This window comes from Polypterus senegalus, chromosome 8, assembly GCF_016835505.1.
Source record: "Polypterus senegalus isolate Bchr_013 chromosome 8, ASM1683550v1, whole genome shotgun sequence".
NCBI classification, from domain to species: Eukaryota; Metazoa; Chordata; class Cladistia; order Polypteriformes; family Polypteridae; genus Polypterus; species Polypterus senegalus.
The window spans coordinates 11,605,469-11,749,647 of record NC_053161.1 but is presented as its reverse complement, the minus strand read 5'-3'; the positions used below and the strand labels follow the sequence as shown (position 1 = coordinate 11,749,647).

The window sequence follows — 144,179 nt, the reverse complement described above, 5'->3', positions numbered from 1 at the left end:
TACTGAAAGAGGCCACTGCCATCAAGGAATACTATTGCCATGAAAGGGTGTACATGGTCTGCAACAATCTTTATGTAGGTGGTATTTGTCAAAACAACATCCACGTGAATGCCAGGACCCAAGGTTTCCCAGTAGAACATTGCCCAGAGCATCACATGGTCTCCAGGCTTGCCTTCTCCCCACAGTTCATCCTGCTGTCATCTCTTATCCAGGTAAAACACACACATGTACCAAGACATCCACATGATCTAAAAGAAAATATGATTCATCAGACCAGGCCACCTTCTTCTATTACTCAATGGTCCAGTTCTGATGCTTACATGTCAATTATATTCGAATTTGACCATGGACAGGGGTCTACATGGTCAGCTACCCAGTCCATTATGCAGCAAGCTGCGATGCACTGTGTGCTGTGATACCTTTCTCTCATGGCCAACATTAAGTATTTTAGCAAATTGTGCTGCAATAGTTCTTCTATGGGACAGGATCAACCTTTACTCCCCAACACCCATCAATAAGTCTTGGGCACCGGATGGGTAACCGGTTGTCTTTCCTTGCACCACTTTTGATAGGTACTAACTACTGCAACCATGGCATACTGAGAACACCCCACAGGACCTGCCATGTAGGAGATGCTCTGACCCAGTCATCTAGCCATCACAATTTAGCCCATGTCAAAGTAACTCAGATCCTTAACGCTTGCTCATTTTTCCTTTTTCCAACACATCACTGTCAAGAACTGACTCTTCACTTACTGCTGAATATACCCAGACAGGTGCCATTGTAATAAGAGAAGGTCTATGATACAATTTGCATATTTGTCCACAAAGGGAGAAAATGAATCATGTATCTTAAGATCGTTTTTTATTCCTAAGCTTTTGACAACCTACCAGGTGTCATTATCAGAGGAAAATGATTAGACATAAAGGAATCAAAGGCAATATACTGTATAGCAAATGAGAAAGGGCTGGGGGTGCAAGGGGGATGGTGGATCAATAAGGTGGGGTTCGGAAGGTGTTGGTCATAAAGTCTTTATTATTTTGGTGTCCTTCTTTTTAAGCCTGCATAAGCTGTGTTCACGTCCAAATGTCTGTTGATGGCACTTTCATTTGAGAGCCAAGATTCAGGCAGCTCTCTGGCACTTCTAGTATTAGCTCTGAATTTTACTTGCACCGTGTCCCAGTTAAATGTATGTAATTTGCATGTGCGTATCAGAGATTGTGGGTCCTCCCTTCTGACCGTTTTGCAATGTTTCTGTATGAATGTTGCAAGAGTTTTAGATGTTTGTCCTATGTATACCACTGGTCATGTGCTGCATGGAATACTGCATATTGCATTCTGTGTCTCTGATGCAGATTTCTTGCTTTTGGCATTTTTGTATACACATATACATGTATACATACACACACACACACATTCACCTTTCAAACCAACTTAATCCAATGCAGGATTCATGGGTATATATGTAAGGCACATCAATATTGGAATACCATTATTTGGAAAAGTGCAATAAAGAAATTTAAGTGAATAGGATTGACAGGTTGTTGGGATGAATGGTTGGGAATCTCTTGTCAAAACTGTTGTAATGTTATAAAATATGGAAATATGCTCTAAAACAATCTAGAATAATCTAACTTTGTTCACTTGCAGTTTTTACTAAGCTGGAAAGCTCTATGCGAAGTAGTTGGTATCATCAGTATCCAAATAAACTCTGGATTTAAAAAAACACAAAAAGCAGTCCATATGTAAACCTGAAATGAATTTTAACAAGAATAGAAATAAATGCAGTCCTGTAGATACTGTGCAGATGCTCTCAAATATTTAACACATTAACAGAAAGGGTGTGCAAGAGACAGAAATAAAAATGTTATAATTGGGACAATAATTTGGTTTTCCTTATGGCACATTAGTATTGCACACTGATATAATTGTAATCTGTGCAATGTGTGAAAATACTGGCAACGGCATAGGTACAAGTGCTATGTTCATAGTATTGTAACATGTCTACCAAGCACAGGGAAGCTGCTTTCTCAGTCAGTTAGTCATTTTCCAACCTGCTATATCCTAACTACAGGGTCACAGTGGTCTGCTGCAGCCAATCCCAGCCAACACAGGGTGCAAGGCAGGAACAAATCCAGGGCAGCGCACCAGCCCACCGCAGGACAGCTGCTTTGTTAAGATATAAAAAAATGGGGATGCTGGGCACATAGTGCACAATCTTGAACAGAAAGATGGAAACAAAAGGAACAGAAACATATTAAAGTTTTATTTTTGTTATCTGTGTTTAATTGTAACTAAATAATCCTGATTTTCTTTGTGTTGCTTACAATTTAGGTCCTGCAGAGAAAGAAGGAGAGTGTAAGGTTTCATTACAAATGTAAAGCTGAAGGACCGTAACCCGTTTTCTCTTACAGTCTCATATTATTTTGCGTGCAGGTTGGGCATGCATTGTGAACATTCATAAGGTTAATTTGTAGCATCTTGGAAACCCACACTACTGGTCGCTTATTGGTGCTTTTTCATGGGGTTGCACTGTAATCTGAGAACCACTGATATAGGGCAGTGCTAGTACTTAGAAATGGTTATCATCTTGAATTTGCAGTCAAGATATACACGATATAAACTGCTTTTTGTTTTGAACTGCAATATACTGATTGACCAATTCAACTTAAACTGAGAAAGAGTGAACATGGATAACCAATTGACATTCCAGTACCCATATGGGTAAAGGTACTGCATATTATTAAAAAACAGTGTGAAGAAGCAAATTGAGTCTACTGTGAATCCAAAGTACTTTATACAAGAGTGGTGGTCACTCTATTAGGACTGTCTGCTCTTCCCCTATAATGGACTGCTCACTACCATTTGTGTAGAAAACACTATTTAAAAAGAGGTAAAATGGGTAAGGCTAAAAATGAGCTTTTAACACAACATGAGTGGGGGCCAGAGCAAATTATAAGTACAGTAGAGTTTTGCTTATCCCACCGCATAAAAAAAACAAAAAAACGCATCGACCGGCAACAAGAACTGCAAGTTGCAAGCATGAGTGTAGTCTATTTTTTGTTGCTTCCGACTCTACCACAGCAAATTACAGTGGAACCTCGGTTTGCAGGCATAATTCATTCTGGAAGTGTGCTCGCAGTCCAAAGCACTTGTACAGTATATCAATGCGAATTTCCCCATAAGAAATAATGGACACTCAGATGATTCATTCCACAACCCAAAACTATTCATATAAAAATGATTAATACAAAATATAAAGTAAAAATAAATAAAGCAAATTAACCTGCACTTGACCTTTGAAAAGAATCATGGCTGGTGTGAGTGAGTTTCTAAACTCTTGTGGGATTCCACCCAATGAGATGACATGCGGAAGAGTTACCCAAAGCAATCGCAGTCTCTCAGCGCTGTAGCAGTTCGCCATAAAGGCCAATCCGAAAAGATTGCAGACATGCTATAAGCGCCTGCCATCGATGGGTGATACAAGAAACAAGGAACATTATAAATGCGCAGGGCACAGTGTTACTTTCCCTCGACCCTGCCTGACTGCTGTGTCTGTGTATAGTAAAGTGGCAGATCCTGCTACAATAAATAACCGCACTGTTGCTGTTTCAAGCTGAATAAAGCAGGTGTTGCTAAAGGAATGAGACTCAGCTTCGTGTTTTGGGTGCATGGCGGGGACTCGCACGTCACAGCACGCACGTCACAGCACAAACACACACACACGCAGTCACAATGCTGTAATAAACAGTATACAGATATTGACTATATGAGTGACAAAGTTAAGGCTCTAGAAACTGCAATTAATTACATTGAGCAACAAGAAGAAGCTACAGGAATCAACATAATGATGCTGCAAAGATGGCAAGACTTGGCAGCGAAGAGACGGCACTCGTCAGGAAAGCAGACTACGATCAAAAATGTCTTTAAATCATCACAGGACTGAACTTTTTAAGTACAGTACATACTGTATTTAACTTCAGACAATTCTGTAACTGTAAGTTCATTTTTTTAGTTAATTTATTCTGTTTTGTTCTAAAACATGATTATTAGGTTCGTAATGTGTAAAATTATAACATAGTTTGATGTTTAATAGGCTTTTTCTTAACACCTCCCATTATCCAACATTTTCGCTTATCCGGCATTCTGCCAGCCAGTTTATGTCGGATAAGCGAGACTCTACTGTATGTAGTAGGAACGCCAAATCTATTGGGATTTACAGTCACCATGTTTTTACAGATGGTCCATCGTCCAAAAACATAAAGCTAAAGGATGCCCTGTTATCATAAATAGACTCTAGATATAAGTTATCAACACTATCTAACATGTGCAGAGTAATAATGAGTCAACTGACAGTAGAGTGGAACAGATGCTTCCAAAGAGGCGTATCAGAATGTGCAACTCATCATAACTTAAAATTAGATGCGTTATGGCATCCGATTAACTCAGCTCGTATAAGCCTCTGTGACAAAGAAAACAAAACAGTTTTGAGGCAGCAGGCTAAAAAACACAAAAACTAAACATTATGGATTTCCGATAAAACATTGCTAGATGCGAGTCACATTTGTGAAAGAATAAAGATATAGTCAAAACTTAAAATGACTCGTCACCCAAGAAATAATATTCCCAACCTAAACTCTCTGCAAATGTGTTGTCTCTATCTAGCTGTATTAATTAGCATATTTGTCTTTACTCTTCAGCAGGATTTCAGACCAGTGTTAACCTCCAGTGAACAAACTGGTTAGAATAAAAAATCTGCAGCCCCTGGCACACCTACGTGTCAGGTTAGGAAACCAATGCTTTCTGGGCCTGCACCAAATTAACATTATTCTGGACCAAAATTTTTAATTACCTTTCAGATAGCCTTGGACTCACAATCCCTCCTAACCCATTAACAGCTGTGTTTGGGGTTCTTCCAGAGGGGTTTAAAGCGGAGAAGGACAAACAAATTGTGATTGCATTCACTACACTGTTGGCACGCAGACTTATTCTGATAAACTGGAAGAACCCAAACTCTCCTCTTTTAAGTCAGTGGGAAACCAATGTGTTATATTATTTGAAATTGGAAAAAATCAAATACTCAGTTAGAGGATCTGTACAGACTTTTTTCAAAACATGGCAGGATCTAATCAGTAATATTTTAAAATAAGTTCATGAAGCATAGAGAATTTATTAATTTAGGTATGTTTAAAAGCTGTAAAATTTTTATGCCGTTTGGCTTGCTCTCTCTCTCAAGGGTGGGGATCGATCTGTTCTTGACTCTATTTTTCTTTTTGTAGAAACTTGATTGCTTTGTATGGAGTGCAATAAAATTAATAAAAAAAAAAGGAAACCAATGCTTTACGATGCTAACCCTAATGGGACTACATCTTTCAACCGTTTCAGGCTTTATTAATGTTATTGAATGCCTCTAAGCTATTATCTCTGTAGATTTAGTGCCTGCTCTTCCAATAGCTTCTTTTTTAATAGTTGATCCATCTTCCCCTTAGAATAAAACAATTCAAGATGCTTAAGAATCAACAATTTTTTCCATTTGTTACACATATCAGTGTCATCAATCTTTGTATTTCATAGTATAGTATGACACAGTTGATGATTAGATGGCATACTTTGTAAACACTTTCAAATGCATTGATAATAAACAAAACAAATGTGATTTCCTGGTTCCTCAAGTTTTCAGTCCTGCATCATCTCTTGGAGCAATGCTTATTGGGACTACTGTAGAACATACTGGTGGGCTAACGATACTGTGGTGTACAGATAAACTGTGAATGGCACACTTTAGATTAGGAAACCCCTCAAAGTGTCTACCGCCTGTTGATAGATGGTATATCATTCTAGCTATGTTACCCGTTGAAGACAAGTCATAGAATCAATTTAAAAATATTTAGATTTCTTGCCTCATGTGTAACCTCAGCATTAAACATCAACAACATTTTTACTTCTATAGCACATTTTCATACAAGGAATGTAGCTCAAAGTGCTTTACACAATATAAAGGAGGAGTTACAAGAGAAAAACAGCAAGTTAGAAACAGATAGTTATATACCTGTATAATTAAACAAATACTATATAAAATATTATTTATAAAGAATCAATATGCAATGAGACCCTACTTGGCATTCTATCTAACATAAAGGTGATAAAGTCAGTCTTATCATTTTTTAATCTACATATTAGTCAATTCAATGTAGTTGGTCTGATAAAGTTCTCATTCCATCACACAAGTGGCTGCATTATACTGGGATCAGGTGGTGGTAACATAAAATGCCACCACAGAGAAACCAGAAAAGAAAACAAAGAAATGTAGGGATTAATAATTATAGCACATCCATGAAGTATTTTATATTGCATTGCACATATAATCTATTAGAATAAGAATATAAATGAATTAAGGACAGGCCAAATTGAAAAAGTGGGGTTTTAACAGTTTTTTTTAAATTGATCAGTGGTATTATCCTGGTGCATTGCTATCGGTAAAGTATTCCAAATTTTTGGTGAATAACAGCAAAAGGCTGTGTCACACTACTTCTTTTATGCTTAGCTCTCAGTATGATAAGCAAACCAATGTTAGATGATCTGAGGTTATGACTTTGAATGTAAGGGGACAGACACTCCAAAATTACAGAGCAAGATTATTCAGAGCTTTATTACCATTAGCAGTACTTTAAAATCTATTCTAAAGGACACAGGTAACTAGTGTAATGATACTAAAACTGGTGAGATGTGTGCAGATTTTCTTTTGCTGGTTAAGATTCTAGCTGCTGCATTTTGAACTACCTACAATAGGCTGATATCTTTCTTAGGTAGTCCTGGTAGGAGTGCATTACAGTAACATAGTCAACTAGAAAGAAAAGCATAAATTCATTTTTCAGAGTCTTGCATCGTTATAAGAGGTCTAACTTTTGCAGTATTTTTTAAGTGAAAAAATGCAGCCCTAGTAATACAGTTAATGTGTGATTTAAAATTTAGATGAGAGTCCATGATCGTACCAAATTTCTTAATTTCCACCTTGACTTTGAGTGCAAGGGGTCAAGTTTATTTCTATGATCTTCACTATTTCCACACAAATTCTGTTTTTTTTCCTGCCTTGCGCCCTGTGTTGGCTGGGATTGGCTCCAGCAGACCCCCATGACCCTGTAGTTAGGATATAGCGGGTTAGATAATGGATGGATGGATTCTGTTTTTTCCTTATTTAGCTTGAGAAAATTGCAATTCATCCATTCAGTAATAAATGACAGACTTTGGATCATGGGGCACAGAGAGTCAGGGTCATTGGGTACTATTGATAAATAAATATGTGTGTCGTCTGCATAACTGTGACACCTTACCTTGTGTATTCAGATGATCTGGCCTAACAGGATCATGTAAATTGAAAATAATAGCAGGCCCAGAATAGATCCTCGTGGTACCCCAATATAAAATATCATGCATTCCTTGAGCTACAATGAGCATAAATAACAAAAAAATACTTGTGTGTTAAATAAGACTGAAACCAGTTTAGGACATTACTGAAGACACCAACCCATTGGCTAAGAAGATTTATAAGAATGCTGTGGTCTATGGTTTTGAAGTCTTATAGAAGGAGAACAGATACAATATACTGTATTGTCTGTGTCAGCACTAACCCACAGGTCATTAATTACTTTAACCAATACAGTTTCTCTGCTATGATTTGGTCTAAAACCAGACTGGAACTTATCAAGAATGGTGTGTTTATTCGCGTAATTAAGACAGATTAGGAAGAGGTCTAAAATTGTTAAAGATAGATGCATAAAGGTTATTTTTCTTGAGCAGAGATTTAACTAATGCTGTCTTTAGAGAATCTGGGAAGACCCCAGTATCTAATGATCAATAAAAATAAAACTCTCAGATTTCCTGCATTTTCATTTATAATTTTAGAAAAATAGGACTGCTTCTCTAGTCTGACTGCTTTGTTCTGTTCAGTAATATGCACCTTGGTCTCGTCCGATGCGAGAGATGGACGTCTGAAGTGGAGCTCCGCTAGCAGTGGTGTTATTTTTCATATTATTTGCTTATTATCCTGAGATATCCTGTATTTATTCAACCTGAGAGGGACTGCTACAGTATATGTAAGCACATATAAACATGGCCAACAAGGGGGGTTCGAAAGAATCAAAAACTAAAGCTACATCCAAGCTGTGATCAGCAAGCCCCAGTTCAAGATACGGCCTTTCAGAGACAGACCTGGATCAGATGGGCGAAAGCACAGACTCCTCGGGACCATGGGGGTACATCGTCGCCGGGGGAGTGAAGGTGCGATCGTGAGTGCAGATCTGGATAGCTCGCCGATTGGAGAAGATCACCTGAAACTGGAAAGGGCCTTGAAGTCCGCGGCTTTAATTACGCAATTACGCAAGCCTGGAGCAGCGGAGACACCGGCTACAGCAAAGTCTGCTGCTTCATCTACGGTACAAGAAAGCACAACTTAACTATCTAAACTGAAGGTGTTGCCCGCTGAGCTCACGCAAGATATAAAGAAAAGCAAGAAGGCTAATGAGAAAGCAACGGCAAAGGCACATGAGAGACTGAAACAGGAATTGAAACAGGAGAGGAAACAGGCCAATGAAAGGCTGTGACAGGAATTCCAACAGGCAAATGAAAGGCTGCGACAGGAATTCCAACAGGCAAATGAAAGGCTGCGTCAAGAGGTGCAACTTGAGCTTCGACAGGTGCTGGGTAAAATTGAAGAGTGCATTCAGGAAAACTCGGTTAAACTGAGCACACTTACTGATCAATTGGAGGATTTCAAGGAGACATTCACGAATCGGATTGAAATGGCCGAACATTTAGCTGCCAGTGCCGAGGAAAGAGCAGTAAATGTCAGTTCCGAATGTAAAAACTCTGAGAAAAACTTGGAGACAGACTGGCTGCTTTAGAAGATGGGAGTAGAAGGTATAATGTCAGAATTGAAGGTCTGCCGGAGAATCGAGAAAGTTCAAACCCTGTGAAATTCGCAGCTGAACTTTTTTCTAAAATAATCGGGGACGACTTTAAAGCAGCAGCTTACCGCATACGCGGATCAAATACCGTCAGACCCCGACCAAGATCTTTTATAGTTCGTTTTGAACGATTATCATTTAAGCTAGAGGTGATGGCACTCCTCAGAAACAAGGAAGATATTATATATGAAAATAACCACATTCGTATCTTCCCTGACTTCTCTCCAGCAACAGCTACTAAATGCGCAGCCTTCTATAATATTAAACAGCGGCTACGGCAAGCCAGTGTCAAATACAGCCTCCTGTATCCGGCAAAACTGAAAGTGGAATGGCAGGGTCAATTCTATGTCTTCGCTAGCAAGGAAGAAGCAGAAAAGGAATTAAGAATGCTGATCCCGGGACTATTCTGATACATAATAGTGAGTCATGGCAGTTAATGATAAAGCTAGGATTAATAATCTTTTGTCTGATCTATTCGTTTTAAAATACGGGTGTTTATCAGCATATATTCTAATATATTCTCATTATTACTTAGTATTACTAGGGCGCTATCTGTTTATGTTTTATTGTGCTTAATTATTCTTTTTCCTCCTTTTTTTTCTCTTTTTCTTTTCTAATTATTTCATCTCTACCCTAAACGAGACTGTTCAATATCATACCCTTGGTTTACTGTTATTGCTATTACTGCATTAAGACTTGTTATGCTTCTTCTGGACACATTTTTAACACCATCCCCTGGGTTTATTATCTGGGTGTATCATCTTAATGCACTAAAATTGCTGAAGACTATATATATATTTTAAGTGCAAAACTCCTTTTTTTTTTTTAGAGATATCTCTATCTTTTAACCCTAAAGCACCACTGCATTGGAGCTTGTTTTGCTTTGGACGTACTCTGTCTCTGGGTATGTCAGAGGACATCACTCACTTGAGGAGGCAAAAAGGGAGGGTGGGGGGTTAAGGAGAGGAGAGAAAGAGAGCAGGCCTGATCTATACCTAATCTATCCTCTCAATCTTTATAATTATAATAAGACTATAAAATGACATCAAAAACTCAGAATCAGTGTCTCCATGATGGGACAGTTAACTTCGTAAGCTGGAATGTTAAAGGCCTGAATCACGAATTAAAGAGAAAAAAGTACTCTCTCACCTAACAGGTCTAAATGCTAAAATAGTATTTTTACAGGAAACCCACTTAATAAGCAAGGATCAGTTCCGGCTGCAAAAAGACTGGACTGGCCAAATGTTCCATTCTAGTTTTACAAGAAAACTAGAGGTGTGGGAATTCTCATACATAGAACAGTACCATTTGTAGCATCAGATGTAGTATTGGATCCTGAAGGGAGATATGTAATGGTCATGGGAGACTTATCTAACTGTAAAATGATTTTGATAAATGTTTATGCACCTAATGTTGATGATAAGGAATTTATACAAAATTTATTTGCATCCATTCCCAATCTGAACACTCATAAAGTTATAATGGCTGGGGACTTTAATTGTGTTCTAAATCCACTTTTAGATAGGACTTCCTCCACAGGGGAACGGCATCTAACACTGCAAAATAATTACAAAGTTTATAACTGATCACAACTTATCAGACCCCTGGAGGTTTTTAAACCCAAATTCAAGAACATATTCTTTCTACTCACCAGTACATCATTGCTACTCAAGGATTGATTACTTCTTTATAGACAATAACTTCTTGCCTAAGATTAAATCTTGCAAATACGATGCTATTGTTATTTCTGACCATGCACCTATGATCTTGGAGCTAAAATTACTAAGCCCCATACACTCACCCGCAGATGGCGCCTCAACCCGCTTCTATTAGCTGACGAGAATTGTACTGAATTTATATCCAAACAAATCAAATTCTTTCTAGAGACAAATACATCCCCGAGATCTCTGCAGGAATACTCTGGGAAACTCTTAAGGCCTTCTTAAGAGGACAGCTTATCTCATATCTTTCCCACAGAAATAAATCCGAGGCCAAGAAAGTAGCAGAGATAAAAAGCGAAATTACTAAAATAGATGAAGAACACGCCAGACTACCAAGCGAGACTCTACATAGGAGGAGGCAGGCTCTACATTCAGAATTAAACCTCTTGACAACTAAAGAAACTGAACAACTAATTTACAAATCCAGACATCATTACTATGAACATGGGAGAAAGCTAATAAGCTTTTAGCTCAACAAATTCACAAGCAAGAAGTGCATAGCGCAATCTCGGTAATCACTACTACGAACGGAGATAAAATCATCGAACACAAAAATATAATGCACACTTTCAGAGACTACTATAAATCCCTATATACTACTGAGTTTAAAGAAGACAATACACAATCTAATGCATTTCTGGATACATTACAGATACCACAAATAGACGCTTTAGTGTGGAGGAACTTGATAAACCTCTGGCGTTATCAGAATTACTAGATGCTATAAAGTCACTCCAAGGCGGGAAAGCAGCAGGCCCTGATGGCTACCCTGCAGAATTTTACAAGAAATTCTCCGCTCAGCTAGCTCCCCTCCTATTATCTAACCAATCTCTTCCACAAACCTTTGCCAAGCACTAATCACTGTCTTTCCAAAACAAAATAAGGACTTATTACAATGTGCATCATACAGACCAATTTCACTTCTGAATAACGACGTTAAAATACTCTCTAAAATCTTAGCCAGAAGGATGGAGAAAGTGCTCCCCTCGGTAATATCACAAGACCAAACTGGATTTATTAGGGGCCGGCACTTATCTTCAAATCTTGACGCCTGTTTAATGTAATATACTCACCAACTAAATCAAACACCCCAGAAATATTATTATCATTGGATGCAGAAAAAGCATTCGTTATGATTGAATGGAAATACCTTTTACTACATTGGAGAAGTTTGGGTTTGGCCCAAACATTTGTGCATGGATTAAATTACTGTATACTAACCCAGAAGCTTCAGTTTGCATCAACAACATTTGCTCAGACTACTTTAAACTAGAACGTGGCACTAGACAAGGATGCCCCTTGTCACCGCTGCTGTTTGCAATTGCCATTGAACCACTGGCAATACATTGTCGAAATACTGATCAGATAAAGGGGATTAGCAGAGAAGGACTGGAACAGAAAATCTCATTATATGCAGATGACCTAGTACTGTATACACTCACCTAAACGATTATTAGGAACACCATACTAATACGGTGTTTGACCCCCTTTCGCCTTCAGAACTGCCTTAATTCTGCGTGGCATTGATTCAACAAGGTGCTGAAAGCATTCTTTAGAAATGTTGGTCCATATTGATAGGATAGCATCTTGCAGTTGACGGAGATTTGTGGGATGCACATCCAGGGCACGAAGCTCCCGTTCCATCACATCCCAAAGATGCTCTATTGGGTTGAGATCTGGTGACTGTGGGGGCCATTTTAGTACAGTGAACTCATTGTCATGTTCAAGAAACCAATTTGAAATGATTCGAGCTTTGTGACATGGTGCATTATCCTGCTGGAAGTAGCCATCAGAGGATGGGTACATGGTGGTCATGAAGGGATGGACATGGTCAGAAACAATGCTCAGGTAGCCTGTGGCATTTAAACGATGCCCAATTGGCACTAAGGGGCCTAAAGTGTGCCAAGAAAACATCCCCCAAACCCTTACACCACCACCACCACCAGCCTGCACAGTGGTAACAAGGCATGATGGATCCATGTTCTCATTTTCTTTACGCCAAATTCTGACTCTACCATTTGAATGTCTCAACAGAAATCGAGACTCATCAGACCAGGCAACATTTTTCCAGTCTTCAACTGTCCAATTTTGGTGAGCTCGTGCAAATTGTAGCCTCTTTTTCCTATTTGTAGTGGAGATGAGTGGTACCCGGTGGGGTCTTCTGCTGTTGTAGTCCATCCGCCTCAAGGTTGTGCTTGTTGTGGCTTCACAAATGCTTTGCTGCATACCTCGGTTGTAACGAGTGGTTATTTCAGTCAAAGTTGCTCTTCTATCAGCTTGAATCAGTCGGCCCATTCTCCTCTGACCTTTAGAATCAACAAGGCATTTTCTCCCACAGGACTGCCGCAAACCGGATGTTTTTCCCTTTTCACACCATTCTTTGTAAACCCTAGAAATGGTTGTGCGTGGAAATCCCAGTAACTGAGCAGATTGTGAAATACTCAGACCGGCCCGTCTGGCACCAACAACCATGCCTCACTCAAAATTGCTTAAATCACCTTTCTTTCCCATTCTGACATTCACTTTGGAGTTCAGGAGATTGTCTTGACCAGGACCACACCCCTAAATGCATTGAAGCAACTGCCATGTGATTGGTTGATTAGATAATTGCATTAATGAGAAATTGAACAGCTGTTCCTAATAATCCTTTAGGTGAGTGTATATCAGACACAGAAAATTCTGTGCCTGCAGTCTTAGCAGCACTCACAGAATTTCAAAAGATCTCTGGTCTCAGAATTAATCTGAATAAAAGTGTACTCTTTCCAGTGAACTCTCAAGCATATAATATTAGATTAGATACCATAACGTTTATCATTGCAGAACAGTTTAAATACCTAGGGGAAAACATTACAAGCAAACATAAAACTCTATATCAACAAAAGTTCGCCGTCTGCATGGAAAAAATTAAACAAGACTTGCATAGATGGTCAACCCTTCATCTCACACTAGCTGGAAGAATTAACACTGTTAAGATGAATATTCTTCCTAAACTCCTTTTTTATTTCAAAACATCCCAATATACATTAATAAATCCTTTTTAGGCAATTAGATTCGACAATAACCTCATTTATTTGGAATTCAAAACATCCACGCATCAAAAGAGCGACCTTACAAAGACAAAAGGCAGAAGGCGGCATGGCTCTACCTAACTTCCAGTTTTATTACTGGGCAGCAAATATACAGGCGATAAGAACCTGGACACAAATAGAAGAACATACACAGGCTTGGACCACAATAGAAGTAAAATCCTGCAGTATTTCTTTGTATTCCTTGCTCTGTGCTCCAATAAACACATGTTATCAGCAATATACTAATAACCCAATTGTGCTCCACTCACTTAGAATCTGGAACCAATGTAGAAAGCATTTTAAGACAGAGAAGCTTCTATCTGTGGCACCGTTGCAAGAGAACCACCTCTTTCAACCTTCACAAACATATGCAGTTTTTAACATCTGGAACAAATTTGGAATTAACTTGCTTAGAGATCTTTATATAGACAATGTCTTTGCATCCTATGAACAATTACAGAAACTTTGTTAAACAAAACCTTCCAGATTTTCCTCATCTTGCACCCTCATCCATGCTGGAAAAAATATTGCTCAATCTCAAGGACTCAGACACCATCTCTACAATATATAAAATCATTTTACAATCCCTCCCTTTCAAAGATCCAAGAGGACACTGGGAAAAAGATCTCTCAATTAATATATCAGAAAAGGAGTGGAAAGTAGCAATGCAGAGAATTCACTCGAGCTCAATTATACAACTCAAAATTATATATCAAGCACATCTGTCTCGACTAAAACTCTCCAAAATGTTTCCAGGGCATGATCCAACCTGCGAACGTTGCAACCAAGTCCCAGCCTCACTAGGTCACATTTTCTGGTCCTGCACCAAATTAACATTATTCTGGACAAACATTTTTAATTACCTTTCAGATAGCCTTGGACAATCCCTTCTAACCCATTAACAGCGGTGTTTGGTGTTCTTCCAGATGGGTTTAAAGCGGAGAAAGACGAACAAATTGTGACTGCATTCACTACACTTTTGGCACGCAGACTTATTCTGATAAACTGGAAGAACCCAAACTCTCCTCTTTTAAGTCAGTGGGAAACCGATGTGTTATATTATTTGAAGGTGGAAAAAATCAAATACGCAGTTAGAGGATCCGTACAGAAGTTTTTCAGAACATGGCATGATCTAATCAGTAATATTTTAAAATAAGTTCATAAAGCACAGAGAATTTATTAATTTAGGTATGTTTACAAGCCTTAAATTTAACGCTGTTTGGCTTGCTCTCTCTCTCAGGGGTGGGGATCGATCTGTTCTTAACTTAATTTTTCTCTTTGTAAAAACTTGATTGCTTTGTATGGATTGTAATAAAATGAATAAAAAATAATAATAAAAAAGTAATATGCACCTTCAATATTTCATAGTAAACTGTTAATTTAGTTTTCCTCCATTTATGCTCAGCCTTGTGGCATGTCCTCCTAAGTGTAGACAGAGTATGAATTTTCCAAGGTATTCTGATGCTGGGGGATTTTTTAACAATTTTTATGGGGTTGCAATGTCAATTACGTCTCTCACCTTAGCATTAAAATTGTCCACCTTATTGGTTACATTGCTGGCTCTATTAGGACAAGCAATACTCTCAGACTGACCACGCCTAATACTAGCAAACCTAGAGGCTGCTGTTGCATCAAAATAAAGTTTTCTAATAATATGCTGCTTTTTATTTTTTATTTATTTTTTATTAATTTTATTTCTAATCACCAGTATTTCTACATCAAAAAATGCTGAAATGGTCAGATATACCAATTTCTATATCCTGATTTTCTTTGACATCCTTTTGTGTTTCAACCTGTCTTGCCTGGCGTTTTCTCTCTCGATCATATTTCCATAATGCCAGCTTCTTAGACTTGGTCATTTTGATGCACCTTGCTCGTTCCTGTCTGCTTTTTGACTACCACCAATGGTAGATGGGCCCCCATTACCCACTGTGAAAACATCTTTTGTACTCTAGTGAATACTTCCTATCTTTGAAGGTGACGCTCAGTGTCCCCCTATGCCTTCCTTGGTATCCTCGTGTGTCTCAACCTGTCTTGCCTGCTGCTTTCTCTCTCAGCCGCATTTGACTGAGCAACCAAAGCAAAACTGGACAATCAGATTATGTGAAGAGACCAGACATGGACACAAGCACACACACACACACACACACACACACACACGCACACACACACGCACACAGACTGTAGCATTTATTCATATAGTAGATAAAAGTAGGTAGATATAAACTTGTGCATTATGTCGCTGCCTAAAACTAAGTAGAGCAGGATTTGGACTTTAATATTTAGAGATGTATTTCTTCTGCATGGTTTGCATTTCATCCTAAACAAAAGTAATTTATTTTTAATGCAGATTTTCTGTATTGAATAGACTCCTAATACACTATACAATTACAGAGATGTAGTAGTTTGCTCAGGGTCACACATTAAATCAGGATTGAAGATTAAACCGTTAACCCTGGGGTTTAATGCACGGTGCACATCTGATCAAAGTTCTATTGAAAAGATTGGTGAACATAATAATGTCACCTTTATAATAGAATTTAGTATGCTGTCATGGTTCTTTTCAAATTATTGTAGTAAGAATGCTGTAAAGCCAGCTAAATAACAACAGAACTATGACAGAGAAATTGTGAAGAAAAAAATGTTTTTTTTAAGAAACTGTAGGTGCTATCACTCAAATGCTTGATAAAATGAAAGCAAAGCACTGTGGGGAAGCATGTGATAAAGGGTAACATAACATGAAATGAATCATTTTTTTCCAAAGACATCACAAACCAACTGTTTATTACGTACTGCCCATAGGATGATAATCATTTAAGGTAATTTAGCAGGTTTCATGGTAACCATTTAAGGATGTAAAACTGAGTGTTCGTCATTAACTGACTCAAATATAACTTTTCACTCATCCCAAAACTAGGTGGCTTTAGTTCTGTCCCCAAGAGATTTCCTGGTTTTATTGCCAATCATATTTTCCACATTAGTTTTTAACTGAACATCTAGCATTATTCAGCTTCAGCATATCCAAATCCAAAGGGTTCCATTAAACAAGGGCAAAGAAAAGAGTGCTTCTGTGTGGTACTGTAATGGGCAAGTTGGAAACCCACCCTGCCTGGTAGACCGGAGTTCAGATTGTTTCAGGTAGGCCCAAAAAAGCAGCAGCTGTTGTTAAAGGTTGAGGTCAAGGGATGGCTCAGCACTTACAGTCATTCACCGAGCACAGGACTGGTATAAAAAAGAAACTATTGAGAAGGAGTTTATTTTACTCCAGGCATCTTGAGGGGAAGCAACTGCACCAAGGACAAGAGTGAGGCATGTTGTTTATACTGAAGAGGACCCAAATCTGGAAACTAGGACACAGACTGCTTTAAAGTCATAAAAACATGAGACAAAACTGTATTTTACATTGGCACTGAGCCCACCTCTGACAACTAGGAAAAAAGAGACTTCAACTGAGAAGCTATTGTTTATTGCTTCAAACTGACTTTCATACAAGCATCACTAAAACCAGGGATGGAAAATTTCATAAAAGATCTTTTGTTATGGTTGATTCAGTGCCACACTTCAGCAGTCTTAATATAAATTTGACTCTTAACTGGAATAATTGGGTTTAGAAATGAATTAATATATGTATTGGCATCACATCATCACTAAGACACCACAATGCAGTGTTGCTTTTATGATCACATTCAGAAAAGCGTATTATGATTAAGATGATACATTCTCAAGACTGTGACCATCTATTGCAGACTGTAGACATTTTCACTACTAAGGATAAATACATTTTAAAAGACAACTACTTTGTTTAAACACCCATTGTCTTCCTACCCTGCTTATTCAGTTCAGGGAAGCCAGTGTTTATTTCAAGCATACTGGGTGAAAGATGAAAACCAACCATGGACAAAGCACCAATCTATCACAGGGCACACAGACAATGTCATAAGAACATTTCATTTATTTCAATTGGTTCTTATTAAGGAAAATAATTTTAACTACAGAATAAAAAGGCAAATGCAGCATAACAAATAAGGTATAACACAGAAATATGAAACAAAGCTCTCCTTTACACTTACTTCTTAATAAAAAACCAATGGCTACACTAAAAATACAACCAGACTTATACTTCACAGGAGGAGTCACAGTATAGTAGGTTTTATTTTCCTCAATTAAATTTTACTAAACAATAGTACACATTACAAATGTTGTCCTCTTTCTTTGCCTGAATTGATTTATAGCACTGTTATTTCCTATGTAAGTGCTGCTCAAAGTTGTAAAAAAGTTAATATCTAAATAATGGATTTACAAAGATTTGTCTGTACTTTATATAGTTTAAACTGTTCGTTTGGGAATAGGGATTGGCAACTATACTAGGCTATGCTAAAATGCACACAATAAGCAAAACTGTAACTTGGCAAATGTTTTAAAAAGTGACATATTGAAAGCTGTTATCAATTGAAGTTCACATTCAAACTTGGCTCACTTAAAAGCATGATTTAACATATCAGTTAGGGAATGTGTAATAGCTGGAGGTATTTACTGTAAGTTCCTTTTGGACAATCCCTTGGGATTTCACAAAATTCCATCAAGATTCACAGTGTGTTACCTATTTCTGTGATTCCCCATTAGATTCTTAGAAACAGTAATTATGGGATTCTGTGTATATGGTAAAATAGAGACTATATTCAGAAGACACCAAGACTACCCCCGTAATTGTGTCTAGTGTAATGTTAAGTACTCTACGTTAATTGACTGGCACGTTTGTTTTTTGTGACTTTCAAGTGCAAAAATACAAGAATCATCAACATCATCTCCATTATGATTTTAAAGACAGCAAATAAAATAATGTTAAAAGTTTAAATTGTAAATTTACAATAGTCATAGATATTTGACAGTATAAAGACCTTAAAGCAAAACTGCTGCTTGTCTGGATGAAGAGGAGACAGTGAAAGTGGATTGGGCATGTAGTGAGGATAACTCCGGGCACTTCCCATGGGAGGTGAATAAGGCACAGCCCACTAGGTTTACACCAAGGGGCACACCCAAGACATGGTGGAAGGAATATATGTTTCAACAGTACTAGAAGTGTCTGGATATTCTCCAGGAAGATCTGGAGAAAGTTTTGGAAAGCAGAGAAGCCTGGTCAACTCAACTCAACATGTTGCTACTGCAGCTCTTACCAGGAAATGTTGGAATAAAATAATGATAATAATGATGAAAGAAAATAGTACATGAAAGAAGTTTTTTTTTTAATTTATTCATCTATTTTTTCAACCTGCTTATTCAGTTATGGTTGCAAGTCAAGGAACCTATCTCTAGACATAGAGCACAAATCCATCACCTGACACATTTACACTCAGCCAAACTCTTTTACTTGGGGTCAGTTAAGAGGCACGAAATAACTTAACAATCACATCTTTGGGATATCATGAGAAAACCTGAGTATAAAGAAGCCAAACAACAAATACACAAGGTGAACCTGCAAACTTACAAAGTCAACAGGTGGATTGACAATTCAAACCTATAAACTGGAGTTGTTCTGCTAAACCATTAGCTACTGTGCCACCATGCCACCTCTTAATTAATTTGTATTAAGTAAATGCTGAATTAAGACTTTACCTTAAACAAACATGCTGCTTCATAAGATTGTTTCACTGACGTGCCCAGTGACTTTCTCTAGAACTGAACCTATGTCAAAGAAATAAACTCTAGCATATAAAATAATATTTTTTATATTAAAGTATCATTTATAAAAACGAAAATATCAAAACAATCTGGCACACCAGTTGTTGCCTCTGTCTCACATAACCAGTGTTCTGAATTTGATTCCCCTGCTTAGTCATTTTTTATGTGGAGTTTGCAAATTCTCCCCATATTTGTAAAGGTTTTCTTGTGGGCTTCATCCCTGATCTCCAGAGACATGCATGTTAGAATATCAGCAAGTCAAATTTGGTTCTGGGCAAAAGTATGTGTGTGTGAGAGAGAGGGAGCCTTTAATGGTCTGGCACCCTGTCCAGTGCAGAGCTTGAACTGGATTAAGCATGATGGAGTATGTTGTGCTAAAATATCAAGAGAATAAACCTTAGGTTTTTAACATTCCATAAACATGTAATAAAAAAATGGACAGCTAAGGACATTTCAAATGTTTGTGCATTTTGAAAACAAATTATACAGTCAGAAATAGAACGTCCCCTTGTTTTTATTGGAAATGATACTATTTATTTAATAGATCTTACTAAATGCATTACATGTATTAAGTTATTCTTTATACAATTCACATTTATTTTAAATAACTTTGGCAAACATGTTTTGTCATTTGTTTACATTTTGTTATTTTTTATAGAATGTATTAAAAACATATAACATTCCATACAATCAAGTCAAAACTTAATAAAACTAAATTCAAATCAACCCCCACCTATGAGAAAGAGAGGAAGGCCAACAGCCAAAGTAAAACTATTGAGAGTAGTAAAAAGAGAAAGGAGTCTTTTCCCCAAATATACATGCTTAATCTAAAATATTATTGATTAGGTCCTGTCAGATTTTTAAAAATTTTTGAATAGATCCTCTAAGTGAGAATTTGATTTTTTTCCCAATTTCAAATCTACTCTTTATATATAAAATCCTAAGCCTAAAAGTGCAATGATTTTGTGTAATGTTTTTATGTGATGTTTTTATGTGATTTTTTTGTCACGCTTTTAATTATTTTAAAACCTACATATATATGTTTGGTATCATTTTCAGAATTTATCGAACTTTAATATGATTTTGTTAGATTTTTAGATTCTTATTTTGTTTTTTAAATTATTATAAACCAAAATATCAAGAATTCACGTACAGCGAGAGGAGACTTTGTGCCAAGAAATTTAACCACACCCGAGGCCGGAAATAAATGACAAAGAGTAGATGACAAAGACAGCTGCTGTACAGGCTTTTAAATGTTTGAAGCGCCGCGCGAGATGTAGATCACGTGGCACGGCAGCAGCAGCAAGCCAGCAGCTGATTGAGCAAAGAAAAAAAACTGTATTTGTTTTCCACTGTGTCACTGTTTACAGGGGGTTTCAGAGGAGCGACCGTGTCTCCTTGGGGTGTGTTCAGCCCCTCTCTTCACAACGTGAGCGGCAGAGACACAAAGTTGCTGGCGTGTAGCGCATGCCAGGGGGGTTGGCGAGTGAAGCGAGCGGGGGTAAGCCCACTAGTAGTACATACCGTAACATCACTTACCCACTGACCCAACGTTAGGTTTTTACATTCCATAAACATGTAATGAAAAAATGGACAGCTAAGGACATTTCAAATGTTTGTGCATTTTAAAGAAACAAATTATACAGTTAGAAAAAGAATTTCCTCTTGTTTTTATTGGAAATTATACTATTTATTTAATAGATCTTATTAAATGCATTACATGTATTAGGTTACTCTTTATACAATTCACATTTATTTTTAAATAGCTTTGGCAAACATGTTGTCATATGTTTACATTTTTCACTAAGAACTCAGTACATCTGGCGTCTACAAAAATATAACACTAATCTAAAAACAATTGACTATATCTTAGATGTTTTGGAAAAGAATAAAAGAAGATTCTTGGCAATTCAAAAGGTGGAGTTTTGGACAAAGAATTAAGTATTTAGAATAGGGAAGTGAAACTCTCTGAAGATCCCTTTCACTAGCTATCATCTTTTTCTCTAATTCTCACCTTTAATGAACATCGTTGCATAAGCATGTTTGTTTTCTTATTTCTGTATTCCAACAAGCTTGCAGTGTGCATAATTTGAGAAAGCTATCCATTAAATCTGTGTATCATTTTCATCCATTTTACTTTTGACATATAAAATTATTACACATACTACTTAGAAGTTAATATACTGTAATTACACCTACATCTGCTCTTCAGCAATTTACTTCCATTGCAGAACTGTATTTAAGAAGAATTAAAGCAAGCAAACCAAATTATGCAGGTTATGTTGCCTTATGAGATATAAGATGCTGTAATCGTTACAGACTTCCTATTAAATATTGCACCCAATTTGTCTAGCATCTTCACTCCTAGTGTAGGACACAGAGAAGCCTCTCAAGTGGACTACCTGCTGTGGAACTCAATTTAGAACAGATCCTCCTCTACCTGAATAACCTCCTTTAATCCTTTTTAAGAGATTAGAACCCCTGACTGAAAGTGCATGGTTCTCTCCTGTATATTTTACATTACAATAGTATTTTATGTGGTTATGGTATTTTACAGTGATTTCCCTAAATTCCTGTTTGAATAACAGAACAATAGGTGGAATTGGAAGATGCATGGATGGATGGATGGATAAGACAGTAAAGAAACTTTCTAGAATTATTACAGTAAATGTGCAATGTAACATTTGATTCTGTGCATGTCTGACAATAACAACATATTTTTCAAAGAAGGGGGAATTTTTAGGAATCATTGGAGAAATGATGTAGTAGCATCATGCATGATAAGATGAATCAGTTTCTTAAAATGACTGAAAATGATTTCACTGTCATACTTTATTATAGCAATAAATTATTTTTAGATAGCTTTGTTAATGTTATAACTGAAGTAAAATGGGTATACAGGGAAGGCTGAAATTAGTCTTCTCAACTAGGCTAATGACAAGAAAAATCTATAAAACATGTAACAATTTCTAAACATGATGGATCTAAGTTCAATTCAATTCCTTTTTATATATTGTAATTTTGATATATATTTGTATATATTGTGTTGTACCTCCCATTCACAAACTCACAGTGCTGTCTACATTTACAAACATTTCAACATTCTCTGCTTAAACCAATTCACAGTACACAGAAAAATCTCCAGTTTTAAGTTACTACCTTTGTTTATATAGGTACACTAATTCTAAATATTTTACATACTATTACAGGCTTAAAAGGGCAGAAATACTTTGACACTTGTGAAACCAGGGGCACGTACAGCCCGCTTAACCACAACACAGATAGGCAGGACACAGGTTTCAGTCCACACAGCACATGGTTTATTTACAAGTGCACTTTTCAGCACTAAGGTAATATAATGACACAGTCCCTTTGCCACCATCTCCAGTCTGCCAGACAGACTTTGCCCTCTTTCTCCCGACTCCCAGCCATTGACTCTTGTCGATTGGCCTTTTTTCATAGGTGCCCAACGAGCTTCTTCCGGCAGTACTTCTGAAAGTCCTGCCAAATAGGTCCCCACAAATGTCCATGCGTCCTCTGGTGGTGGCCATGGGCCTCAACAGGGTTGAGCTTCTATGCTCATGACCTGTGGCCCCGCTGGAAACCTAGAGGGCTGCCCTCTGTTGGTCCGGGGGAGAAGTGGTCTTGAAAATACTCTCTCCCCAAGTCCCTCCATTATCAGGGTGTCCCGGCCAGGTAAGGGCCCTGGCCTTAATCTAACACTGGAAAATTTTTTAACATAGAAATTTCTGGGGCTTTTTCCAGGACATCAGAAACCAGAACTGAGAAGAATGTCAGTGGGGAGGAAAAACAGAGTATATGAGGAAAAAAACATGCAGAAACTGGTAGAATATACAAACTCCACTCAAGCAAAGACCTAGCATGAAAACTAAGCCTAGGTCTGAGAGGCAACAGCACTAACCACTAAGCCATAATGCTGTTCAAATCTCAAAAGGCCATGCTGTACAGTTTTAAAATTTATGAAAAGTTTAAACTGTATGTACTGTACATGCAAGTATACTGCACATATATTTCTGAGAAGGTTGGCATCCTTCAACATCTGCAGTAAGATGCTGCAGATGTTCTACCAGACGGTTGTGGCGAGTGCCCTCTTCTACGCGGTGGTGTGCTGGGGTGGCAGCATAAAGATGAAAGACGCCTCACGCCTGGACAAACTTGTTAAGAAGGCAGGCTCTATTGTAGTATTAAAGTTGGACAGTTTAACATCTGTGGCAGAGCGACGGGCACTAAGCAAACTCCTGTCAATCATGAATAATCCACTGCATCCACTTAACAGTGTCATCTCCAGACAGAGGAGTAGCTTCAGTGACAGACTTTTGTCACTGTCCTGCTCCACTGACAGACTGAGGAGATCGTTCCTCCCCAACACTATGCGACTCTTCAATTCCACCCGGGGGAGTAAATGCTAACATTAATTTTATTTTAATTTTTTTCATTTTTATTACTATTTAATTTAATATTGTTTCTTTGTATCAGTATACTGCTGCTGGATTATGTGAATTTCCCCTTGGGATTAATAAAGTATCTATCTATCTATCTATCTATTAAATAACATTTTCTTAATTATTAAGTTCATAAACATCCTAATAGTAACAAAATAAGGAAATGAGAATAGTAAAGCATATTAAGCTAAGACATATCTCAACAAGGAATAGAAAAATGAAATTTGGGTCTACACAGATTTCAGTCCTTAAAGAAAGCAAAACTCTATGTGACCTAGGTCATGTGGCTCTCAAGCCCCTTTGGATATTCTGCAATGTACTCATTTTTCCACACATGTTACTCTTCTCTTGATTTCTTTACTCACCACTCGATAAACTTATTGATTAGTTTCAGTTTGCTTAATTAACCTTAATTCACCTTATTGATTCCTATTAAAATGCATTACTTCCAGAATTCCACTTTCACTATACACCATTCAAATAGTTATGGGATGTCAATGTGCACTCATCAGATTGAAAATAAATTGATCAGTATTCATTTGATTCTCTCTCTCTCTTCTCTTACAGCTGAATTTTTTTTAACTATTGAATTGCATGGGTAGAAATTTGGGCCATCCAATCAGTATGTAAATATGTTTTCTGTCCAGTCAGCACTTGACAAGACTTTTTAGACTCGGACAAGATGTGACTTTTTCAGAGAGATACTTACACGTCCCGCGACATGAGACTTTGTGCCAAGAGATTTAACCATGCCCGGGGCCGAAAATAAAAGGTAAAGAGTAGATGACAAAGTAGAACGTCATAAAGAATTCAAAAATGTTGGCACTATACACATGCAGAACAGGTTAGAGATAATAAAAGTACTAAAATTTGAAAGTCTCAAAAAAATTATAGTAAAGATTGCATTAGCGCAAACAAACGGAAATTATTATTCGGTGAAATAATGGAACAGCTAAAAGAGATTGAATATATTGTTCGGATTTAAAATTTAAGTTGGAGACTTGTAGATTGTCTACTTCGTGTTGCCATCAGGGAAAAGTAGTGTTTCTTCCCAATGAAGAGGTGTAGCCACGAGAATTAAAAGATATGTTGTTTGATGAAAGTGAAATCCATATACAGTATGTGAGAGGCAGAGATGTGAAGTGGCTGGTGCGTAGCACAGGCTGGGGGGGTTGGCGAGCAAAGTGAGCAGGGGGCAAAGGCCCCTTGTAAAGATATTAAGAAAAATGAACATTTCTGGGAATTATTAAAGTCTGGACAGATTGAGTTGAACTCAGTCAACAAATCAAACAGTGGTAAGTGGTGACACACTGAAAAGAAAATTCTATCTGGAAAAACTGGAGTTTTATTCAGCTGTACTGGTTCACCCTATTTTGATTCCAAATATTTTTGTAAAATTGTCCATTTTACATGATCATACTGGGGTGGATATGGCAGGAAATCATTCTCCCTCTTCAGATAAATAAATGAATGATAAATAAATGAAAATGAAATCTGTGGTGGGTTGGCACCCTGCCCAGGATTGGTTCCTGCCTTGTGCCTTGTGTTGGCTGGGATTGGCTCCAGCAGACCCCCGTGACCCTGTATTCGGATTCAGCGGGTTAGAAAATGGATGGATGAAAATGAAATGATATAAAATGACAAATAAATGAATGATAAATAACTAAACAAATTAATTGCAATTTTATCTGCAAAACAATTAAGTGGTAAAGACTTGGCATTTAACAGAATTTATATATAGCTAAAAAGTCAAAGTATATATACTTTAGTATGTTTATGTTCCAAACTCCATGATGCAATACATTTCTTATAAAAGGTATGTTACACAATAAAGTGTATTTGTGACCCTGCAAAATGACAGCAAATTAAACACATAAATTGTTTAAAGGGAGTAAATTTCAATCTAATTAAAACCATATCTGTCTTAAAACCCAACAGCTGTAGGGGCAAACAATCAATATTTACTTCATATAGTACCCTAAGCTGAGTACTCCATTACATCATATTAAAAAGAAAATCATTACAAGCAAAAATTTGTAATACAAATAAAATAAAACAAAATACTTAAGAGTATGCAAACCAAACTGCATTAAATAAAATTACAAATTATTTAAACCAGATGAGGGCATTAATTACAGAAGAATGAAATCAGAACAAATTTAGGTAACAGAGATCAGAATACAAGTGAAAAATGGTGTGTTTTAAGTACAAGTTGAACGAGTCGCCTGATAGTGCTTCACAAAAAGACCTAAGGATAAAGCCTTCCAGGGTGCAGGAGTCACAAAGTGTTCGTCAGGATCAGCACAATGAAGCTTTTAAAATGTGAGAGAGACCACTGTCTTAGGAACTTAGTTTTCTGGTTGGCTGGTATAATTTAGGCAATTGTGATCTTTCAAGAAATATATTTACCTAAGAAAAACTTTTTTAAGGTTTATTTTAGCACATATGGTGACACTACTGCCTTGCAATGCTTGGACTCCGATTCATTTCTTGAGTGGGACTCTTTTTGTGGGCTTGGAATAATCTCATGGTGCTTGTGTGTATTTTCTCTATGGACTCCAAATTATAGCCAGAACCTAAACACATGCTCTATGGTAGACTGCATTTGTATAGATTTGCCAAGTGTGGAGCTGACCCCTAATTAGCAAGACTTGTGCTGCATATAGGGTTAAACAACACTGTAGTAGATAGAAAAAAGTGAATGACACTGGCTTAAGTTGATCTCAAAGAGTATATTTCTGGTTACCGGCCATGGGAAAAATAGTTAAATATCACCTAAAACATTACAACTTACAATACTCCATCTTTGTCACATCCAACATTAATGGAAATCTGCAACCAGCCTCTAGGATGAAAGATAGACAGATAGATAGCACTTCATTTGTCCTCAGGGGAAAACTGGATTTTTAAAGAAGCTCAATAACTAAATAATATACTATGACAAAAAACAAACCACCCCTCAAATACACACTAGAGTGACTAAAAAGAAAGCAAGCTTACAACTTGGCTGAAGATAAAAAGAACAATCACAGTGATGCATTATGCATGTGTATTGTTGTTGGTATAAAGGAGTCCCACTGGTGTTTCTTGACACATATCTGCAGAATTATATTGGCTGAAAGTACTTAATGCTAATGTGTCAGAGAGAGGATGTGCAGCATTGTTCAGAATGACACTCAGTTTGTCCTTTATTTTCTCTTCGATACTCCCTCAAAGTGGTCCCCTTAACTGAGCCTGCCTTTTTAATTGCCTTGTTGATTTGGTGGGTATCTCTTAAAATGCCCACAGAAAATTACATGGGCCATCACAGAGTTTTAGAACATGTAAAGTATGTCACCATTCACATTAATGGAATGCAGTTTTCTTAAAAAATTGAGCCTGTTCTGCCCTTTCTTATACAGTTCCTCTGTGCTACAAGACCAGTCCAGCCAGTCACTGATGTGGACTCGCAAGTACCCACACCAGTGTGGCACCTCAGCATTCACTCCCTGAATAATGTCAGGACACAGGCTTTTTGGTGCAGCAAAAGTTAATAATCAGTTCCTTGGTTTTGCTGATGATGATCTTCTGTTCTCTTTGCACCAAGAAACAAAGTTCTGCACCAAACTCCTATGCTCTGTCTCATTCCACTTGTGATGTGATGGTGATGGAAATAATAGTACTACTATCACCTAAAAAAAGTTACATTCTCGAGAAACTGCAATAAACTCCCTAAACCGTGTGATAAAGGATGTAACCTGCATCCAGCAAGAGGCCGAGGGCAGAACTAAGCTTCCATACCGACTCCGCAACCTTCAAGTGGATCAGTTACGACAAGGACTGGAATACTCGTGCGCAAGTCATCGTACCAATGGAATATTACATAAACTTATAACACCAGCGTAAAAAATGTTATACAGTATATATATTTATATATGTATTTATATATATATGTGTGTGTGTACAGAGAGAGAAAGAGAAAGCGACGACGCTTAAATATTTTCCAAGGACTAAGTCTGCCACATACAGAAAAGCAGAAAACATAAATTACATAACAGAAAGGTATATCGAGGTCACTACGGGTATAGTAATCTTAACGGCGTATTTTGCCAAAGTAGCTTTCGCTTGTGTTTTCCAGAAGCAGTCAACGCGTTTCCCGTATCATCTATCATCCGAAGAGCCGGTGTAATCTTAGACCTGCTCGTATCTATGTCGTTAATAACCAAAGTTGCTCTTTCCGCGAAATCACTGCACTTTTGTAAAGCCCTGGCCAACATGGCGCATCGTTCCTGACGTGGCCGACCCACGTCCCCCGCCCGCCACCGTTACAAGTCTTCACAAGACACTGTGCCCGAGAACTGCACGTTTGCCTTCAGCAGTTGGGCTTCTGCCCGAGAGCAAAATATAAAGTATTACTCTGTCAGTAGAACAGCAATAACCAGAACAGCTGCAAAGTGAAATCAAGTTAGAGTAGCACCATTGTGTGTTATATTTGTAAAGCATATGCTGGCCACTTTAGAGTTCACTTTATGCATAAAATAGACAGTAATACATGATACTCCATCAACGTGTAGGCTGAGGATCACTATTGCGCTTACCTCACGGACCACGCGGCTTTAGGTCGGCCCAGCCGCTTAATTCCAGAGATGCAAAATTGACTCGTATTTTGCCCAATCACAGTAAGATGTCTACACGCGTCACGCCTATACATACGTGTGATTTGTGCATTCTATTGTCCTTCTAGTTTTCCCTCCTCCGTTTGCCTTTTTAATACCGTCTGAGTGGGTTGGGCTTGAAAGATAACCGGGACGGGAGGGGGAGTGGAAAGGGTGTTGTATCTTTGTGAACTTTACCAGTCACGCGTGAGGGGGCTGCAGCTCAGCTTCAAAACGAGAAAGATAGAGCCTGACGAATTTAGGTGCGTTCATTGTCAGCATACTTTTGGAAGCTGCTACAGTTTAGTATCTAATTCCAGTGAAGTCACTGGCAGACCTGTTTTAGTTGTTAGTGGATAAAGAACCATTACAGTCATGTTCAGCTGGGTTAGTAAAGATGCCAAGCGGAAAAAAGAGCCCGAGCTTTTCCAAACGGTTTCAGACGGGCTGCGCAAGCTTTACCGCACTAAACTGTTACCCCTTGAGGAGACATATCGATTCCATGAGTTCCATTCGCCGGCTTTGGAGGACGCTGACTTTGATAACAAACCCATGGTATTACTGGTGGGACAGTATTCAACTGGTAAGACTACTTTTATTCGCCATTTAATGGAGCAGGATTTCCCCGGCATGAGAATTGGACCTGAGCCGACCACCGACTCATTCATCGCAGTCATGCATGGCGACCAGGAAGGGATCATCCCAGGAAATGCTTTAGTAGTTGACCCAAAGAAGCCCTTCAGAAAGCTGAACGCGTTTGGCAATGCGTTTCTCAACAGGTAAACCTGCAGTTGGATCGCACACGCATGCAAGTTTGAGGAAGGCTGAGAATCTTCTTTTGCTTTGTCGTGGATATTTATCTCCAGGTTGTTTTTTTGATTCAGTGTGTACAGTCGCTCTCCCAGTTAAAGAATCATCTCCTTGTATTTTACTGTATATGACACGCATAAGAAAGTTATCAAATGTGACTTTTCGTTAATGGTTATTAGTAGAAGCTTGGGCTGACACTTTTTAGAGTGATCGACCGGTGCGTACTACTTCAAGCCTTTAAATTATTATTTGTCGCTTAATTTTCCCTGCGTATCATTCTGTAGCCACGCCACTCGTTTTCATGTAAAAAAAACTGACTTTCCTTCAGTTTGATTAGCGTGCGTAAGTTCAGACATTCCCTGCCACACCCACCCGGCTCAGTTGTTTTACGACGTGAACCAAGTCTGCGCGACTGCAGGTCTACAGAGTGTGGTAATTCCCTTTCTCTGCAGTGTTCTCGAACCACTGCCAGAAGGTCTAAATTCCAGGGACTGTGTGAGAGTGGATTTGCTGACAGCGCCAGATGTCACCAGACGTTCTCTCTTGTCCATCATATAAGTTACTGAAGTGTGACACAGGGCAGAAAGCAACTGGAGGACTGCTCGGGCACTGAAGTGGCAGTTATTTAAAACTTTCTAATGAACGCTCCGTGGTAATGGGTGATGGGTTGTATTTGAATTCCGTGTTCCTCGCAGCAGTGTTTTTATGAAAAAAGTTATAGTTCAGTTTTCATTCTGTAACTGCATAAAGGAGAGGGCTCCATTAAAAGCAGATTTGAGTTAGAGGACGGGAGCAGAAGTGGGTGAACTCTGAAGGTCTGCCAAATAAGTTCCTATTATGTAGTGAACTATTCGGAGCAGAAACAATCCGCCTGAGTGACAAATGGTCACTTCATCTTAAAAAAGAGAACAACTCATGTCTCTTACTAATAAATGTCTTGCCACGTTGTCATATGTGCATTCCACCTCCTTTTGAATTAACTGTCATCAAGAAAATGATCAATTTCCTATATTTTCCATATAAACATCTTTTCAGTGAGCTAAATTTTAGGTAGTTTTAAATGGCTTTTGATTTAAGCAAAACGTTTGGGAAGCATTTCTTATGTACATCAGTCACACTCTGGTGTGAATGTGGAGTCGTATGTATAGCATTTATATGCTCTTTCTAAATTTTGTGGGAGTTTCCTCTTGTCTCTGGTTTCTTTCACAAGTGCATACCGACTTGTGAACAACTGGTGGATGAATTCATTGCTGCTGGGGTATCGTATAATTTTCTGTAGTTCTGTACAGGAATAAATTCTTTCCAGGTGATGTATGAGTGATATAGTAGCTCTTCTGCCTTAAAACGGCAAACATTAATTAAGTTCTTGGCTGGGATGCCCTCTTTGTCTGTTCTTCCCTGTGTATAAGAGGTATTCACCTAGGGGATTGAACTTTGTCTCAGACCTATTATGTTCTGCAAAGTTGCATAGTGACTCAAAATTAGTGTGGTGGATCATTCTAAATAGGTCCAGTGTGACATTATACGTGTTCATGAGGCAGCACAGCAGTGATCTGATGTCCCATTTGGTGTGTTTCCTAGCAGGATATATATATTTTTTTAAACCCTGGGACTGGCTTCACTTTTCCTCCACCCTCACCAGGAAAATTAACATTTTCAAATTGGATGGATAGAAATATGTCCATGATGTTTAAATGGGTTTAATGAATCCCTGGTTTATTTGTTTGTGCATTCTGTCTCTGAGGGATTCACTCTGATGTGTAATTTGTGTCCTCGGTGATGTCATTGTGCCTGCATGTGCTGTCTCTTTTAAGACAGATTTCACGAGTGCTTAGCTCAGCTGTCGACGCAGGAAGGCTGGAAACAGCTGATCATTAACTCCTGTCATCCTGTCCCTCCCGTATATCCATTCACTCACGCACACATAAAGTTGAGTTATATTTTCACAATTTTAGCTCATACTTGTATAAACTTTTTTAGAGTTTCACATTACTTAATGATTTTGTCAACAATGAAATACTAAAGAGCATAAAACAATAGGAAAAGTTTTTTTTTTTTTTTCCAGCATGCAAGTGTTTTTTTTTTTTAAAGGAAGATAATTATTTCTGGTTTTAACCAGTTATTCTTATGCTTTATCCTGACCTGTCCATCGTCTGAGAAAGAAAATGTTATCTGTCCTCATTTTTACAGCTGTTCAGACGCCAAATAACATTCGGGGCCCATTTACTTCTAATTAAATTTAACAACAAGTGCCCTTTGGACACTACTCATTAGAATAACTTTATTACAAAGTGATGAACGCATTGTTATTTAGAGGGATTATAAACTGCACCACTAATTGTATTGAAGATTTAAGGAGCTGCTTCCTGATACATTTTGGAATGGATTATGTAAACTATTTTAGATAGATAGATACTTTATTAATCCCAAGGGGAAATTCACATAATCCAGCAGCAGTATACTGATACAAAGAAACAATATTAAATAGTAATAAAAATGAAAAAAATAAAATTAATTTTAACATTTACTCCCCCGGGTGGAATTGAAGAGTCGCATAGTGTGGGGGAGGAACGATCTCCTCAGTCTGTCAGTGGAGCAGGACAGTGACAAAAGTCTGTCACTGAAGCTACTCCTCTGCCTGGAAATGACACTGTTAAGTGGATGCAGTGGATTATTCATGATTGACAGGAGTTTGCTTAGTGCCCGTCGCTCTGCCACAGATGTTAAACTGTCCAACTTTAATCCTACAATAGAGCCTGCCTTCTTAACAAGTTTGTCCAGGCGTGAGGTGTCTTTCATCTTTATGCTGCCACTCCAGCACACCACCGCGTAGAAGAGGGCACTCGCCACAACCGTCTGGTAGAACATCTGCAGCATCTTACTGCAGATGTTGAAGGATGCCAACCTTCTCAGAAAGTATAGTCTGCTCTGACCTTTCTTACATAGAGCATCAGTATTGGCAGTCCAGTCCAATTTGTCATCCAGCTGCACTCCCAGATATTTAAAGGTCTGCACCCTCTGCACACAGTCACCTCTGATGATCACAGGGTCCATGAGGGGCCTGTGCTTATGCCTATATGGTGCTCAATACTTATTTGTGCAATACTGCATTTTTTTTTTTAAACTGTACTTAAGAGTGTTTCTTATGATATTATAGATTAGTATTATAGGTTAGGCACATGATTTTTACTAGTATGTTTTGTTTCTACATTTCTATCCACAGTCTTGTGGGTAAAGTTATTTTGTAATGAATTCTTATAAATAGTAAGTAGACTAAAAGTTTAAAGATTCCAAATGAATGAGCTGTTTGTCTTTCTTGCCAGCTATTGCTGATACTGATGTTGCAGTGGGCATTCTTAAGTCCTTTTTTTTTTTTTTTCCCTCCCCCAGTAGGGCAGAGAAGTGACTCAGAGGCTAGGGATCTGCGCTAAATGCCAGAAGTGATTCCACTGTGCTGGGCCCTTGAGCAAGGCCCTTAATCTGCAATTGCTCCATCCTAGTTATGATGTTAACCTGCATCCAGCCATGATAGCAGATATTCCAACTTGCCAGCCACTGTTTTTATATTAAAAAAAAAAAAAAAATCTTACACTATTCCTCACAAAATAGTGTGGTGCTGAGGTTGCATGGCTGCACTCGGACCCTAATTTGTGATCCTGAGGTAGTTCATTGTGTGACAAGTGTGGCAATGCGCTGCATCAGTGCATGCTCCCAACCTTCCTCCCTCTCTCTCATTTCCTTTTGGAGAATTCCCAGATGCTTTCACATCATTCAAGAGAGAGAATCATTCCAAATTGTGCTTGTAACATCTCCCATGGTAGGCTCTTAGGGCCATCTTAACTATTTGTCCAAAACATCTCAAAAGGATTGAATCCTCTTGATCTAGAACGAAGCTGTGGTTCTACCCTAAAGTCCTCTGATATTGCTGAGCTCTTCATCCTGTCAAAGGGAATGAGACTGGCAACCATACACAGGAACACCATTTACTTGCAGCCTCATTCTTTCAGTCACTATTCAAAGCTTTCTGTATGACAGTGATTGACCAGTAAACTGAAAGCTTCTGTTTCATCCCAACACTCCAGTGGAGTGCCTGCCAAGAATATTGTGGCCATTGCACCAGTTTATTGGTCAGTCTCACAATTGCCCGGACTCACTCAGCTTAGAAACTCTACATCGGGCAGTCATGTGGAAATGCTAATCAGTTAACAACTAAAGGTAGAATGGATATAAAATGTGTTACAATAAAATTTATAATACATGATATATACCAGGCAAACATTAGCTTCAAGTTTTAATATTTGGCATTGAATAATTGTATAAATTTTAAGTTTCTTTACAAATGATTGGCAGTTGTGTTTTTTAAAGTATGTGATAGTTAAGAAGAGTGCCTAAATACTATTACCAGTAATTCCTCTTAAGCCAAAATGTTTCCAGATCACTGCCACTTTCTCTGAGCCAGACATTCACAAGTATCCTAAGTAAATACATATGGTAAATTTAAGTGCATCAATTATAAATCATATAAAATTAAATACATTACATTAAGTATACAGTATGTACACTACATTGGTGTTGCACAGCAATAATGCCTCAAATTCAAAAGACATCATTGATGCACAGCCCTTGTAGTCAAGAAAATAAAAAGTATAAAGATGGGGGTTACTATATAGCAACCACATTGAATTAAGTAAAATTATTATATTTACCTATCCTGTACTTGGTTAAATACAATAAAACCTTCACCAATGGTTATTTGGAAATGTTTTGGATTCTGTTCCTGGGATGCTTATGTTGTAAGCATTTCTGGATTTGCATATTGCCTTAAATGGATTTACCATGCTATGAGCAGACCAAATACACTAACAGTATGCTAAGTGTAAGGGGATGGGGGAATACTGTAGCTGTGCTTGTAAATAACAAATGGTGTAATCCTGGACATATTATGGATAAAGAGAGAATATGGTATGCAATCAAGACATTGAGCTGCTTACTGTCAGTATGTGCCACACGGTCTGCCACATGAGTCTTCCCACATCATTCTGCTTGTGGTTTACATTCTGCCCTCTGCAGTTCCAAGTATAGCATAATATGCATGGCTTTTGCTAAATTTTGAACTCTGCACCATAGTTCATTCATTGTACTCACTTGGGATTTCAATCGGGAGTTTCTCTTAGCAACTTTATCCACTTTTGATCAGTTTGTCAAGTGTAGCACACAAAATAACCGAAAACTCAACCTCTTGTTTTCAGATGTCCAGGATGCTTATAGCTGTAAAGCTCATGCCCCTCTTAGAAGTTTTGACCACAGAATACTTCACCTTGTGTACCAGTTTAATCTTCTTGTTCTGCAGCAGCTGATTATCACCAGGTCAGTGATGAAGTGGTCACCTGATCCAGTGGACTCTTTGAAAAGGCTACAGACAAGGAAAAGTTCTGTGAACAATTGGTGGTTAGATTGATGGAGTTACTGACTGCATTGCTGGGTATATTCATGTTCTTCATTTTGTTCCATTAAGGACTGCTCAACGGTGACCCAAGATTTGTTGGGGAATCAACCAAACTGAAGGTTGTTCTTAACCCAAAAAAAGAGAGAGCCTTCAGAGTTGGAGATGTTGGGGTGGAGGATGGAATTTAGAGGGTAAAGGAAGCTACAGTAAGGAAAGTCTAAGTAGGTGCAAAATAACACAGATGATTGTAGAAAGAAATGAAAAAGATCACAGTCTTAATAACATTCAATTGCATATCGGATGTAAGAAGTACAGAGAGTTGAAACAACTTAATATTTACCCACCCAGGTGTCTGGGTAATCTGTGTGTTTAAATCCCACTTGTGTCCTCTCTCCACTGCACATTACTCTGCAGGACTGTATACCAATGTCTACATAACCTCCCTCCCCCTCATTTTCCATTTATACTGCTGCATACCACCTGCCACTGTCCTCATGCACCAGCTAGAATGAATTATACTCACCATTCCACCAACCTTTCAGATATAGTACACAGCACTGACCTTCACAGTTGGACCAGGGGCCTCATGTATAGTGCCTTGCATAGAATTCTCAGTAAAATATGGTGTACAGACAAAATAATTCAGATACCTAAAACTTTGTGTACGCCAAGTTTCAGGCACTTCTCCTTTATAAATCCAAATCAACGTTAATTTTAATGCACATGCATGTGTCTTCAGCCCCACCCCAACTCCTCCCAGAATTTTGCTTATTTGAATATGCAAATCAATATAAAAAGCCCCTTTTGTTCAGTGTTTTGTTAAATGACCATGGGAAAAGCATGTGTTATATTAAAAAAAAAGTGAATGCGTAATGGAAGTCCTACTCGGTGAAGTGGAGGCAAGAAAAACGTACTATTTGGTGGCTTAAGCAGTGGTATAAACAACAAACGGAAATTGATGGAGTGGTACAGTGTGGCAGAGGGACTCAAAAGTTCAAGTTCAGAAAGTTACAGTGTCTGAAATAAAGAAGTGGTCAGAAATCAAAGTTGCCACTAAAAGGCGAGTAACAGTCCACCTTCGAGATTAAATTCAACATTTTAACTTTCAGAAAGTTCCATTTTAATCTCTTAGTTTATTTTGTCATTAAAGTAGAATGTCGTAAACTTTGTCTTAAAATCAATATTTAATTTACTAGAGTTTCTCAAATCCCATCATAACTAAAGTAGCATATTAAATGCTTCATATTTTCATGTGTTCCCTGACCCAGTCGTTAATCACTATGTACTTAAACAGGCTTTATCTTGCACCAACAGGAACGGGCAGGCAGTTATCGCCACACAGAATACATTACATTCATGATGTTACAGCTCTCTGAACATTTTAGAATACTAAGATGTATACGTGATATCATTTTCATGATGTAAATTCATTAAAGCATGTATTTAAACATGTAGGGACATGGTGGTGCAGCGGTAGTGATGAGGGATTGTTTGTGCCATGCACATGATGCTTGTTGGGATGCGAGCAACCCTGAATTGAATAATTTATTGGAGCAGTACTGTGTCTGTCAAATGTACCAACCCCCAATTCCTGTCCTTACCTTTTCTTTCTCCATGTAACCAGTCACCACACAAAGTGTCTGAAATAAATGTAAAACCATCTTTAGGCTTAGAAAGCCTGTTCTTCAAAACATTTAAAGAACACTGAAAAAGGTTAATTAATTATTCATTCCATCCATCCGTCTAGGGTCACACCAATCCCAGCAAGCATGAGCTCAAGGCAGGAACAGTCCCTGGATGGTGTGCCAGCTCATCGCTACCGCTGTGCCACCATGCCCCCACATGTTTAATAATTAACAGTATACATTATTTAAATGAAAATAATTTATCTGTAAAATGTAATATACTGTAAATATTTTAATGCATTTCTTCATAGAAGTGTATTTCTTAGTATTCTATCAGCATACTGCTATAAGAGGATAGCTCTTGGTAATCTAAATTGACTTAGAAGCCTGTCCTGATTGGACTGCAAGTTCACATTGCAATGCTTATTGAATTTATTAAAATCTAACAACATTCCATACAAGTAAGTAAAACTGAGCAGAATCATGTGTACGCATGATTTGCGGCTGCCATGAAAATGTGTGTAGCTTTATGCCAAGTTTAGTTTTTATACATATTCGAAGTGAACGTGGAAATGGGTGTATGCAACATTTTTTGGCATACATGAGTTCTCAGATGAATTAAGAACTTAAGGAAATTCTAGCAAGGCAAAGCTGCTAGACCTGATGGTGTTAACCGTAAGGTGCTGAAAGAGTGCACTGGGTAACTGTGTTTAGTTTTTCAGCATATCTTCTGTCTGAGTCTGATCCTACAAAGGGTTCCAGCTGCATGGAAAATATCTTGTGTGGTATAAGTCCCCAAGGTAGTGCAGCCAAAAGTCTTAAGTGGATACCGATTTGTGGCTCTGAATTCAACTATTTGCATCCCCTCAGCATAATTATGAATTTTTGGAATTACAGTGAAAATTGTTAAGGTGAATAATCGGTAATCGTAAAGGGGTTTGTGAATGGAGGAAAAACGCCGAAGTGTTTTGTCAGGTTAGGTGAATAGCTTATAGTGACCAAATAATGATACGGCAGAGGGGATGAGCATGTGTTACTGAGGTGGACAGTTAAATTAGTCACTTAATGGGCACAACACAAACAATGTACAGAGAAACTGAAAATGACAGTAAAGCTGTAATAAAGCAGAACAGAAGGGTGTCAGATTATAAAATGCAGTACTTGACATTTATTCTTAAAGATTGTGTTAATTCCTAGAATTGCTCATCTTTGCTTTGAAGGAGGAAGAAATGCAGTAGGTCTGCAGCGTAAGTAGGCGTTGAATGTGATTTGGGTAAATTCCTGGCCAAAAACAAAGGAAAAACCGAGACCAAGAATTACCAGTCCAAGTGGAGAGGGAAAACAAAATGCAATAGTACTTTTTAATGGAAAAGAAAAGTGAAATGATTTCAAAAGACCCATTATGTTACCATGAGCCACAATGATCTTTGCAATTCTTATTCACAGCAATTCAGCTGGAAATATTCTTTATGGGTACATATGGTAGGAGAGGTACTAGAGTGAATCGTGTCTTCGTAACAGTTTTCAGTTATAGTGCTAAATTGACAAATATTCATTAGGTGTACTTGCACATCCTTTTCCTTCACTTTAAAATAATTGCTTTTTTTTAACTCTCTTCACTATTGTACTGTATAGCTTCTGAATTTTTAAAAAGCAATATAAATATTTTTATATGAAAAACATAAATGTAGACAGTAAATACTCTATAAAGTAATGAGGGATCAAGTAGATGTAGTGGTATGCTTCATATCTTTTGAGATTACCAATGGTAAAAGTCTGTAATTTCTGCAGAATGTGCGATTCAGGAGTCAATTGTTTCATAGGATATTTACTAATTTGCTTACTTTTGTTTCTTGTGATAGTTACTAATAACTTCATATTGCCTATATTGTATGTTGTAAATTAGTTTTTTTTTTTTTGGTTTTTATAGGATGTTCCCAAATCAAATTTTTAGCTGTCCATATGTCTCCATCCTTTATGTTAGAGTGAAACTGGGTTTTAGATCTAGGTTAAGGACTAAATCGGACAAAAATTGTGCATTTGTTCTGGTTTAGACAGGCAATTTCTGCTTAAGCATAAATTTTATCTTTGTTTGTCTGTATGCTAAAACTGGTTGAATTCTGTATGATTTCCGATATTTGCTATTGTTAATATGAAATTTGGACGGAGAATGACTCAGGAAGAGAATGGATTCCAGATGAGGCTTCCTGCTCCTGCATCTTGTCTCCAGATGAGAGTAATGCATGGTGGAAGTTGGCACAATGTGTAGAGCTTGTATAAACACAAAGCCAATAGACTTCATTTTTCAAATAATTTCATCATTTAGATCTGAGAATACCACTTCATGCCAGTAACAACAGGTAGATTGATCATTTTCTTTATATATAAAATTCAGAATGAATTTAATTTGTATATGTGACAAATTCCCAATGTTCATCTAAAAAAGGAAAATACTAAACTATTACGTTCATTTTTAAAGTTTGCTCTTCTGGTGCTCCAGTTAAATGGTGTCCTTAGTTTAAAAAAACAAGATGAATCTTGAATCAAGATGAACCAGTAAGAAAATGTACACGTCATAACACTCGGGTGCATTCAGAGACTTAAATGTTTTGAAAGTTGGAGCATTTAAAAATGTTCTAGTGACTTCATCAAAGAGATAGTTATATGTAATAAATAGAATAGGATTTTTGCAAAAACAAATGTTCAAAAATAAAAGTAATAATACTATGTAATTTCATGTTGTTAGTGAGGTACATAAAATACATGTATTTAAATAGCACAATTTCATATACAGGTAGTTGAAAACTGACACCAAACAGGTGTGTGAGGGCTGAAACTGCTATCATAAATTGCAGGTTCCAACTCAAGTGATGAAAAAATGGCATCAGTTGATGTTGTATTTTTAGTTGTTGGTTGTGAATAGTCTGTTGCTAATTATAGTTCAAATATTCCTAAATGTAATACAATTTTTACAAGAAGTACCCAACAGATTTAACATTTTAGTTGAATTCTAAAGATTACATATGTTGGCTACATCCGAAAACATTTTTTCTTTTACTTTTTTTATTATATTGCTTGCCTAGTGTTTTAACTGTTCTATAAATAAAATTAGGCTATAAGTAAGATAGCTAACGTGGAGTGGCTAACATATAGTACTCCCATCTGCACCTGTGTGTACTGTAATAGATGGCAGACTGGCGTCCATGCCAGAATGGACTCCCTTCTCAGAACTGTCCGGGAGGCCCAGGTGACAAATGGGCAAGAAAATTGACAAGTGGTTCCCTGACTAAACAAGGATCTGGGCATTGGATACTATCGGAACTGTTGGTAAACTGGCATCCCAGCAGGATTAGATGGCAGAACATTGCCCACCTGGGAGGCCAGCTTGAAGAACAGATAGGGGGAGCTGAATTGTTCAAGCTACATGCTCTCCCAAACAGCTAGGTGGCAGCAACCCTGGAGTCAATGTACACCAACAGATGCCTGCAGGGCATGCTGAGAGTTGTAGTGCAATAGAGCAGTCCTGTTGGGGTCCCTGGGTACCACCAGGGGGTGTTACTAGGAGCTGTGCTCTGTGGTTTTTGGGGCTTCCGATTGACCCGTAAATATCCCACATATCCCAGGGCTATCGCCTGGCAGTGGAAGTGCTCCCGGGTCTAAGATAAAAGGAACCACATCTAGGCAAGTCGAAGTATGGAGGAAGGAGGACAAAGCTCGCTTAGACATGTGGAGGAGAGGAAAAAGAGAAAAAAAGGAATTATGTGTATTGGAAGAGGCATTTTGAAGATATTGTTGTTAATAAATAACTTATTTGAACCCAGGACTTGTGTTTGTATCTGAGGTTTGGGGTGCTGCAGTGCCCCCTACTGGTCACAACACTCAAAGTAAATCAATATGTTGTGTTTAAAAAAAAAAAAAACTGTTTTTTTTACTGTTCCAATGAAAAAGTGTATTTGATGATGGCCTTGAGGAATTTGTTTTTAGCAAAGAAGAAAATCAAGTCCTTATGCACTTGCTTTCAGTCAGTCAGTCAGCTCCTTTTCATTGTTGAGCAGGTTGTAAAAAGAAACCACGATGACTTCACTAAGCAGGAAGGCGCAGTCAACCACAGTTCAGAGATCTTCCTCTGGGTCAATGATCTTGGAGTTATGAGGGAAACAGACCAATATGGGCGTTCTCTGGTCTCTTTCTCCAACCTTTCTCGTGATCCCACATGCTTGGCTCCAGTGGCCTTGAATAAACTTAGTCCTTAACAAATCTCTAGAATGAGAGGGGAATGTTGATGGGTACTTACTGCTAAGCAGAAATTTGTTATGCAGAATAAAAATCACTATAAACCACCAATGTGCCAATTGATTAACCATTGAATTAGAGTGAGATTTTTCATTCTTAATTAGAGAGCAGCTGATTTATTCAGAATTGGCCAATATATTTTTAATGCAAGTCAGCAGCAATTGCTGAATGTAGTTTCCCCACCCCCAACCCCCTTGAATACTTGCTCTTACTCTTATTGGTTGTATTTCTTTCTCATGTGCATCTTTTAAACCCTTTATTTCCTTGGGCACCACCCATAACTTGGAACAGTTTGTTAATGTCCTGTAGTACCCTTATCTTGGCAATGTCAATGCCATTATTAACAAAATAATTAGGCTCATTGTTATAAACAAACATACTTGATGAACAGATAACCATGAGTGCCCATTTAGAAAAATGTTGCTCTGGACAAGAGTGTGTTTCTGGAATCTGCTAGGACCTTACTTTGGGTAGTCCAGAATTGTTGGGAGCCACATGATACATGTTGGCAGTATGCTGTCTATAATAAATGTCTACAAGTTAGCAAGAATCTGGTAGGGAAGGAAGTTGGATTTACTTTATTCAGCCACCTCAAGAAAGTGAGGGTAGTGTTGAGTCTTCTTAACGAAATAGATGATGATGAGTGACCACAAGTGATCATCAGTGATGTGGAACCTTTAGATCTTAAAATCGCTCCCCCTTTTGACTACCTCATTAATGTTATAGTTTCATTACCACCTCCAAGTCTCTTGAAATTAAAAAATGGCACCTTTGTTGGAGGATAGCTTGCTATTACACAATTCAGTAAGAAATTAAACTTCCATCCTACAGGCTGTCATTGACTTGTTGGCAATTTGACCCACTTGATGATAGTTATTATTCTTGATGGCCTAATCCTGAGTAAACGGGGATTAGGGCAGTGAGCAGAGCTATTTTTATTCCTGCTATGTTCAGTTATTGCAGGAACCTTTAGTCAGATGTTGTAATCAATGAAGCAGTCTATGCGTCATGTGAAAGAACATCCTTTTCCTTATGAGGTTTGCTGCTGCCTTGTCTGTCATGTGAAGGACCAAGAATCTGCAATGAGGACTATGACTTTCAAATGTCACTCACTGAGCTAATGAAAATAAATGAAAAAATCCATAATATTATATGCTGGGTATTTTAACATGATACTATTATAGTATCCGCATTTAGTAACACTGCATCAACAAATGTATATTGTATTACTCGCACAACTGAATTAGTAAGATATCTGACATGAAAAAATGTACAGCACCCCAGCAGAACACATGATTCACACACGGCATTTTTTTAAATGTTCTGTGGAGGAAAGATTTATTTTGAAAAAGAGTTTCTTTTCTTACATAATGAATTACACAAAAAATAAAAAATGGATGCACAGCCTCATAGGATTTCTTCGATAGTGGGGCAGCATGGAAATAAGAATTCAAAATCACACTGTTTTCAACACTTCATCTGTGTAGCACCAACATCATTTTATGAATGTATAAAAGTTTAAAAAACGTTATTGCATCATTTGCATGTTAATGGAACTTTTCCTAAGTATGTCATCAGAAAATCTACATGTAGCATTCAGAAAGTATATATATTTTAAATGTTAAATATTCTGCTCTGTTATTGCTTTAGATGACAGTGCCAGTGCACAGAAAATGCATAAGCATCTAAAATAGTTAAGTGATGTTTTGTTTGCCATTTTAGCTAGAAAATATTCCATTGAAAGTTTCAAGACTCTAAATCTTCCATCCATCCATCCATTTTCCAACCTGTTGAATCCAAACACAGGCTCACGGCTGTCTGCTGGAGCCAGTCCCAGCCAACACAGGGCACAAGGCAGGAACCAATCCTGGGCAGGGTTGCAACCCACCGCAGGACTCTAAATCTTAGGGTATCTAACAGATCTTAGTAAGGCATTAAAATTTTCTTCTCAATGTAAAGTAACACTGACACTCATGTGAGGCTTATAATAAAAGTTATATTCCAGAATATTTTGTTATCTTTGTAGAAAAATTGGACAGAGCAATAGAATGTTGTTTGAAATCATTAATCTTTCATACTGTTAAAATACAATATCAGACTTGTATGGTGAAGAAAATAATAAAGAATGAAAACACAGACTACTCTTTGATACAATGTATACAAGCATATGCATGTCTCTTCCTCTGTATGTAGGCAGCCTTATCTGTACCAGCATCAGTGATAAAACTTTATTTTGCACAGTAATATAAAAAAGGATTTTAAAATAGAAATATGCAGACTAAGGGGGTAGCTCACCATTTCGTTTTTTACTCAAGCCTTTTTAATTTTAGAACTGTTACTTGCATTTTGCCTGAGGAATGTTTTATGGTTTATTTGTCCTTTGTGCTCTTTTCAGTTAATCGGTCACTTTTATAGTTCCAGTAACGGTATCTATCATCACAAGATTCTTTACAATACAATAACAGCTACATTTTAAGCATTAGCAGTACAAATCTACAAATAAATGTGCATAGCAAAAGTCACAGTGATAACCAAGTAGGATAACTTGGGGGGGAAAAAAATGTTGGAGCAATTAAAGGCTATAGAGATCAGGAGAAGCAAATAATTGAACATTAAGGTAAACCAAGCCTTAGAAATTGACTCTGAAATTGTTTTGAATAACTGTATAATAGCCACTCAGAGGCTGAGAGATTTTTGAGAATTTAATGACAGGATTTTGACACAGTAAGAAGACCATTGTGCAGAAAAATAGTTTGCCATTTAAAAATGTTTATAAGGCGTAAACAGTGTTTGTGGGGTGGTGTTCATAATCAGAAACACACACTGAGAGTTATATTACAGGCAATGTAAATTGTAAAATTAGTGATGGAGAGCAAGAGATTTTTTCACAAAGCCTAAATCATTCACTTCTTTAATCTGTTGGTGGTCTGAAGACCCTGCTGTTACAGCTATAAATCTTTTCTTTGGATAATTCAATGTCCATAAAACTCATATGATTTTTTTTTCAATTAACAGTAACTTTTGTGGTAGAGAAAACAAATTTGTGAACACAAATCTGCAAATGAGGACACTGGTTTTACAGATGTATAATAGTATTTTAAGTTTTTATTTTTCAAAGGTTAGCTGTGGTTGAATTTCTGCCAAAAGACTGAAACATGCAGAAGTACAGTAGTTAGCAGTTAAAAAGAAACACTCCATTATATATATTTTATTGGGTGATGTGTTGTGCCAGGCCACTAGTTAGAAAGCAAGACCTTAATGGTAAGCAAACACATACACCTATGATACACAATTCTAGATGTTTTGAGGATACACTACAAATAAGGAACACAGGCTGCAGGAAAGAAGCACAAAGACAGAGAAGGGTTGGGCTTCCACCCTATATATTGTGGCACTGCTGATATGTCTTAAAAGACTGTCCAAAACTGGACTGTCTGGGAAAGACAAGTGGCTTGTTTTATAGGCAGTGGGGAAGAAGAGGAGAGGTCAGTAGCAGGGTGTGGAGACAAGAGTGGAACTTGGTTGGGGTTGAGGTGATCTTTACCTCTGGTGATCTGCAGAGGAAGGAGAAAAGACATTTGTGCATTTCGTCAACTAATGACCCAGCATTTTACCCTCAGTTAAACCCATTGACTGCCTTCCATGCACACGTGTGTGACAAGGCATATGTATGTTTACACACGGCAGTAAATCCAGGGATTAAAGAAAGGGGAGAGGAATGCTTTAGAAAAAATGTTTAATTGGAAATTTAAAGAGATTATATTTTAAAAACCAATTTAGTCGATCCATTATAGTGTTGTAGGAAGCAAGAGCCTATTCCAGGGGTGTCAAACTCAAATACACAGTGGGCCTAAATTAAAAACTTGGACAAAGTCGCGGGCCAACCTTGATATTTATTGAAAAAAATGTCTATAATTGAGGAAGGTTTTCCTTCTCATCAGATATAATGATTAACCATTTCATATGGAAACAAACTTAAGTTTTGCTTAAACATTGAATCTGGAACAAGCAAAGCTTAATACTATAAGCACATGTGAAATCAAATGTCAAATAAAAGACACATTGGTGGCATTCATTTCTTAAGTAAAATTAAAAAAAAAAAATCTTATGCCTCTTTCTCTATTTGTAGCCTTCACAGATAAATTTCAGTGGTAACCTTTTGATCACAGGATAACAATAATAATAATAATCATTTCCTTCAGTGAAAATCCAACCATTCAAGTCCATGTCTTGGAGTAGCAAGGAAAAGTGCAAAAGAAAACACACTACACTGTGATCTACTCTGATGCACACTGGTCCAAGCCAGACACCTAGCATCTCTTCTTGGCTGCTAGTTCATCAATGTTTGGGGTCAGGCTATGAGCTGAGGAAATCCTCAGGATTGAGTGAAGGTGTTCATCAGTGAGACGACTCCTGTGTGATGTTTTGTTCATCTTCATCAAGGAGAATAGTTGCTTACACACATACGGTATCTGCTGCCGAACATAGAGAGCTTTTGAGCAGCTTGGGTACGGAGCTGTGGCATTGTGTCAGGGATGTAACGAGGAAACTGTGCAGCGCCCACAGCGTCATACTTAGACTTCAGTGTGTCACCACACTGGAGTTCAATCAGCTCCATTTGGAGGTTAGTTGGTGAGCGTTCCACGTCAACTGCAAATGGATTACTAAGCAGTTCAAACTTACATTTCTGGGCATCAAAGTCGGCAAATCACTGGGTAAACTCGGCGCTGTGTAAGCCGAGTTTTTCAGCAAACTGTGCACTTGGGAATACGGCGGTAGAGATCTGTGTTTTTATGGTTTGGCAGCAAGGAAAATGGCCCATACACAATTTTGTTTTAAATGCCCTCACTGCAGCATACATGTCTGTGATGACATGGCCCTGTCCCTGAAGCTGCAGGTTCAGCACATCGAGATCGCTTGTGATGTCACAGAGAAATGCTAGCTCAAACAGAGACTCTTTATCTCAGAGCTCTGCTGTGTCTTTCCCTTTTCTTTCTAGAAACTGACAAATTTCTTTACACAGCTCGAAATATCTGTTCAGTACTTTGCCTCTGCTTTACCATCTCACCTGTGTAATATGGCACGACTGCGTATTCCAAACAACACTCCTCCAGAAAAGACTTGAACTGGCGTTGATTCAAACCTTTAGCTCTTATAAAGTTAACTGCTCGTGTTATAGTGCTCATAACATGTTCCATCTTCAGGGGTTTGCCACACAACAATTCTTGATGTATGATGCAGTGATAAACCGATAACTTACCTGCACAGTTCTTCCCCATCCCCACCGCATCTTCTCTCAAATCCTGGCCTCCAATCCACTCTTTTGACCGCACATTGCGAGCACACCATCTGTCGTTAGTCACACAAGTTTATCCCAAGGTAGCCTCATTTGAGTTACACATTTGGAAACCTCTTCAAAGATTTCTTTTGCTGCATTGATTTTAATCCCAAAAGTTCCTCCATAACAAACAGATTTGAGTCCACTCCACCGATGAAGACTGACAGCTGGACAGTATCAGATGTGTTACCGCTGTCATCCACAGCAAAGGAGAATGCAATGAAATCTTTTCCCTTTTCCATCAGTTCTTCAAGTAGATTTGTGGCACGATCAGGTACTGCGTTTCTGCTAAGGCTCACATTTAAAAATGCTTGCCTTTTATCTGGGTACACAACATCGCAAACTTTGATCACATACTTTTTGACAAACTCTCTCATTAAAGGGCCGGACTGATTTTGCAATCTCTGCTCTTACAATAAAACTAGCCTTTATAGCAGCCTCACTTTGTGATATGGCTTTTGTGAACATAGTCTGTCATGAAACCAAACTTCTTTTCATCTCCTGTACTTTCGGGCGCTTTTGCGCTATGTCCAGGTCTTTGTACTTGTCGTGGGGTTTTTCATTTCATAGTGTCTTCTTATGTTATATTCTTTTGTTACAGCTACATTGGCTCCCCACACAAGACAAACAGGTCTGTCATTTACATTTTTGAATAGATATTCTGCTTCCCACTTTTCTAGAAAGCTTCTGTTTTCCACTTCTCATTTGGCTATTTTTGGGAGGGGTGGCCTGATGTGACTGGTAGCATGAGGTCGCTCTGAATGTCAACAGAGGAGGGGTTGCTTATGGGTCCTGATTGACATGCCAATGCACCAGCAGAGCATTCTGGGATTTGTAGTATTAATGGTGCATACGCTGTCTTCCGTTGGGCCAGCTCTAGTAGATATTTGGTATTTTCTCGTGGGCCAAATTACAGTTTGACATCTATGGCATATTCAAATACTATTGAACACACCACAGGAACAAACCATATATAGAATGCCTACCTGTCATGTGACACACACTCTCCGTTTTACAGGGCCAGTTTATAGCAGGCATTCAATCTAACATCCATGTCTTTTGAATATACAGGTAGTCCCCAGGTTACAGACATCCGACCTGTGACTAAGAACGGGGCCGCAGCTGCGACGCATGCGCCTCAGTAACTGCTGCTCTGTCATCTTCGGCCTGGGGTTGCTGCAAATGGTGGCTGGACGGAGGCTTGGGGAGGGGGGGAGACTTGGGGGGGCGATTTCGCTGCTCACGCAGTGTAGTATCCCTCGGCTGGCAGAATGGAGGTTTGATGGGCGGTTCGCTGCCTGCCTGCTACGCCGCCGCAGCTACTGCTCCTGAATGGATGCAGGCTGGATGGAGCAGAAGGGGGCATTTCATTGCCCGCCCACCACACACGGCTGCCCGTTCATTCTTGGTGGGTGGCTGGTAATCCTGCAAGCGGTGACCCGGTTATGGCTGAACGTAAGCCATTGAGGGTGAATGGGGCAGTTGGGGGTAGCATTGTAGTGTGCCTCAGGTGGCTGCCTGTTGAATGGGGGCAATGGTGGGCGATTCAATAGCCGCCGTTGGCTGCACCGTGTTCGTTCTCAATAGGCGGGCGCTGCAGGCAGCATACGGTAGTGGAGCTGTTTGGTGAATCGCCCGTCGCCAACCCCATTCATTGTCAATAGCAAGCCTCCTTGCACTGTTACGTACATAGCAGTAAGTTGCTTCTTGCCAGTACATCAGACGTGTTGATGACGGGTGCCATCATGCTGTGATAGCGTGTAGAGTGCTGTGCAGAAGAGCTCATTTTAACATTTTGTCTTCACCCTTCAAGAATGTCTCTGAAACACAAATATGATGCAAGTGCTGGTGACACAGTAAAGAAGAGAAAAACCATCACCATTGAAAATAAAGTAGAAATAATAAAAAGGTCAGAGAGAGGTGAAACTCCATCATTCATTCACAGAGCGTTTTGGTTACAGTCGGTCAAAAATAGCATTTATTAAAATAATGTACCTGTTCTGACTTACATACAAATTCAACTTAAGTACAAACCTACAGTCCCTATCTCGTGCATAACCCGGGGACTGCCTGTATACCTAAGAGAGAATTTGTAAATGTATACCGTGATTAAATCATTATTCCAGCTTTTTTTCAGTTGTTTTTTTGATAGCACACTTAACATTTACATTACTGGTATATGCTTTTTACATATATACCTAAAACAGAACAGCATTCTTTAGGGCTCAATTCAGTATGTACAGTACATACATTTTTACAAATGCCCAAGGTATCTTTTTTCCTTTACCAAGGCTCTACAAATTTCTGATAATAGTGACAATAATCTTATTGTTAGAAAATGATAAAATTCTGCTGTTGTAGTGTTGTAAAATATATAGCTCCTTCTTTCTGAATTCCAGGTCAAGCGCAGAGTAGTGCATATAAAAGGGAGGAAAACCTTTCAATACAAGACTGTCTTACATCAAGGAAAGACTGGGCTCTTTTAATTTGACTGCGAGCAGGAGTGCTCTCTCTCACTCTCTTTGTCAAGCAACTTTGTGAAAACAACTAGACAAATGGAAGGGAGAAAAGAAACTCTGTTCATGAGCACTGAGCAAGATGAACCATGCTGGGCCCTCCCTTGTTCAGTTGCTATTTACATGAACACTTCAAACTTTAAAGTGGTTTTCTGACGATTTGCACCTGTTCACTGCACATTTTGTGTAGGAGGATATCCATCACGGTACAGTCTTTGCTGTTCCACGCTGCTATGATACTTTATATTTTAAACAATGTAACTATGAAATTATCTTAATATGACTCACAACTCTCCTTGGTGGATATAACACTGAAATCTTTATTTGTGATTTGTAATCATATTCTAATAGTTTACTAAAGAGTTTTAAGAAATTTGGTACACATATACTGCACGATGTCTACTATCTGCTTTCAGGTTGATGATTGACCTCCAAGGTTATTCCTCTTTTTATTTTTATTTTGTTGTAGAATCAGCTCTCAGCCGCTTGGCGATTGTATGGCGCATGCGTACAGGTGCCGTTCTCTACTCCACCATCATCACAGTCACTTCCTCTACCTCTTCATATATTAAGCCTTCAATCTGCCTCAAGAATGATTTAAGTGCCAGCTTAAGTGAAAAATTAAGGAAAACATACTAAGCAATTGCAACAAAAACACTGACTTAATCAGTTTTAACACGAAAAGATGCCGAAGAAAGAAGAGAAGAAGCAGGCCTCTAGAAAAAAAGAGCTGCTCAGGAAGCAGCCAGCACATCAACCTCTGGGCAAATGAATGCTAAACGTACAGAGAAAGAGGATGTAAAACTAGGAATCCTCAAGTCAAGTGTATTCACTGCATGTTATTATGCAGTGCGCCGTTACAGGTAGATAGATATTTTCCTCAGCATATTTAATTACTGTCCATCTGATGAGTATCAAAACTGGTGCTAGATAAACACTGACATATTGATGCAATTGCCAACTCATTAATTTAAAAAAATAAATAAATAATAATTGTGCTCCTAAAAACATTTTGTGAAGATGTAGCCACTATTATGTTTTCCTAGCTGGTAGTATGTATGAAAGAGGAGCACCACTTTTACAGTATTTGATGGATGAAGTGCAAGGATATGAAAGAGTAAATGCTTTTACTTGCATAGTTTCAGATTTGATGAGTAGCTGAAAATTTATGTAGATATTATACATCTGTACAGTACATGTGTAATAAATAGGATAACCGGATGTGACCAAAAGTATCGGGCCACTTCCACTGTTTAAAAAAGAATCACAATTTTCAATTAAGTAAGTTGAAACTGTCAAATATAATTGACACTCCCAATTCTTTCAGTATTAGGTTAGGGGCCCCAATAATTTTGTCCATATCATTTTCATTTGTTTCATTTTTTAAAATTAGCTCTGTGGAATATAGGATAAAGAATGGTGGATGCCAATTACTTTTGTCACTTCCTACATATTTAATGGAAAAATTGTAAATCTTTTTTTTTTTTTTTAAATAGTGGAAGGTTATCAATAGTTTTGGCTATGTATGTTGGTTGCAGTTAATGTATATTTTACCAGCAGTGCATTCTATGTTACTTTTTATCAACATTAATAAATCGCAATGTACAACATAAATATGGAAATATTACTGAGAGTGCCTATATGTAATTTAAGCAAACATTAGTTTATCATTGGAAATATGGTACGCTGGACTTGAATTGCAGCACAGGTTTGGTTTAAAGTTATACCTAGGATGTTTTTTAAAGGAATACTCCCCAGAAATATTTTTTAATATGTTATTTACCCAAAGTAGTTGGTAGTGATGGTCGGGGATAAAACGTCTCTCCTGTTTTCATACAGAATGGAAAGAATAAACTTAATGATATAAAAGCAGCTGTTAGTGACCAATGCTGTTCAATGGCAAATAACACACACACACACACATTCTAACAACTTTTGGAGCACGAGCAGATTGATCCCCCTTTTTCAGTCAGGACTTGTAAGCCTCTAGACAGGATTTAATGCAACTCTGCAATTTGTAGTCTCTCACCTGCATTGTAACACTGCAAACCGATCAATTAAAACATCCCTTTTCTAAAACACTTACCACCCAAAACAGAGATGTTGTGGAGAGCTGGCAATATTGTAACTCTAGCAAATGTAATATTTGATGGTTTATTTGTATTGTTGAGAGTGATGTTACTTAGCAGTGTAAGTGTTCAAACTGTTTGTGATGTCTGTGCTTTTAGACTTTATACAGTGTTTACAGAAATGTAGTTTTGTGATTATAAAATTACCATTATAGGTGTGTGCTAATCCTGTAATAACCGTTAACAATAATAGTATAAGCCTAGTTGGAGAGAATGATATAGAAGCAGGAGATAGATTAGAAATGAATGCGATAATATACTTATCTTAATTTATTAACCAACAAGGAATGTCTAGCAGAATCTTAAGTTTGTTTGTGTTGTGATTGTGGTAATCTTGATCACAGTTACTGTGTGCTGCATACATTTATGTTCTTCGGTCAGAAATGTGTGAAAGTGCTGCCATGGTAACTAAAAACATATAATGGATACAAAACCGCATTTCAGTTACTTAAGAGTTTCCAAGGTGTTGATTTTTGCATTTTTCTTCTGGGTGAGATGTCATGTGTTCTCAGTGATTCATTGTATGTTTGATTGTCTTCTGTTTTTCTCTTTGATTTAAGCAATATTCATCATACCCAGTAGGACCAGTATTGCCATGTAGGTGTTTTTAATCCCTGTCAGTTAGGTATATAACTCCAATATCTCACACTTGTGCCTCTTACTAACCTATTCTTATAACATTCTAAAAGTCCCTCCTTATTGCCATAGTCTCAATGCATTTTTAAGTAATTTGAACTATTTATTCCTGTACAATCTGGGCAAATGTAAATGGTGTGCAGTTATCTATTTTTTATGAGTAATTTAATCAGAAATGAAGTACCTCTGCTACACACACTTGACACACTAAGTTTTTCTGTTCTTTGTAAGCAGTTAACAACCTAGAACCATCTCTAGTTTTGTACAACAGTCTTTTTAAATATGGTCCAAAATTTGAGTATCTAAAAGAGGCCCATGTAAACAAAAAGAGAAATCTGGGTCTAAATTATGAGACTGCAACATTGCTTCATTGCCTGTATCAAATGCAAACCAAACAGACATGTATGTTGGAAATCTGGAGATTTTCATGTTCTAATCTCAAACTAACATTCCTGCCTTGCGCATGATAATGCCCGGACATGCTTAGATTGAGTGTAGTCATGATAAAGAAAATTTATGAATGGAACATTAGCTTAATTTTAAGCAAACTTTCACTTCTGAGTGTTTTACTCAGGTGTCAGATTTTTAACCTCTTGTACTAGTTTACTTTCACACTATGTAAATCCTATGAAAGCTACTGAGAAACTTTCAAAGAAATAGTGTAAAAGCTACCCTTTTTCAGATATGGAAACGTTTTGCCACATAGTGCTTCTGTATCTTTGACTTTTTTCCCCAACGTTTATTCTCAACAATGCCACATTAAATTAATAAAACAAGAATAAATGTTTTCTGTTTTCATATATTTGATGATTTTTAGTTTTAAATAAAATGTAGTTGACATATGGGAAGTCACATTATATGTATTACCATTTGCCAGGTAAATCACTATGCTTTTCCTGTGTGAGTAGCTAAAAAAAATTTGCAGAGTACTACAAATGGTGTGCTGTGTTGAGATCAAACGTACATAACCAAGTTCTGTTTTTCCTTTTCCTTCTCTTACTTAAACTTTTGCTGCTGGAGTTAGCATTTTTTTTAAATAATTTCCAAAGATTTTTTTTTTCCTAGGGTAAAATGAGTCAGTCAGTTGGAATGAGGCTGGATTAAATGAAGAAACTGCAGAAACCTAGCATGGCCTCCTTTTGGAACCCACACATAATCAAGGACACGGCAGAAGCACAGTTTCCACTTATGTATATAGTAAAATAATTGTTAATACGCAATTTTGAAAGCATTTTAAACTAAAAAATTCACAGCCAGAATCTTGTAAAAAGGTATTTTATGTTACAACAGGCTCCATGCCCCTGTTTGTAGAGTAGAAACTGATTTTTAGATATAATTTGCATGTACAAAAAAAATCCCCACAATGAAGACTTTTTTATCATATTTTTTTCATTTATATTTTGTAATGTTTATAATTTCTTTTCCCCTTAGACTTTTATGTTAATAGCGTTGTGACATCTGAAGTATTTGGTAATAGCTGGTACATATTTCTGATATAAATTTCTTCACTTAGTCTTTTATTACTTTGCAGTGTTGTCCTAAATTATGATAGTATATTAAAATACTTCCAGATTAACCAGTAAGATGCAATTGTTTACATATTTTAAATTATTTTAATTGCATAACACATTAGTGATCTTCATATTTCTCGTCCCCATCCAATAAAAGATGCTAGACAAAAAAGAGGAGTATATACACGCCATCAGGTATTACTAAAGCAACTAGAAAGCCAAAATATAAAACTTAAAAACTAGGTAAGGATGGTCATCAGCATTTGTCAATTAAGAAGTGTCACATATTAATGCATTTTCCCTTTTTTTTTTCTCCTTCGGAGTTTCTTCTTTTTATCTTCTCATGTTTCATCTTGCACAGCAAATCTGTCTCCCATTGTGATACAGACAAGCTAGCAGTGAATTAAAATGATTGTGCAAGGCAGTTCCACTCTGGTATAACTCCAAATAGCAGATTGCCCATAGCTACATCACTGCTTTGAAAAAATAAGCAAGAAAATTAGTCCAATAAAGTGAACTTGGAATATTGTATTATGTGGTCCATACAAAGAACTCCATGTTTAGGTCATTCCTTAAAATTCTCTGAAACTGTGATTGTTTGCTAAAGTAGATAGCAATAGTAAATAAAATCAGTGACGATGGACTTGTTCTAAAATGAAAAAAATGTTTAAACAAGCTAAAGCCTTTGAGCTTAACTATGATTATTTAATATCCTTTCACATATTAGTTTATTTTGCGTTCAAACTCAGATTTGTATATGAAATAAGTGTACCATATGACTATTATTTGTAAGAAATATTTACGTAGTATCACAAATATTTGGACTGATAAGTACTTACTTTAGCTTGGTTGAATATAAGATGCAAAGCATTTCTAATGTAATTTGTATAATATAATGTGAATAACATTTTGATTTTGAAGCAACAAGAAAAGTGTTAGAATTTCCTGACAGAAGGCAATGTTTTCTACCTGTACATATTCAAGATAAATTGCCCCTTTGATGTCCTTGGGGAAATAACGACGGTAATAATCAGTGAAGCAAATGGCAGATTATTATTAATTTAATAGCTCCCATGTGCTTATTGTCAGTTGTAAATTTTAAAATCTATTTTAGATGGGTGTACCTCCTTGAGTCACAAGGAATCAGCCTCGATACTTTGTGAAACACGATGCAGTGTGGGTGCTACAGGCATAAGATGGAGAGGTGTAACATAAAACCCACTCAAGTAGGCTGAAGTAATATAGGAAAGAAATAAATGTGATGCATCCTTCTAACCTTAGGTTCAAGAAGGGACTAGTGCAAGGGTAGAATAATGGTTTTGATGCCAGAAAGAGGGGAGAACAAAAAGTTTAGTGAATGTGCAATAATTAAGTTAGTTCTGTCTGAGAGTGAAACATTTAGAAAGTGGACCAAAAATTGGTACCAGTAGTCCTCTATTTAGTATCACATAATCTGCTGACACTGAAAGCATTTAAATGGGACTGCAAAAAGAAGAAAACCAGTTTTTAAAGCTATTAGGTTTTTTTTTTTAATATATATGTTCCTGTGAAATTTGGTATCTGGCATTTTCATTTTCTTTTTTTTTTTTTTCTAACTGACTGTTTTTTATATATATATATATATATATATATATATATATATATATATATATATATATTGTTAGTTGAATTTTGCACATACCCTTCAGTCTGTGACATGCTGTGTGCTCTGTTTCTCTGCTTACTGGAGCAGTACTAGACATTGAAACTGGATTCAAGAAGAAAAAATGGTAGTGGTGATAAATGGAGGAAAAGTAAGTTTTGGGTTTTTTTTTTTTTTTTTAATTGAAAGTGGACTGAAGTACACAAAATGACTTGTGTATGGCATGGAAGATTCCACTATGCCTTGTGTAAAGGAAATGAAAAAAAAAAAACATTTTTGTGGCACTGCAGTAGGAAACAATTCTGCCACAACACTTGACCAAATGTACTGTACTATGTTTGGAGTATGGGAGTTTTGAAAACTGAAAAAGCTTTGTGTATGATTAGAAAGTAAAGACTTGGATGATGAGTGCCTATTAATGGTATCAAGGCTTGTAAACATTAAGAAGTCTTGAAAGAATCTTAATGAACAATGCCACTTCACTTCTGCAACTCAAATTATACAATCGTGCAAGTATATCTTTCAAGTTAACTTAGTTTTTTTATGTCCTTTAATGAAGCAAATGTGAATTCCTTAGCATTTTTGAGTGTTTCTTGAAAATTTTGCAAAAAATAATTAATACTGCAACTGCCGATTAATACTCAAACTGCAGAGTCAAAACTGGACTGTGATGAAACTATGCGTACCGTAAATGTAATATGCACTTGATTTTCATCTCGTGTCACACCTAGAGTTTTTTTTTTTTCCCCCTTTGTGCCCAGTGCCGCTGGTTCAGAAAATAAATGAAATATTATGGTATTAAGTTTACGTTTCAGCAGACCTCCTTGATATTGATACAAGATAATTTTGTCATGACAATATCTCTCTGTTATAAAAAAAAAAAAAATCCTGGAAAGGAAAGCAGGGCGACGAGACATGAACTTCTCAGAAGTTCTCGGAAGACACTTAAAAGACCCCCGAGATGCAAACAATTATCAAATAAGAGCATGGCCAGCAAAACACTCAGTCGTGTAAAGGCATGTAGCACACACAGATCCTGTGCTGTCAGCACATATAAAGCGTATAAGGACAATACGTTCTAGATGAAACGTCAACGACTAAGCAAAGAAGAAAGATCAGCATGGAGAAAAGAGACCCAAATGTGTTGGAGAGAAAAAAAGCAGATAGATTATGAAAGCAGTGGAATTCGAAAGGCTCAAACAAACGATAGCGATACACATGCAGAGAAAGGTAAAGAATGTGAAAGCAGTAAAATTCGAAAGTATTGAAGCGTCCCAGCCAGGTTGAAGCCTTTTTTGTTTTAAGTGACTGTTAGGTCCGATTGAGGGAAGGCGGAGTACAGCACAGAAGACTGATAGCGGTGATTGATGGGGTAAGGGGGCGGGGTGAGGGAGGGGATGAGGGGTTGTAGAGGGTGCTAGAAAGTTGTGTTCGGGGTTACAAAGTCTGCGATTTTTCAAGTAAAATTTTTTTGACACTTTATTACGTCAGTCACTACAGTATCAAACAAAAGATTTTAAAGATTGCATTAGTGCAAATAAAAGGAAATTAATCATCAGGACCAGGTGTAATTGAAAAAACAGCAGTACAAAGCGAGGTCAGAAATAAAAGGCAAAGGGCAGAAAACAAAGTCTTTTCACCTTCGCATCATTCAATGCACAAAATGTAGATTTATACAATAATGGACCATACACTATGAGAATCTGTGGCCCCGCAACAGTTAAAGCAACAAGTTTTATTTCAAAGAAAGCACAATTCGGTCAGGTGTATATTTATGATCACGGAGAAGCGATGCAAATTTTAACAGGCGACAAGAAAGGTAATGTATATATTCTGCGAATAATATTAGACACCAAAGGAGATCTTGATATGCCATTTGTATTAAAATGTTTACAGTTTCCCGTGAGAATAGCTTTTGCTATGACAATTAACAAATCACAGGGACAAACGTTAGAAAAAGTCGGATTATTTGTTAGAGAAACAGAAACAATATTCACTCACGGGCAGTTATATGTTGCGTTGTCACAATGTGTCTCCAAAAACGGAATCAAAATTCAATGCGATTTTGAAGAAAAGGTAATTCCATACATTGTTTTTAATGAAGCTTTAAAGTAAAAGTGCAAATAATGAAATTGAAACAATTCCAAAGAAAAAAAAAAGCTTTTAAAATTGTATATCCGATTACTTGTAAGATACACTTTAACTTGCTCCCAGCTCTTAAAACAGTGACAAGCGACAAGCAAAACACGCAACTCACAGCAGATGATCCGACCACTTCTCCTTGCGTGCGTTCAGCCACCCTAACACTCCGTCTTCACAACACGAGCAGCAGTGACACGAAGTGGCAAAATGGACAGCAACTGTACAGTATATGTATATGTCCTGCGAGAAAGAGATTTAACCACGCCTGGGGCCAGAAATAAAGGACAAGTACTGTTTTTACAATGTCACGTGAGACAAGGCAGTGAGCCATCATTTAAAACAAGTCCACGGACATCTAACCTAGCAGTTGTTGGATTACTTTTGGCAGACAAGCATCATGTGCTCCCAGCTCTTAAAACAATAACATGCGACAAGCAAAACAGGCAGCTCGCCAGCAGCAGAAAGACAGCAGATGATCCGACGACATCTCCTTAGCGTGCGTTCAGCCACGCCCCCTTCACAACGCGAGCAGTGTTATACGTCCTGTGAGAAAGAGATGTAACCATGCCCGTAGCCGGAAATAAAGGACAAGTATTGTTTTTACAAATGTTTTTAAAGTAAAAGTGAAAATAATGCATATGTAACCATTCCCATGAAAATAACAATCTCTTTAAATTGTATATTCGGTAAACCAAACACGGAGGTGGGTGAGTGAAGCGAGCAGGGGGCAGAGCCCTCTACTTTATAAAACAATAAAGAACTAAATTCGCAAGTGTTCTATATTTGGAAGCAATCATTTTCTACAAGGAATCTAACATTTTCGTATCTTTTTATCTTTTATTAATTTCTCAAAAAGATATTTTTATATGACTACTAGAGTAACACAAAAGTCTGATCAAATCCGCCATGGTGTGGAAATTGAGCTTATCCTAGAAGCTCTGGGCTCAAGACAGGAAAGAGCCACAGACAGAGGGACTTAAAGTATGGTAATGGGAGCTTAATTTTACCTCATTCACTCTGCTCAGCAGTAAGTCAATTTTGCTTTAAACAACTTTGGAATTTTCTGCTGTTAAGTAATATAGGAATAAGTAAGCACAAATCATAAATAATTCAAAAACATTGGAAACTTTGAACTAGAGTATTTGATTTCTTGAAATGAATCTATGTGTTGAAGATGTATTTTAAAAAAGAAAGAAAATTATTTCTAAGAAGTTCTGACTTAAGTGTATATCTATTTTGTTTCCATATTTTCTTTTTAACTATTTAAGGCATATATTTATTTTAACAGCAATGTGTGTAAAAGCAGAAGGATGTCCTGTCTCTGTCCACCCGTTAGTTCTTCCTTTCTGCTGACATTTCCTATTTCACTGACCCTTGTGCAAAGTAGATTACATGCACATTTTAAAAATGAATATCACTGGGTTACTTTAGTATTCTGGTTAAAAATAAAACCTTAATCCATTACTGCTGACAGTAGTAAAAGTTTTAAAGAACCGACTAAATGGTTCATATTCTTTTTCTTAGAAGTCTTTTGCATTACTTTGAGTTTCCTAATCATCTGGCATGCGTTGTGACAAGATTTCTTTTTTTTTCCTTCTGACAATCATCATGTTTCAGCCTAAAACTATCTGTAAAGTTACAATTCCATTTTTTCCTGCCTGTCTAGTACTACAACATGCATTTGTTCTGTTTAAAACAGATATGTCCATTATACATAAAATAGTAATATTATTTGCAGGATGGGGTTTGTTTGATGTAGGTGAAAGAGATTTCCATGTTAAGCAGTGAAACCAAAATGGTTTTATAAATCGGAGCATTTGGTTATTTGTACTGAGTCACCCAGTTTTATTTGAAATAGTGCCTTTTAATAATAAGCAGGATTCGCAACTACTAGTAAAGGTATAACATGTAAACAGTACACAGAAATCATCACTGTAAGATAATGTTGACTGAGTGATGCTTACATTACAAAATACTAAGAAGCTACAGTAACTTGGTTATGAAGAGAACATCATTAATCACATTATTTTAATCTGGTGTCGATATGCTCTAGAGAGGAGAGGAGTGAAGGTCATTAGGAACAAGACAGAATACATATGTGTAAATGAGAGGGAGGTCAGTGGACTGGTGAGGATGCAGGGAGTAGAGTTGGCGAAGGTGGATGAGTTTAAAAACTTGGGATCAACAGTACAGAGTAATGGGGATTGTGGAAGAGAGGTGAAGAAGAGAGTGCAGGCAGGGTGGAATGGGTGGAGAAGAGTGTCAGGAGTAATTTGGGACAGATGGGTATCAGCAAGAGTGAAAGAGAAGGCCTACAGGATGGTAGTGAGACCAGCTATGTTATATGGGTTGGAGATGATGGCACTGACCAGAAAGCAGGAGACAGAGCTGGAGGTAGCAGAGTTAAAGATGCTAAGATTTGCATTTTGTGTGATGAGGAAGGACAGGATTAGAAATGAGTACATTAGAGGGTCAGCTCAAGTTGGACAGTTAGGAGACAAAGTCAGAGAGGCGAGATTGCGTTGGTTTGGGCATATGCAGAGGAGAGATGCTGGGTATATTGGGAGAAGGATGCTAAGGATAGTGCTGCCATGCAAGGGAAAAAGAGGAAGGCCTAAGGGCTGTGGCAACCCCTAATGGGAGCAGCCAAAAGAAGAAGAAGACAAAGATATGTTTAAAAGAGGTCTAGTGTGATGATGATTTAATGCTGAGTGGATCTTTTGAAAGAGATTAAATGAATGTTTACATAAACAGGTTCTCAAAATTCTCTTGAAAGACTAATCTATGCCAGCACCTCTGGGCAGAAGACAAGAAAGATCCCTGGAAAGAGCACCAGTGCATCGCAGGACCAGCACAAGTCAAGTGAAGTTTACTGTCAAGCGTACATATAATACAATGAAATTCTTACTTGCATGTATCCACACAGCTGACAAAAAAAAAGTTACCATGCAGCATATTCTGTGTATACAATCATATACAATATGTATTTGCAACTACAAGTATTATGTATTTATACACACTGTTTTTTGTTTTACAGTATTTTAATTGTTATGATTGACTGTTCAGCAACTTTACAACTTTGGATAGAAACTGTTTCTGAATCTATTAGTGTGAATGCCTATTGCCATATACCATTTGTCACAATGTGAGAAAAGCATCTGAGAAGGATGGCTGAGGACTTTAATTGTACTGTTTGCCTTTCACGGGAAGAAAGTGTTGTAAATTCCTAATAGAAGGCAGCTGGGTACTAGTAATATTCTGTGGTGCCAGTGCCTACTCCACCCTCTGCAGTGCTCTACTTTTTTAAATTGAGCAGATGTCATACCAGGATGTGGTGCAGTACAGGAGGATAGTTTCCAAGGTGCACCTGTGGAAGTTAGTAAGAACAGCGATGCAAACTACCCTGTGAACGCTGGCCCCGGCACAGACAGACAGACATCATATTTTGCACCCACACACTGTTTATTTACACTATGTACAATATTTACAATGTCAAAAGTCACGTGCACTCACACCCCAGTGCCTCTTGCACCGATTTCCCCAAAGTCCAGGGCCCACGGTCTTTGTGCCTTCCTGGCCGCCTCCAGTCCTCTCTCTCTCCAGCTCAGTCCTACTGCCTCCCGACTTCCACCAATGACTGGAGGGAGGCAGCCCCTTTTATGGGAACCCGGATGGGCTCCAGCTGCTTCCCAGCACTTAAAGTTGGCCACACCCCTGTGTGGCGGAAGTGCCGGCTGCGCACCCGGAAGCCGTCCGTGTCTCCCCGGTCATCTTCCCCCCGGCACTTCCTGGTGTGGCGGAAGTGCCGGGCTCCCGGGATAAATAGGCACTGGGGCGCCGCCTGCTGGTGGCCACGGGTCCCTACAGGGCTGGGCTTCCAAGCCCCCTACCCGAGGCCTCCTGCATAACCAGGACGGACGCCCCCTCTCGGTCTGGAGGAGGCACACGCCCTCCTCTGGTCTTCCAAGGCGTCCCGGCCGGGCTCCATCCCCGGCCAAAGACCACACGGGGTAAACCGGCATCGGGGCGCCGCCTGGCGGTGACCACGGGTCCCCACAGGGCTGGGCTTCCAAGCCCTGTACCCGTGGCCCCCAACATAACCAGGACGGACGCCCCCTCGCGGTCTGGAGGAGGCACAAGCCCTCCTGTCCTCCTCCTGGGCATCGGGGACCACAACCCATATGTTCGTACCCAACTCACACATGGCCAATGTAACCTTATCACTGCAAGCAAACTTTGCACTGTTTAGGAATGTGAGGACTGCACTGCCTGAATACATGCACATATCACCAGTTTGTACCAATAATGAAGATTAGTTTACTCATTTCTCTCTTTCTTCCCAGCACCCCTGGAAACTGTTTACGTATTTCTTTTTCAGTGATTGCCAGATCAACTGTAACACATTTAAGTGTCACATCAATATTTTAGCATCAGTGGAGTTAGGAGTGTGTGATATGTACCATCTACTATAATATCTTAATCGTTGTTTTAATGATGTGCAAGCTGATATTCTTGAGAATGTCACACACTTTGCAAAAAATGCCTCTTTGCCTGTGTTATGTCATCAGTGTGAGCTTCTCCCAGTATCCATTATGTTAACCGTGAGAGGAGTAACATTAACAGATTAAGGAGTTCAATGTGGTTTCATTACCCCTTCATGGCGGTTTGCATTAAGTAGCACATTATGAGTCACAATGCAGAAGCTTTGGAGGTTAAGCGGATTCAAAGCCAGAGCGCACTAGTACAGTGCGTGCGTTGAACACTAGTTACAATGGGATAACTTAAGTCACATGCAACTGCATTTGCTTTCTTTCCTCCCTCATACTGCTTGATCACCTTCATTTTTGTTGGGCGTGTTTTATTTTGCAAGCCGTCTTGGTTTGGGTTCCTCAATTCCAAAGCACATTTTTTTTTCTTTCATTATTTAAAACTCTCAGACAGATGACTGCTCCATCCCACCCCAATGGCTGCTGAAGTTGGAGCAGGTGATGATACAAGGAGGGGAGCAAAAAAGAAAAAGTCCTTTGGTGGCTATTTAAAATAAATAAATAAGATGAGTCTCTGTACTGCCACTGAAAAAGAGATCAAGAACTACTAGATGATACCTGAGGTGGACAGTGAAGTAAATCCACGTAAGCAGTGGGAAACAAAAGAAGTACATTCCCCCAAATTGGGAAAACTAGCAAAAAAGTGCCTGTGCATCCCTGCTACAAGCAGCCGTTCTGTGAGGGTTTTCAGCACTGGAGAAAATGTTGTAACAAGTAACCGTGATGCTCTGAAGCTAGACACTAATGACAGACTGGTGATTCTGTCATGCAACATGGAGTTTCCTCAGTAGAATTTTACAACTGTTTAATTTTTTTTCTGATATCTTTGTGCAACATTGGACGAAACTTGAAGTTAGTAATTTGTTTAAAAATGTTTTTGTATCTTTGTGCAATATATGATAGAACCTGTTTACAGATGCTAGTTTTTTTTCCTGTGTAGTACTTGACAGATCTTTGGCTTTTTACACTATAATAAAACAGTATGGTAGATTTTTTTATTCTTGCTTGTAGGCTGCACAATTCACCTTATAGCAGAGCAGTTTATGTTGATCCAGACTGTAATGTTCATGCCTTGTAGTTAAATTATGATTAGTATTTTATTTCCTTTGGATTAATATCTTGTTTAAATTAACGGTAAGTGTCTTTAAAATTTTGTCATCATAATAGTTTTGTTGGTCTTTTTTGTAACTCCTATCAGCCACTTAAAAATGGTTTATTTTAATACTTGTACTGTTTGATCTCAGTAATACTTTGACTGGTGATTATTTTATTTATTGGTGTTATTTTACTTTGGTTTTAAGTAAATAAATAAATAAGACCTGTTTTCACTGTTGTTTCCATTAGTCTCATTAATAAACTACAATTAGTATACTATTAATAAGACCAAGCTAGATCAGTAAGACTTTTACAAACACGTTTTTAAAGTTTGCAAAATATCATCCAATTATTGTTATCTACAAAGTCCTAGAAAATATTGAGATACAGGTATATTTTTTGCCAATATCGCACACCCCAAAGTAGAGTAAGTGTATAGACACACTTTTTAATTTATGCACTTTTTTCTTTTTTTTTTTTTTTTTTTTTGTCTGATTCTGTTTTTTTAGGTTCATGTGTGCACAGATTCCCAATCCTGTCCTGGAAAGTATCAGCATTATTGACACTCCAGGAATTCTGTCGGGAGAAAAGCAACGAATCAGTCGAGGTAAAATAACTTGCCATTTCCTTGGTTATTTGGTATTTGTATGGTAAATGTTAGACTTATTAAAAAAATGACTTTTGTTCTGTATGTTGTATGACAATGAAATATGTAATAGATTAATTTCCTTTATATGCATAAGCATGAAAACTAATTGTAAATCCTAACTATTTAGTATTCAGTTTGGCTCCAAGGTTTTTAGGTACATTTTCCCTTTTTTTCACCCCATTTGAGGCAATTAAACTATATTCAACTTATAGTTGTAAAATAGTTTAATAAATATCTGCATTTTGGGGTCATGGACAGTTTTTTAATTATTATTATAAAATACTTAAATACTTTAAATTCTCTGGACTGTTTCTCTGAACAACTGGGATAAAACTAATGGTTCAGGGGCAGTGGTAGAATTAGATGCTTCCAGATGTTTTGGAGAGAAATTACAGGATTCACTCAGTTAAAAATGAGATGTTTCTTCTGATCTTGAAAAGGTCCCATGTGGCTTCCCTTCATACTGCTGTAATAACAAATGACCCCAGATGCATTGTTTCCTATGCACAGCAGATTTTCTTTTTCTATTTTTAATAAACAAGAGTGAACTTTGTGAGATGTGATTTGCCAAGGTGTCACTACTGAATGATTCCCTTTGAAGTGTAATTTTCAAGATTCATGTGAAATATCAAAGTTTAATCTGTCGAGTGCCATGTACTTAAACTATAAAGAGGGAAGGGTAAGGTCCCAGACCAGCTGTGATCAAAGATAAATGTTACCATTGTCTCTGAATACAAAACTAGGAGTGTTAAAAAATTTTATGTTCATTTCCAGGAGAACAGTAACCATGACATAAAGAAATTCTGTTAACTCTCTAGCTCATGAGTGAGGTCAAAATGGTACAAGGCAGAAAGTAAAGTCATGAACTATAGTCAAAACAAATGGATGCACTAGCAAAAAGAGTTTTACATTTTTAGTCTTGAACAGTTCATTCAAACCTTCTATCCATTTCCTGGTTCATGTAAAGGTTTCTCAGAAAAAGAAGAGCGTGGGCGTCTCTCACTTTGGTTATCTTTAAGTGTGCTGTTTCAGAAACCAGCTGGATTTCTCTTTTAGATAAATAAATTGGTTTCACTCAGTGGTGGTGATAGTGGGGGTTTACCAATGGGGAGGCAGTGTGCTACACAATGAATTTGCTGAAGCGAGCAGTATTTTAGTTTTACTTTCTTTATACTTCAGTACGTTTGAGCAGATAAAGCTTGTTTTTACTGAACAGTCCTAAATTCTGCAGCCAGATGGTGCAAGATTTGCTAACCAAATGTACAGTGGTGTGAAAACCTATTTGCCCCCTTCCTGATTTCTTATTCTTTTGCATGTTGTCACACAAAATGTTTCTGATCATCAAACACATTTAACCATTAGTCAAATATAACGCAAGTAAACACAAAATGCAGTTTTTAAATGATGGTTTTTATTATTTAGGGAGAAAAAAATATCCAAACCTACATGGCCCTGTGTGAAAAAGTAATTGCCTCCTGAACCTAATAACTGGTTGGGCCACCATTAGCAGCAATAACTGCAATCAAGCGTTTGCGATAACTTGCAATGAGTCTTTTACAGCGTTCTGGAGGAATTTTGGCCCACTCATCTTTGCAGAATTGTTGTAATTCAGCTTTATTTGAGGGTTTTCTAGCATGAACCACCTTTTTAAGGTCATGCCATAGCATCTCAATTGGATTCAGGTCAGGACTTTGACTAGGCCACTCCAAAGTCTTCATTTTGTTTTTCTTCAGCCATTCAGAGGTGGATTTGCTGGTGTGTTTTGGGTCATTGTCCTGTTGCAGCACCCAAGATCGCTTCAGCTTGAGTTGACGAACAGATGGCCGGACATTCTCCTTCCGGATTTTTTGGTAGACAGTAGAATTCATGGTTCCATCTATCACAGCAAGCCTTCCAGGTCCTGAAGCAGCAAAACAACCCCAGACCATCACACTACCACCACCATATTTTACTGTTGGTATAATGTTCTTTTTCTAAAATGCTGTGTTCCTTTTACGCCAGATGTAATGGGACATTTGCCTTCCAAAAAGTTCAACTTTTGTCTCATCAGTCCACAAGGTATTTTCCCAAAAGTCTTGGCAATCATTGAGATGTTTCTTGAGGCAAGTGAGGCCTGCAGTTCTTTAGACGTTGTCCTGGGGTCTTTTGTGACCTCTCGGATGAGTCGTCTCTGCGCTCTTGGGGTAATTTTGGTCGGCCGGCCACTCCTGGGAAGGTTCACCACTGTTCCATGTTTTTGCCATTTGTGGATAATGGCTCTCACTGTGGTTCGCTGGAGTCCCTAAGCTTTAGAAATGGCATTATAACCTTTACCAGACTGCTAGATCTCAATTACTTCTCTTCTCATTTGTTCCTGAATTTCTTTGGATCTTGGCATGATGTCTAGCTTTTGAGGTGCTTTTGGTCTACTTCTCTGTGTCAGGCAGCTCCTATTTAAGTGATTTCTTGATTGAAAGAGGTGTGGCAGTAATCAGGCCTGGGGGTGGCTACAGAAATTGAACTCAGGTGTGATACACCACAGTTAGGTTATTTTTTAACAAGGGGGCAATTACTTTTCACACAGGGCCATGTAGGTTTGGATTTTGTTCTCCCTAAATAATAAAAACCATCATTTAAAAACTGCATTTTGCGTTTACTTGTGTTATATTTGACTAATGGTTAAATGTGTTTGATGATCAGAAACATTTTGTGTGACAAACATGCAAAAGAATAAGAAATCAGGAAGGGGGCAAATAGTTTTTCACACCACTGTAGGTTTCCTGTGGGTGTCTTTTTCTTTAAATATCTGTTAGAATACAGTGACCACCTGCTTCTTTCCCTTGTGAAAGTGGATCTAAATTAACAGTCTACAACATACATGAACATCAAGTGTGAACAGATGGGTTATAATAGTTGTATGCTCGCAGCTTGTCTGATTTAGATACAACTAACAGGTGATTGAGGTGAACCTGCCCTACCTTTTAAACTTCAACCTTAATTCTACCTAGTCATTTACCATTTTGGGACTGAGCATATTGTGAGAGAGCACATACTGTGTTAACAATATCAGTCTGTGCTCCCAGTCTCTTGTACTTGGGGGTTCTATTGTATAAATTGTGCTGCATGATGCTGTGTCATTTTTGTTGTTGTGGTGTGCATTTTATAATGATATGCTGAACTGATTGTTGTACTCTGTTCCATAATAAATGCTCATATCCAGTTCTTAAACCAGTACATCAGACTGCTGAGTAAACAGGGCTGCTCATCTGGGTTCCAATCTTAGTCTGGCCACTTTCTGAGGATTTTGCAAATTTGCCTATTTTTAATATCTCTGCATGTGTTTTCTCCAGGAGCTCAAGTTTCTTCTGAAATGCTAAAGCTTTGTTTAAGTAGGGAGACTAAACTGTAAGTGAATACATAAGTCTGCTCCTATTTAAAGTCAGTCTTATGCCTGATAGTACTGAGAAATGCTTCTGTTTTGTAAGACTTGGTGATTTGAAAAAAATGATTAAAAAACAATGATGGGATTCTTACCTTTGTTTCCTCTGCTATAACATAATCACATTTTCTTGCCAATACATAATTATTTATCTTTCCTTTTTTTTATGACCATATATGAGAAATCTCTTTTCCTGAACCATCTTTCCCCTAAATCACAGTTGTTTGTGAATATTATCAGAAACATCTTTTTCTGTTATTTACATGACTCCACCACACGATCCTCTCTTTGTATGTGTTTTTTTTTCTGTACTTGTAATATTTTCTCTCTCATTGTAATAATATGAAGTTGTTCCTTTGCAGAAAGTACATTATTACCTCTTTTTTTCCCTATAGTGTCCTCATTTCAGTTTTTCAAAGGAAAGTATACAGTATTAATTAATGACCAAACTACATGTTCTGCTATTAGTTGTTTTTTCTATGTTACCATTGCATAGATGTTACTAAATCTCACTTGCTTGGAATCTGGTGAGAAACTGAATCTGTGATCATTTAAACATATTGGTCACTGTGGACATTAGAGTCGCTGTTGCACCGTTGAACCGACCAGAGAGACGTCCAGGAGACATGTTTAAAAGAACCAAGAATAATTCTTTAATAATTTCTTCAATAAAGTGCACAAAGCATCGCACACTCCACAATTCTCCAATCAATAATAATAAACAATAATCAATAATCACAATAGTCCTCTCCACCCAGCAGCTCTGTCACTCTACCACCCAACTCCGGCTCAATCTGCTAGGTTTCCCACAGTCCTTTTAAGTCCATGACCCGGAAGTATTCCTTCTCCAGGTCAAGTGCCACCTTCACCTATCCCGGAAGTACTGCGGGTTTCCGTCTTCGTGACTCCGAAGTACTTCCGGGGTCCCCAAGTTTTTGATCAGCTCCATCTGGTGGCACCCACGGCATCCAGCTGGGCTGAAGAAACGGACTCCATGTCCCATGCTGCCCTGGGGGAATCCAGGGAACTATTTCCGTTCAAGGGAGCTGCCATCTAGCGTCCTGGGGGGATGTAGTGCCCTGAAAAGGCTGCTCCTCTCTGTTGAGGGACGTCCTGGCTGGACTGAAACGCCGGCCGTCTATCACAGGGACCTACAATGACCCAATTCTTTTTACCTGAAATGTTTAAGTTCTAATTGCTTTGTGTAATGTACCATTTATGTGGCATTTATGTAGCATGAATCCAGAAATATGAGCAAATGTGGATCATTTGACTTTATCATATGTGCTATTCAGGCATGTTTTACACTTGCCCGTTCACCTTGAATGGACATAAAATCTAATTTCTATACATCTCAATTTTCACAATTGACCTACTTGGTAAAATTTGGTAATTGTAAAGTATTACTGGAGTAAATATTCTACTTTTGAAGTGATTCTCGCATGCCAATTTAATCTTTTTGTTTGATATCATTCAAAGTTAATGATAAAAAGACACCCGAATATTGTAAAATACTACTGCCTGTTACTAGCCCTATATTAAACCTGGCATTTCTAAAGTAAAGATTGTGTGTTTAATCAACTCTTCATTCATTTTCTAACTCTGTTATACAATTTCAAGGTGAAAGGTAGTGAGCAAAAGGCAGAAGGTAACCGTAGATTAGTCATCAATCCATTCCAGGGCACACGCACACAGACACACATACACAGTTTCCTCTAGAAATTTTAGATTAACCAATAAAGCTAACATCATATTTTGGTCATCATCTGTGGGAGGTTATTAATCGAAAGAGTATGTAACCACCACAGTGAAGGTACACTGCCCCGAAACAAATCGGTAGCATAGGCAATATGGGTGATACATTGACAAGTTCGTGTTGACATTTCCATTTAACTTTTAACTGCAGGTGAAAGCTATGAATGACCCCACAAAGACCACATATCAGTCCTGTATTTAAAAAGCATCATATGTAAATATTTAGTAGGCCAGCATATTATGCAAAATTAAATCATGCAATTCTAAGGATATGTAGATGTGTGTGCTGTTATTCTTATTCCCCTGTGATTGAATTTGGAAGCATCAGTTCCTAGTGTAGGCCTTGAGCAGTCTCTAACAATCATGAAGCAAACCTGCTACAACACAAACACAATGCGCAAAGGAAACACTATTGTAAACTGACTTGCTAGGGTAATGGAACATAAAAGACATAAAAGGTTCACTGTGCCTCAGTTAGAAGGACACAATGAACTTCTTCCCTAAGAAAGCACTTAATTTTGATGTTTCAGTTAATGACAGGAAATTGTCTTGCTCTGTCACATCCTATGGGTGAGAGCATTCAGTCCAGGAAGGTTAGTAATGCTTCACTATATGATAAATGTGATAATTTAGGAGTGTTTTGTATGCATTGGAATTTATAGCTTTAAAGGAAATTTGTGTATTTAAACCATGCCAGAAAACAATAACCCAATGACATAATGAGAGCACCAGACTCTTTCATAATTGGAAATATACTTTGTGGTTGCAGACTTTTGGCATCTGTCAAACATGTAAAATTCCTTTGTTGAGAAAAAGCTAAAAGATGACTTATCTAATAGCACACGGCCATATCTTGTTGTCTTTGCAGAAAAAGTACAATTTTGGGACTATTGACTTTCTCCCTGTAAAATGGTTAGCAGCCCTTTTTTGTTGAAAATTCCTAAATTCCTGATTCTGCCAATAAAAATGGTCATAATACAGAATGGCACCCCACCCCACCATATTCTGAACAGAAATATCCTGAGTTGGTAATTTTAAAAACAAAAAAAGAAAGGAATGAGAGGAACATGATTCTTATTGCCCTATTTTCATTGATTAGAAGCACAAGGCACATAAACCCAGAAACAAAATTGTTTATCCATAGAAAGAAGATCCTTAAAAACCCTGAATATATTCCTGTCTGGAGCTCATTTTGTTTTCTTTATTGAAGTTTTCTGAGTCAGATATTTAAACATATAACACAGACTAGCACACCTCCTGCTTGCTGCGATTGGGTATAACCGAGGGCTTCTTTTTAATTGAACCAGTTTACAAAATACTTTCCAACCAGCTTAATACAATTTAGGATCATGGGATCAGCAGCACTTCATTATTAAAAGGTGTTATTAAGCTTTATTAACAGTTTACAAGTATAATTGCAGGTCTATTTTTGCCACTGTCCTAGAAATGATACACTTTGTAAAGTGCATAATGAATCAAATGATATATAAACAAATAATATATACATCATAAAATTTTAAAATGTGCTAATAACTGAAATGGAAAGAAACATTTAACAAAATAAAAAAATATTCTGCCTTTGACCACAGCTGATGAAAAAGTGAAGAACATTTAAGGAATGCAACTTTAAAATTTCAAACTTGCAGTGATTTGTCCTGTGATATTAATGTAAAAATTTTCACATTTCTGAAAATTCATATCTGATATGATTTTCTACCATTCCAACTAGCCCAACTGTCTCTCTCTGTGTCTGAATGCAAGTTTTAACGTGCATTCAGTACTAAGAGTTACTTTATTTTATTATTTATTATCTTGTAATTCTGCAAATTTTTGCTTTTTAGCTCTCAACTGACAGATGGAAATATCATATATTTAATTTGAGGTCATGCCACTTTAAACAGTGGTCCATACCTAAACTGGGGATGAATCTTGTGGTGGTGTAGATATTGCAATCTGGACATAATGGTGACTGATTGTGGGCAGGATGTATTCATTTTTGTTTTCTCCAAGCAAATTGCTCCAAGAATCCCAAAACGTCAACAGATTGGAAGTAAAAGTGAATTAGTGAAGAATCCAGACTGTATTACCTGGCCAGCAAAGTTTACTCTGAAAAATTGTATTTGAATCTGCAAGATTTTTACACTTGGACTCTATCTGGATACCATTTGAATTTCTGAAGTGCATTTTAATACCAGGTACAAATTTCATCCAGCCAAATTATATCCAGGTATAATCCATATACAAATGGCATATTAATGCTAGAGAGGACCTCTGAGTGTCTCAAAACAGATGTTTTCTATTGATAAGTGTATTTTGCCTGCAACCTGTCCTCTGTATCAATGGAATGATTGCTCAGTATATCTATATCTATATATCTATATATATATATATATATATATCTATATATATATATATAGATCTATATCTATATATATCTATATCTATATATATCTATCTATATATATATATCTATATATATATATCGATATCGAGATAGATATAGAGATATATAGATATCTATATATATATCTATCTATCTATCTATATTGTAACGGCCGACCCCTTATTCCCAGCCGGCAGCTACACCTCCAAGACCTGTGGCCTGGATAATTAACTGAGAACCTTTCCTGCCAAGCCGTACTCTTACACAGATAAACTTTCCCCCCCAATCGACGGTTTGAAATGCAAAGACAATAAGCAGAATGTAAAATTAAACAAGAATAAATGTATTAAATGACACAAGACACGCCACAAGACAAATGTACACCCAAATATTCCTCCACCCCAACAATCCCAAAGCAACACTGACAATATATATATATATACAAATCCCCTCCCTTGTCCACGTAACATATAACACACACCACACAAACGACAAATGGCTAGCAAACAGAATGAGTGTGAACTGGAGTCCGATACGTGAATAAATGTCCTGAATACGGGTACTGATTAGTGGCGATGGTAATGTTTGTATTTCCCGGCGTTTGGAACAACCTCACGGAATCACGGATTCCTCGGCGTGTGGTGAATGATGATTCGACCCCGGGGTCTTCAGCGGCAAGCAGGTTGAAAGGCAGTCCGGATGAATGAAAAACAAACTAGATGAAGGCGCAATGGAATGATTCGGCAGGCAAGTTGTGATCGTGAATGCGATATTGTTCTCCTCTTTTTCTCTCTCTCTCGTGCTAGTTCCTCCTTTCGTCTCCTCCTCTTCTCCTTAAATAGTCCGTGACAGTAGTAATTGATTAATTGATATACACAGGTGCTTTCCAGATTAGTGGTTGTGAACTCCTCCCATCATCCATCCTCCTTTACGGGGACAACATTAACTGATACACATACACGCAGTCAATGGGACAATGAAACGAGACACACACACAGCACTGACATTTAAACACTATGTGGCACCGCTACAATATCTATATCTATATATATATATATATCTATATATATATCTCTATCTCTATCTCTATCTCTATCTGTTATATATATTTATATTATATATATTTAATATATTATATATATATAATATATATATATATATATATATATATATATATATATATAAATAAATGTCTACGCATAGAAGTGTCTGTCTCTGTGTCTATTGGCCCGGAAGTGTGAGGCTACAGCATGAAGCTCAAATAGCCGGCAAGGTGGCCCCAAGTTAATGAGTTGGAAGAAGAAAGAAGCACGAGGCTACAGCATGAAGCTGAAAGAAAGCGACTCCATCACCAAAGTGAAACCGCCGAGAAAAGACAAATGAGAGAGAAACTCACGTAGCCACTGATGGGCAAGGGGGGCGAGCACGTCCATAAAACGAAACCGCCGACTCTGCGTTTCAATTTTTTTCTGATTTCAATAGTTTCTAGGAACCTGGGCTTTTTTCAGCATGGGCTTACACAGCTAGTATATATTTATTGTGGATAAATGGATAAATTCTCCATTTTTTTCCCATAAATCTACACTCAATAACCCTTAAAAAGTGAAAACATGTTTACAGAAAGGTATAGAAATTTATTAAAAATCAAAAACTAAAATTTTTGAACTCATAAAAATATTCAGACTTTTAATTTAATACTTTGTAGAAGCATCTTTGCCAGCTATTACAGCTTTAGGTCTTCATGGGTGTGCATTGCGCAGCTGGATTTGGGCAGCTTGTCCCATTTTACTTGGCAGATACTCTCACGCTCTGTTAGAGTGGATGGAAGCTGTCTGTAAATTGATATGTTCAGGTCTCTTCACACATGTTTTTTGGGGATTAAGTCTGGATTTTGGCTAAACACTCAAGGACAGTCAGAGACCTGTACCATTGACTCAAATATATGCTTCAGGTCACTGTCTTTGTAAAAAGTGAACCATCATCCTAGTCTGAGGTTGTGTGCCCTGTGAAGCAGGTTTTCTTCCAGGATCTCTCTGCATTTGTCTTCATTAATCCTTGTCAATTCTGAACAGTCTCCCTGTCCCTGCCACTTAGAAGCACTCCGTAGTATGATGCTGCCACCTCCATGGTTTACTGAAGGGATGTTAGGAAGGTGATGAGCAGCACCTGGGGCCTCATGTATAAACGGTGCGTACGCACAGAAATGTTGCGTACAAACGTTTCCACGTTCAAATTGCGATGTATAAAACCTAAACTTGGCGTAAAGCCACACACATTTCTACAGTAGCTCATACCCTATCGTACGCAAGTTCCGCTCGGTTTTGCAGACTGGTGGCACCCAGCGTCAAAGCAGTGCTACTGTTCCTGTGTGTTTTATCTTTCTATTTTAGATCCACATCCCTGGCGCGGCTTTATAAATATACTGAAATTAACCGCATATTGTTTTTTAGTTTAATGCATCTGATTGTAATTAACCTGTAACAATATAATGGTCCACAGAATGGTCAAACTATTCCAAATACCATAACTGCTTTAGCGTTGTTACTCTCACTACACCTTCTTCTTTTTCTTTGAGCTACTCCCGTTAGGGGTTGCCACAGCAGATCATCTTTTTCCATATTACTCTCACTGCACCACTCGGAGCAGCTGATTGGAAAGAGAGTTATCAGTATACAGCATCAAGCACACACTGCCTCAGCCATGCTTCCTGTTTGAACTGCTTCTCACACAGCAAATGCTTCAAAACCTTTCCTGTACGGACCTTGCGGTTCAGAAACAGTTTCATTCCAAGAGCTCTAAACGCACTCTATCAGTCCATCAACTGCTCCTTGTAGAACTGTTTGTACTTATAAGTACAATTACTTCACTGTAAACTTGCGATACAGTTATAATATTACACAATCCAGCAAGGATCTGGCGCTCCGTTCACGAATTGTTCCTGCCTCGCACTTTACCCTTCACTGGGACTGGCGTGAAGGATAGAATAATTAAACATGTACTACAAAAATATTTCAATGTTCCTTAAAAGTTTTGAAGAATCTGCGTTATAAGCTTACAGATGGCTTAACGTCTATTACAGAGCTGATTGTGTGGCGATTGGTATTTGGAGAAAGAAAAGGAAGGACAGGAATTGGAGGTTAGTACGTTTGAAAGAGACAGTACTACTGTAATAAATTATTTCATCAAAGCTCGCGCACAATCACTGCGCTACCGTGTTCCCATGTTTAATAACGTGCTTTAACTCCTATCATCATGAAAATGATATCACGTATACATCTCAGTATTTTAGTTATTCAGATAGCTGTAATATCACAAATGTAATGGATTTTGTGTCCTGTTGGAGAAAGAGAAAGCCGGTTTAAGAAGCACGTAGTGATTCACACATATGGAGCACATAGAAGATCAAATACAAAACAAAGCATTTAACATGCTACTTTAGTTACGATGGGATTTGAGAAGCTAGTAAATTAAACGATTTTAAGATTAAGTTTATGATGTTCTACTTTAATGACAAAATAAACTACATGATTAAAGTGGAAATTTCGAGATTAATGTTGACATTTTGTGCTTTTTCCCAAACTGTGTGCCTATTTTTTTTTTCTCTGTACCCTAATAAGCTTTCATATGACACTCAGATGGTGGGCTACAACTTTACATTTACAATGTACTGAATTAAAAGTCTGAATACTTTAATGAGGGAGAGATTTCAGTTTTTGAAATTTTTTTTTTTTTTTAAATAAATTTGCAAAACTTTCTGAATACATACAGTACATGTTTTCACTTTGTCATTGTGGGTTATTGAGTGTAAATTGATGGGAAAAATGGTGAATCTATCCATTAAAAATTAAATCTACAACACAATAAAGTGAGTAGTAAGTTAAGGGTTCTTAATAGTATGAGTCCACTTTATATATTATTAATGTGTAATTGTGTACGCTTGTGCGTGTGTGTTAAACCAGCAGCCAGCAAAAACACTGACTGCTTGTTAACTTGCATGTTAGTTAAAACAGATTAAAGTGAGCATTTAAGTCTCTTTAAAACTGTGATAATAACAAAAGGAAAATTAGAAATATGATACTGTATGAAAACATCAAAATGCAGAAATTTACCAATGTTTGATAAAGAAGTGCAACTTAACGTGTCTATCATTTGACCTAACATTAAGGAAGATGGTAAAGCTCACAATTGAAATGTGAGTCATGGAATCTGATAAATGTTTCCTTTTTTTTTTTCTTTTTTTTTTTAATAAAATTGGCTTTTTTCTCTTCTCCCTTTCTGAAATCTACCTTTGTATGTAAATACACTGGCCTATTAAGCTAGTGGGTTACCATGGAGGCAAAACATTTAAAAAGTTCTGTTTTTACCATGCATATGCTATATTTTCACATGTATGAGCTACTGTGTGTGTGTGTGTGTGTGTGTACGTGTATATTTTTTATCATTAGGTATGCAATTTGAATTACCGGTAGTACTTTTATGCACTATCTTAGCATTTTCTCTCAAACTCTGTTCTGTGGGCATCTGTGACAGCAATGCATTGTATTACCCAGTTCCATCTTTAATCTAACTCCTCTTTAAATTATGATTTGTTAAAGTATTGACTTGTCTTAAGGTGCTCATTAGTATTGAATATATAAGTAGAAATATCATTGAAGTAGCTGCTCCTCATTAGCTTTCATTGTCAATTGCACTATTGTGTACTTGGTGATTATCTTTTTTAAAGTTTGGGTCCAAGAGCAGATTCTGCCTTAAAAATAAATTCAAAAATAAAAAAGCTTTGACAAAAATCTACCTTTCTAAATTGTTTACTAAAATAAATCGCCCACTCTTGTGTCTGCTAGACTACAGAATAAGAGCATCATAAAAGGGCAAATTGCACAAGGAGCTGAGATAAAATTTGCAATGGACCGCCAGTTATGAAATTGGTAAAAGGACTTGCAACCACAGATGCCCCATTTTTCGGACAGAGTTTGAGACCCTTTGTTCATCTGTAACTTGTGTGGCTGTTTTCAGATGTGTTGTTCTTTGTATTAATGTTTCTTTTAGAGTGAAGGTTGCTTCAATAGCTTTTAGTTCTAGTTGAAACTAGAAAAACATTTAAAAATAATAATAAAGTTTCAAGATACTTTTTGCAAGATAGCACTTCTGTCTTAGAGTTACTTCAACTTGGTTGAATATCAGGTTACCATGCTTATCAGTGGTGGGGGGGGACCTGGTACATTTTGTTGGAAACAAGCCAATACTGGATGTGCTCAGAAGTGCGGAATTTTATCTGTTTGTAAATTCATTTTGAAGAATGAATTTTAACAAAAAAAAATCATCCAGGGTTATAGAGAGGTGAGGATGCAGACAGATTTTCTACCTGGAACAGACTGTGTTTTTCTGCTGTAATCTACTCAGTGTTCATAGACAAAGCTAATTCTAAAGCTTCTTAACATTGTATTTAACTTTGTGTCTTAATCACTTAAAGCGACTAGTAAACTATTTGATTAACTCCATTAACACACTCGCCCTCCCCGTAAATGCTGCTCCAATTGTGACAGTGTGCTTGAAACCCAGAGCACCATTTTTTCAGAATTATAGTTTTCATGCATATTTTGCTTGGGGAAGTCCTGAATTTTTGCGATAAGGCTTTGAGGAGGAAAGAAACCAGGAAGTTATGATGTTATAGCTGCAAAAAACAATTGGCAACAGAGCTGGTGGAACATTTGACTGGCTAATTAATTGGAAATGAGGAAACATTTAGGGAATTATTTCCATTACTAAATTTTCATGATTAGTGTGAAGGTTTCCAAAAGCCCCTGGTAGACTCCAAAAATTATAAATGCAAAAATTCAAGGTAAATACTTTCAATACAGTGCTTGCCTAGAATTTTTGTTGTTAACAATGCTTAAATTTTATGATAATAGTTAGTTATTTTGAAGTGAATGGCTGAGTGCCATATTTCTCATTTTCTTTATAGAAATGTAAGCTTTTGTTCACTTTATGATCCACTACAGGGATAAGTTCCAATATTTGTGTTTTATTCTCAGTTACAATGACATCTACCCACACAACCTAGCATTAGTAACCAATCTGTACAGAGATTTCCTGTATAATATTAGAAAAATATGTCTGTAGCTAACCACATACCCTTTAATGTGTGATTTTGGGCTATACACAAATAAATTGTATTGTATTTAGTCAGTGATCATCTTCTATTTAACCTGCTATATCTCACTCCATTCAGTAGCCCCCCTTTTTACTGCAAGGCACTTCTAGCGCATTCAGAATACAACAGCTAGTTTTGAGTTGCAACCTTCCTTCATAATCTCAGGTTGCACCACTCTTTATATACTACTGTCCTCACACACTTTATATTCAACACCCAGTTTTTGGTTTACTGCACAATAAGGAATTGGCCCTTCTTGAACCTCTGTGATGTGTGTACCAGTCATGTCTCTATGGTCAACTCGCCATCTGATGTATTAAAGGTGGAAATATATCTTAATTTGGGTCCATTAACATTTTCACTTAAAACTACAAGCATGTTTTTACTTATTTTTTACAAACCAAATTGTTATAATAATATTTCTTACATATGTTGTATTGCATGATGCTAGGAACATCTGCAGATTTAATTTAAAAAAAGAAAAAAGGCAGATTTTATCACTGTTTAATGGGAAGACCTTTGTGTTGCAATCCAAGAGACCTACCCCATTTTAAGACTTGTTACCAGAACACTGAATGACCAATTAATGGATGTATAAATATAGGATTTTTAAATCAAAGAGAGAAGACGCAGGACTCATCACATAACACATCCACAGACAGCTTCTTTTGTGTTTGAAGTTACCTGATTTATATACAATTTATTTACTCAAATCTTGAACTAATGAAGTTAGACTGGAGGGAGTGATGGCTCAGTGGTCAAGGATCTATCTGCATTACTGCCGGAAGGGATCACTGCTCTGTTCGGACCTTGAGCAAGGTCCTTAACCTGAAAATTGCTCCAGGGGTGCTGTACAATGGCTGGCCCTGTGTTCTGCCCCCCAAAAGTTGTTCAAAACAACAATTACCCCTCTGAGATTAATAAAGTATATTAAATCAAAAAAGAAGAGGATAATCTCTTTCATTATACTCTTGAGTCCTTTAAATAACATTTGGAGAACTCAAGCAGGCTGCCATATACTTTTTACTTGATGAAGAGTTGCCGAGATGGTCATCCTTCCAAAAGGTTCTCCCTTCTCGACAAAGGACTTTTGAATTTCGTTGTGTTACACAATGACAATAAAGTGTTTGAACTTGAAATTGAAGCTGTGCTGTGTGAGTTCTAGTTCACCTCACTGACCAAGAGCAGGGCACAATAAATCACTATGACCCAGCGTCCAAACAACAGTTGAAGTGCAGTATTTTTCTAACCCCAAAGAAATGTAAGTTTTAAGTTAGTTCCAGCAAGCCCATATATAAGATTTTAGTGTTGAGGGTGTAGTCTACATTATATGCCTCAAAACACCCACAGTCAATATTGCACTGATCTGCATTGACATTTAGGTGTGGTATGGGGGAGGAAGTGGTAAGGAAACCAGTTCACCAATGCCCTTTTGAATCATGACAGTGCCTATACTTGGACTGTAAAGGATGCTCTTTGAAACTATTGTTTAAAAAGATGCTCCACTGGTCCTCTTCTCCAAAACTAATCCCATTTGACTATCATTAGTTTCCCAACCTCAAGGACTACTTTTGTTGAATATGCTATGCCAGTGATTTTGTAACTCAGTCCTGGAGACCTTATGTGGTGGCAAGTTTTTATTCTACTCAGTTTCATAATCAGTGAGTCATTTTACCTCAATTTGATCTCAGTTACTTTGTTTATAATATATTATCTGCATTCATAAAAACACAGCAGAGTGAATTTGTACATGTATAAGACATTTCGAATTACATGTATCTTTGCTAAAGGCTTTAACTACTTAACTCTCTTGTTCGTTTCCTGTTTATATGCTTTTTTCTGTGTAGTTTGCTCCCTTAATTATATCCTATCAATGAGAAGAGTAGACACCCAGTAGACACTGAATGCTAAAAGGTTGCAACCTGCCCACTAGAAAATAATGGATTTGATTTAATTGGTCAGTTTCTCTGTGATAAATCAGTCAAATGCCATGGAGTCAGGAAAAACCTGGCAAGGCAGGCTGACACACACAGTGATAGTGAGGAAAGGCAATGGAGGAATGCTGAGAGACCCCTTCAAACACGGGACATTTTGGCAAGAATATGAATGACATTTCACACTGTGTAATGGATGCCCATCTACCATTGCTGGTAGTCAAAAAGTGGACAGCAGCCAAGCAATGTCCTCGAAATAATAGAGTCTGAGTAACAGACTTTATGGGAACACAATCGAGACAGGAAGGACCAGCCAGGACAGGTTGACACCGACAAGGATAATAAAGAAAGTTTTAGGACAAACACTAATGGTACACGTAAGGCAATAGATATACAAATATTTAATAATTATTCTGGTACCTGTCTTCAATAGATAATTAGAAGTTGTTACAATAAGTGCATTAGGTTTAGGTTTAAGTTTAAGTAGGCTTTATTATCCCAGAGTGAAATTGGCTTGCAGCAGGAAAGTACAAAAACAGAAGACATTGTTATAGCGATTCAATAAATAAACAGACGCAACTTTTGACAACCAATGTTATTGTGTAAACACTGAAAATCAATACAAAGAAGAAGAATTTCTTCCAACAGTATACAGAATAATAATGCAGAATTTAACTGTTCAGTAGAATAATGTTGTTAAGTAAAATTTGTTTTTTTATATTTAATAGGTGAGGCTAAAACCATTTGTATTACTGCTTGTGTATATATAATGCATATTCCATCATTTTGTAAAATCTTTAGAGTAAAAACATTTGGTAAATAAGTGAAAATTTATATCATAATCTCCTATGTATCAGCTAACAATTTTTAAGCAAAAGCAGAGGAAAAAGTCAATTGTGTATTCCAAGTATTAAAATGGTTCATTTTAGACTTTGCAGTGCCAGTGCTTTAACAGATGTGCTTTTACTGTCAGAGTTGTTTGTGCCCTTTTAAACTAAACAAACACATGAATACCTTAACAGTTGCATGTATCCTATAATATTGACTTTATTAGTGGAAATCTTTTCATCCACCTAGTTGAAGTGGGCCTCTTTGACCCTTTAATAAGATTAATTTCCCAACAATTAAGTAATTAGTCTTAATCTTGGATAAGTACCTAGGATTACCAACGGTACTGAATGGCAGGCTGCCTTCTAAGAGCTAGTCTGTGTTCTAGAGAGTTTACATGTAAATTCTTTACAGACCTTTAACTGAGAATTTGCATGCAGAAATGTAGCACTGTTTCTATGTTTATATCATTCTGACTTAACCTCATGCTCTCTGAATTTTGTCTTTGATCACTTGATTGCTTATCAAAAATGAGTTATTTTAACACACTGGTTTACAGCTCTTGAGATCTTAGGTTTAAGGGTGATCTAGCACACAAGGCTTTTGGTCCTAAATTCTATTTTGGATTTAAAGCTAGCTAACAAAAGATATTTTCCTTAAACCCTAGTACTCTCTTCGGGTGTGTCAAACAGAAGCTGATGGGAACAGTGGTGTAGTATGTCTCTAACTGAAATACTGCATTGCTCCAAAGAAGTCATTTAATTAAGTTTCCAAATATGGACTAGCTCAAAGCAATATTTTTTCTTCCAGGGACATCTCTTGTGTAGTGATATTTTTGCTAAAAACTAATACATTTTCAGATAACCTGTTTTTTTTTTTTGTTTGTTTGTTTTTGCCACGTATTCTTCTTTTGTGGGGTTTTTACCTCACTTCGGGGGTCAGCAACCTTTTAGCGGTGTCATGCCGAACCTATGTTATTCCGTGTGCCAACATAATTCTGCCAATTTTGTTATATATAGTATCAAAATTGGTCCGGTTACAATCCAATATCCAGATCCAATATAACTGGATCTTCTATTATTGGTCATTCAATATTTTAAAATACATAGGATCATATGTGAAAAGAATTTTTGTCAAATTTAAATTTTTAACACATTTATTAAAAATTATATTACAAATTATAAATTACAAGTTTATTCGATACAAAATGCATAGTTTGAATAAGAAAAAGTTATCGAATTCTAATATGATTAATCATTCTTTATTATTTTGTTATGTTACACAACTCTAGTCGAAGGGTAGACTTATTAACTTATTAACCAGATATCGCTGAGGATGTTAAAATTCCATGTAACAAGTCCATGTAACAACTCTTCATCACAGAATCACACATGTCCCTCTTCACAGTGTGTGCTGATTGGCTGTCCGCTTTTATGAACACAGAGCCTTCCCTAACAACTTAAGACAACAGGTTTGATTTTTGTTGGGCAAGTCACAGATTTTTTGAGTTCCTGGGTTTGTCACACTATGTGACAAGAGGTCAGTTTGCACACCACATCTGTGCCTGACTTGCTAAGAGTATGCAAATTAAGTTTTAACTACAAAAAATTGCAAGAAAAAAAAATGGTGTAATACGACATGGTCTTAAGTGAAACCACTTTGTTTTACAAAGCATCAAATTCTTGACATGCAGTAAAGATTTGACTTAAAAGTATTAACAGGTATCTTTAAATGAGACATTAATTTCCTTAGATAATCTGGTCATGGTTCTAGTTAAGAGAAAGAATGCAGCAAACCAGTCAGTTAAACAAAGCGTTCCTTTTTAGATGCAAAGCAGAAATAGGCTTTGATTAAAAGCTATGATGTTCTTTTAAAATAATTGTGTTGTGATCATTCCAAAACAGGGATTGCTGAAGTCACCATAGATTGCCTTGTCCAACATGAAACTAGATTTAATTCAGTTATTATTGACAAATCTCTCTATTATAAAAAAAAATCCTGAAGAGAAACAGTAGGGTGACGATACGTGATCTTCACATTAAGATCACGGAAGACCCTTAAAAGACCCACAAGATTAGAGAGATTGGCCACTGAGTGTCTCACGGGGACCTTAAACATGAGACTTTGTGCCAAGAGATTGACCCAGGACCATCTTGCGATGACGTAGAACATGAGATTCTTGCAAGACACACCCTACTTACAAATAAATAAGGGCAAGGGGAGCCAACAAGATTCTCAGTCGTGTTTTTGCTGTGAGCACACACAGATCCAGGGCTCTCGGCGTATATAAAGTGTATAAGGACAATATGTTATAAATGAAATGTAGACAACAAAGCGAAGAAGAAAGCAGCGCGGAGAAAACAGACTCAAAAACGTTGGAGAGACAAAAAAGGAAAAGAATAATCTAGGTGCAAATTCAGAAAATAAGGAAAGTAATTATCAGCCCGGAACAAGTGGAATTGGAAAAAAAAGCACGTCCAATCTGGACATTGGCGCTATACACATGTAGAGCAGGTTAGAGATTATGAAAGCAGTGGAATTTGAAAGGCTAAAAAAAAAATAGTTGGCGAGATACACATGTGGAGAAAGTTAAAACATATGAAAGTATGAAAATTAGAAAGTATAAAGAAAGAAAGTAAAGATTGCAGGAGAGCAAACAAATGGAAATTATTACTCGAAAAAGGGAAAATAATCACCACGGACCACGTGTCATTTAAAAAAAAACAAATCCAGGATAAAGCGAGGTCAGAAATAAAAGACAAAGTAGAAAACAAAGTAAAACGTCATAAAGAGGTTAAAAAACAAGGGGGCCAAACACATGCAGAGCAGGTTAGAAATAATGAAAACTGGAATTCAAAAGACTCAAAAAAAAAAAAAAAACATAGGCACGAAACACATGCAGAGCAAGATACAGAATATGAAAGCATAAAAGAACAACAGTGTCAAAAAAAAAAAGAAAGTAAAGATCGCATTAGCGCAAAAAAAGAGAAATTATTACTCTGAGAAATAATGAAAAGGCAAATAGAGATCAAATATACGGACATAGGTGATATGTCAAAAGTATGTAAATATTGTAAGGCTTTGAAGTTTAAGTCAAGAGAATTTCAAAAACGAAGTTTACCTCACATGCATTTATTGGTTATTTTGCAAAAAAAATTATTAACTGCTGCTGATGTGGATCATTATGTCTGTGCTGAAATTACAAACAGAGAAACCTGTCCTGAATTATGGTACAAAGTCATTAAACACATGTCTCATGGACCTCATTAAAAAGGTTCAGCACATTGGGAGTGGAAAGATTCAAAATATTGTTTTTACCGAAGTTCTGAAATAAAAGTAAAACTAATGAAATAGCAACAATTCAAAGAAAAAAAAAATCTTAAAATTGTGTATCTGGAAAAACAAAAATGGGGGTTAGTGACTGATGTGAGCAGGGGCGAAGCCCCCAGTTTACATAAGTATAATCTGAATTTAAAATGGGGATAATTGTCTCAAAAGTAACAGATGAATCAAAATACCAAAATAAATTAACAAAATCAGTAATGCGAATAAATGCTAAAACAAAAGTCTGTGATCATTAATGTGCAACAATTGGCTGTCGCTGATACCATGGCCGAATGGTTGCAGTAGGAGGCATCTTAAATAAGAGAGGGAGAGAGACATTGGGAGCATGCACTGATACAGTGTGTTGCTACACCCACCACACGACAAACCACCTCAAGATCCCAAATTAGGACCCGAGTCCAGCCATGCAACAGGTATAAGGCTCTCCAGTAATTCCTGATTGAATGAATGCAGCACCCAAGAGCCCTAAATGATGGATAAGAGATTGAGGACAAGGCAATAGAGCAGGGATAAATAAAAACAACAACAAAATTGAACGGTGATCCTGACAGTTATTAGCTGCATTTTGTAAGTGACAGCCTGTGAATGTTTAGGGGTGGGGTGATAGTATAAGGAAGTTGTTTGGTAAATGTGTTGAATAATAGATTTCTGGGGGCTATTATGGTGTTTCAGAGGCACTGAACTTGAAAGCACAAGCTTACCCTTCAATTCTTAATTCTGCTTCACTCTGATGCTGAGCAAGTCACTTAATCAGCCTGTACACCAACTGTACAAACATTAAAATGAGTATAACACCTTGTATGAGAATACAGTATATAAGATTTTCCCCCTTTTTTTTTTAACATTAGTGTTTTATTGGTAGTTCTCACACACAAGAATGCCTCCATTTCAGTGTTCTCTTTTGGATAACACAAAGATTGATACTCCTCCTTTTGGATCGGGTTTCTCTTTCTGTTCCTCACTGCACAACTGTCTAAGAAGTTGACTGTCTATAAATGAATAACAGATGGAAACTGAATGCCAGTTCCAAAAGTTCCTGATAAATGAAAATCTAGTCACACCAGTCTAACCTGTATGTTTTTTCTTGAAATACTGTAAAGGAGTATGGCTTTCTGTAGCTGGTTTAAAATGTTTTACTCAAATTTTAAATGTTACATATGTTTACTACTTTGAGCAAGTCATATTGGTGTTTTTTTAATCGTGTGTGTTTTTTTTTCTCTTCATTATTTTTGTACAACATAAAAAAAAATCTTGTTTGGTCTACATGAAATAGAGTAAATTCTTCATGAAGCACCTTCAGAGCCTGATGATTTAGCAGCATTAACCCACACAGTTTTGCAAATGCATAATGGCAATGTTGTGTTTTTTCTTTCTTTCTAGTTAGTGTTTTTGAACCTTGGACAGCTTGAACTTTGTTGATATCACTTTACATTTGAGTAGTGAAACTAAAAATTGAAAGAGAGATTACTAAATAAGGAGATCAAATATTTTCCCCACAGATGCAATTTATTGACATTTTGTTCCTGCAAACTCTCTTGTTGTTACAGCTTTGTTTCTTACGACAGCATAGCTTAAAGCAACAACAACAACAACAACATTTATTTATATAGCACATTTTCATACAAATAATGTAGCTCAAAGTACTTTACATGATGAAGAAAAAGAAAAAAGGACAAAGTAAGAATTAAAATAAGAGAACACTAATTAACATAGAATAAAAGTAAGGCCCGATGGCCAGCGAGGACAGAAAAAACAAAAAAAAAAAAACTCCAGACAGCTGGAGAAAAAATAAAATCTGCAGGGGTTCCAGGCCACGAGACCACCCAGCCCCCTCTAGGCATTCTACCTAACATACATGAAAGTCCTCTTTGTATTCAGGGTTCTCATGGAAGGACTTGATGATGACAGTCACATGGACTTCTAGCCTTTAATCCATCAATGTAGGGACATCATGGTGCTTTGATTAGGTGGTGGTGGCACAGATCGCCACAACAGAAAACTAGAAAAAGAACAGAAGAGAGAGTAGGGGTTAGTATGAATTTTGGAGCAAACACCATGAATAGTAATGATAATTAATTAAATATACAGAGCATCAGGATTAAACTAAAATGAAGTTATGAGAAAGCCATGTTAAAGTAATGTATTTTTAGCAGTTTTTTTTTTAAGTTCTCCACCGTATCAGCCTGCTGGATTCCTATTGGCAGGCTATTCCAGATTTTAGGTGCAAAACAGCAAAAGGCCTCTTCAACACTTCTTTTAAGTTTAGCTCTTGGAATTCTAAGCAGACACTCATTTGAAGATCTAAGGTTACGATTTGGAATATAAGATGTCAGACTCTCCGATATATAAGATAGAGCGAGATTATTTAAGGCTTTGTAAACCATAAGCAGTATTTTAAAGTCAATTGTGAATGACACAGGTAACCAGTGTAGTGACATCAAAACTGGAGAAATGTGCTTGGATTTTCTTTTCATAGTTAGGATTCTAGCAGCTGCATTCTGCACTAATTGTAATCGATTTTTGTCTTTTTTGGGTAGTCCTGAGAGGAGTGCGTTACAGTAATCTAGTCTACTGAAAACAAAAGCGTGAACTAATTTCTCAGCATCTTTCAATGATATAAGAGGTCTAACTTTTACTATATTTAAGTGAGAAAATGCAGTCCTAGTGATCTGATTAATATGTGGTTTAAAATTCAGGTCACAGTCAACAGTTACCCCTAAATTCTTTACCTCCGTCTTGACATTTAATCCTAATGCATCAAGTTTATTTCTAATAACCTCATTATATCCATTATTGACAATCACTAAATTTTCAGTTTTCTCTTGGTTTGAGAAAATTACTACTCATCCATTCAGAAACACAAGTAAGACATTGTGTTATTGAAACAACAGAGTCTGGGTCATCAGGTGCTATTGATAAATACAGCTGCGTGTCATCAGCATAGCTGTTATGCCCCGAGATAATCTGATCTAACAGAAGCATGTAGATCAAAAAGAGCAGCGGACCTAGGATAGAGCCTTGTGGAACACCATATATGTCTTTGAAGTATAATTACCACAACTAACAAAGAATTTTCTACCTGCTAGGTAGGATTCAAACCAATTTAAGACAGTGCCAGAGAGGCCCACCCACTGACTAAGGCAGAAAACTAATTTCACAGCGTTCACCCATGTTGCTATAGGATGCAGATTTTGTTTGGGATATGGAATGAAGCAGTACAAAGTAGAATGTAATGATTTGCCTTAGGAGTTCTGGTGGTGTTCAAATAGTCCTGGCTCAAGAACCAAAACATTCTCGCGGAAAAAAGAAACCCATTAGAAGAATTATATGTATAGAAAACCATTCGCTTTCCTGAGATGATCATGAAATTTTTCTCCCAAAAATGATTGTAAACGTACTACTCCATACTGCCTGTTAATGCCATTATAAGATACAATTATTTTACAAGGTAACACTGTGTTTGTAGGTTTCTGAATTCTTCTCACCTGTAAACATTTTTCAAAGTAAAATTTGAATTGTTTCTTTAAGACCATCCAGAAGCTAAATGCAAAGTACAAAATCTCTTAGGAGGAAGACTTGCATTATCTTCAATAATACATTTTTCACTTGGTATACTTTGGACTGATTATACAACTATATGGATGATATGGAGTGAAGCCTAGCAAGCAATGCGTCCATTAGCAAATGTATGTAATGTATTTTTTATTATGTATCCAGCAATGACAAATCTAAAAATAAGAAGGAATTCTGCTTATTAAACAAAGGTGTCTGTTGCAAATGGGTATTTAAAAGTTACATCCACTCAATTTTTAAAAAGCACTATCCAGTTCAGGGCCAGAGAGAGACTGTGCTTATCCTAGCAGCACTGGGCCTAACACATATTCCCACTTACTTACATATAGCATTTTGAAGATAAACCCACACAGACACCTTTGCATAAAAACAACATGAAGGAGCATTCCTGCTACCAGAAAAAATATGACGGCTGAGCACCACAATTTTGGAAATTTGGTGTTGATGTCCCAGGTCCTCTCTGCGTGGAGTCCGTATGTTCTCTCTGTGTCTACATTAATTTTTTCATGTGCTCAGGTTTCCTTCCACAGATGAAAGACATTCAGATTTAGGTGGATTATCTATGCTAAATGAGCCCTATTGTGTTTGTGTGCACATGTATGTCTTCACCTGTGATGGCTTAACACTCTGTCCAGGGATTGTTTCTGCCTCAACACTACTCAGCATATAGCAGGTTTGGAAAATAGGTGGAGGGTATTGTATATATTGCTTGCTTGGCACTTGGATGCTCATGCAATTTTAGCTCAGAATTTAGTACTGAAGTTTTAGCTGTTGTAAGTGAAGTATAAATTCTCTTTATTTTCTTTGTTTCTTTTCATTCCTGGCCTCAAAGGAAAGGGGTTTTCCAGTCATGTGGTTTTATTTAACAGCATGAAGGCCAGCTTATAGATTTAAAATGCTGACTGTATAATGGCTCCTTTTGTCCTAGACAATGTGGCAGAAAAACACACTGCCTGCAGTTTCTTCATTAAAACCGTGATCTTTATCTCAAAAATGCAATTTGTCTATTTATTACTTTATTACTTTATATGTATATACAGTACTCACACATAAAATATATAATAGACATCATAAACATAATAATATGGGGTTGCGTATGTGTGTGGACTTGTGTATTGTGTATAAGGAATTTTAACAAGAAACCCTTGTTAGGTACCTAATGCCAAAGCTTAATTTACAAAATTCCTTTGTGTTTGTCATGCCTTATTTCATTTTCTTTTTTTCTTTATGCTTTGAGAGCATTTTAAAACATTTCCCATAAAAGATAGTAAATTTAACATTCTGAAGTGCCAATTCAGTACCCAGTGTTGTTTGGTTCACTAATGTTTGTTAATGGCAGATAAGTCATATGTTAACACATAAAATTAAGGACAATCACAGCCAACCAGAATGCAAGTAGAGATGCAGTTATTGAACTAACAACCTTAATTTTTTTTTAATTGGAGCTAATGCTGGACTTCTAAAATCAATTTACTCATTCCCAGCCTCCATTTACCATGTACTGTATGTTAGCATGTGGAATGAAGCCCTGGTGCATTTTCTTTGGCTATGTTAAGACAACATAAACTCTCATTAAAAACACACCTTAAATTTTCTGTCATTTTCCTATAATATAATGCACAGACTGATAGATGGAATGTTAGGGTAAGTACTACATAGTTCTGCACATTACACAACATTTCCAGTTACTTGCTTTTTGCAGTCACACTCAGACTTCATTTACATAAGCTTAATGAGTCTGAGGACGTTATGGCATGCTCCTGTGACCACCACTTGTGTCGTATGAGGTTTCTAGCAAGTGCTCACCCCGAAGTATGAGAATGCACATAATGAAGCAACAAGGAATAATGAAGATTGGTGTTTTAGATCTCACAAACGGAAAAGAGACTTGTCTGTCTGATAGTGCGTGTTTTAAATAAGACAACAAAATGGGGAGAAAAAGAAAAGAAGCCTTTCCAAGAGCACTGGCTCCATCAGGGAGAGGGAGTGCATTACTGACTGTCAGAAAAACGGGGAAGTTCACAATACTTTCGAAATGTGAAACTGCTGAGAAGTCATTGTTCAGTCATCTAAAGTACAACCTGAAATCCTTCGACAGCAGTATCCTCTCTGTCTAGAAGTAGTGTAATATGAAATCGACTTTACTGAACAGGATATGACTGCTCAGCACCTGTCCCAGAATCCTTCTGTGTTTTAGTTCCTGGTATGTGTTTTGGCCTGCGAGTAACTCTCAAAGGACAACCTATTTGTTTATTTTTCCTTTATGTGGATGCCTTTTTCCCCAAAGGGAATTTAGAGATTTACTGTAGGTATGAGGCCCTTAATATATGTGATTTATGAATAGAACCACCACTGAACGATGCTATATGTTCCAAAAAATGTAATACTTTATTAACACTGAAACTGTTCAGTTTTAATTTAGACTACCATTTCACAGTCTTTCCACAGAAGATGTTAGCAAAATCATTTCAAAGCCATCCTCTTTAAAGATAGTGCACCCTTTCAATAAAGAAAACCGTAATATATCATACAATATGTCCTTTTGTAGACTTTAGATTTTATTTATTAATCATTTTGCATTATATTTGCTCAAAAAATGATTTAAATCTATAGAGATTATAGTTTGAACAATTAAGTTGACTGAAAGTATCTTCAAGGTGCTATCAGCTGAGCATTGTTGTACATAGACAAAATGGTATCAGCAGAGATGGGGATCAGTAACTACTATCCTGTGTTCCTCCAGGGAAGGGGTGGGGAGAAGGAAATGATCCTTAACAAAGCTGTGAAATATATGAACTCAAGCAAATTTATGAAGCATAAAACTGATAAAGGTAAACCAAATTGGCACTTACAGGATTTAAGCAAAACAAAAGATTCAATTTGTTCTGAAGTGTTCTGATGATCGTAAGGATGGCATCTTTCACATAATGCATCATCATACAGTTAGAGTACTGTAAGTTCATTTAAATACAGCAATTTAAAATATGTTTTGCCTGATATAGAGTAATAGGAATGGTAAATTATATACCAAGTGAACACTATTATTTAAACCTCTACAGTAGTGACTTATTCCATGGCTTGTGTTAGTCTGTAGTCAAAGATCAACAAGGTATTAAAAGTGAGATACAAGGATACTAGTCCGTGTCGAGTTATGGTAGCTGTTGGAGTAGCTTTTTTACCACATAGATACTCATAGATTTAAGATGTAGAGGTTGTGGTGCCCACCAAACTAGGATTAGCATACTGGTTAACAGAGCATCATCTTGCTAAAAAAGCTCAGAGCAACTGCTGCAATTCAGGATGCGCCTCATAAACAATGATATATTGATATCTAGTAACATTTAAACATTTGCCCAATGTGGCCAATGAAACCACATCCATCAAAATTACACCACCCTTAGTGCCCTGTGTTTAATATACTTAGAATCAACAGACTCAGAAATTTTTAGCCTTATCTTGAATCCCTTCAGTATAATTCTGCAAAAGCTGGGATTCAGCAGACCACGAACTCATCATCAATGACTATTAATAAAGTATCTATCTAATCTATCTATCTAGTTTTGTGCCTCTTTCAACCCTGCTGTTTGAACTAGGATCTTAGTTGAATAACTGCAGCTTATTTGTTGATCTGCACAAGTAGTGTAAACTTCAGTTTGCCTCCTCCATCAAACAGTCTGTTTTCTATCATAGGATTACCTCTGACTAGATGTAGTTCAGATGGTAGCCTTTCTTTATGACATTGTGATATTGTGCTTGGAAATTTTAGTAGGATTGCAGTTGATGTTAAACTCATTTGGATGGCCACAATCACACCACATTTAAATACAAATGTTTTTCTACTTTGCCTGTAAAATTTTGCACAAATTATTTTATAAGTGTGTGTGTGATGGCTGTGTCTATAGAAGACAATCCATCTATCTATTTACCATATCCACTTCATCCAGCTTTAGCATCATGACTTTAAAAAAAAAAAAAAAAAAAACAGCCATTATCCTACCACTTTACACAAAGTTGGTATACCTCGTCGGATTAAAAAAAGATTTTCAGAAGGTATGTTTTTGAAAGGATATGTTGCTCATAATTCAGATTGGAACATATTTTGTTATAGCATTGCAAAGACAGGTGGAGATAGTAAAAATGTATTTGTTGGGACTTTTCACAAATTATATTTACTGGCATGTTGAAGTAATATATTATACAAATATACCTTAAACAGCAAATGGATTTCCAACACTATCTTTAATCACAAAAATATTTTCACCTTTTAAATTCCTTTGCCTTAAGCAAGTGATCAGGTATAAATAGATTGCAAGCCCATTAAAACTGAATGAAGCCTGGCCTGTGTCTAGAGTCTTGGTGACAAGTGTTAGCTTATTGAGCCTTTATTTGTTGGGGACATGTCTGGGGAAAGCTGTACAACCAACCCAAACTAAATTATCACAAAAGTGCAGACAATTATTGACTTACTCTTGTATAAATTAGTCTAATTCAGGGTCATGGCAAGAGGTTGGAGCATATAAAGTTAGCCCTGGGTACAAATACAAAACAACCATGGATATGACACCAGTTCAGAATTCCGAAGGAAAACCTAAGCAAACAAGAAAGCTTGCAGAGAGTGAATGAGAAGTGAAGAGAATGTACAGTACACACAAACAATGATTGAGCATGAGAGATGATCCCAGAAATCTGGATCTATGAAGCAGCACCACTAATAACTACTGCTGTGTCACACTAATGTACATGTCTTGGGTATGTGTATACATATACAACTTAAAGGTAATCCCAATAGAAAATGTGGAACACAGTGTTATCCTGTGCGTCACTTGTTTGTTATATAATTTCTTTTACTTGTATGGCCATATATACACACACACACATGTGACCTACTGCTTATGTCACTCCCAGAGTGAATTACTGACCTTCCTGAATGCTTCCTGCTGCCAGTGATGTTTCAAAGTTTCTGTAAACTTCACCAGAAACATTTTTCCATTGGTATTGTTTGCTGTAGTCTGAGTGGTGCCGTAGTAATGGAGCAGTTTGTGCCAATATTTTGTCATGTAATGCCTAGAATATAAAAGATCGATACTGGCTGCAGTATTACAATAAATCAAATGTATGCACTATTATTTCAGGCAATAATAAGTGATTACCAGGTGCCATAGAACTGGGCAAGAACAATGCCTGTTTCACATCAGTCAAGGCATTCAGGCTGAAATACTAAACAAGCAAGGAATGTAGTTAAAAGCCAGATTTATAAGCTAATTAAAATGTTGGCTGAGGAAACGTCTACATCTTTCATGGCTTAAGTGGACCTGTCGCAAACAAATTTTTCAAAATGCATGCAAAAATTGGGCTTGCCTAAGAGTGGACGTTCTTGTTCGTATGAATTTAAAAATGAAAAAAGTTTACCAGTCGGATTAAAAATTAGTAGAAAATTTCTGAATGCAATTTCTTAAAAGTAAAACACAAAATGTGCAAATATGTACGCACAAAAGCAAATAAGAAATGTGGTTTTGTCAGTATATTCATGTCTTAAGGGTAATGTCTTTGTTCATGGACTTGTATGTGAATTGTGTGTAGTAAGTGAGCCCGTCTCTATAAGACAGAGTGCTGTGTGCCTCAGCCTGATTGGTCAGCTGATGTAAATGGGAAGGTATTAGAGCCATGATTGTGTTGCGTTTGGTTGTCAGTGGTGGTAGCATGACTAATTGAGTGAGGCTATGTCCACACTATTACATTTTCATTTAAAAGTAACAATTTTAAACAAAAATTATCTCTATCTCCATCTGTCGCATCATTTCCAAAAGTATCTATACTCATAATAAAATGACAAAACATGTATATGACATAGCCGTTCACCTACACTGGACATGCATGAGTTAGCAGAAACAAGAAGAAATGTCCTCCTTGAAGGGATGGTTACCCTTCTGGCCATGGAGGTTATTGTAGAACTGTAGAGACTGATACATTATCTGCTTTTTGAATACCTTCTATCGAATCTATTTGGGTAGCAGAGCTTTAGTATGAATTTTGATAGCTAAGTGGTGTGCCAGTGAGCACAGATAATCAGTAACAAAAGTGTAGTTTGTTTATAATAAAAAAAAAAAACACAAAGCCTATTAAAAACCATCCGCATACTGTATCAAGATATGGGTTTTTGGCCATCTAAGTTAATCTTGTTTAGTGTTACTCTATTGAGTGTTCTTTTACATAGTGCTCTTAACTTTTTTTATTATATAAGGGTATTTTGTGAGTACCCTTGTATTGTGTTTTTGTAGTAATGCTTAAGATATCAAACCTTTTTTTTTTTTTTAAACCTGAAGTCTTCTTGCTTTAATGTCATATAATCTTTTCTGTTAGGATGTTATCTGATTTTCAGGAAAGAATTATTGTCATCTACATCAAAATAAACGAATAAAACCCACTCATGCACAAGACATACAGTGCATCCGGAAAGTATTCACAGCGCATCACATTTTCCACATTTTGTTATGTTACAGCCTTATTCCAAAATGGATTCAATTCATTTTTTTCCTCAGAATTCTACACACAACTCCCCATAATGACAACATGAAAAAAGTTTACTTGAGGTTTTTGCAAATTTCAAATCGGTACTCGTGAATCTAAGATATTTAACAGGCATTCCTGGTATTAAGTTGTGGCTTTGCCTGCGAATATTTAGCGGCAGCGTGTCTATTGGATAGCTGCTGACGGACGGTCTTATATGGGCAGGCACTCAATTACGTGGGAGGCGTGACGATGAGGAACGCAACTCTGCCTCACACGGCGACCGAGCTGCAGGCTATGGCCGTATATATGTACGTAAATAGGTTCCAGTTATGACCGTTACGCATAGAATTTCAAAATGAAACCTGCCTAACTTTTGTAAGTAAGCTGTAAGGAATGAGGCTGCCAAATTTCAGCCTTCCACCTACACGGGAAGTTGGAGAATTAGTGATGAGTCAGTGAGACAGTCAGTGAGTCAATCAGTCAGTGAGGGTTTGCCTTTTATTAGTGTAGATATTGCACTTGCAGCCACATTCAGCCACATTTCTAAATGAATTAAAACTGAATCCCTTTACAACTGTTCTTTCTTTGATTTTAATAATAGATGCCATTAGGTTATCTCAGTTGTAAATCAAAATAACTATTTCTTAAGCAAAATTATTTAGTGGTGCTATTGCTATTTAAGAACGAGATGGTCCACAGACTTATAAAGAAAAGACAGTAGTCCCACTTTATCAAATAAATAAGAATCCAAGTTGATGATAAAGTAAGATTTCATGATTGCGCTCAAGGAAAAAAAAAACAATTTGACTCTGACATATCTCATGTATCAATGCTGCATTTTATAGCTGTTCTACTCACCTAATTTGTAGAATATTCTATTGTATGCTTTCATCTATCCATGCATTGTTAACATAAATTTCCAAATGTCTTTTTATGATACCATCCCTGTTTGCGTGTTTTTGTGTTCACTATAGCAATGATCTTGGAATCTTAGCCATTTTTTTAAAATTCCAGTACACACAACTAAATGTGCAGTAAAATAAAAGTGCATGTAAAATTTCTTTTTATTTGTATTTATTTATTTATTTTTTCCACCTTCATCCATCTCAAAAATTAGAAATGTTTCTTTTGATTATCATTAGAAATTTAAGTTTGAGTGTGTATGCCTGCATTGGATCTTTACGTTTGATCTCATCAAGTTGTCAGGGATTAACGCTTTTTTCATAACGCTGGGAAAAAACTCCAGTACAATTTAAAATCATATATCCAGAAGTATTACATATTTATATATCCATCCCTGTCCTAAACTAGCTTTATCCATGTACAGAGCACCAGTCGATACTAGGGCCAATGTAGCATCACCAATTCACCTAACCTTCATGGATGTGAACCCTGGTCTGTTTTTAATGTGTATGTATTTATGTCTGGATAGAACTGTGATTTATCTCATGTGCTATTCAACAGACAATGGACATTGTGTTGTAGTTGGACACTTTTTACAGACGAGATACTGAATCTGAAGTTTTAAATTTCCTTGTTAGTTTCACACATTCAAAAAGATTTTGCAATATGTAGTGTTGGCATTATTTGCTCACATTTTTATTTCTTGTTTAACAAGACATTTCGCTAAGGGACAGATTTTGTTTGATCCATTTAATGAATACTTGTTGGAATACTTAGGAATGGGAATGCTTCCTGATGAGACTGGCACTGGGTTAGCGTGACCTAAACTTTGTAAAGGAAGCATTCAGCAAACAGTCAAATCACTTGCATCCAAGGCCACAAGCCAGCGATCACAGGTTTCGAGTCTTTATTCATTTTTATTTGACAGATTAATTTCTTCATTGATATAAGCTTGGTGACCTTATTAAGAAAAAGGTAAGCTTTTGTACTTTTGATGACATTCCAACTGTTTTTTTCTCTGCATTTGTTGTTTGTTTCATTAAAGCTTACGTACTTATCTTGTTTCCAGTAAGCAAATGAAACTTCCTCTCTACCTGTTAATGGGTAGAAACAATATACATTTTGGATATTTTGCATACCTTATCTCAAAAATCTAAAATACATGTATGCCTTTTTTATCCACTTCCTTGCAGCTCCACTGGGGATTTCCTATTGTTTAATCTTTACAGATGTTTTTGTAATCATCACTTTGAACTTCCCACAATTATTCATCTGCTTCAGGGATTCCCATTTCCAGTTCTATGAATATTTTTAATTGAAAGTTGTTGTTGTGTTTTTTTTGGTTTTTTTTCCCCGAATACTTCAGTTTTCAACCATTGACTATTTCTTGAAAATGTCAAGAGACAAGATTTTGGGACTCAATAGTGAAGTAACACTTGAAACCCCTCAATAAAAGCCATGTCGTGCAGTCTTGTTCTTATGGGAGAGTCATGAACCAATGCATTTACCAAGTTGACAGACATCTGTTGATCTGATGTTCTTTGTGCTTTTTGAAGAATTATACAGTCTGATTTTTGGGTGAATTGTCTTGAGTGTTCGTCATTTGTAAATAATTCTTTACATTTTAAAACAATAGACTTCAAATTTTCTGGAAATGGCAACATTGCCCATCTTGGACTTATAAAGCTGCATTAATTGATTTTCTGGAATCACAGGAGAGTTTCTTTTTTTTTTTTTTTCTCTTCTTTTTCTTATCTCTCTCACTCTCTGAGCTCAACTCGCAGGAATTACAGCCACACATTCAGAGATTGGGAGGTGAGTGAGGGAAGTATGTTGATACATAGACGCTGTTTTAGACAGACACCAAAATATCTGGCCATAATAATCAAGAACCAGACCCACCAGGCTGCAGAGATATGTATATTTGTTTTTTTTAATCATTCCTCACTTGAGTATTTTCACTTTTTATTAACAATATATAAGGCATGTTAACCTATTCATTTTCTGCAAAACACACATTTCGCAAATATAAAACATGTTGGGATGGGGCATCTCCTGTACTCAAAAATCCAAGACTTTAACAAAATAATATTTCTGTGTAAATAACCTGAGTTTTAATTATTTTCTGACTACAGGTTATGACTTTGCAGCAGTGCTGGAGTGGTTTGCAGAACGAGTGGATCGCATCATTCTTCTATTTGATGCTCACAAGCTGGACATTTCAGATGAATTTTCAGAGGTGATTAAAGGCCTGAAGAACCACGAGGACAAAATCCGGGTGGTGCTAAACAAGGCAGATCAGATTGAAACACAGCAGCTAATGCGAGTGTATGGTGCACTCATGTGGTCATTAGGAAAGATCATCAATACACCTGAGGTGGTGCGTGTCTACATTGGCTCCTTCTGGTCCCACCCACTGCTAATCCCAGACAACAGAAAGCTGTTTGAAGCAGAAGAACAAGATCTCTTCAAGGACATCCAGGGGCTACCTCGCAATGCAGCTCTCCGTAAACTGAATGATCTCATCAAACGTGCCAGGCTTGCTAAGGTAAATATGAAGGTTTTGTGTTGCTAGACTCACTACAAAATGTTTTTTGTAATATATTTTTGGTGTTCACATAAATGGTAAAGTGATTTTTTCCAGTGGGTTGCATAAACACAAGTTAATGGTGCAATTTTGATTATGCACAATAATCTGGTCTTCCTGTAAGCTCTGGCCAATACTACTGCATGGTTCTGCTGGAACATACAGTATTACTTTATCATTTTTTTATATTTTAATAGTAGCTTCCTAAATATTTTATCAAGTTATCTCAATGTATAATACAAACAGGTGAACTGTTAGAACCGTTCTGCATACTCCATAAATCAGTTGGAGGAACTGCCAGTGAACTAGAGCATACCCATCCATACAAAAGCTGGTACTGTACTAGTACAAGAACTACACATAGACATACAGTGCCCTCTATAATGTTTAACACAAAGACCCACTTTCCTTGATTCCTCCATTCTGCAGTTTAAAATCGAAACAATTCAGATGTGAGTAAAGTGCACATTGCAGACATTCATTTAAGGATATTTACATACATTACGGTCACAGCATGCAGAAATGACACTGTTTACACATGGTCAACCCACTTACACAAATGTTTGTGATTACTCAAGTGTGTTTCATTGCTTCATTAGTCCAGACGTAAGATACATGGGCTTGTTTCTATCTACAGACTACCAGTGAAGAGAATTATTTGTGTTCTGTTTTGTGTATTGTATTTACCCCATTTTTGTCACCCACTGCACACCCAACCTACCTGGAAAGGGGTTCTCTCTCTGATTTACCAAGATGGTTTCCCCATTATGAGGCTGAAAAACAAGAATACAACCATTAGAGAGATTGATAAAAACTGTAGCATTACCTGAATCAACTGTCTGGAGTATCATTAAGAAGAAAGAACACACTGGTGTGCTTGGCAATCGCAAATTGACTGGTAGGCCAAGGAAGACTTCCACCGCTGGTAACAGAAGAATCCTCACTGTGGTAAAGTAAAAGCCCCAAACTCCTGTCTGGCAGATCACAAACAGTCTTCAGGAGGCAGGTGTGTATGTGTCAGAGACTATTATCTGCAGAAGACTTCATGAACAGAAGTAAAGGGGCCACATTGCAAGATGCAAACCACTAGTTAGCCACAAAAACAGGATGGCCAGATTACCGTTTGTGGAAAAAAAAGTACTTAAGAAATCTGCAGAATTCTGGAAAAGGTCTTGTGAACAGACAAAAGTTAACCTCTGTCATGACATGAGCAAAGTGTGGAGATGAAAAGGAACTTCCCTAGATCTATTGCATACCAGCTCATGTGTTAAACATGGAGGCGAGGGAGTTACGAATTGGGAAAGTATGGTTGCCACAGGTAGCCATCAGCAGTGGCATGGTGATTTCTGAATACTGTAGAAACATCTGCTCAAATTCCAGTAAATACCTCCAAACTCATTGGATGGCATTTCATCTTACAAGAATATAATGACCCCAAACATACTGTACTTCTAAGGCTACACATGAATTTTTCAAAGCTAAAGAGTGGAAAGTACTTGAAAGGCCAAGCCAGTCGCCCAATTTAAATCCAGTTGAGCATGCCTTCTGTATGCTGAAGACAAAACTTAAGGTCACAAACCCCAGAAGCAAGCAGGAGCTGAAGATGGCTGTATTAGAGGCTTGGCAGAGCATCGCCAGAGAAGATATTCAGCACTTGGTGATGTTTTATGAATCACAGACATCAACCAGTCGTTACATGTAAGAGATATGCAACAAAGTACTAAATATGACTGCTTTCATATACCTGCCATTGCTATGTCCCAAACATTATGATGCACTGAAATGGAGTGACCACATAGTGTAACTGAAATATAAGCAAACATTTGTAAATTAAGTCTGATTTGTAATTTTGAAGTGTGTAGTGGAGGAGTAAATGAAAGAAAAATGTGTCTTTGTTCCAAACAGTATCAACACCCACTGTATAGTGAGAGCCTATGAAGATATTTATGCACAGAGTAATATTTAATCTCTTGATCAGTGTTATCTGCTGAGGTAAAGCACAAAAGAATGTTCTGTTTCAGCATGGCATTTGCAGGTGCTTGATATTTTATAGATTAACGTCTCTAACTCGGCTATTGCAATGCTGGCAGATTTTTGCTGTATGATCTGCTATTAGTATGCAATTTTCTGTGCAGAGTGTGGCCTTTGTCACACTTCAGATAGTTATGTTGATTAAAAAAGACAAAAGTGCAGGTTGGTCTTCACTTTGAATTCAACCAATCCGTTAATGTTTCTTTTATGTACGTTGACATGCAAATGTTTGGGCATCCTTGCCTTGTCTGTTACTGTGAATAATTAAGAGAGCATACGATGAACTGCTCACAAAAAGGCATAAACTTAAACATTTCTTTTCAGGTTTTTTATGCAAGATTAGTGTAATTTGTTTTGTTATTTTTTTTTTTGTTTTATACAATTATACAGTGAAAAAAGAAAGGAGCACCATGCAAAGGTTTTGACATTCCAACATATCTGAGGTCTCCAATAACCTTTACCCAGGTCTCAGACCTTAATTAGCGAGTTGGGTTATGGCTTGTTCACAGTCATCATTAGAAAACCCCAGGTAATGCAAATTGCAAAGCTGTATAAATTCTCTGACTCCTCAAAAAAGAAAGGAATACCTCTCAAACTGTTAAGCATAGGGGTGAATCGATCATGCTTTGAGCTTGTGTTACAGTATGTGGCACAGGGAACATGGCACTGGTAGAGAGAATAATGGATTCAAATAAATACCAACAAACTCTAGAAGCAAACATCAACTTTTTTACAGATGCCGTGAAGTTAAATAGAGGATGGGTCCTATAACAAGATAATGAGCCGAAATGCACCTCAAAATCTACATGGAATACCTCAAGATGTGTAAGGTGATGATTTTGCCATGGCCCTCACAGTTCCCTAACCTAAGCAACATTGAAAATATGTAGATAGGTCTCAAAAAAACAGTGCATGCAAATGGCCAAAGAAGCTTGCAGAATTAGAAGCCTTTTGCAAGGATGAAGGGTGAAAATAAACTAAATAAGAAATGTAGAGAAAAGCCAAGCAAAATGACACCTTTTATTGGCTAACTCAGGGGTCCTCAATCACAGTCCTGGAGGGCCGCAGTGGCTGCAGGTTTTTGTTTTAACCCGGTTGCTTAATTAGAAAGCAATTCTTGCCAATAATTTCATTTCATGGCTTGTTAGTGCTTTAACTTTGTTATGTCAAGTCTTTCTCATATCCTAGATTTTCTTCCCCTTTCTAAGGATATCATCCAAATGATTTGAAAGCTAAAATGGATGAGTAATTCTAAGTCCTTCACTTTTTTCTCCTCACTTTCCTTCTAAGTATTTAGTTAAACCTAATAGTGCATGATAAATACACACAGGTGTAAATGGTAACAAGCTAAATGGAGAAATGCTGCTATCTTTTGTAATTTGTATGTTAATACTAATTAGGAGCAATTAAAAACCGAGAGAATAGCTGTTTAACACTAAAATAAGCACTAAGGGTTCAAAATCTTAATGAGCAAAACAACTAAAGTGAAGCAGAAGTGTTACTTGAGCAATAAGTGCTTCTTATTAAGCAACTGAGTTGGAGCAAAAACCTGCAGCCACTGCAGCCCTCCAGGACTGTGATTGAGAACCCCTGAGCTAACTAAAAAGATTACAATATGCAAGCTTTTGAGGCAACTCAGGCCCCTTCTTTAGGCAAATAAATAAGAAATAAGAAATGAAAGACTCTTAGCTGACTACAAAAAGTGTTTACAAGCTACGATACTCGCCAAAGGGGGTGTTACTAAGTACTGACCATGTCAGGTGCCCAAACATTTGCTTCAGGCCCATTTCATTTCATTGATATTTTGAATGATGGAAATAAAAATGTGATGTTGCTTTAAACAGAAAAGAAATGTGTCATCTTTAACTTTGGCTTTTGATCAGTTCATGTGCTGCTCACAAAACTATTCACACTAACAGCCATTTTAAGCAATTGTGCCCAAACTTTTGCACTTTTTTGTGTTTGCCACTGTATAGTATCTTTAAGTAAGCATGTAGTAATGTGTTATGTGTAGACCTGAAAACTTGCAGAACAAGGTTCAGCTCCTTGGCCATCAGAATATTATATCTGCAGTGTTGTGGCACATTTAGATAAACATTCTTCTTGCACAGAAAAAAAAAAACAAACTCTTTAAATGGTTATTATTTTTATGTGTCACCAGCTTTCACCTTGGCACTTCACTGCCCTTGCCTGTCAGTTTGCTCAGTGATCGGTATTTATGAATTATTTATTCCTTCTTCTGTTCCCTGCTAGGCATCTGGTTTCAGCAGCAGTTAGTAGCTTTTGTGCACTTTTTTGGATCACTGTTTTCTGTTATTTGCAAAGTGTTTGGGATGTGTACCACACACTATACTACACATAGGGATGAATAGTAAGAAGAAATAACTCTCAAGTAAAGTAACAGAAAAAATAAAATGCCTAAGCACCATTTCTGACTCTGCATCCCCAGTGCAAGTTGCTTCACTAGTCAATCTTTTATATGTTCCTTGCTTTGTGCAGTATTCCTCCTGGGTTTTTCCCTAACATGAGCCTCAGTTTGCCATAGGCTACCAAGCTAGTAGTCCCTACTCTTAATACTCAGAGCGGCTTGGCTTGATTGCAGCACAAAAACTCTCTGCTGTTCCAGATTACATGTTCCTGCCTTGTGCCCAGTGCTTGCTGAGATAGGCTCCAGTCCCCTGTGACAATGCTCAGAATTAAGTGGGCTTGGAAAATGGTTATGGTGTGGTGTGTAGGTTCATGTAGGTGGCCTTAGTTGAGGACTTTAACATGACTCTTTAAATGTAAAGCAGCAATTGCCTATAGGAGCATTCTAATTAAGATGTTTAACAGTTTCTATTGAGTGTTGTAGATGCCTTAGGGGACAGATGGACATCCTGGCCAGAAGAGGGGATGGTTCCTTACCCAGATGGGAGGTGCCTAACAGGCAAACAGGCTTCGGGAAGAGAAAGGGATCAGACCTGGAAGAGAGGGCCATATAGGATGGACAGACAGCCCACCAGAACTGTTAAGATGTCGCTGGGGACTCTTTACTCCACCAGCACGTTAGATGGCAGCAGCCCTGGATAGTGGTGCCCAGTATGGAACCAGTAGCAAATGTTGAGAAGTGTAGCCCGGCAACACAGCTCTGCTGGAACCCCTGGGTGCCACAAGGGGGCTCTGCAGGGAGATGCGTCACCTAAAATGGGACTTCTGTATGACCCGGAAGTACTTCCATTGGGTGGTGGCCCTGGCATTGGAAATGCTCCCGGGTCTGTAATAAAAGGGACTGCAGTCTCTTGTCCAGATGATCCGGACCTGGGAGGAAGAAAGGCAAAGCTCAAGTGGAGGAGGGTAGTGCAGTGGTAAGAATTGGAAGGAGAGAGAGAAAGAAACATGTGCTTGTGCTACTGTAGAAGGACTTTGGGTTGAATAAACCATCCTTTATTTGCACTCAGGATTCTTGGTGTGTTCTTGTTGGGGGTTTGGGCCATTGACGCTCTAGTTTCCTTCAGTGTGTGTGGTCAATTTTTTTTTTTTTTTTGGTGAGATAATGTTGGCAGTGCATGCAGTATTCTCTTGTGTGCATTTTACTGTTACATAGTCAGGTAGGTATGTAGAAAATGTATTTGTAAGAAAATGAACAACCATAAATATTACGTAATTAATTGCTTGCATGCCATACTTTTAACACATTAAATTCTTTAAATCATTTTTAAGCATTCCAAAGATACATACAGGTTTGATTGACTGGTAATTGACATAATGGGAGCACCTGAGCAAGTGTGTCCTGTAATAAACTAATGCCCAAACAAGGAGATGCTACTCATTTGCAAAAGTACTGATGGGATCGGCTGTAGTCCTGTACAACTCAGTATTTGGTTAAGCGAGACTACAAATGAACAAATTAATGAATGTAGAGAACAAGTTATGGCTGTGACCAAGACTAAAGCCTAGCTCAACTTAATTTCTTTAGTATATGTTGTGGCCACCAGGGGGCGCACCAGCTCCCCAAACACTCGACACAACAAACACAAGGCACAAGTCCACCACAACACACGTTTTTATTTAGGTGTAGGAAATGCTGCACTTTTCGCTTTGCACCTACACAACACAGTATAAAACACATGCCCAGTCAAAAAAAAGCACTCTGCACTTCGTCTCTTCACTCTTCATTAATCTTAAAAATCATTGCTAATGATGGTAAAAGGAATTGTACTGCACAGTTCTGATTTTTAAATTGGTGATCGGAGGATCTACACAAAAGTATTATTATTTCAATATTTACCTATTCAATTACAGTAGTAGTCACAATGGGGCATGTAAGGGACTTTCTTGTACTGTTTAGTCATCATGATCTGTACGAATAGCTTTTTCTCCATTTTTTATGTAGTTTTCAGCCTTGTAATTTAAGTGAGCATGTCGTATCTCAACACTAAATTGAATTCCTTTTCGCTTTAATTACCATTGTTCTGAGTCACTTATCCTCATCCTTTTTCACAAATGAGTTGTAGAGTAATTTATAATGATCCATACTTAAAATTATTATTAAATTAAATTATGGACCCCGTGATTATCAGAGGCGACTGTGTGCAGTGGGTGCAGACCTATAGATACCTGGGAGTGCAGCTGGATGATAAACTGGACTGGACTGCCAATACTGATGCTCTGTGCAAGTCAGGACAGAGCCGACTATACTTCCTTAGAAGGCTGGCGTCCTTCAACATCTGCAATAAGATGCTGCAGATGTTCTATCAGACGGTTGTGGCGAGTGCCCTCTTCTACACAGTGATGTGCTGGGGAGGCAGCATAAACAAGAGGGATGCCTCACGCCTGGATAAACTGGTGAGGAAGGCAGGCTCTATTGTAGGCACAGAGCTGGACCGTTTGACATCGGTGGCAGAGCGATGGGCACTGAGCAGGCTCCTGTCAATAATGGATAATCCACTGCATCCACTCAACAGTGTCATCTCCAGACAGAGGAGCAGCTTCAGCGACAGACTGCCATCACTGTCCTGCTCCACTGACAGACTGAGATCGTTCCTCCCCTACACTATTCGACTATTCAATTCCACCCGGGGTTGGGGGTAAATGTTAATATTATACAAAGTTATTGTCTGTTTTACCTGCATTTTTATCACTCTTTAATATTGTTTTTTATCAGTATGCTGCTGCTGGAGTATGTGAATTTCCCCTTGGGAATAATAAAGTATCTATCTATCATATCATAAAATGATATAACTAGGAAACAACTGCATACATGTGCACATGTCTACAGCATTTGAGTCAATAGTAACATCCACACACATTGGCCACAAAGTAGAAATCATGATAGGAGATGATCAGCTAACAGAAGATAGGGTCACTTGACATCACAAGAAAAAGAAACTGCCCAATTTAATAGCATTCACGTGTAAAAATAAACCTCTGCAAGGATCTACCATTTGGAAAAGGACCATGGCAAAATAACACCATCCTCGTTCCAGAGATCTTTACAACACTGGACAACTTTAAGTCAACTACTTTATTCCAATGCGATGATCTGCTGTTGTACCTGTCTTCATATCTCTACATCCATGGCTAGAAAATACTGTACTGTAGATGCTTAGTAAAAAAGCAGTGCCACCAGCTGGCAGCAGGAAGATACATGACTTAGTGCAGTAACGTGAGAATGAAAGGACAAATGTGTGTCAAAGATAACACGTTAGTGCAGATTAAGCAAAACTGATGTTAATGACCTCTGATTTACTGTTTACTGTAAATGTGTGCTGAATTTCCCCATACTGTTAGATTTTTGTGTGTGTGTGTGTTCATGGGCAAGTTGTTATGCAGTGTTTTAACTCTGTGATGCAATTAGTTTGTGATGTACATAGAGAGACACCATTAGGTTTGACTGAGTACAGCTGGGTTTTAAATCCAAGGATGTAAATGAGACGATTGTGTTTTAGTAATAGCATACGTAGAGAAAACTGTGACAGCTGCAGCACTCAGCACAGAAAGACTATATCATTAAGTTTAGAGCGTAAATGTGGAGTAACATCTTCACATTACTGTGAAAAAAATGAATAAGTATAGACTCATAATAACAACTGTGTCAGCCTAACATACTCAAGCATGTGTCCTAGAATGGGCAAAAGTTAGGATCAAATACTCCACTTATATTTCAGTCAAAGAATGCTAGAAAGTTGATGAAACTAGGTTGGTTTCATAGGAGGTAAAAATTGGACTCGGATACAACCCCCCCAAAAAAAAAAACAATAGGTAACAAGGCCAAGGTAAAGTTGGCAGGAGTGGTGTATTTGAAGTTTGGTGTGTTTAGTATATTAAGGCATATGAAACAGTCAGTAGTTATTTCCAAGATATCAAGAATATTTTCAGTCAGGGAAGTCGTAATAATGATAAGATGAATAGCTACTGCTGCTACAAGCATGGTAATTGAGTTTAAAATTATTTGTTTTGGAAGTATAGCTAGCTGATAGGCAGTCAGTATTATCTTTTTAAAAAGGAGCATATAAATTCTTGCTCATTAACATTCTCCATTCTAGTTTTTGACAGGCTGTGACTTGCATATACTGTAAAGCACTTTGGTGAATGCTAATACATTTTGGGATACGTTTGTTACTACAGTCATGACAAATACCTTTTGTTCATAGGCAGTTATTTCTCATATGTGTTTAGGATGGGGATTTTTCTCAATTTTGATAAATCTGCGTATTCTTTTGGGCTCCCACCACTAACCACACAAGAAAGATATGAGAAAAGGTATTCAGAGTGTAAGAGCAGTCACATGCGCAGTAACCACTGATGTCTCCTTAACAAATGAACTTAAAAGATAAGTCAGTGTTGTTTTGTTTCATAGCTGTAGCATATGCATGTTCATTTGCCCCAGAAATGTTTGTTTGTATCTGCTGTTTGTAAAAGTCTCTCCAGCAGCTTGTAATCGTGGCCTAATAGGGCATCAGAGGAAACTAAAGCAAAAGCCCTAAAACCTACCAGATATGTGCTGAAAAGTTTGTAATTTTACAAAATATACCTTATATTTTTCTGAATTATGTTTGTGACAACAAAACAAACTTGGTAGTAATGATTTTATATATTATAGGATCTTGGTGCAGTCTTTTCTGGGGGGAAAGACTATACATTTATGTCTCTGTTCACAGTGGCTGGAATAAGTGGAATTTTTATGCAAACAGCCAGTATAGATTGTTCTAATGTTCTAATATAGTCAATCTAGACGAGAACAGGCCATTCAGCCCAACAAAGCTCGCCAGTCCTATCCACTTTTTTCCTTCAAGAAAACATCAAGTCGAGTTTTGAAAGTCCCTAATGTCTTACTGTCTACCACACTACTTGGTAGCTTATTCCAAGTGTCTATCGTTCTTTGTGTAAAGAAAAACTTCCTAATGTTTGTGCGAAATTTACCCTTAACAAGTTTCCAACTGTGTCCCCGTGTTCTTGATGAACTCATTTTAAAATACAAGTCTCGATCCACTGTACTAATTCCCTTCATAATTTTAAACACTTCAATCATGTCACCTCTTAATCTTCTTTTGCTTAAACTGTAAAGGCTCAGCTCTTTTAATCTTTCCTCATAATTCAACCCCTGTAGACCTGGAATCAGCCTAGTTGCTCTTCTCTGGACCTTTCCTAGCGCTGCTATGTCCTTTATGTAGCCTGGAGACCAAAACTGCACACAGTACTCAAGATGAGGCCTCACCAGTGCATTATAAAGGTTGAGCATAACCTCCTTGGACTTGTACTCCACAGATCGTGCTATATAACCTAACATTCTGTTAGCCTTCTTAATGGCTTCTGAACACTGTTGGGAAGTTGATAGCTTGAGTCCACTATGACTCCTAAATCCTTCTCATAAGGTGTACTCTCGATTTTCCGACCGCCCATTGTGTATTCAAACCTAATATTTTTACTTCCTATGTGTAATACTTTACATTTACTGACATTAAATTTCATCTGCCACAAATCTGCCCAAGCCTGTATGCTATCCAAGTCCTTCTGTAATGATATAACGGATTCCAAATTATCTGCTAATCCACCTATCTTGGTATCATCTGCAAACTTAACCAGCTTGTTACTTATATTCCTATCTAAATCATTTATATATATTAAAAATAGCAGCGCCCTAGCACTGACCCCTGTGGAACACCACTCTTAACATCGCCAGTTCTGATGAGGTTCCTCGCACCATCACCCTCTGCTTCCTGTGTCTGAGCCAATTCTGCACCCATCTAAAAACATCACCCTGAACTCCCACTTCTTTTAACTTGATGCCCAACCTCTCATGTGGCACCTTATCAAATGCTTTCTGAAAGTCCAGATAAATAATATCATAAGCTCCACTTTGATCGTATCCTTTTGTTGCCTCCTCATAGAATTCCAACATGTTAGTAAAACACGACCTCCCTCTTCTGAACCCATGCTGACTGTTCAGAATAACTCCTGTCCTTGTCATGTGTTGCTCAATCTTATCCTTAATAATTCCTTCCATTAATTTTCCTGTGATGCTTGTTAAGCTTACTGGCCTATAGTTGCTTGGATCTGCCCTGTCACCCTTTTTATATAATGGGATGATATTTGCCATTTTCCAGTCCTTTGGAATCTCTCCAGTGCACAGTGACTTCCTAAAAATATGTGTCAAGGGTTTATATATGTACTCACTAGCCTCCTTAAGAACACGAGGATAAATATTATCTGGGCCTGGTGATTTGTTTGATTTCATCTTATTTAATCTGAGCAGCACTTCTCCCTCTACAATTTCCAAATCCCTCAGTACCTCCTTAGTAGTTGTGTTTACCTCTGGCAGGTTATCCACTTGCTCACTTGTAAACACCTCAGAAAAATGTAAGTTTAGGGCATCTGCTATTTCATTGTCTGTATCTTTTAATTCCCTTTACTATTCCTGATGAACTTGACCTCCTCCTTAACTGTTCTTTTACTACTAAAATACTGAAAGAATCTCTTGGGGTCTTCTTTCGCCTTATCTGCTATATTCCTCTCCAACTGTCTTTTAGCCTCTCTGATATCCTTCTTAATGGTTGCCCTCATTTTCTCATACGCTACATTCTCTTTGCAGTCATTAGTCTTATATGCCTTATACAGCAGTTTTTCCTTTGCAACTTCTTTTTAAATCTTTATTAATCCATCGTGGAGTTTTTTAGTTTCCTATTACTTCCAAATTTAGGTATGTATCTGTCCTGCATTACATGTAAAACATTTTAAACCTGTTCCACTGCTCCTCGACTGTCTCCACATTTAAAAGCTTATCCCAGTCTATCCTACTTAGACTTTGTCGCATCTGCTCAAAATTAGCCCTACTAAAGTTCAACTTAACAATTTTAGTCTTTGCATCTGTACTCTTACAAAATACTGAGAATTGTATTACATTATGGTCACTTGACCCTAGTGGTTCAATCACCTCTACACCCTCAATTCTATCCTGATTATTACAGAATACTAAATCCAGATAGGCTTCACCCCTTGTTGGTGCTTTCACATGCTGTGTTAAAAACAGTCGCTGATTACTTCTAAAACTCCTGCTCTTGTGCTCCTCCATCTGTAAGGTTATCCCAGTTAATATTTGGATAATTAAAGTCCCCATGACTATAATATCCCCTTGTAAACTTGCCTTTTTGATATTACTAAAAAGATGTGTGTTGAAATTACTGTCTGAATTGGGTGGTCTATAACACACTCCTAAAATGAGACCTTTTCCCTAATATTTTCCAGGCGAAGCCACATGTCCTCACTAAGATGGGGCTCATCATCCAACTGAAGATGACTTACATTTAAACCCTGTTTGGCATAAACAGCAACCCCACCTCCTTTTCTGTTCTGTCTATCCTTCCTAAAAATGTGTATCCCTCTATGTTACACTCATCCCCATCTTTGTTATTTAGCCAGGTTTCCGTTATTGCTATAATATCATAATTATGCTGTGCTACATACAACTCCAACTCACTTACCTTATTTTTGATACTTCTAGCATTAAAGCAAGCTATTTTTAATGTGTTAATCCTTCATTTACGTGTTTGCTTAGAATTTACATTACTATGCATTTTTATTTCTACACCATTGTTTGTTCTTCCATGTATAGATCTAAATCTGGCCTGTCCTAAACTCCCTGCCCCCCCATTCCCTAGTTTAAACAATCCTCGACTAGCCTACACATACGCCTCCCCAATACATTGGTGCCCCTCCGGTTCAGATGTAACCCGTCACGGCGGAACAGGTCCCATCTGTTCCAAAAGGAGTTCCAATGCTCCATAAACCTATACCCTTCTACCCTGCACCAAGATTTGTACTACAGTACAAATGGGAAGCACTGAAGTTGGATAACACAAAATAAGGCAACATGTCCAGAACTACACAAATCATAATTAAACTTGCTGACAAACCAACAGTAGCTGATCTGGTCAGTGTTTACCAAACATGACGCATCACCCCGCAGCAAATGAATGTTACAATAAGAACAATCTGTCTGCCTTAGAAAAACTGAGGGGCTGATTATGGATTTTGGAAGACTTGGAGTGGGTTGTGTGCCTATTAACATTAATGGAGTTTTAAATTTGTACGAGTCCATGTAACTGAAGATCTCCCATGATTCCTCAACACTACCTGTCTTGGTAAGAAATAACAGGTATGCCTCCACTTTTTCACAAAATGTGAGGCAAGTCCATTTGTCTACCTGGATCCTCACTAATATCTGCAGATTTGAGAGCATCTTGATTAGCTGTAGTACAGTTGAACATGGCAGCTGCAAAAGGGCAAAATGCAAGGCCCTGCAACAGATGGGTAAAGCCTCCCATTACAACACTAGAGCCATGTTACCATCTATACAACAGGACATTATGACGAGATACCGGGTGAGAGCACTTTCCATCATCTCCGATCTCACATATCCCAACAAGAAACTTATTTCCATCAACCAACACCATCCAGCAAACTCTTTTGAAGAAACTGCTTGCCCTGGGCCCAAGACACTATTAAGTAAGCACACCATCCATCCATCCATCCATTATCCATCCTGCTATATCCTTACTACAGCGTTACTGGGGTCTGCTGGAGCCAATCCCAGCCAACAAAGGGCGCAAGGCAGGAAACAAACCCTGGGCAGGGCGCCAGCACACCGCAGAAGAAAGCACTCACATTCCAAATTATATTGCATTATTAGTTCACATACTTTAGTTAATGTATATATATTGTCTAATTGCTACTTATTCTGATGTTTCTGGTACATCTAAGATTATATCTGGCATTTATATTTTTAGTTTAATGCTAGTGCACATTTTTTGATGTGTAATGTTACTATTTATTGTCAGTGCTTCGATTGGTTATCTATGCTGGCAACACAAGGAGTAGTAACAAGAAATACTTTTGAATGTGCTTTAAGGTATAATGACAATAAATCGAATTTGATATATGAGCACTGAATAAATAAGGTCTTTGTTTCTCCCACCTGTCAGAATCTTTCTTCTTTGAATGGTTTGTACTCTCTGCAGCCATCCACACTTTGCCATTTGTTTTGAAAGTACATTCAAACGTCACTTTGACTTTTAGAATACTATATGTATAGGTTCTCTTTATTGCTGTTAAAAATCTGTGCCACGTGGGTTTTCCTGATGCTGGCCATGCCCAGGTGTTTTTCACCACATCCGATCTGCCACATGATGCAGTTAACTTCTTATATATGGGGATGTTACAAGATTGCATACCTCGCCTTTTCTTGCTTTGAGGCTAAGCAAAGGCTTGACACCATATATATAGTGGGTGGTAGTTTAGCAACTAACTGCCTATACAGTAGTCTTATTATATGTTTGAGCTCTAGGTCCATAGAGGAAGGTCTCAGGGCTCATTGATAGTATGTCATCTTCTTGTTTCAAATTAAATGCTGGCCTCCACAAACGCAAAGATAAGAAGTCATCAATATGAAATGCTTTTTTAAAAAAAAAAAAAAAAAAAAACTGAGTGCACCTATCTGCTGGTTTCATTCATGGTGACCACTTTAAAGCATTGCACAAATTACAGTGCATCCGGAAAGCATTCACATCACTTTTTCCACATTTTGTTTTGTTACAGCCTTATTCCAAAATGGATTAAATTCATTTTTTCCTCAGAATTCTACACACCCCATAATGACAATGTGAAAAAAGTTTACTTGAGCTTTTTGCAAATTTATTACAAATAAAAAAACTGAGAAAGCACATGTACATAAGTATTCACAGCCTTTGCCATTGAGCTCAGGTGCATCCTGTTTCCCCTGATCATCCTTGAGATGTTTCTGCAGCTTAATTGGAGTCCACCTGTGGTAAATTCAGTTGATTGGACATGATTTGGAAAGGCACACACCAGTCTATATAAGGTCTCACAGTTGACAGTTCATGTCAGAGCACAAACCAAGCGTGAAGTTGAAGTCAAAGGAATTGTCTGTAGACCTCCGAGACAGGATTGTCTCGAGGCACAAATCTGGGGAAAGTTACAGAAAAATTTCTGCTGCTTTGAAGGTCCCAATGAGCACAGTGGCCTCCATCATCCGTAAGTGAAAGAAGTTCGAAACCACCAGGACTCTTCCTAGAGCTGGCCGGCCATCTAAACAGAGAACAGAATTCTCTGGTCTGATGAGACAAAGATTGAACTCTTTGGTGTGAATGCCAGGCGTCACGTTTGGAGGAAACCAGGCACTGCTCATCACCAGGCCAATACCATCCCTACAATGAAGCCTGGTGGTGGCAGGATCATGCTGTGGGGATGTTTTTCAGCGGCAGGAACTGGGAGACTAGTCAGGATAAAGGGAAAGATGACTGCAGCAATGTACAAAGACATCCTGGATGAAAACCTGCTCCAGAGCGCTCTTGACCTCAGACTGGGGCGACAGTTCATCTTTCAGCAGGACAACGACCCTAAGCACACAGCCAAGATATCAAAGGAGTGGCTTCAGGACAACTCTGTGAATGTCCTTGAGTGGCCCAGCCAGAGCCCAGACTTGAATCCGATTGAACGTCTCTGGAGAGATCTTAAAATGGCTGTGCACTGACGCTTCCCATCCAACCTGTTGGAGCTTGAGAGGTGCTGCAAAGAGGAATGGGCGAAACTGGCCAAGGATAGGTGTGCCAAGCTTGTGGCATCATATTCAAAAAGACTTGAGGCTGTAATTGCTGCCAAAGGTGCATCGACAAAGTATTGAGCAAAGGCTGTGAATACTTATGTACATGTGATTTCTCAGTTTTTTATTTTTAATAAATTTGCAAAAACCTCAAGTAAACATTTTTCACGTTGTCATTATGGGGTGTTGTGCATAGAATTCTGAAGAGAAAAATGAATTTAATCCATTTTGGAATAAGGCTGTAACATAACAAGATGTGGAAAAAGGGATGCGCTGTGAATACTTTCCGGATGCACTGTAGATTTCCCTAAGAGGTAATGTGCATGTAGAGCTTTTATTTTTTGCTTGAGTGTACAGTTGCACTGTAAAAAAAAAACAAACTAGAAGGTCTGCAGCTAATAAAAATTTGGGAACTACTGTGTAGGAAGAGACTTTAGATAAAAATCTGTTCACTTTACTAATACAGTTTAGAGCAGGAAGTACAGCACACCATTGGCACATTTATTTTCTTTAAAGCAAAATAGAAACATGAGTGCAGGATAAACTTCAAAGTACTTCATTAATTAGAATTGCTACAAAGTGTTAGTACAGTTGTTCAAATCTCTGGCTTTTTTTAACCCACACTGCAAAGCAGGCTGAGTTGGACTGGCGCTGTCACAGTATGTGGAGTTGTAACACAAGCTGAAAACTTCTTGAGTTGGTGTGCCAGCATGAAAGAGTTGGGATGACCATGTCCTTTTGTTGGTATCTTGTTTGGGTTTGCATATTTTAACAGCTTGCACTGTTAAATTTAGCTCCAAGTCACAGAGTATTATATATAATGGAATCCTCCATAGAAGACGAACAGGCATAGAATAAAATATCATGAAAGAAGTAAAGTATATGTCAGAAAATATCTCTATTTTTACCTGACAAAGAGACTGACAGTGGGAGCAACAGGTTTTAATTTAAAAAAAAAAAAAGGCAATTCCTAATCTTCCATACACTGTATTGCTAAAATTTGTGAAAGTATTTATATTACTTTGATCTTGTAAGCTAAATGCGAGACTGAATGTTGACAGAATGTACTCGCATCACTTGTGGAAAAATACTTCTTTTCTTCCCTATCAGCTTTCTTCCTTATCAGAAGCAGTAGTGTCTTTGCACTTCTGTTTGCAGTTGCAGATGTTGTATACGTGCAGAGAAGACAAACCAAATTATACCTGAATCTCTTTATAGTATTGCATGCTTTAAGTGAGAGATTATGTAGTACCACTAGGCATGCTTTCTGTCATAATGCTGGAAGTGATGCATGTGCAATGCAGTAAGCAGCGTCAAACCCCTACCCATTCTATCATGGTTTAGTCAGCACATTACTCATTTAATTCCATGCTGTGCACTTCCTATTAACAAGCTGACTTTCAAAGTACCAAACATGTTTACAAATACATAGTTGGCTCCAGCAGACCCCCATGACCCTGTAGTTTGGATATATAGCGGGTTGGATAATGGATGGATGGATAGTTATCTCAAAAGCCATCCTTCTATCCGTATTTTAGCCCTTTATGCCAAATACTGGGTATTGGGTGTTTGCCCTTATTCAAGTAACATTAAATCCCAGGCAAGAACCGGTTCTGCATTGCATGGCAGCCCATTACAGGGGTTCACGTACCCTCATTCACATTCCTTGGACCAATTCAGAGATTTTGGTTTACAATACCCATTAATATATTAACAATTGGATATGGAAAGAAATCCAGAGGTGTATGATACAACATGCAGACTCCACAAAAACAGTGATCTGAGTCTCCTGTGTCAATGTGCTGTCCAGATTCTCGTGCATTTGAGTGCATGCATGTATATGTAGAACCATACCATTTTCTAAGCCTGCTTTATTGTAAGCATGGTCGCAGAGGGCTGGAGCCTACCCCAGCAAGTATAAGGCAGTAGCAGGTACAGTCCTTGGACAGGCTGCCATCACAGGGTGAACACACACACACACACACACACACTAGGGCCGATTTAGCAAAGTTAAACCACCTAACTTGAATGTCTTTGGACTGTGCAAGGAAACCAGAACACCTGGAAGAAACTCGGCAAAACACAGGAAGAATATGCAAACTCCACTCGGGTGTATATGTAATAATATATTGTAATTACAGTATGTCCTTAAAGCTCTCAGTAATAATATTTTGTGTGTGTGTGTATATATATATATATATATATATATATATATATATATATATATATATATATATATATATATATATATATATATATATATATGGTGGTCCAGATCCAATTATGCAATTTTTATTACACTATAACTTATTAAGTTTATTGCATAGAAAATCACCAGAAAAATCTCGGACCATTGAGAAGTGTGCGAACTGATGACATGAAGAATCGTTTTCGCACCGAACTGAAATCGTCCCCGCATAAATCAAAGTCATCCGGACGATCTGGATCTGCATTATTAGATCTGGACCGCCCTGCATATGTATGATTAGTTCATCATTTCCACTCAGATACAGCAAATTTATATCTTTTGGGCTCTACCTGACCTGACAGGGGAAATGCATTGCTATGCACAGAAGGATTCAGATTTTTATATTTATGCTATTAAAGGTGTCCATATCTTGCCCTACAGGTACATGCTCACATCATTAGCTCATTAAAGAAGGAGATGCCAAATGTATTTGGGAAGGACAACAAGAAAAAGGAACTAATTAACAATCTACAGGAGATCTACCACAAGATAGAGAAAGAACAGCAGATATCACCGGGAGATTTTCCAAATATCAAGAAGATGCAGGTATGAACTGTATGTGTGTGTGTACGCATGTTTGAATTGTGTAACTATTAGTTCTGTATGCTTTAATTTTTTATGACTGAGAGGAACCACCTTCAAATGTGTTTGAAACGCTGAATTAAGTGTTGTTTTTTTAAATGAAAAGCAAAAGAAAACAGAACTGTAATTCAGAGGAAGTGCCATTATTTTATAGCAGCGTTATGGCAGTGTCAGTACAAATACAAAATTGGGAAAGGTGTATAAAGAAGATTTCACAAAACTCTAATGTCATTCATTTACTTTTAGAAAAGCAACCCATTGGCTACAAGTGTGTGGTGTTTTGTTTATCTATAATTAATCAAAACATTTTTGCCATTCACGGAAGATGAACTGCCTTGGCTATTCTCAAAAGATATCACATGGGCAAGATTTACTTCTTTGTGATCTTCAGATATAACTATTAGACTCTTAACTTTAAGCCTACAGGTATTTATTCTGTGTGTATATTTAGTTTTCTTTATTCTTAGAAAGATGGCCGTAACAAAGTAACTATAGAGCATGCACTTCTGTGAATTTGTTAAAGCATCTGTTTTAATACAATCATTAATAATTAATAATATGTGTGTGTGTGTGTGTGTGCGCGCTTATGGTTGCTGGGATAGGCTCCACTTCCTCACCAACCCTGTGCCAGAAATGGGTGAATGAATGGTGCCTTTCCTAAGCTTTACAAAAGGAACAGAAGCTCAGAAATAACTCCACAGGTAAAACTGGATAGAAATTATCAAAGCATTAATATCTAAATTACCCACGTACAGTGTATATAGTTGCCATGTCCCAAGGAGCCACTTGCAAACAGTCTCAAGTTGCCAGACACCCTTCTGCTTTTTTCTCACTCACAAGCAGCTAAGACAGAGAAGTCACGTAACCAATTGTAGCAACACTGTGCATCACTTTCAACGGATCAGAAATGTATCTTGGGAAAAGGCAACATATTAAATGAAAAAGTGCTGCCCTTCTACTACCAGCACCACATGCATGTACATCATTGACTCAAGTGTCACTGCATGAGTGCCACACTTCGCTTAGTGAAGATATCCCTATGCATGCTGGTGTTAAACTTTTTTTTATTATTTTAATTGCACATTTTGGTTAGACAGAGTGAAAGCATGAAAAAGATCAGCAGTACCTCTTCATTTAGAGTAAAAATGTATTTTTTGCGGTCTTATGGCCACTTGGTCCATATGGTTTAGATAGTAATGTAGTAATATACCTGTTTTTTGGCTTTAGATATTGTGATGATCTCTACATCTGTTATAACTACTCCTGTACTTGTATTTCAGTTAATGCATTGTTGTTCACCACGTGCCTTTAGAGTTATAAAGGTCTGACATGATTTGTCCCGATTTCAGCACTTGAATCAACAACTGACATTTCAGTACGGAGTTGTAGACTTCTGATATCCACCGTGTGGCAGGTTTTATGTTCTGAAACATCTCGAAACTTAAATATTTCCTGTTGTTGTTTCTTATTCTAGATACTGAATAACCTTAAGTTTTTAATGTATTTTAATGATAGTCTAAATATTAATAACTTTATTTAAATATTTAAATTCTGACAGGAGCTGTTGGTCGGGCAAGACTTTACTAAATTTCAGCCCTTAAAGCCCAAACTTATGGATACAGTGGATGACATGCTGAAATCTGACATTGCTCATTTGATGACAATGGTACGACAGGAGGAAGCTGCTATGCCCAGCCAGTCAGTGAAAGGTGGTGCCTTTGAAGGCACCATGAATGGCCCTTTTGGTCATGGATACGGAGAAGGTGCCGGAGAGGGAATCGATGATGTTGAATGGGTGGTAGCGAAGGACAAGCCTACATATGATGAAATCTTCTACACACTCTCTCCAGTCAACGGCAAAGTCACAGGTGCTAGTGCCAAAAAAGAGATGGTGAAGTCTAAGCTACCCAACGTAGTTCTTGGAAAAATATGGAAGCTGGCAGATGTAGACAAGGATGGCTTTTTGGATGATGAAGAGTTTGCTTTGGCAAACCATTTGATCAAAGTGAAGTTAGAAGGCCACGAGCTGCCAGCAGACCTTCCATCCCACCTGGTACCACCATCAAAACGAGGGACCCTAGCGTAAGCTTGGCCTTTGTTGTGTGCATGCATGATTTCATGAGTGTGTGTGCATGGCAGAGAGAAGGAAGAGCAGGAACCCCTGACATAATAACTATTCCCATATTTCTGAAGCCAATGGCAATTTCCATGGGGGACAATCTGACAGAAATGTCTTAAGCTTTCACGTTGCAGAATTTGATGTTGCAGCGCATTAAAAAAATATTTGGCCTTAAATCTTGATACCTCATAATGTTACTTTTTTTTTTTCTTTTTTTAAAACCAAATCGGGACTTCTCTTAAACCCTTCTTTGTTTTATAGTGGTAACTCTTGGCTCACCAAACATTTTCTAACAATCTTCTTCCACACCTATAATGGATTTAACTTTTATTTATTATTATTGATCAACCTGTGGGCTCAGTCCACGCTTCCCTTCTCCGTGCTTAATGAAATCAGAGGATTTCAGGTTAGGAACTAAATTATTTTACTCATTCGATTCACAAAAATGCACAGCCAATAATATTGATGCTGTCTATATAGCAAATATTTGGAGCTTTCACTATGGGGTTTTCAGCTTTAGACTTTCATGTAACACGCAGTGCCTGTATTCAAACAAATCTACCTAGTTGCAGAAGCATCATTTGTGTGCTGAATTTTGCAGAAAATAAGACCAAAAATGTAAAATGTGAACTATAATTTTTGAAAACTGAAACTTTTTAATTTTTACATTTCAAAAAATTCACCTCATTATGAATATCAGTTTGGTGTAGTTTTTGAATGTCTCTTTGGTATGCTTTTTTGTTTTCATGAACCTCACTTCCTTAGAAACTCAAGTTCCTGTATCTGTATTGCGTATCACAGAGAAGAATGCACCTTCAAGAATCTTTCCATGTTGATGTCAATTTATGACAAATATTCCCACTACCATCAGCCAGTCTTAGGTTTTGAACCAAATGCTCAATTGAATGGCACATTTCGTACAGGTTGTATTTTGAAGTGCCATGTTAGGAAGAGCACGGGTCACTCACCAGTAGTTCTCGCCCTTGCAGAATCGCTGCATGTATTCTGGCAGTTAGTTGTTTGATGCAAATTTTCATTGCAAGTCACCCTCCAGGCCTTGTGCCAGCTGCTTCAGGCCATACCTATAACTTGTGTGTTGTGATATATTGACAGAACTTCAGTAAAAAATTCAGCTCAGCAGCAAGTTCTTAACTACCCCCTTTGGATGTGAGAGAGTAAAAATGAGGACAAGTGATCATGCATCAGAATGGATATATAATACTCCCTGGACTTTTGGGAAATTTAAGGCAGTATAATGTGAAGTAATAGCTCTTATTGTTTTGAAGAGAACAATTATAGTGTAAAATACAGATTTATTTTCCCTCACTTTTTGTATTATTTATTTGCCTGCACCGCATGTGATATTATGAAAGCAAAACACACTTTTTTTTTTTTTAGGGGCATGTTAACTTCTAGCTTTTTCACTCTTTTTAAAGTGTAAATTGTATCAATATTTAATAGCTTTGTGATCTGTTTTGAAAGGCTTTTTCATAGGTGGGTGGGAAATAAAAATGCACTTGACTTGTGACCTGGAATTGAGAAAGAGTTCCAATTCCACTGCTGCTTGTCACATTGCATTACTTTCTAAAAAAAAAAATATGGGGTTTTAATATTACATTTCCCACTGTAACCTTCACGTTGACAATATGGGTGAGATCTGGCTGACATGCAGCTCAAAATCACCACTATGTGATCCAAGTATTCAAGCTCCAGGACTTCTTTCTTCTGATCACTTGGTCTCCATTTATACCGACTCAGGTTGATCATGTTGCAAGGGAAAAACCCCAACACCAAAGCATTTATACTGTACATTAACCTCTCAATCTTCTACTGAGTTATAATGTCTAAGAGTTTGTGTTGCTCAGTAGAAAATTTGCATTTGTTGTCTGTTGTTGTATCTTATTAAATTTGATTAATTTCTCCTGCATGAATCACAACATTTATTGATCAGATCTTGATTTTGCTGTATTTTGGTGAAATAACTGCATGCTATATGGTTTGCAGTGGCCTGCCCTGGCTTTACAGTTTGTTTGCCTTCTCATCACTTCAAATGTATTCCTTTTTTCCCCCCCACCCCTTTTCTTCTACAGCAGAATCAGAAATTAGACTTGCGCAAAAAGCAACTGATTGAGTGCTCATGCCTTACCTGCAGGCTTCTCTCACTGATGGTGAATGTTCCACTCATTTTTAAGAAATGTGATTCATTTTTGTAACCTGTACATTTTTAAATGTTTGACTCACTTTTTTCATATTTGTATAATTGTTTATTTTGAATGTATACTATCATTACCTTACACTGCTTCTGAAGAAAAGTCAATAAAACTGAACTTGTCCTGGCTTTGAAGTTACTTATTTTTTTTTTTGGTGGACTTAATATGCAGCCTAAAGGTAAAGCAGGGCTAAGAAGTTGATTTTTCTATATAATTACAATTGATTCACACTTAGACTGCCCTGCTCACGTAATATCCAGTTAGGATACAGTAAGGCTTGGCAGGATGTTAGCCTGTTACCTCTACAAAGAATGAGACTGAGTGGTCAGTCTGTCTCCAGAGCTTCTCAACACTTATTCATGCCACTTATGGCACTGGCAGAGATTTGTCTTTACATAAAGGTGCCCTTTTCATATTTGATTTTCCTGTATTATAACAGACAACTGAGAAAGACCAATCACCCTGGAACTGCAAAGCTTCCTTTGAAATTTGATCAGTTCATTTTTTACCCACCTAACCTAGGCCTTTGCAATTGCTTAATTTTTCACAAAAAAAGGAGCTTATTAAATCTTATCATATGGCCAGGGAAACCTTTTAAATATTAAAAAGGGTTTTGGTTTTCCCAGCTGTGCATTTATTTAATCTTTTTTTCCTGTAGGGAGTCATGGGGGGTTGTGGTTTATCCCAGGCATTTTGGATTAAAAAGCTGGCTGATTTTGCAGGGCGTGCTTATACAAAAGATGACCACTTACTGACAATGCATTTGCCTATTGCATGCTTATATTTTATTTATATATATATATATATATACACACACACTCAGTGCATCCGGAAAGTATTCACAGCGCATCACTTTTTCCACATTTTGTTATGTTACAGCCTTATTCCAAAATGGATTAAATTCATTTTTTTCCTCAGAATTCTACACACAACACCCCATAATGACAACATGAAAAAAGTTTTTGCAAATTTATTAAAAATAAAAAACTGAGAAATCACATGTACTATACATAAGTATTCACAGCCTTTGCTCAATACTTTGTCGATGCACCTTTGGCAGCAATTACAGCCTCAAGTCTTTTTGAATATGATGCCACAAGCTTGGCACACATATCCTTGGCCAGTTTTGCCCATTCCTCTTTGCAGCACCTCTCAAGCTCCAACAGGTTGGATGGGAACCGTCGGTGCACAGCCATTTTAAGATCTCTCCAGAGACGTTCAATCAGATTCAAGTCTGGGCTCTGGCTGAGCTACTCAACGACATTCACAGAGTTGTCCTGAAGCCACTCCTTTGATATCTTGGCTGTGTGCTTAGGGTCGTTGTCCTGCTGAAAGATTATCTGTCGCCCCAGTCTGAGGTCAAGAGCAATCTGGAGCAGGTTTTCATCCAGGATGTCTTTGTACATTGCTGCAGTCATCTTTCCCTTTATCCTGACTAGTCTCCCAGTTCCTGCTGCTGAAAAACATCCCCACAGCATGGTGCTGCCACCACCATGCTTCACTGTAGGGATGGTATTGGCCTGGTGATGAGCGGTGCCTGGTTTACTCCAAACGTGACGCCTGGCATTCACACCAAAGAGTTCAATCTTTGCCTCATCAGACCAGAGAATTTTGTTTCTCATGGTCTGAGAGTCTTTCAGGTGTCTTTTGGCAAACTCCAGGCGGGCTGCCATGTGCCTTTTACTAAGGAGTGGCTTCCGTCTGGCCACTCTACCATACAGGCCTGATTGGTGGATTGCTGCAGAGATGGTTGTCCTTCTGGAAGGTTCTCCTCTCTCCACAGAGGACCTCTGGAGCTCTGACTGAGTGACCATCGGGTTCTTGGTCACCTCCCTAACTAAGGCCCTTCTCCTCCGATCGCTCAGTTTAGATGGCCGGCCAGCTCTAGGAAGAGTCCTGGTGGTTTCGAACTTCTTCCACTTACGGATGATGGAGGCCACTGTGCTCATTGGGACCTTCAAAGCAGCAGAAAATTTTTCTGTAACCTTCCCCAGATTTGTGCCTCGAGACAATCCTGTCTCGGAGATCTACAGACAATTCCTTTGACTTCATGCTTGGTTTGTGCTCTGACATGAACTGTCAACTGTGGGACCTTATATAGACAGGTGTGTGCCTTTCCAAATCATGTCCAATCAACTGAATTTACCACAGGTGGACTCCAATTAAGCTGCAAAAACATCTCAAGGATGATCAGGGGAAACAGGATGCACTTGAGCTCAATTTTGAGCTTCATGGCAAAGGCTGTGAATACTTATGTACATGTGATTTCTCAATTTTTTTATTTTTAATAAATTTGAAAAAACCTCAAGTAAACTTTTTTCACATTGTCATTATGGGGTGTTGTGTGTAGCATTCTGAAGAAAAAATGAATTTAATCCATTTTGGAATAAGGCTGTAACATAACAAAATGTGGAAAAAGTGATGCGCTGTGAATACTTTCCGGATGCACTGTATGTATGTGTGTGTATATATATATATATATATATATATATATACAGTATATATATATATATATATATATATACACACTCACCTAAAGGATTATTAGGAACACCATACTAATACGGTGATTGACCCCCTTTCGCCTTCAGAACTGCCTTAATTCTACGTGGCATTGATTCAACAAGGTGCTGAAAGCATTCTTTAGAAATGTTGGCCCATATTGATAGGATAGCAGTTGATGGAGATTTGTGGGATGCACAAACAGGGCACGAAGCTCCCGTTCCATCACATCCCAAAGATGCTCTATTGGGTTGAGATCTGGTGACTGTGGGGGCCATTTTAGTACAGTGAACTCATTGTCATGTTCAAGAAACCAATTTGAAATGATTCGAGCTTTGTGACATGGTGCATTATCCTGCTGGAAGTAGCCATCTGAGGATGGGTACATGGTGGTCATGAAGGGATGGACATGGTCAGAAACAATGCTCAGGTAGCCCGTGGCATTTAAACGATGCCCAATTGGCACTAAGGGGCCTAAAATGTGCCAAGAAAACATCCCCCACACCATTACACCACCACCACCAGCCTGCACAGTGGTAACAAGGCATGATGGATCCATGTTCTCATTCTGTTTACGCCAAATTCTGACTCTACCATTTGAATGTCTCAACAGAAATTTAGACTCATCAGACCAGGCAACATTTTTCCAGTCTTCAACTGTCCAATTTTGGTGAGTTTGTGCAAATTGTAGCAGCCTCTTTTTCCATTTGTAGTGGAGATGAGTGGTACCCGGTGGGGTCTTCTGCTGTTGTAGCCCATCCGCCTCAAGGTTGTTCGTGTTGTTGCTTCACAAATGCTTTGCTGCATACCTCGGTTGTAACGAGTGGTTATTTCAGTCAAAGTTGCTCTTCTATCAGCTTGAATCAGTTGGCCCATTCTCCTCTGACCTCTAGCATCAACAAGGCATTTTCACCACAGGACTGCCGCATACTGGATGTTTTTCCCTTTTCACACCATTCTTTGTAAACCCTAGAAATGGTTGTGCGTGAAAATCCCAGTAACTGAGCAGATTGTGAAATACTCAGACCGGCCCGTCTGGCACCAACAACCATGCCACGCTCAAAATTGCTTAAATCACCTTTCTTTCCCATTCCTAATAATCCTTTAGGTGAGTATATATATATATATATATATATATATATATATATATACACATACACATATATATATATATATATACACACATAGATATATATATCTATACTAATAAAAGGCAAAGCCCTCACTGACTGACTGACTGCCTCACTGACTCATCACTTATTCTCCAACTTCCAGTGTAGGTAGAAGGCTGAAATTTGGCAGGCTCATTCCTTACAGCTTACTTACAAAAGTTTGGCAGGTTTCATTTCGAAATTCTACACGTAATGGTCATAACTGGAAGCTATTTTTCTCCATATACTGTAATGGAGTTCAGCTGGATGGCTGTGGGGGGCGGAGTTTCGTGTGACATCATCACGCCTCCCACGTAATCACGTGAACTGACTATCAACGCAGTACGTAGAAAACCAGGAAGAGCTCAAAAAAGCGCTGAAGAAAACATGCATTATATAATTGAGAAGGCAGCGAAACAATAAGAAGCGAGCGGCTGACATATACAACCATATTCATGAGTGCTGCTACTACGGAAACAAAGCACGGTGTAAACCTAAAGTTTAAATTAAGTTCATAGACAGGCTACCGCTGGCGTTTGTAATTTAGTGCCTGCCCATATAAGGCCGTCCATCAGCGGCAATCCAATAGAAACACTGCCGCTAAATATTCACAGGTGAAGGACTGTGCTTATGCAGAGGAAGATGAGATGGTCAGGGTGGTGTTTGGCACAAACTCAGCGAAACTGCGAGAGAAACTTTTAGGTGCCGGGTCTTAGCTAACATTACATACAGCCGTGGACATCACACGAGATGGCACCAGCACAGCTGGGAACCTTCGATGCAAGAACACCAAGCGGCTCACGTGAACTGACGCAGTGCACAGACAAAAGCAACAGTTCCAAAGAGTGCTGAACAAAAACCTAATTACACAATTGAGAAGGCAGCAAAAAATATGACGCTGCCTGATACATACAATCATATTCATAAGTGCAGCTACTGCGGAAACAAAGCACACGGTGGAAAAAGCGAATGTCCTGCTAAAGGAAGACAGTGTAAAAAAACCCGTGCATGCAGTGTGTCACATCTCAGATAAAGAGGAAGACGAGCTGTTTATTGATGCAGTAAGAAACGAATCTATGAATGAAACCTCTTATCTTTACAACGATTGACAAACACGGAATGTAACTTGAACACAACACATCGTACAAATACGACCCTGATTGAAAGAAGGAAAGAGAGTCGGAATAAAGCGCTTTCCTACGACTGATCTGAGCAAAATTTCATTTAAAAAAACTACCCGAGCAAAGCCTTGATAAAAGCATGGTTTTGTGCACACTGAAAAGCAAGCAAAATTAGATGCATTACAGAAAGCGGACTTTGTGGCTCTTACTGGGGATCATTGGACTTCCGTGACCGTTAGTAATTCTAAATACATCTAATTACAAAATGTTCAATGATCACACTGTTTTAGCCTAATGTAAAAAATAATTTTGGCTAATGTTACTCAGAGTTTAAAGATTAAGTTGGTCAAATTACCTTTTATGTTTCTGACTTATTTTTTTAAGAAGAAAAACTGCACTTTATGTTGAAATTTTGGTTATTATTATTTAAAGACAATACCATTCTGAACATGTACTTAAAGTACTTAAAATACTACTTTATTTTTAAGTCTGCCCAATTTTAACCAGGGATGATATTTTTGTTTCTGTTTTGAATTCAAATGCAGTTTTAAAGCATTTTTTTTTCAGAAATTAAAAGAGCTTGAGTTTACAATATTCATGTCCATGTCTATTATTTGATTTTGTCGCCCACCTTTTAAATTAAAAAAAAACATTTGCGATTTGGGGCAAATTTTCATGTGTGATTACATACGATTAATCAAGATTAATTATTACACAGCCTCTAATTAATTGGATTAATTTTTTTAATCGCGTCCCACCCCTAATATATATATGTACATATATATGTAGATTTGTATATATATATGTGTATATACAGTATATATGTAGATATGTGTATGTGTATATATATGTTTATATATGTGTGTGTGTGTGTCTGTGTGTATATATATGTATATATATGTGTGTGTGTGTGTATATATATAAATATATATATATATATATATACATTATATATATATATACATTATATATATATATATATATATATATATATATATATATATATATTTTACAACACTCATGACAATGACAAAAACAATTACATTGTCAATCATGTTACATTATTATTAAAATGTTTTCTTTTCTTTTTACTTTTCCGCTGCCAAGCGCGGGTATTTTGCTATATATATATATATATATATATATATAAAAGTCGAATCAGGACACAACATAAAGGTTTGGGGTTTCCAGCCCCGTATACTGTTAAATTCTCCACAGTACAGAGCAAAAAAGGGTCAAAATACATAAAAAAAATTCATGTGTATGCACAACAACGAATCATGGCGTCAGCGGCCATTTTATGAAGGAGGAGCCAGAAGTGGAGGAATGCTGTGAAGAAACCGTGGGGGAAGATGGGATCGATGACGTCAGGAACAATGGAGGAGGAAGGGCGGAAGTAACGTACTGCGGGCAAACCCGGCTTATGGTGGCGGAGCATCTTTTTTTCTGTAAGAAAGCAAAGGAAAAAGGTTAGTACCCCGCCATTCCCTGCCGGCGAATGTCTTCCCAAGTGTGTTAAGATCCGTCCGCGGTCTCCTTGCACTACTTGCGCATGCGTGACACGACTCCCCCCTTAGCCCAAAACCGTAAGGTCGGGTGGACCTAACCGAGAGGTTGTGGATACGAGAGAGGGCATTGGCATTGGCCTGAAGGGTGCCGCGACGATAAGTGACGGTGAACTTATACGGCTGTAAATCCAGAAACCACCTGGTGACTCACAGATTCGACTCTTTATGTAGGGACATCCACTGAAGTGCAGCGTGATCAGTCACCAGAGTGAATTCGCAACCCAACAGGTAGTAACGGAGATGGGTCACCGCCTACTTTATGGCCAAGGCCTCCCTCTTCAGTGCCGCATACCTGGTCTCTCGGTCCAGCAGTTTCCGGCTTAAGTACATCACGGGGTGTTCGACACCATCGACGCTTTGGTCAACACGGCGCCCAGGCCTGTGCCCGAAGCGTCGGTCTGGCGAATAAAAGGGAGCCCAAAATCGGGTGTCTTTAATACAGGTGCCGATGTTAGGGCCTTTTTTAGGTCACTGAATGCGTGTTCCGCCTTGTCGTTCCATACCACGCATAAGGGAGTGCCCTTCTTTGTTAAATTGGTCAAGGGTGCTGCCCTTTCGGAGAAACGGGGTACGAAGTAGTACCCTGCCAACCCCAAGAAAGCCTGCACCTGTCTCTTGGTATTCGGACAGGGCCATTCCAAGATGTCCTTGATTTTTGAACACTGTGGTCTCACCTGTCCTCATCCCACCAGGTAGCCTAAATACTTGGCCTCCTTCAAGCCAAAAAAACACTTCCAAGGGTTTATGCGGAGGCTGGCTTTAGTTAGTGTTGTGAGGACAGCAGAGACCTGCAATAGATGCTCCTTCCAGGTGCCGGAATAGATGACTACGTCATCCAAGTAGGCGGCACTATAGGACTGGTGGAGCTTCAGCACTCTATACACCAGACGTTGAAAGGTCGCCGGGGCCCCGTGCAGCCCAAATGGGAGGACCTTGTATTGCCAATGTCCGCTAGGGGTGCTAAAGGCCGTTTTTTCTTTTGCGGATGCCATTAAGGGAATTTGCCAATACCCTTTCATCATGTCAAGAGTAGTCAAGTATCGAGCTGTACCCAGCCGCTCAAGAAGGTCATCAATGCGAGGCATCGGGTAGGCATCGAATTTGGAGACCTGATTTAGACATCTAAAGTCGTTACAGAACCTCCAGGAGCCGTCTGGTTTGGAAACGAGGACGATAGGACTGACCAGGGACTATGGCTCTCCTCAATAATGTCCATATCCAACATTCGTTGCACCTCCAATTCCACTTCAGCGCGTTTTGCCTCCAGGAGTCTATAGGGTCTCTCCCGGACGATTACTCCGGGGTCCGTGACTATGTCATGCGCAATCAGCGAGGTCCGGCCAGGTGACTCGCTCACTACTTCGGGGACGGCTCGGATCGCATGGGTTAACTCCTGCCGCTGTAGGGTCGTCAGCTCATCACCGAGGTTAAGGGCAGACATGCATGTGAACAGGGAGAGGGATCTATGGGAGTCGAGGAACTCCTCCCTGTCTTTCCAGGGTTTCAATAAATTTACATGGTAGATCCTCTCACTCGGCCAAAGATTGGGCTGTTTAACCAAATAGTCGACGAGTCCCTTTCTTTCCTTAACCTCGTATGACCCTTGTCAGTAAGCGAGTAACTTAGAGTGGGAGGTAGGAACGAGCACTATCACCCAATCCCCCGGGCGGAACTCCCGGAGGACAGAGTTACGATTGTAATACCAGGCCTGCGCTGCTTGCGCATGAGTCACGTGGTCTTTTAGGAGCGGCCTGATCTTAGTGAGCCTGTCGCACAGTTGCGCCACATACTCCAGTATGTTAGAGGAGGGAAGGGCCTCAGCCTCCCAGCCCTCTTTTAGTATGTCCAAAATGCCTCGGGGTTGTCGCCCATATAACAACTCAAAAGGGGAGAAGCCCACAGAGGCCTGAGGTACTTCCCGGTAGGCAAAAAGCACGAATGGGAGGAGCTGGTCCCAGTTCCTGCCATCCGCATTGACTACTTTGCTCTACTTTACTCAGGGTCTGTCGCAGAGGAAGCGTCCCCCGATGTGCCAGCGCCATTAGGGCCTGCCCCAGAGCACGGCGTGGAGACCGCGAGAGGGGCGCCTCGCCCCCTCATAGCCAGACCCAACGAGGCCCCGGGAGCGGTGTGTGTCTTACTGCATTTTTTATGCGACCAGTCTTGTGCCAAGATCACCGGATAGGTGGGTTTGGGCAACACCGCGACCACCAACTTAGTCAACTCCCCCTTCCAGGTGATATAACATTGTGCGGAACGATATGACTTGGTCCCTCCATGCACGCAAGTGACTTGTAGATGTTGTTTTAGCCACTGTCGCGGTAACACATAACGGCGAGCCACAATGGTTATGTTGCTGCCGGAGTCGAACAGAGCCACCACCGCATGCTCATTCAACAACACCACTCCCGTGTTTGGACTCGCCAAGGGATGCGACGGGGTACAGTACCTTTCCGTTGAGGCCCAGGTGCAGTCCATCGGCTCCGTGGGGATGTTCATGGGACAGGTCGGCAGCAGGTGGCTGGTCTCACTGCACTTGTAACAGCGCGGGGAGGCCGGCTTTTCTTTGGGTCTCTGTGGTGCTTCTGCAGCGCGTCGAGGAGGCTCGGGGGTGGCCGCCCGTCCCTGTCGGTTCCCATGAGCTGGCCTTTCTGACCCCCCGACTCGGAGGACCGTGAGCTGATGCTCGAGGACTTCCAGGAGTCCTGGTATGTCCTTGTAAGGATGCCGCCGGACCTGCTGAGCGAGGGAACTGGGCATTGCGTTGACCAAGCCAACGCCCCATCTTGCCCCAGAATTCAAAGGCCTGTGCTCAGGCGGGTTTCTCGGGGTCGAACTGCCAGTTCCGCCTCTCTCCCGTCTGCTGGCCCGGCGTGATGCCGTAGCGTGCCAGGATCTCCGGTTTTAGGAGGTTGTAGTTCGCAGCCTCCTCCTCGGGGAGATCATAATAAGCCTGTTGCGCGGGTCCCTTCAGGTAGGGCGCCAGAATGGACGCCCACTCCGACCGCTGCCACTCGTTCCGGGTAAAATGCCCAAATATGACTCGACGTCGTCCGCATCGGTCATGGGTACCAAAGGCGGAGGTGTTGGTCTAGTCGGGTCAGGCCTTACACTCTGGGCTTCTGCCAACCTGGCCTTCATTGCCTCCAATTCCCGGGTGGTAGCGGCTTGCGCTTGCTGCAGGGATAGGATCTGTGCATTCATCCCTTGCAGCACTGTGTTGAGGTCCTGTCCTTCTGTCATGTTTTCGGATCTTCTATCCTGCCGGCTACGCCACTGTAAAAGACGAAACAGGACACAACATAAAAGTTTGGGGTTTCCGGCCCCATATACTGTACAATTCTCCACAGTACAAAGCAAAAAAGGGTCAAAATACATAAACAAAATTCATGTGTATGCACGACAACGAATCATGGCGTCGGCGGCCATTTTATGAAGGAGGAGCCGGAAGTGGAGGAATGCTGAAAAAAAAAATCGTGGGGGAAGATGGGATCGATGACGTCAGGAACAATGGAGGAGGAAGGGCGGAAGTAACATACTGCTCGGCTTATGGTGGCGGAGCATCTTTTTTTCTGTAAGAAAGCAAAGGAAAAAGGTTAGTACCCCACCATTCACTGCCGGCAAATGTCTTCTCAAGTGTGTTAAGATCCGTCCGAGGTCTCCTACTCATAAGTATATAATATATATATATATATATATATATATATATGACAACAACACACATATCAATGACAAAACAATTACATTAACAATCATCTTACGTTATTTTTAAAATGTTTCCTTTTCTTTTTATTGACGGGCGTTCTCGGACAACAACCCCGGGCTCTGTCACGATGTTGTGCTCAATCAGAGAGGTCCTTCCGGGGTTCTCACTGACTACCTCCCGAACGGGCCGGATAACTGTTTCCAGCTCCTGCCGCTGTCTGGGACTTAAGTCCGTGCCGAAGTTAAGGTCGTGTGTGTGAGCGAAGAGTGAGCGGGGCTGGCCAGAGGAGGGATCGGGGTCCCTGTCCTTCCACGGTTTCAGCAGGTTCACATGATTGGGTTGACTCACCAAATAGTCGACCAGTCCCTTCCTCTCCTTAACTTCGTAGGGGCCCTGCCAGTGGGCAAGCAATTTAGAGTGGGAGGTAGGCACTAGGACCATGACCCGATCTCCGGCGGAACTCCCAAGAGACGTGCGCGTTGTAGTACCGGCCTGTGCTGCTTGAGCCTCCTCCATGTGACTTTTAAGGACAGGCCGAATCTTTCCAAATCTATCGCGAACTGCGCGATATACTCCAGTATGTTTGTGGAGGGAAGAGCCTCTTCTTCCCAGCCTTCTTTCAAAATATCTAATATGCCCCGAGGTTGTCGCCTCATACAGTAGTTCAAAAGGGGAGAACCCGTGGAGGCTTGTGGGACTTCCCGATAGGCAAAAAGGACGAGGGGGAGGAGCTGATCCCAGTTCCTTCCATCCTCGATGACCACCTTACGCAGCATTTGCTTGAGAGTTTGATTAAACCTCTCTACTAATCCGTCGGTTTGAGGATGATACACCGAGGTCTTTAAATGCTTTATTTTCAGTAATCTGGCAGTCTCCTTGAACGCTTCCGAGGTGAAGGGGTCCCCTGGTCTGTCAAGACTTCTTTGGGGATCCCCACGCCAATACCCCTAGTAATTCCCGTGCGATGGCTTTAGAGGTAGCTGAGGCAACGGAACAGCTTCGGGTATCGTAGCGTAATCCACGAGGACTAAAATGTACTTGTGTCCTCGGCTGAGGGCTCCAGGGTCCCACCAGGTCGACCCGATTCTGTGGAAGGGAACGCCAATCAGTGGAATAGGAACAAGAGGAGCACGGTCCCTCCTAGGAATTTGTCGCAGTTGACACTCCGGGCAGGAAGCGCAAAGCGAGAACCTCCTCATTAATTCCTGGCCAGTAGAAACGGAGCTTGATCCGCTCCAGAGTTTTTCGGTGCCCAGGTGGCCACCTAGGAGGTGGGCGTGTGCTAGCTCGCAGACCTGCCGCGGAAGGTACGCTGCACTAGCAGCAGCCTCGCCTCCTGCCCGTCATGCATTGCTACACGGTAAAGGAGGTCATTATCTAGCACAAAGTAGGGGCCCTGTGGCATCGACTGATTAGTGCGCTGGCCATTGACAAGGACCACTGCATTTTTACAAACTTCAGGGAGTCATCATTCCATTGCTCCCTTCTAAAAGAAGCCGGCGCTTTTTAAATTGGAACCGCAACACGGAGAGAGGGTCAGCGCCGACCTCAATGGGCGTGGTTTCCCCGCCCGCCGCGCTTGGTGGATGACGGTTAGCCCGCGACGCCGGGAGTTGCCACGCCAGTCAGGGCGACCGCTTCTCTCTCTGCCGGCTGATTACACGGCGTGGAGGCAGCTTGAGACGGGTTATCTCCGCCCATAACGAGGCCCAAATTAACCCCGGAGTGGTATGTGTCTCACCGCTTTTGATTTTAGACCAGTCCCGCCCTAGTATCACCGGGTGTGGAGGATCAGGTAGGACGCTACGGTGAGTTTACTAACTGACCCTCCGTAACTGATGACACAGCGGCGGACCTGTACCAGCGGATGTCTCCGTGGACACAGGTTATACCGGTCTTAAATTTTAGCCACTGTTGCGGTTGCACAAGCGGCGGCAACAATGGAAATGTTGCTGCCGGAGTCGAACAAACCTGTGGTCTTGTGTCCGTTGACGATCACCACGCCAGTATGTGGGACCGCCAACGGATTAGCCAGAGCACACCAACCCTCCTCGCCTCCACCTGCATTCCTCCTGCCCCAAGCGGTTTGCGCCACCGCACCGCGGACGCCAATACGAGCTCCGGATTGTACAGGGGGGCTAGGTCTTGGAACGCATACCCGCTGAGTTTGACATGAGGACGGTTCTGCTCCCCAGAGTGTGAGGCCGCCCTCTGCGTCTCCATAAGCTCTATGAGCTCAGACATGTTCTTAAACTGCTTGCCCCAAACCGGCTGGGTGAAGCCACGGGGAAGCGCTTCCAGGAGCAGATAGCAAGCTACCTGCTCTATTATTTGGTAGGGCGTGTTTTCAAATGGCCGTAGCCAATGCCCTACCATTGCCCATAAGGACCAGGCTTGTTTGTTGGTCGGCCGCTCAGGGTCCAACCTCCATTTTTTTATTTTATTCCCCTGCCAGTCTGGGGCACCCCTAGGTGGTAAATGGGGCTTTGGTTTCGAGGGAGGCAGGCACTCTCCCCAAGAGAGCATACTGAGTCCCTTTGCCTCCCCTCCAGGGCAGCCCAATTCTGTGAGCCCCACCCGCACACCCCTGGCCTCTCCAGATGGCCTAGTTATGAGTGCGGGAGCGGAGCCCGCACCGGTCACGCCAACCACGGGCACCCTCCCGCCTGAAGACTCGGCCCGCACGCCCCACCTGGGTATATTGCAGGTCCTGTCCCCTTCTCTTCTGGGACTTCTCCATCCTGCCGACTACGCCACTGTCACAAGAACGAGACATGGACAGATAAAGAGTTGGGGCAGCCACCCGTATATGTGGTATCCTGGCTGCAAAGTCGTTTTCTTAAAATAATCAGCACTGAAGTGCATACAACGAGTCCAAAACAAGACTGAGAAACAAAGGAAAAGGGGCAGGTTTTAAAGGGGAGACAGGAAGTGAGGTCATATGGATCTGGCACGTGGTCTTCCACCATTGGCTCAGTAGCGGAGGTGACATCAGAGGGACTGGAGCTGGTGTGGCCGACTTCCATTGGCTCAGTCCCGAAGTGATGTCAGGAGATCCAGGTGAAATCCCGGGGATGGTCTACAGGCAAGGGAGAAAAGAGTCAGTGCACTCTGCCACACCCCGGCATGCCTCCGAACTGCCTTCACTCAAGCCCTTTAGCTGCCTCCCATGCGCACGTGTGTGACAATATATATATATCAAAATACCCGCGCTTGGCAGCGGAGAAGTAAAAAGAAAAGGAAACATTTTAATAATAACGTAACATGATTGACAATGTAATTGTTTTGTCATTGTCATGAGTGTTGCTGGCATATATATATATATATATATATATATATATATATATATATATATATATATATATGTGATGGATGGCCGGCCATTTATCCCAGCCAATACCCCCAAGCCGCCAGGTGGAGCCCTCCTTGCAGCGTGGAGGTCCCCAGAAGACCAGCAGGGCATCATGGACATTGGAGTTTTTATGCAAAGCCCTGCTGGATGCCGTGGGGGCCACAGGAGGGAGCTGCAGGGAGGACCGAGGGCTTCTTCGTGCCCTGTGACCCGGAGGTTCGTCACAGGAAGAGCGACGGACTTCCGGGTTGAAGAAAGGGACTATTTACCCTGACCCGGAAGGAATAAGGACTTGTGGACTATTGGGCAGAAACACTTCCGGGTCAGGAGGTATAAAAGGACTATGGGAACTCACAGACAATGAGCTGAGCTGGGTGGAAGGCTGGCAATGCGTCTGGGAGCTGGAGGATTGTTTATTATTGAGTATTTGTGAGTTATATGAGTATTGTGGTAGAGAGTGTGCTTTGTGCACTGTGGAAGAAAAATAAAGTCAACATTTGGACTTTTACCTGGAGTCGTGGACAGGGGTTCAAGGGAGCGAGGACGCCCCCTATCGTTCACAATATATATATTTATATATATACACACAGACACACACATATATATAAACATATATATACACATCATATATATATATACATATACATACATATATACATATACACATATACAAATATAGACATATATATATTGTGGAAAACGTACCCCCAAATACAGACAGACTGACACCAGGATGTCCAAAACACACTCCTTTATTTTATCTTTGAGCACCACAATGCCTTCTCTCACCAACTCTCTTGCTTTCTTCCTCTTTCTCTTCCTCTTCTTTCTCTTCTTCTTTCTCTCTTTCTTTCTCTTTGACCTCCTTCCTCCTCCTCACAAGCTTTGTCTCCTTCCTCTCAACTCTGGCTCGTCTACTAGAAGGAGGCAGCCCCTTTTATCATGACCCGGATGAGCCCCAGGTACTCCCCTTGACGTCACTTCCTGGTGTGGCAGAAGTCTCAGGAAAGCACCTGGAAGCACTCCAGGTCTTCTTGAAATTATTTCCGGCAGGACTTCCTGGTGTAGCGGAAGTGCTGCCATCCAGGATTCCCTCACTGTCTGGGCGCCCCCTGGCGGTGGCCACGTCCTCTCACGAGTGTCCCAGGTCACTCCTTGTGGCCCCCAAATAGGCCCGGGCGGCTGCCCTCTCGTGGCTGAGGAGTAATAGTGTCTACGTCGGGGACTATCCAGGCGTCCCGGCCGGGTTGTGGCCTCTGGCATCCTCGACACTGCCCCCTCACCAGCTGAAGCCCATCTGGCAAAGCGGCCCGTCCCACAAGGGGTAGAAGGTTACCAAGGCGGGGTCCCGGCATACCATCTGCCATGGTCTGGACCTGTAAGACAAGAAACAGGTGCGGAGACGTCGTCCCAACGCCGCCTAATGGCATCTTTGCTCAGGGCATATGGACAACGTCTCCACAAATGCCCAACCCTATGATACCTGTAACACCGGCGGACCTTTTGCCTTTCTGGTATTCTCCGAGCTTGAAAACAGGACGGGAACACCCGTGCCTGTATCTGCTCAGCCTGACTTGCGGCAGCTCTCCATGGCCTTGGAAAGAGCTCTTTTACCGCCCGCGAGCTCTCAGATACTTTTCCCCACCTGTCGGGAGACCCCTCCGTTTTTCTCCGGGGCCTCCCGATACTCTGGAGTGCTGCAACAGCTTGGATCCCCTTATGAATTAAAGAGGGACCCCGTGCTGTTTGCACACCTCTCGACAGGGTTCCGAGCGCCGCAGTTTCCTGGCGCGGGGAGGTCTGGGTGCCGACACATACAAGCCACCACCGCCCCCCCGTCTCCGCTTGTACTCGTCCCCCGATCTACTGTCGGAACCCCTGCTACTTGGATCCCTTCCGTTACATCCGGGTTCTTTTCGCTAGGGATTCCATAATCATGTCCGGCACCGGTATCACTTACCTGTACCGAAGCATCGGACTGACTCGAGAATCCCACGTCTTCAGGGTACGTTTGCCCTTCTCCTTCCCCATAATACTAGACGTCCGTTCGGCGTGGTCCTCTGCGAGCATTTCCAGAGGCGTTGGCGCAGGCTTGCGGGTCGCGATGGAAGTGCGCGTTCGTCTGCTGTGCGGCATCACCTCCACAAACTATTTTTGAAAACGGGGTCCCCCCTTTAAGCAGGAGGTAGGCCCCACGTTGGGCACCATTGTGGAAAATGTACCCCCAAACACAGACAGACTGACACCAGGATGTCCAAAATACACTCCTTTATTTTATCTTTGAGCACCACAATGCCTTCTCTCACCAACTCTCTTGCTTTCATCCTCTTTCTCTTCCTCTTCTTTCTCTTCTTCTTTCTCTCTTTCTTTCTTTCTTTTTGACCTCCTTCCTCCTCCTCACTAGCTTCATCTCCTTCCTCCCAACTCTGGCTCGTCCACTAGAAGGAGGCGGCCCCTTTTATCATGACCCGGATGAGCCCCAGGTGCTCCCCTTGACGTCACTTCCTGGTGTGGTGGAAGTCTCAGGAAAGCACCTGGAAGCACTCCAGGTCTTCTTGGAATTATTTCCGGCAGCACTTCCTGGTGTGGCGGAAGTGCTGCCATCCAGAATTCCCGCACTGTCCGGGCGCCCCCTGGCGGTGGCCACGTCCTCTCACGAGTGTCCCAGGTCACTTCTTGTGGCCCCCAAATAGGAGTAATAGTGTCCACGTCGGGGACTATCCAGGCGTCCTGGCCGGGTTGTGGCCCCTGGCATCCTCGACAATATATATATATATACATATAAATATATATATATGTATATATATATAAATATATATATACATCAATCAATCAATCAATCAACATTTATTTATATAGCACATATACATACAAAAAAATGTAGCTCAAAGTGCTTTACAAAATGAATAGAGAAATAGAAGACACAATAAAAGATAAACATAAGTCAACATTAATTAACATAGAATAAGAGTAAGGTCCGATGGCCAGGGTGGACAGAAAAAACAAAAAAAACTCCAAAGGCTGGAGAAAAAAATATAATATATATGTACACACACACACATATATGTACATATATATACACATACACATATCTACATATATACTTTATATACACATATATATATACAAATCTACATATATATGTACATATATATATTAGGGGTGGGACTCGATTAAAAAAATTAATCCAATTAATTAGAGGCTGTGTAATAATTAATCTTGATTAATCGCATGTAATCACACATGAAAATTTGCCCCAAATCGCAAATGTTTTTTTTTTTAATTTAAAAGGGTTTTAGTGGGTGACAGAATCAAATAATAGACATGTACATGAATATTGTAAACTCAAGCTCTTTTAATTTCTGAAAAAAAATGCTTTTAAACTGCATTTGAATTCAAAACAGAAACAAAAATATCATCCCTGGTTAAAATTGGGCAGACTTAAAAATAAAGTAGTATTTTAAGTACTTTAAGTACATGTTCAGAATGGTATTGTCTTTAAATAATAATATCAAAATTTCAACATAAAGTGCAGTTTTTCTTCTTAAAAAAATAAGTCAGAAACACAAAAGGTAATTTGACCAACTTAATCTTTAAACTCTGAGTAACCTTAGCCAAAATTATTTTGTGCATTAGGCTAAAACAGTGTGATCATTGAACATTTTGTAATTAGATGTAATTAGAATTACTAACGGTCACGGAAGTCCAATGATCCCCAGTAAGAGCCACAAAGTCCGCTTTCTGTAATGCATCTAATTTTGCTTGCTTTTCAGTGTGCACAAAACCATGCTTTTATCAAGGCTTCCCGGGTAGTCTTTTGAAATGAAATTTTCCTTCGATCAGTCGTAGGAACGCGCTTTATTCCGACTCTAACATTTTTGTAGCTGTGATGTGTGCATCAGTGTAATGGATGTACCAGGAAATCATGCATTGACAAAAGTTCCCCTTTGCTTGGAATTGAAAGTGTGATTAAATGCGTTATTTTTTTTAATGGAGTATGGAGTATGGAGTACATGCATTGAAGCTTCTCAGCTGTGCTTGTGCTAAGAAAAGGAAAGATTTTAAAAATAACATAACATGATTCTGCATTAACCGCATATTTTTTCATACGTCCCAAACCACGGAGATGCGAGGGTAAAATGAATCGGGAAGCGCGCGTCCATACTCAGTGCATCCATTCTCGGGAATCGAACCTCGGCACTAGAGTCGAAGCCTCTACAATTGCGCCACGGCACGTGGCTTGTCTATTTGAGAGTATGTAGATCAAGGTATATATATATATTCGCAGCGGAGAAGTAGTGTGTTAAAGAAGTTATGAAAAAGAAAAGGGAACATTTTAAAAATAAAGTAACATGATTGTCAATATACAGTAATTGTTTTGTGAGTGTTATTGAATGTTGCTGTCATCAAGGAATTGATTATCATTATTTCTTTCAATCAGGGTCGTATTTGTACGATGTGTTGTGTTCAAGTTACATTCCGTGTTTGTCAATCGTTGTAAAGATAAGAGGTTTCATTCATAGATTCGTTTCTTACTGCATCAATAAACAGCTCGTCTTCTTCTTTATCTGAGACCTGACACACTGCATGCACGGGTTTTTTTACACTGTCTTCCTTTAGCGGGACATTGACTTTTTCCACCGTGTGCTTTGTTTCCGCAGTAGCTGCACTTATGAATATGATTGTATGTATCAGACGCGTCATATTTTTTTGCTGCCTTCTCAATTGTGTAATTCGGTTTTTGTTCAGCACTCTTTGGAACTGTTGTTTTTTGTCTGTGCACTGCGTCAGTTCACGTGAGCCGCTCGGTGTTCATGCATCGAAGGTTCCCAGCTGTGCTGGTGCCATCTCGTGTGATGTCCATGGCTGTATATAATGTTAGCTAAGACCTGGCACCTAAAAGTTTCTCTCACAGTTTCGCTGAGTTTGTGCCAAACACCACCCTGACCATCTCATCTTCCTCTGTATAAGCACAGTCCTTCACCCGTGAATATTTAGCGGCAGTGTTTCTATTGGATTGCCGCTGATGGACGGCCTTATATGGGCAGGCACTAAATTACAAACGCCAGCAGCAGCCTGTCTATGAACTTAATTTAAACTTTAGGTTTACACCGTGCTTTGTTTCCGTAGTAGCAGCACTCATGAATATGGTTGTATATGTCAGCCGCTCGCTTCTTATTGTTTCGCTGCCTTCTCAATTATATAATGCATGTTTTCTTCAGCGCTTTTTTGAGCTCTTCCTGGTTTTCTACGTACTGCGTTGATAGTCAGTTCACGTGATTACGTGGGAGGCGTGATGATGTCACACGAAACTCCGCCCCCCACAGCCATCCAGCTGAACTCCATTACAGTATATGGAGAAAAATAGCTTCCAGTTATGACCATTACGTGTAGAATTTCGAAATGAAACCTGCCAAACTTTTGTAAGTAAGCTGTAAGGAATGAGCCTGCCAAATTTCAGCCTTCTACCTACACTGGAAGTTGGAGAATAAGTGATGAGTCAGTGAGGCAGTCAGTCAGTCAGTGAGGGCTTTGCCTTTTATTAGTATAGATTAACTGATTATCAGCTTTAGAAATGCCAATAATTAATTAGGCATACTGGTAAGGTAGGTTGAGTTCCTGGCTATTAGACTTGTATCATGGTAGCTGAAGCTGTTAAGAAACTAAAATGTATTGATGAATAGAAATGATAGAAATATGATAACAGCATGTGTACCAGTATAAAAGATGAAATGCAAGAGAGCTGAAGCTGCTCGTAGTTCATTTAGAGCTAAAAGGGGTTTCCTGACTTTGCAAGTTTTTTCACCTAGTGTTTCTTTTTTGAAATTTTAGTGTGACATTACAGTAAGCTCATGCTTGCTTGAATGCACAGCTGTTGGTGAGAAATAGTTTACATCATGCTGCGACCAGAGGCTGTTTCTCTTCAAATTAGTCAAAAGATTTTAAAAGCCAAATGTTTGCCTGACACAGTTTATTATGAGTTTGTTACCCGGTAGCAATTCAACATGACATAGGCCTTTAGATGGCTCTTTATTAGCTACTTACTATTCTAATTTACCTTGGCACAGATGAGCACTTTTACAACACCAAGGGCATGCCTTGTCTCTGCCATGTGGTCCTCTGTCTCTGTATATAGTGTACAGTAGTCTTCTTCCATTTAGTTTGGGTGTCAAACTCCTTCTCATGACCTGTACAACTTTGGTGGATAAGTGTAACTCTTTCTGGCACAATAGTTTAGGCACTGAAATCCCCTTATTTAAGTAAGGCTCCTTCTCCCAGACTGGATACAGAACTTAAACCTGGAGTAGCTTATCACTGAGTTAGTGAACCTCACAGTGAAGAGTCTAGAATGTCCAACTCCAAAGAGACTAGTTTACCAAACCCAAACATGGGTACATTTATAGGTCACCTTCGTACTGTGACACCAAAGAGAATGAAGAGATGCACACACTTAGTTTTAAGTATACATGCAAACTCTACTAAATGAAAGAGTTCACTTCCAGTTAAAGTGCATGAGTATATCCATCAGAGTCGGCTAAAGTTCACTTACAACCATAAGATGAGTGTGGTATTTTAGGAGCCTCTTTGGTCTGTAGTTATGTCATCTCCTCATTAAGACTACTGGTTAACAGAAGCATTGAGAGACAAGCTGACAAGATATTGACTAACAGTGGAAAAGCAGAATCGTTCAGTCAGTCAGTTTAGTATATTTCGAGAATGCTGGCAGAGTACAGATAGCTGGCTTTCTTCATCTCTTCATCTCTGTCAAGTCTGTGCTTTCAGATGAGAAGTGAAGGACCTAACATGATCCAAAGAGACACAAACATCCAATCAACACACATTATAGGAAGAACAGCACAGCAGGTGGCACATGCCAGAAAAGGACTTCAAAAAGAGAGCTACATCTAAGAGCTTCATACATCTCCGTGTCACTAAGTGCCAGTAACGTTTGTACCTCACTGGTTCTTTAAAGTAGTAGTAGTTATCGTATAGTTGTGAACGGAGAAATTTTTACTTGTTTGCCCAACTAGTGTACAACAAGTTGGAGAGGGCTGGAGGGGCAGTAATTATCCCTCCACTCCCTGACTGGAAGAACTGAGACTGTCTCATCCCTTTATGGCAACTAATTTACCTGATTCTGTCCAGTCTTTAATGAGCTTCACAGGGCTAGAATGGGTTTGAACACCACAGGCTGCTGGAAGGAATTGTGTCCTGCTGCACTGTAGTCAAAGTAGTTCACTTTGTTCTTGGAAGACACCTCGGGTTTATTTAAAGGAATATCAAGCCTGGGGGAAATTTCGACTTAAGACAGAAAGATGTTGTGATTCAGACTTAAAACAGCAAACATATTTCACCTTTTGGCGATGAGCACTGTTGCCAAATAATTAATTGCGCCTATTATTTTTTTTTTCTTACTGTGTATGTTGCAGAGCCACAGCACCATACGTCACCGCACTTGTAGACCCGCAGTTACAGACCCGGAAGTGACGTCTCTGTTGTTTCAGGACTGATTTCGTAAAATTACTTTTGGAAGGTCTCGGCAGATCTCAGCAAAGCCCGGAAAGTAACGTCGGGTGAAGGACCCGTTCAGAAATTAAGCGATAAAAATGAGAAGGAAAAACACTACATCAAACCAAATAATACACATCACTGTGAAGTTCAGAGGGTTTCATCCATCATGTTGTGTCATAAATCAAATTAAACAATACAAATCATTTATGTGAAATACACTATTAACATATACGTTGTGTTCGGGTCTGTGGGAACCATTTAACATGTCACCAAAATTAAAATCATCAAGATCTGTGTTAATTGAAAAAAGTTTTTCGTTTACATTCATGAAACAAAGTATACAATATAATTATAATGTTTACACCACGTTAGAGCTTAGTAAAACGGTAATAATAAAAGTGATTACATTTTATAAAATGTACTATGCATGTGTGCAATATTGTTCTAAACCAATTTAGAATTTACATTTAAGTCAATGTAACATTTTTAAATATGCATGTGAAGAAAACGGCAATACATATTCTACACTGAATTATGCTATATATTAATTGCATTATATAGAACTAAACTAGTTTTTGTCACTTATTATTATAAACGATGGGCCATCAAAAAATAAAAATGCTAAAAAGAACACAATTTATTTATAAAGCACCCTGCCCAGAATTCAGAAATAACAACAGGACCAATATAACATTGGCTACAAATAATAGCTCACTAAGTAAAGATAAATACAGGATATACAAAACATTCAAACAGAATAAAAGACAATAATGCAGCCTAAAATACAACATATAATACTACAAAAAAATCTTAAACAAATAACATAAATTGTGATAAAAATGCAAACCCTGAGCACCTGGACAGACAGAGGCGGGTAAACTGAAAAAAGGGGCAGAATGTCAGGTCTGTTTAATGTCTTCCTAAACAAATGAGTTAAAAACAAATGAATGGAGTCAGCTGATGTCATTAATTTTGGTGGGTCATTCCATAGTCTGGGCGCTATATACAGCTGAAGGCCCTCCTGTCACCCACAGAGTGCAGGTTAGTGAGGGGCACAGAATCAGAGGACCTTAGTGGGCAGGTCAAGAACATAATTTGATATTCAATCCTGTAAGGCACAGGGAGCCGTGAAGGTGCAGCAGGATGGCTGTGATGTGCTCGCTGTTGCCAGTCTGTGTCAGGATTCTTGCAGTTGAGTTTGAATCAGCTGGATCTGTGATATAAGATTATATTATTATAAAATTAAGATTAACTTAATTATTATATTATAAATTAAGGCACAAGGATTTCCCTGGACATGACATAAGCTACATAGGGTCTGACAATGGGTCCAAGGATTTCATCCCGATACCTAATGGCAGTCAAAGTGCCGTTGTCTAGCCTGTAGTGAGTGGTCTGTGTGTCCCTACATGGATATGCCTCCCCAGACCATCACTGACCCACCACCAAACCAGTCATGCTGAATGATGTCACAGGCAGCATAACGTTCTCCACGGCTTCTCCAGACCCTTTCAAGTCTGTCACTTGTACTCAAGATAAACCTCCTTCCATCTGTGAAAAGCACAGGGCGCCAGTGGTGGACCTGCCAATTCTGGTATTCTATGGAAAATGCCAATCGAGCTCCACGGGGCCCACTAGAGAACGTCAGGCCCTCAGGCCACCCTCATGAAGTCTGTTTCTTTTTGTCAGAGGTCAGAGACATTCATACCAGTGGCCTGCCTGCTGGAGATAATTATGTATGCTCAGGCAGTGCTCATTCTATTGCTCCGGTTCTGCTGATGGGTTAAGGACCTTCTACGAGGGGCCCTGTCCAGCTCTCCTAGAGTAACTGCCTGTCACTTGGAATCTCCTCAATGCCCTTGAGACTGTGCTGGGAGACATAGCAAACCTTCTGGCAATGGCACATATTGACTACCTGTGCCAGCTCTGTAGGGTCCAGTTACGGTCTCATGCTACCAGTAGTGACACTGACCGTAGCCAAATGCAAAACGAGTGACAAAACAGATGAGGAGGGAAAAATGTCAGTGGCTTCCCTCCACCTGTTAAACCATTTATTCCTGTTTTGGGGGTTGTCTCATTGTTGCCCCTCTAGTGCACCAAAGCAGCTGAAACTGATGAACAAGCCCCTCTGCTACTTCACTGACCAGATCAATAGCCCACAAGTGTCATTAACTTGATGCTATACTCGTATTAAAAAGGGTTCCTTTAATTTTTTGAGCAGTATATTTTATTGTAATATTGTGGTTTTCTAAGTCACTACACACATTACTGAAATACACTCAATGATTGTTTTAGATAGCCCCACACTTCAGTCCGTCACAAATGTAGTAGTTTACAAACAACGTATTTTAATTTCTCTTTGAGAAGCATGAAAAATAATTGTGTTGAACCTCAACTTATGATTAAATTTTTGCTACGTATGTACTATTGAGGGCCTTTTTTTAAATCAGATGGTCACTTTATTTTAACAAGCAATGTAAATAACCTTTTTACTCTTTACCCTCAGATCACATTCTATTTGTTTATCAAAAAAAAAAGAATATTTTAATTTTCTACACAATACTGTAATTACTGTACAGTTCAGCAGGATAAAATAACAGTCAGACACACAAACACACTCACAATGCATACATATTACAGGTGCAGTCATTGTTTTTTCTGTAGATTGGATTGTTGAATCGACACAATGGCTGTACATGCTGGGGTCTTTGGCACATATTGTCCCAGCAGCATGTGAGGTGTCACCAGTGGTTTACTTGCTCCTCTCCTTTTCCCTGTTCCAGTCTCAGTTCAAGGTTGTCGAGATGACAAAAGTATTTTTTTCTGAGATGTTCAATATGTTGAAAGAAATTGCCTGTGGCCAGCATCCAGCGTAATGTTTTGTCTAAATTCTCCACTCCTCTTTTTGTAGCATTATAGTCCATTATCATCTCTGGCCATAGAATCTCCTATCCCTGCGCAGATTACATTGTGCACCAAGGATGTGTCGTTTGTTTAGACAAACTTTAAGGTCTTCACTGGCCTATTCTGTGTGGCCAGCAGTTGAGATGGAAGCTCTGGCTTATTTTTCCTTATTGTGCTAAGCATTGTTACCTTCCTCTTGAGGAGCTACTGTGTAAAAGTAAAAGTTATTCTATATGGTGTTGTGGCCATGCAGCTTATGTCATGCCCAGGGCAACCCTCATGCCTTAATTTTTCACAGGAGTTCCTCCATCTGACTTCCCTTTGTTAATGAAATGACATACTCTGCTCTTCCGTATCTCTATGCTTCCCCTTGAGCATGTTATTCATAGCTTTGGACTGGCTTATCTTTTTTATGCAGATGATGCTTGGATCTATTTCAGTGTTAAAAGTGACACTTCATCACAGCTTTCTCAGCTCACAACTTGAATTAGTGAAATTAAATTAAAATTAAAACCTGAACAGAGCAAAACTCTTTAAAATTAAATTGCAACATAACTGAACTCCTGCAAAGTGGCACTAAAGTGTAACTTAAGAAAACAAGCTCCTCTTCAACCTTTCTGGGTGATGATCTCATCAGACCTTCTTTTACTGCAAAGAATCTCGGTGATACTTTGATTCCTCCTTTTCTTATTTCACCAATGTAAACTATATTATGAAACTTCCACCTGTGTCACATTCCTTATGTTTGCTCATTCCTCTCCTTTTCTAAAGCTGAGAATCTTGTCCCTGCTTTTATCACATCCCACATTGATTATTGTAAATCACTACTGGCAGGTGCCACTTCTAATCTTACATCAAAGCTCCAGCTGATTCAAAACTCAACTGCAAGAGTCCTGACATGAACCACCCTAGACAATGGCACTTTGACTGCCATTAGGTATCGGGATGAAATCCTTGGATCCATTGTCAGAACCTATGTAGCTTATGTCATGTCCTGGGCAATCCTCATGCCTTAATTTATAATATAATAATTAAGTTAATCTTAATTTTATAATAATATAATCTTATATCACAGATCCAGCTGATTCAAACTCAACTGCAAGAGTCCTGACACAGACTGGCAACAGCGAGCACATCACAGCCATCCTGCTGCACCTTCACGGCTCCCTGTGCCTTACAGGATTGAATATCAAATTTTGTTCTTGACCTGCCCACTAAGGTCCTCTGATTCTGTGCCCCACACTAACCTACACTGTGTGGGTGACAGCAGGGCCTTCAGCTGTATATAGCGCCCAGACTATGGAATGACCCACCAAAATTAATGACATCAGCTGACTCCATTCATTTGTTTTAACTTATTTGTTTAGGAAGACATTAAACAGACCTGACATTCTGCCCCTTCTTTCAGTTTACCCCCTCTGCCTGTCCAGGTATTTAAGGTTTGCATTTTTATCACAATATATGCTATTTGTTCAAGATTTTTTATACTATTATATGTATTTTAGTCTGCATTATTGTCTTTTATTCTATTTGAATGTTTTGTATATCCTGTATTTATCTTTATTTAGTGAGATATTATTTGTAGCCAATGTTATATCGGTCCTGTTGTTCTTTCTGAATTTTGGGCATAGGAAGGGTGCTATATAAATAAATTATGTTCTTATTAGTATTTTTATTTTTTTATCTTTCGATGTCCCAGTGAAATAAAATTAATAAAAATAATAAAAAAAAAAAGAAAACAGCCATACTTCAATAAAAATAGTACCAAGAATGTTTATAAAAT

General features: G+C 38.7%; 1 protein-coding gene across 1 annotated transcript; it reads left to right on the top strand.

Moving 5' to 3' along the window:
• Nucleotides 1-28,705: 28,705 nt before the first annotated feature.
• Nucleotides 28,706-118,708, top strand: LOC120533788 (EH domain-containing protein 1). Its single transcript, XM_039760743.1, has 6 exons — nucleotides 28,706-29,307; nucleotides 62,768-62,865; nucleotides 95,843-96,255; nucleotides 114,051-114,215; nucleotides 115,810-116,333; nucleotides 118,461-118,708. Exons 1-6 carry the CDS (start codon nucleotides 28,904-28,906, stop codon nucleotides 118,474-118,476), a joined length of 1,620 nt encoding a protein of 539 aa, XP_039616677.1. The 5' UTR covers nucleotides 28,706-28,903; the 3' UTR covers nucleotides 118,477-118,708.
• Nucleotides 118,709-144,179: the final 25,471 nt, after the last annotated feature.

Bases quoted from the DNA above. Each gene is read 5' to 3' on its own strand.
- LOC120533788 (XM_039760743.1), top strand. From the start codon at position 28,904: ATGTTCAGCTGGGTTAGTAAAGATGCCAAGCGGAAAAAAGAGCCCGAG. The intron at 29,308-62,767 runs GTAAACCTGCAG...CTGTTTTTTTAG, and splicing joins GGCAATGCGTTTCTCAACAG to GTTCATGTGTGCACAGATTC. The intron at 96,256-114,050 runs GTAAATATGAAG...CTTGCCCTACAG, and splicing joins AACGTGCCAGGCTTGCTAAG to GTACATGCTCACATCATTAG.